This window comes from Sorex araneus, chromosome 4 (genome assembly GCF_027595985.1).
Source record: "Sorex araneus isolate mSorAra2 chromosome 4, mSorAra2.pri, whole genome shotgun sequence".
Classification (NCBI taxonomy): Eukaryota; Metazoa; Chordata; class Mammalia; order Eulipotyphla; family Soricidae; genus Sorex; species Sorex araneus.
This window is the reverse complement of record NC_073305.1, coordinates 76,052,206-76,160,058: the sequence shown is the minus strand read 5'-3', so window position 1 is coordinate 76,160,058 and position 107,853 is coordinate 76,052,206. Positions and strand designations below refer to the sequence as shown.

General features: G+C 50.6%; 4 protein-coding genes and 1 non-coding gene across 10 annotated transcripts; 3 read left to right on the top strand and 2 right to left on the bottom strand.

Moving 5' to 3' along the window:
• The first annotated feature begins 6,517 nt into the window (after nucleotides 1-6,517).
• USP49 (ubiquitin specific peptidase 49) lies at nucleotides 6,518-79,942 on the top strand. Of its 5 annotated transcripts, none has more exons than XM_055134272.1 (8): nucleotides 6,518-6,574; nucleotides 9,469-9,550; nucleotides 64,144-64,371; nucleotides 66,317-67,646; nucleotides 69,547-69,751; nucleotides 74,897-75,005; nucleotides 75,551-75,756; nucleotides 76,692-79,942. In XM_055134272.1, exons 4-8 carry the CDS (start codon nucleotides 66,345-66,347, stop codon nucleotides 76,880-76,882), a joined length of 2,013 nt encoding a protein of 670 aa, XP_054990247.1. In that variant the 5' UTR covers nucleotides 6,518-6,574; nucleotides 9,469-9,550; nucleotides 64,144-64,371; nucleotides 66,317-66,344; the 3' UTR covers nucleotides 76,883-79,942. The 5 variants fall into 5 exon arrangements, with proteins under 5 accessions (XP_054990247.1, XP_054990248.1, XP_054990244.1 ...); XM_055134269.1 differs by lacking the exon at nucleotides 6,518-6,574 and adding an exon at nucleotides 6,919-7,180; XM_055134271.1 differs by lacking the exon at nucleotides 6,518-6,574 and adding an exon at nucleotides 7,907-8,535.
• LOC129404495 (U5 spliceosomal RNA) lies at nucleotides 73,958-74,073 on the top strand. Its single transcript, XR_008629894.1, has one exon. It is a non-coding gene; the product is annotated as a U5 spliceosomal RNA (small nuclear RNA).
• A 3,806-nt stretch (nucleotides 79,943-83,748) lies between the features above and the next one.
• On the bottom strand, nucleotides 83,749-85,231 carry TOMM6 (translocase of outer mitochondrial membrane 6). The gene is made up of 3 exons (XM_004605794.2): nucleotides 84,913-85,231; nucleotides 84,239-84,342; nucleotides 83,749-84,030 (listed from the first exon to the last, which is right to left on the bottom strand). Exons 1-2 carry the CDS (start codon nucleotides 85,077-85,079, stop codon nucleotides 84,246-84,248), a joined length of 264 nt encoding a protein of 87 aa, XP_004605851.2. The 5' UTR covers nucleotides 85,080-85,231; the 3' UTR covers nucleotides 83,749-84,030; nucleotides 84,239-84,245.
• Nucleotides 85,232-85,379: 148 nt separating this feature from the next.
• PRICKLE4 (prickle planar cell polarity protein 4) lies at nucleotides 85,380-90,353 on the bottom strand. The gene is made up of 6 exons (XM_055134276.1): nucleotides 89,817-90,353; nucleotides 87,695-87,802; nucleotides 87,027-87,164; nucleotides 86,616-86,819; nucleotides 85,881-86,100; nucleotides 85,380-85,606 (listed from the first exon to the last, which is right to left on the bottom strand). The coding sequence occupies exons 1-6, from the start codon at nucleotides 89,817-89,819 to the stop codon at nucleotides 85,386-85,388; spliced, it is 894 nt and encodes a 297-aa protein (XP_054990251.1). The 5' UTR covers nucleotides 89,820-90,353; the 3' UTR covers nucleotides 85,380-85,385.
• Nucleotides 90,354-90,542: 189 nt separating this feature from the next.
• Nucleotides 90,543-98,891, top strand: FRS3 (fibroblast growth factor receptor substrate 3). 2 transcript variants are annotated; one of them, XM_055134275.1, is made up of 7 exons: nucleotides 90,543-90,726; nucleotides 92,020-92,162; nucleotides 94,529-94,612; nucleotides 95,115-95,301; nucleotides 97,168-97,329; nucleotides 97,781-97,938; nucleotides 98,013-98,891. In XM_055134275.1, exons 3-7 carry the CDS (start codon nucleotides 94,547-94,549, stop codon nucleotides 98,730-98,732), a joined length of 1,293 nt encoding a protein of 430 aa, XP_054990250.1. In that variant the 5' UTR covers nucleotides 90,543-90,726; nucleotides 92,020-92,162; nucleotides 94,529-94,546; the 3' UTR covers nucleotides 98,733-98,891. The 2 variants fall into 2 exon arrangements, with proteins under 2 accessions (XP_054990250.1, XP_054990249.1); XM_055134274.1 differs by lacking the exon at nucleotides 90,543-90,726 and having other exon boundaries at nucleotides 92,024-92,162; nucleotides 94,524-94,612.
• Nucleotides 98,892-107,853: the final 8,962 nt, after the last annotated feature.

Genomic DNA, 107,853 nt, shown 5'->3' with positions numbered 1-107,853 from the left:
TCTCCTATGACTGTATCCTCCAGGTACCGGAAGTGCAGATATTTATGATAGATGTCAGAACAGGGCTGAAAGCTGCATGTTTTGTATAAAGTCACAGTGGCTGTAGAGCCAGGTTGGACTGACGTGGGCCTCCATGTCACCAAGCTCATAGACTATTTCCAGCCGTTGCATTTTCCTCCCCGTAGGCTCCTCCATAGTGATCTTGAGCTGGTGGCCCCAATCAAAACTGCCATGTAGAAGATGGCGTGATAGGACAGTGGGTAAGATGCTTGCCTTGCATGCAGGTGACCTGGGTTCAATCCCTGATACCACATTGGTCCCCTGAGCATTACCAGGAGTGAGCCTGATCTCTATTAGGGGAGGCCCAACTCTCCTTTCCCCCCAGCCCCCTCCCCAAATCCCCAAACCAGAAAAACTGCCATAAACAGTGGCAGAAGCCAGTTGTATTTGGAATTTTTTTTTTAAATTTTTATTAGTGAATCACCTTGAGGTACAGTTCCAAACTTAAGAACTTTCATGTTTGCATTTCAGTTGGAATTTGGTCGTAAGGCTTGGCATCTTTGGTCTTTGAGCAATCCCTTTTTTCTGTTTTTTGTTTTTTGGACACTCAGCAATGCTCAGGGCTAACTTTTGGCTCTGCACTCAGACATCACTCCTGGCAGTGCTCGGGGGACCCTTGGGATGCCAGGTCAGCTGCAGGCAAGGCAAACTCCCTCCCCGCTGTCCTGTTGCTCTGGGCCGCTGATCAGTCTCTGCTTGGGGCGGGCTCCCTCCAGCGTGAGTCTCTACGTTGCCCAGATCTCCCCAGGATCAGGCTCCTCGCTCAGGAGAGACTTTCTAGGTTATCCAGTTTTACCTTCACCCAGTGCCAAGATCTTTCCGTGCCCTCCCAGGCGTCAGGCAGTCTCAGCTTCACCCCCTCCAGGGACATCTTTTCCCCTCTGTCCACCATCTGTTTTGTCATTTAAGTCAGAGCCAAAAAAATCGAATGAAAACATGCTTGTCTTTCTCTTCCTGGAGTGTGGAGACTAGTATATTTACTGTTTTTTTTTTTTCTTTTTGGGTCACACCCGGCGATGCACAGGGGTTACTCCTGGCTCTGCACTCAGGAATTACTCCTGGAGGTGCTCAGGGGACCATATGGGATGCTGGGATTCAAACCCGGGTCAGCCGCGTGCAAGGCAAACGCCCTACCCGCTGTGCTATCGCTCCAGCCCCCGAGACTAGTATATTTAATGAGGGATGTTTTCATTTGTTTGTGGCCGAGTGGGAGAATACTGACTCTTAAAAGTTATCATTGTTGGGGCTGGAGCGATAGCATAGCGGGTAGGGCATTTGCCTTGCACATGGCCGACCGGGGTTTAATTCCCAGCACCCCATATAGTCCCCTGAGCACCGCCAGGAGTAATTCCTGAATGCAGAGCCAGGAATAACCCCTGAGTATTGCCGGGTATGACCCAAAAAAGCAAAAAAAAAGTTATCATTGTTAGCACCTTGTGGTGCTAGGGGGACTATTTGACTCTGGGGGTCAAATGTAGGGTACCACACGAGCAAGGATGGTCTGCTGGCACAAGGACCCTGACTCTAATGTTTTTGCAAGCTAGCAACTGCCAAGGGGAGCCTGGTGAGACCTGCGATACCCTGCAGTGGGCATGGTTTGTGTATGCGGACAGGGTTTGGAAACTACGGCTTTCGGCTTCATTAGACTATCTCAAAAGTCTGAGCCAGAAAACCTCCCAAGGGATTAGACCATGCAGAGAAAAAAGAAGGAAGAGAAAACTCAGGTTTGGGATGGTTTATTGTGAACTTGGCATTTTCTTGCCGTCTGGACCTCCCCCTAGGGTTCTCTCCAGGGAATTACCCCCTTATTTCACAGGCCCTTAGGCCTGGCAGCCAATGTCTGAGAAAACGGACTGTTGGAGCTCTCTCATCTTTCCTATGGCTTCCCCTTCTCTGTGCTCCGCACACACACCCTCTAGAGACGAGTAGAAGAAACACCAAGTGATCTTTAGAGCTTTTTTTTGTGGCCTCAGGAGTGGGCCACAAAAACATGTTTGTTTTGTTTTGTTGTTGGCCCACACCTCGAAGTGCTCAGGACTTACTCCTACTTTTGCACTCAGGAATTATCCCGGCAGTGCTCGGGGATCAGATGAGCTGCTGGGGATCAAACCAGGGGGGCTGTGTGCAAGGCAAGTGTCTTTCCTGCTCCAGCCTCTGGTTTCTGTTTTTGCAAGTTTCTTGTCTGGTATAAGAGAAGAGTGGAACAGTTGTGTCGGCTTCTGCATCGAATCTCTTATACCATTTTGTGTTGCGGTAAGGAAATCTGATCCCACGTAGTGGTGTAGCTGGAGAAGTGTGACATATTCATAATGTTCCTCTCACTGTGGATTTTCGTTAATACTACATCAAAATTGCTTGCAATATGGAATCTCAGGCTGTATCACTGAACTTTTTGTACTCTATTAAAATGCATTGGTTTATTTTGCACTTCGGCTCCTGTATGGATGTGTGATTTTTAGCATAATAAGTTGATCACGTTAAAAACTACTACAGGGGCTGAAGTGATAGCACAGAGGGTAGGGCGTTTGCCTTGCACGAGGCCGACCCGGGTTTGATTCCTAGCATCCCATATGGTCCCCTGAGCACCGCCAGGAGTAATTCCTGAGTGCAAAGCCAGGAGTAACCCCTGTGCATTGCCAGGTGAGACCCAAAAAGAAAAAAAATAATAATAATAAAAATAAAAATAAAAACTATTACAGACCTTCTAAATGTCAACTTTTTATTATACAATTTCAAAATTTTTTTTTTTTTGGCTTTTTGGGTCACACTTGGCTATGCTCAGAGGATACTCCTGGCTCTGCACTCAGGAATTACTCTGGCGGTGCTCAGGGGACCATATGGGATGCTGGGAATCGAACCCAGGTTGGCCATGTGCGAGGCAAACACCCTGCCCGTTGTACTATTGCTCCAGCCCCTCAAAAATGTTTTTTAAAATATCCAGATGCATTAGAAATATCTTGGGGAGCTATTAAGCTCTCAGTGGCAGATAGTCTTTTAAAACTTGCCAAGGTTTGCTTGAAAACTTGAGTGTTATTGCTAACATATGTTTCTGAGAAAATATTACCCAAGGAGGAATAAACAGTTTATCAGTCAGTTGTTCTTTCATGTAAAAATATTGAAATTAATTGAAAGAAAATTGAAATTATCTTTTGATTCCATGGAAAGAGTTACCAGTTCAGCTGAAAACTCAGACATTTCTATGCTGCTCTCCCCTCAGGAGAAAGCCTCACACTTAGCTAAGGAGCAGACGTGCTTTCTGCATGACCTCTGGTTGTACAGGCTGGTGTCTGCTCATTCATTCATTCATTCATTCATGTTTGGTTTGGGAACCAAATCCACAGGTACTTGGGGACACTCCTTGATGTGCTTAGGGGATTTTGGGGTGCTTGGGATGGAACCCAGGGCCTGTGCATGCAAAGCATGTTTTGGAGCCCTTTGAGCTTGGTCTCTGTCCCAAAGGTACTTAAATTAAAAAAAAAATTTTTTTAATTGAATCACACACGAGAACGCAATTTTTTTTTTTTTTTTTTTTTTGCTTTTTGGGTCACACCTGGCGATGCACAGGGGTTACTCCTGGCTATGCACTCAGGAATCACCCCTGGCCGTGCTCAGGGGACCATATGGGATGCTGGGATTTGAACCCGGGTCGGCCGCGTGCAAGGCAAACGCCCTACCCGCTGTGCTATCTCTCCAGCCCCCGAGAACGCAATTTTTGTTTTATTTTTGGCTTTGGGCCACACCCAGCGATGCTCAGGGTTTAATCCTGCACTCAGGAATCACTCCTGGTGATACACAGGGAACCATATGGGATGCCAGGGATCGAACTCAGGCCGACTGCGTGCAAGGCAAACATCGTATCCACTGTACTATCACTCTCACCCCACAAACTTAAAATTTTTTTTTAAATTTTTGTTTATTTATTTTAGTATTATTTTTAATAATATATTAGTATAGCTATTTGTTCAGCCATTAAGCTGATTGAATTGGGCATGAACTCCACCCCACAAACATTTTAGTTTGGGTTAAAGGACTAAGTCAAAGGACTAAGTTAATAAGTGAAACCTGTTACTCTTTTCCTGTGAGTGGGTGGCTCCGAAAATACCTTTACTACCAATAGAGTTGGTGCCCTTACCCTCCTTTGGGCTAAGACAGCACTTTTCTCATTGTTACTTTGTAGCATGACCGAAAATGTCATCACAGTGACAAGGCATGTAAGGCTTTACTTGAAAAAGTTTTGATCAATGGGGCTAGAGCAATAGCACAGCGGGTAGGGCATTTGCCTTGCATGCAGCCGACCTGGGTTCGATTCCCAGCATCCCATATGGTCCCCTGAGCACCTCCAGAAGTAATTCCTGAGTGCAGAGCCAGGAGTAACCCCTGTGCATCGCCAGGTGTTACCCAAAAAAAAAAAAAAAATAAAAGCTTTGATCAAGGCATCCTCCAAAATCCTTCACTCAAGAGCACCTGTTGTTAGGCACTTCAAGGACCTAACACAATCTTTATTCTCCAAGACTGGTCTTGGATCCAGCAGGAAATATTGCAAACTTAGTAAGAATTCTTTTGGTTTTGTTTTGGGGCCACACCTAGCAGTGTCTAGGATTTCCTCCTGGCTCTACATTCAAGGATCACTTCAGGCAGTACTCTGGAAACTGTACGGTGTGGTGGGGGATCCAAGCCCGGGTCTGCTAGCCGTAGGCAAGGCAAGTTTCCTGCCCAATGTACGAGTGCTCAGGCCTCATAACAATTTCTTAAGGACAATTATGTTAAAGGTGATAAACTAACAAAGGGTACACTACATTTTAGATCTACATTTAGTTCAGAGTTCTTATTTAAATAAATCTCAGGGTCTTCATCATATTTCTTTAAAATGTCTAAGTGTAATTGCTTGGGAAATGTTTTACAATAAACTCACCTGGCTGGAGGTTTTGTAATGTCACACTTAGACCTGCACATGCTGTTTCCCTTTTTCTGAATTTTTTTGTTTTCTGGCTGTTGTTTATTTTATCCTTACAAGTGTCCAGCCTTGAACTCGTGTAGCTGATAATGCATATGCTTAATCTATATATTTTTTAAACTAATTAAATGTAAGCCTTTATCTACTTTAAGTATATGTTGGATGATGTTCTTGTTTGGTGTAACATCACACACATGTCAGTTATGTTCTTGTTTGGGGTAACATCACACACAAACATACATACACACACCATCAGTTCTGTCAAGACTTTGCACTCAGGAAATGCTCGCGCGCTCATACACACACGCGCACACTGTCAGTTATGTCAAGATACACACACACACACACACACACACACACACCGTCAGTTACGTCGACTTTGCACCCTGGATACACACACACACACACACACACACACACACCGTCAGTTATGTCAAGACTTTGCACCCAGGATACACACACCCACCCCGTTAGTTATGTCAGGACTTATCTGCTTTAACTATACGTTGGATGATGTTCTTGTTTGGGGTAACATCACACACACACCGTCAGTTATGTCAAAACTTTGCACCCAGGAGACTCACACAGATACACACACACACACACACACACACACACACACACACACACACACACACACACACACACACCCGTCAGTTATGTCAAGACTTTGCACCCAGGAGGCTGACAGGGAAGGCCGCCTTTTCCCAGGCAGAAGTAGCAGCTGTTCATTTTCCTAAGGGTTCTATCCCTTAGGAAGAATTATCGTTTACTGCGTGGACCCTCTTATTTAGAGGATTTTCCTAAAACAGCTGAATACCGCCTGGTCTTAAGTGGCAAAAAGTCAAAAACACGTGCTAAATCGTTTAGGAGCCAATAGTAAGTAACTTTAGCAAACGCTGCCTCTGGAAACCTACGGTTTGGAGGCTGCTACTTTCGGAATGATCCGGGGCAAAAATAGCTTGATCTTTAAACAGAACAAAGCAGAAACACAAACAGGATAGTGAAAGGCTTTTCGCATTGGCAGTGGGTGGACCACGTTAATTAAAAGAGCTTCTATAAAAGAAGTGCGGGAACTTAGGTAAAATTCTCATGCCGGTTCCGCCGACTGAAGGGCTGGGGACCAGGCTGCGGAGACAGGCTCGGGGGGCCTCTGGCCCTTTAAGGAGGAGGGACGGACGGAGGACTGCACCTTTAAGAGTCTCTTTGTCTGGAAACCTGCTTATTTACCCTCCTAAGCTACAGCCAAGCTTTGCCCCGCGGAGCAGATCGCCTCTCTACGCCGCCGCCCCTTTACGCCCGGCCCCGAGGGCCCCGCGCCCGCGGCCGCCCCGAAACTTCGCGCCCGCCGCGGGAACGCTCCGAGAGGCGGCGAGCGCCAGCGCGGGGCCCGGCGCGGCGCTGTTGGCGCAATGCGGGGCCGGGGGCGGGGCCCGGGCGGGCGGGCCAATGGGCGGGCAGGGGGCGGGGTCCTGGCGGGCGGGCCAATGGGCGGGAAGGGGCGGGGCCCGCGCGGCCGTCTCGCGTCCCGGTGACAGCTCGCGCGTGCTGATGATGGCGGTAAATAGACGGGGGCGGGGGCGCGGGGGTCGCTGGGGGCCGCGGGGGCCGGGCACCGGGCCGGGCGGGGCGGCCGCGGCTGGCCGGCTGCGGCTGGGGGCGGGGCCTGGAGTCCCGGCTCCGCGCCCTCCCCTTTAAAGCCGCCTCGCTCGGCGGGCGCGGGGCGACAAAGGCGGCGCGCGGGCGGCGGGAGGCGCGCGGCGGGGGTCGGCCGGGGGCGGCGACGGCCGGCGCGGGGCGCGGGGCGCGGGGCGGGCCGGGGGGCCGAGCTGAGTTGGGAGCGCGGGCGCGGGGGCCGGGCCGGGCTGGACTTGGGAGCGGAGGGGAGTGACGGCGAGCCCGACGTGACGAGGGTGTGAACTAGTGCGGCGCGGGGTGGGCACGGCCAGGTGGGCTCCGAGGGGGCGCTGGGGGCGCCGGGAGCCGGGGTGACGGCCGGGGTCCGGCGGGGGCGGGCGGAGATGGGGGCGCGGCGGACGGGGCCCCGCGCGCGGTCGGACGGGCGCGCCCCGGGGTGCCGCCGCGGACGGTGTGCGCGGGGCGGGCGGGCGACGCCGTCGCGGAGGCCGCAGCGCAGGGAGCCTCGGGGGCCCCGCAGGAGCCACGGTGAGTGGAACGCGACCTGGGCTGGGCCGGGGGCGCGCGCGGGGGGCCGGAAAGTAAGGCTGGAGGGGGCGTGCGGGGAAGGAATTCTTTGTTGCGGGCTCAACTGTGGGTCGGAACTGCGGAGTCCTTTTGTCCGTCCGGTGGGAGATGCCAGAAGCCTCCTGCTCCCCCCGGGCGCCCCGCAGCCCCGCCCGCGGCCCGGGGGCGCGATTGTGCGCCGGGCCGCGCGGGGGTCGGGAGCCGCGCGGGCCGCGGGCGGGGCGGGCGCGTGTGACAGCCGCCGCTCGCGTGTTTTATGGGCAGCATTTGCATTTTCGCTCGGAGCCCACTGCTGCGGCGAAGCTTTTTGTTTGGCCAGATCTACCCGATTCTTGCCCAGTTGTGGCCCCAGCGTCCGGAGAAGACTGGGAGGTCCGGCGGAGAAGGGCGCGGGCCGGGAAGTTTCCAGGGGCAAGACCGGCCGTCCGGGCGGCGGGGCCGGCAGCCCCGGGGGACAGCTCGTTTGTCAGCGGGTAACTCAGGCATGTAACGGAAGGGGATCAAGGAAGGGGCATTCGCAGACCAGTGGAGGGTTTTTTGGTTTCTTTTTTTTAAAAAAAAGAACCTGTCATAGTAAACAATGAATGTGTTAATTATTTGTATTGGGCAGAAGCCTCTAAGATAACGGAAACTGAAAATCTGGGGTAGCCCCATGCCTCTTAAAACGAATTTGCTACGAGCTTTTGATTTTTACACCACCTTTGGGGAGTAAAAGGAACTTAAGAAATTTGGGGCAAATTTTATATTATTCTCAGAGTATTTTGTTGTTGTTGTTTTTTTTTTAATCTGAAGCTTTTACATTTAGCCCGAATAAGAGTGTATCAGGGCCAGAGAGATAATAATGCTGTAAGGGCACTTGCCTTGCACATGAAGCACCTGGGTTCAATCCCTGGCACCCCATGTGGTCCCCGGAGCCCACCGCGAGTGATTGCCTAGTGCAGAGCCAGGAGTAACCCAGACCACCTCCAGGTGTGGCCCCCAAACGAAATATAGATGTTGCATTGCATTTGTTGCCAAAGAATAGCATGTTATTTACTTAAGGGTCAAAGTTGGGGGACTATCTTTTTTCCCTTTTGATTTTTGGGCTGCACCGGGTGGTCAGGAGCTGCACTTAGCTTGGTGCTTGTGGTCCATGGGGTGCTGGGGATTAAACCCAAAGGCTCACATGCTGGTCAGGTGCTTTGCAGCTGAGTTCATGTCCCTCAGCCTTGTTCTTCAGACCCTTAGGTGATGTTACTTCATGAATATATGTTCAGTTACTCAAAGAGTCTTTTCTTTCCAAGTTGGGTGAAGTTTGGATTGCCACTCTTTTGAAGGTAATGCCATAAACAGCAAAGGTTATGTTAATGCATCTGTAATATTTACTCAAGGTGAGATTTTGGTTTGTGCATGTAAGAAACAATGATTGTTAATGTCTGTGAATCGTGAAGGATTTTAAATGTTTCTGGGTTTAATCAGCCGTGTTCTAGATTTTAGATTCTGGATTGTTTCAGCTGGTGTTCAAAGTGGGAAGATGGAATTAGGAGTTTGACAGAGGTCTTTTAAAAGTGGCTCTTTTTTGCTTTTATGTTCCAAGAGAACTAGTTTAAAAATTTGAATTTCTGTTAGAATCGCTGTAGGTACCTGTTTCTGAAGGCTGAGGGGTGCATGTTCCCGTCTCCCTGAGTGTGTTTGGTTACGAGTAGGCTGTACTCTGCGTTGTTTTGCCATTTTATGATAATTGTTTTATAGTTGGTATCTTTATGAAGAGAAGGAAAGCATTTATTTGGAGCCTATTTATGTATTTTTGCATGCTCTCATGGTCTTCTAAACCTGTTTTCTTTACAAATGGCTTTTTTTTTCTATTGAGGTAAAATAGTTTTATTTAAAGAAATTCACTTAGAGAAATGGAAAGGGGAGAAAGAGAGAAATGCATATTCAAGAGAGAACATGTCTTCTCCAGAGGGGAAAAAGGCCAAGAGTGCACATCTCAGGTTAAGATATGGGGTAATCTCCCTCATGGAGAATTATCCTGCAGATGGCCAGTCCTCAACTGATATTTCTAAAATTAAAAATGGATAATCTTTTAATTTAGGTACTACTACTTATTAATAAAGACTCAGATAAATTCAGTCTTCACATCTATTTATTAAATAGAATTCTCAATTTAGTTTTATTTGTAATTTTATTTGCAAAGCAAAAATGTTTTAACTGTAGTTTTGAATTTGAACGAGTAAGTGGTATATAATTGCTTTTTCCATTAATTATAGAGTCTTTGGATGACAAGAGACCTTGAAAAGACCTCTAGTGTATCCTGCAACTTCAGTCAGTACCCCACTTTAATCATCCCAGGTAGATAAAAATTTATCCTGCTTTTTATAAATCTTAAGTGGTAATGTGGTTTCCTTTGTAGATAACTTGTTCTAGCATTTTGTTGTTTTCTCTAAAAGGAAAGCTGTCTATTTTTTTTTTTGGCGGGGGCGGGGGTCACACCTGGCGATGCACAGGGGTTACTCCTGGCTCTGCATTCAGGAATTACCCCTGATGGTGCTCAGGGGATCATATGGGATTCTGGGAATTGTACCCAGGTCAGCTGCGTGCAAGGCAAACGCCCTACCCGCTGTGCTGTCGCTCCAGCCCCGAAAGCTATCTTCTCTAACCAGAACACAGTACCTTATTTGTGTTTCTATTCTCTTGCCATTCTTAATCTTTTAGTAAATTCTTTGTATTGCAGTATTCCTAAATACTTATTAGTCCATAAGGTTTTAATAAAGTTAATAACTGACCCATGTGTGGTGCTTTCATGCTAGACACTGTCCTAAGATTTTGGCAAATTGTAACATTTATTCTCTCCACCAATCTGAGTTCTGCAGTTCCCATTTCCAGATAGAGACACCTCGAGACTCATCACTTGCTCAATGTTATACTAAGACATTTCTACAACTGCTTGTTTGATAGTTAATATTTTAGTACTGATGCTACTGGATTTTTTGGTTAAATTCTAACCAAATGATTTGTTTATACTTAAGATCAGAGGATAGACTCTGGCAAATTATGGAGATGGATTGGAACCTTGGCGTTTCTCTTGCAGTATCTGCTTTGTTGCGCTGGTGTTGCCTCTGCTTGACAGTTGAGAAGTTATCCTTCACCTCATTTTGTTTGGGGGGAGGGCTTACTCCTTGTTCTTCGCTCAAGGATCACTCCTGTCAGGGCTTCGGGGACCATATGGGGCATGGGGATCTAGTCCAGATCCTCCATGGGCAAGGCAAGCCCCCTTCCTCTGGCCCAAGATTATTTGTAACTCTGTTCTCATGGAGTGTCACTCATATAAATGCTCAAGCTCTGTTATAGTGCTAGAGATCAACCAGGGTTGGCCATGTTCAAGGCAAGGGCCTTAATACATGAACTATCTCTCTGCCTAGATTTATTATTACTATTGTTTTAATGAGTAATTGGGCTAGAGTGATAGTACAGCAGGAAGGGTGCCTGCTTTGCATGTGGTGGGCCCAGTTTTAATCCCTGGAACCATATATGATCTCCCAAGCCCCACACGAGTATCACTGAATGCAGAGCCAAGAGTAAGCCCTAAGCACCCCAAAAAAAAGCAAAACAAAAGAGTAATCCTGTTTACAGAGTGCCCAGCATGAAACCAGTATGTGGAAAATTTGAGATGCACACAATGACCATATATATATATATATATAACATATATAATGTATATGTACACTTGGTTGACTTTTCTCTTTATTTTTTTAATTAGTTGCAAAAATGATGCAGAAACTTCTATATATCCTTATTTAAACTTATTTCATTTTCCCTTACATCGTCTATAATTTTTCCTTGTTTTGAGTATTCCTCTCAGGGAAGGGCCACACCCAGCAGTGCTCAGGGCCCACTAACAGCTGTGCTAGCAGGGTTGTTGTGTAATGACAGGGATGAATCCGTATCTCTTGAATGCACAGCATGAATTCTTGCCCTCTGGGCTGTTGCCTTGCTCACTTGTATATTTTGGTGGGGGGAGGTTCTGGGGCTACTCCTGGCTCTGTGCTTGGGAGCCATTCCTGGTGGTGTTTGGGGAAACCGTATAATAGTGGGGATCTAACTGGGGTAGTCATATGCAGGGCAAGCAATTTATCTCTCCGCTGTCTCTGGCCCTCACTTGAGCATTGATAAGCTAGTTAATCAGGAAACAAATGGATATTAAGACCTTGATATTTAAACATTTTTTTAAAGAGTGCTGGGGAGTAAACCCAGGCCCTCACATGTGCAAGGCATGCTATATGCCTGGCTCCAGGACCTAAGTACTAAAAGGAAGAATCTTTAAGTGTTACCAGCAAATTGGCTTGTGCTTGATTTTAGTTGGGCACAGAGTGAAAGGCATCTTAGTACTGGCTTTAGAGCGGGGTTTTTATATTTTGTTGTATTTAGTTTATTCTGTAAACAGCCTTTACTTGTGAAAGACAAACACTGTTCACGGTGATATTCTGGGAGTGCATAGGTTGCATAATGGAACCCCAGGTTTGATCCCCGGCAGCACATGGTCCCCCAGTACGGCTGGGAATGGCCTGCAAGTACCGTGTGCCAGTCGTTGCCTCCATTCCAGAAGAACCCCACACAGGCCCACAAGAACCTGTTCATCCTAGAACCCCTCTGCTGGGAACCTCTTTAGGCCCTGGCAAGGGCAGTCACACACTGGCAGAGCTGCAGGACATACCAGCTGCTGGTGATGCGTGGCAAATTATTCACTGAGAAACAGGGCCAAGGCCACTGACCCCTAGCCACACAACCATTAGTAAATGTATTATTTGAAATTTTCTTGGCTTTTGGTTTTGGACCACACCCGGTAGTGCTCAGGACTTACTCATGATTCTGCATTCAGGGATCACTCCTGGCAGGGCTTAGGGGACCGTATGGGATGCTATGTGCAAGGCGGGCGCCCTACCCGCTCTCCTAGTGCTCCATCCCTTTTTGACGATTCATATGGTCCTTCAAAGACCTGGAAGAGATCTAAGGGCAAAATGAATTGTCTTAAGAATATTGGTTGACGCTAAATGACGATTGGGGGCATCGCCCAGGATGGGACATGTGTGCTGAAAGTAGACCAAGGGCCAAACTCTTAGTATCTGTATTGCAAGTCATAATGCTCAAAATCAGAGAGAGTAAGAAGGATGGTACCTGCCACAGAGGCAGGGAGTGGGGTGAGGTGAGGGTGGCGGGTGGGATCCTGGGAACAGTGTTTTGTGGTGGAAAATGTGCACTGGTGGAGGGATGGGTGCTCAAGTATTTTGTGACTGAAACGTAATCATGCAAGTTTGTAACTATCTCACGGTGATCCAATAAAACGTAAAAAAATAAGTGGCTCATAAAGAAATAATAATATTATTGGTTGAGGGCCAGAGCTGTAGCTCCGTGATAGATTTCTAGTCTTGTTTGTGTGAGAACCTCAGCACTATTCCCAATGCTGAAAGAAAAAGAAGGAAAGAAAAGAAAAGGAGGGGCTGGAGCAATAGCACAGCGGGTAGGGCATTTGCCTTGCACGAGGCTGACCCGGGTTCGATTCCCAGCATCCCATATGGTCCCCTGAACACGGCCAAGGGTAATTCCTGAGTGCAGAGCCAGGAGTGCCCCCTGAGCATCACTGGGTGTGACCTGAAAAGCAAAGAAAAGAAAAGAAAAGAAAAGGAACATTGGTTGAGATGAACACAAATTTGCCTTATGGTAGGAGAATATATTTAAAATATCTATTATCTCCCTCACCTTAGTCCCCTAAGCCTATGTTTTTGAAATCTCCAATTGCTTTCATTGCAGGAGATTGAATAGACCTTATTCACACCTTTCAGCTCATTGTTCATAGCCTCCCCCACCCATTTTTAGGCCACACCCAGTAGCGTTACTCTAGCTCTGTATGCTTGGGAGTTGCTTCTGGTGTTGCTTGGGTCCATGTGGTGCCAGGGATCCAATCCCTGCATCCTGCGTGCAAGACAGGTTCATCCCATCTCCCTGGTCCCTCATGTTCAATCTTTATTAAAAAGGAAGACTGTCCAATTGATGCAATCATGCCCTCTAGAATGAGCCTGTCTGATTTTGTTGAAGTGGTTAGTAGCTGAATTCTAGCAGATGTAAATTACTTGTGGGCTCCTTTATTTCCCCCCTCTTTAAGCAATTCTTAAAGCTATGAAATATAGCTCCTTATTAAAACTGATTGTAATAATTAAAAACACTTTGCTCTCATAAGGATGAGAAAATTACAAATTATTTGGAAAGCATTCTTCCTAGTCATACATTATTGCTTCTGAGATTTGGGCAGTTTTTAAACTATAATGCTTTTCCTTTGCCATTTTCATTTAATAGAAGTGAAAAGTAAGACGCTCTTCTGGAATTTTCAGGCTTGTTTTTATTACGTGTCAAGTTGTAAACAGCAGTCTGTGACAGGTATTTTCTCTCTTTGTCTTCTGTTGAGCTAATTAGTAATTTACACTCTCGAAGCATCTCTTGCAGGCTGCGTGTGTGAAAATGCCTGCTACTCTCTGCCTTCCCTGCAGGCTGGGCTGGCAAGTGACTGGGGGCAGATGTGGGCTAGCTCCTAGAAGGATCAGGGATAAAGATGGTGTTTTTATCAATGTGCTGGTTGTACATCCCCTTCCCCTGTTCGGTGCCTCCCATCCCCCACCTCACTCTGTTCAAATCGGATGATTCGACCCATAATCCAGAGCCGCTGACCTTGATTCCATCTTGGATTGCTTTCTGTCTCCCCCCCCCCCACCCCAGCACTGGGATTTGGGAGGATTAGCAGGGCGGCCTGGCATCGGTTAGAGCCCAGTAAGCTGGTCTTCGTCCCCCCTCAGCCCCCATCAGAATGCAGAGCTTCTTGCCATTGTCTTTAGAACCCGGCAGTGCCTCTCCTGCTGGCCGAGTTCTGAAAGGAGTGTGAGATAGAGCTGGTGCCGGGAGTCGGAACTGCTTTATGTGACGCTCACATATCCCTCCCGCCAAATGACAAGCTCTACCTTTGCATCAGCTTTTCCAGAACTGATGTGAATAAGACAAGGTGTAGCTTGACTTGGCACTTCGTTCCATTGGTGTGCTGCCCTTTCCTGTTTGTTCCTTAACTCTCCCAGTCTCTGATGCGGGAGAGATTCTGATGCATCAGATCTGCCATGTGCTCACTTGTACGGACTTGAATATGTGGTCATATTCAAGTAGCAGGAGTTTTGGATTTTGAAATTAAGTTTCAAGGTTCAGTATGTACAACAAGGAATATGTATTTTCGTTGAGAATTATAGGAATTAAGAAGAAAATTCATTTTGTTGATATAGCTGGCAGCTCTCAGGTATCATTCATTCCTGGCGAGAGTTGGGGGACCATATGGGATGCTAGGGATCGAACCTAGGACAGCTTTGTGCAAGGCAAGCACCCTATCCACTATAACTTTTTAAAATTCGCATCATAAATTTTATTCCTGATGTGGGAGGGAGACTCCTTCCATCCCCCAAACGAATCGCTTCCTGCCCTGACAAGATATTAGGAGTCTCCCTTCTCCAGTGAGAGCAGGTGCTGGGGACAGGATGGGCACTGCAGCCCCTCAGTCTGTGGATCTATGCTCCCCGTCTAGACAAAGGAGAGTTGCCCCCTCCCCCAGCTGTTATTTTTCTTATGTATTCATCCCTTTTTAAAAAGCCTTCACTATTAAAACAGCACCTCAGATACACAGAGGAAGGGTGCTGGCTGGGACGTGAGGTTAAAGGGCACAGAGGGGGCTGGAGCGATAGCACAGCAGGCAGGGCGTTTGCCTTGCACGCGGCCGACCCGGGTTTGATTCCCAGCATCCCACATGGTCCCTTGAGCACCGCCAGGAGTGACCCCTGAGCAACGCCGGGTGTGACCCAAAAAGAAAAATAAAATAAAATGAAATAAAAAAGGCACAGACAGGCAGAATCGTTCATTGCTGTTTCTGCTGCAGGGCCTCCTTCCTTGCTGCATCCCGTAGCCATTGTATGCCAGCCTCATCTGCTGGCAACTGCACGTACAGGGCCACTGAGCCCTGGAGGAAGCTTCATCGATAGCACGTGGGGCTGTTCCTCAGGGTCTGTCACACGAACGTCAGCGGGCTTGATGCTGAGATAGCGGCCCACAGAGGGGCGAGTCCGAAGATGCATGGTGCTTGTGCGGGGGCTGCTGGCCTAGGGGGAGCTGGACTGGGGGTGGGTTGCACAGCTGCCGGAGAATTGCAGGATTTTTTGAGGGGAATTTATTAATGTATTAGTTATGAGCTTCAGCCTTTTTAAAAAAAATTATTTATTTATTTGTTTGCTTTTTGGGTCACACCCGGCGATGCACAGGGCTTCCTCTGGGCTCATGCCCTCAGGAATTACTCCTGGCGGTGCTCAGGGGACTATATGGAATGCTGGGAATCGAACCCCGGTCGGCTACGTGCAAGGCAAATGCCCTACCCACTGTGATATCGCTCCAGCCCCCAAATTTGTTTCTTGTTTTAAAAAAATGTTGGTTCGTTCTCCTCCCTGGTATTGGCCTACACATCAGCCTGAGCTGTGTCCTCACAGCTCTCTCTGGGGAAACTCGTGTGTCCATCTGACTGGCTCTCTCCCCGTCACGGTTCTTATTTCTCAAGTAAATTTCCTTAAACTTTTATTACTTAGGGGCAGGTTCGATCTCCGGCACCCTGTGTGGTTCCCCCAGGCCCTGCTGAAAGTGATGCCTGAACACAGAGCCAGGAGCAAGCCCTGAGCACTGCAGGGTATGGGCCAGGAAACACAATTTTTTTTTTCTTTATTGAAAAAAGAAAAGTAGGGGCTGTGCCCGATGGTGCTTAGGGGACCCAGAGCCACTTACAGCAGAACTCAACCCCATGTGGGCCTGGCAGGTCAGCAGTGCTTTGGACAGATGGTGCCGGGGGCCTCAGGGCTACATCGCATGGTAGACTGGTACCATGCATGCCAAGGTCCATGACGGATTCGTAGATATGTTAAGCACATGCTCTGTCACTTGAACTCTCTTTCCGGGCTCCTTACTGATACAAATTTGTATACTGCCTAGTATAATGAATATAGATAATATACTATAATAATGTATTATAATAGATACTGCTATAACAATTATAATCCAAGATATAAATTTATCAATGTGACATTGAACAATTTAAATTCATACAGTTTAAATATATACATACCACATTAAATATATACATACCACATCTACATACCACATTTATTCAATAAATACACATTTTCAAAGTGTATTGCATAGATTGAAAAGGCTAATAGTTTATTTCAATTGAAGGATATTAATGGTGCTTTCATAAAAAGATCCAATTCATTTGTATTGGCATTATTGTCTCCTCTATGCTAAAATCCCTCAGTTATATTGTTTTTGTGCTTGAATTTTTTCCCCTTTGTCATTTATGAATTGAAAATATCTAAACGATAAATTCAGTAATCCTAATCATTTACAGAAAAGGGAAACTAAAAATCACTTTAATTTAAATTTTTTAAATTTATTTTTTAAATTTCAGCACAGTGATTTACCCAGTTGTTTATAATACAGTTGCTTGAGGCATTAACTGTTCCAGCACTGATCCCGCCACCAGTCCCACCCTCAGTGCCCTTACCTCCACCAGCATCCCCGGGTTCCCACTCCCCACGCCAGCCCGCTCCCGCGCAGGCACAAATAAATCTATTTCCTATTGCTTGTTACAACACAAAGGCAAGTGGTAAATTTGTGATGATTGTTATGTTTCACAGTGGTGTTCCTGAAGTCACTGTCTGAGCATGCCCTGGGCTGGTTGGAGCCAGGTAGGCCTTCTGTCTCATTGTTCAGGTTCATTGAGCTTGGTGATCTTCTGTGCGACTTTCCCATCAGATTTGCTGTGACACTCCTGGGCTGACAGTACTGTGAAGTCTTGAGGCGTTCTTTACCCAACAGTGCACTATGTATATAGTTTGGTGGCTCTGCAGTTTGGTGATGTTCAGTTGTGGAGCTGGGTCTGGCTGCAGGTAGTGATGGGAGTCGGCCTGCCCCATTGCAGGAAGCCCAGAGTTCTCTTCCCAGACCAGTCTGCCTGCGAAGCTTTCGGCAGTATCGTGTATGTTTTGGAGACGTGATGCTGGGCCACTTCTCTGCTGGCAGTACAGCTGGTGTGGGTGGGGTCTGCTGGAGATTTGGCTGGCCTCCGCTCTGAACATACCCAGTTTTCAGCCAGGTTGGAATCACATTTTACCAATCAAATTGAAAAGTATAAAGCAAGTGTGGTGGCCAGCAGTCGGTGGGGATAAGAGGAGTGGAGCCCCCGGGCGAGGGGTGTGGGAGCTGCTTTGGAGGTCAGTGGGTGCTCTCTGCTGGGGGTTGTGTGTGCAGACCCTGTGACCCAGCAGTTCCACTCTAGAAATTTGTCCTGTAGGTTGGGCGTTCACCTTTCACGTGGCCGACCCGAGTTCGATTCCTCTGCCCCTCTTGGAGAGCCCGGCAAACTACCGAGAATATCCTGCCCACACGGCAGAGCCTGGCAAGCTACCCATGCATATTGGATATGCCAAAAACAGTAACAATAAGTCTCTCAATGAGAGATGTTACTGGTGCCCGCTCGAACAAATCGATGAGCAACGGGATGACAGTGACAGTGACAGATAGATACGTCATGGGAAACCTGCAATCCAGGGCAATTGGTAAGGGATCAGGAGAGCATGTTTTGCAAAAGTACTGGGATTCAAATTTGAACCCTGGGACTGTTTGCCCCTATCCCCACCCCCACCCTAGTGCTGCTGAGTATGACCGTGGAGGCTCCGGAGCACATTCAGGGTGGCCCTGGTGGTCCCCAGAACCATAGGTCCCAAGCAGCTGCACATTCTCTGCCCCTACTATTGAACCACCTGGCCCCTTTGGACTTACTGCCGGAAGTGGCCCGAGGACCCCTCAGCAGTGCTTGGGAGACACCCCCCCCCCCCAAATAAAACACAACAAAACAAAATCCCACACCCCTGAATACAGAAGTTCTCTTTTTAGCATTGTTTAAGATTTTCTTCTTTTGTCGGACGGGACTCTGGCAGTGCTGGGGGCAGTTCCCACCGTTGCTCAGGGGACTGTTCTGCAGAGCTTGTGCTCCAGTCCCTCTGAACCAGGTCCCAACCCTACGGCATGTTTGTTACAGCCAAGAATCCGTGCCTGCCAGTTAGGACCTGGTTAAGTAGTGCAGATGGATTCAGACAGCAAGCAGAATGTGATGGAGCAGTTGAGAATGCACTGGATCTCTATTTGCTGACACAAAAGCTTATGTTATTTTGATGCTTCTGAACCACACCCAGTGATGCTCATAGTGCTATTCCAGATATCTGGAATAGATACTCCCTAGCCCTTAGAGCTCCCACTAGCTCGGCATTATTTATTTACTAATTTATGTGAATGGGCTATTTCTGGCTCTGAGCTCGTGAGTGCCCCTGGTGGTGCTCTGGGGATCGTGTGTGCTGGGGTTCGAACCAGGGTCTGCACCATCCTTGGCAAGTGCTTCACCTCCTGTTCTGTTTCTCCATTGTTAACGGGGCCGGAGAATAGTACAGTGGATAGGGCACTGGCCTTGCATGTGGCAGACCTAGTTTGTAGACCCTGAGCACAGAATCAGGAGTAAGCCTTGAGTACTACCCAGTATGGCCCACAAGCCAAAACCAAAACAAAGCCTGAGGGTGGTGTTAATAGAGAACGTTCTGGAAGGCTTCCTCTGTCATAGTTAAGGAAGGAGGAGGCTGTCCCAAGAAGAGAAAGGCTTTTCTCTTTTGAGATACATTTGAGTGTATTTTTTTGGTTTTTGGGAGGAGTGGGGGTGTTGTGTTTTGTGTCACAGTGTGGTGCTTAGGGCTTATTTCTGGCCCTGTGCTCAGGGGTCACTCCTGGCAGTGCTTGGGGGATTTATATGCAGTACAGGGGATTGAACCTGGCTGCAAACCTTAACTCTTCTGTGCCATTAGTTGAGGTTTTGAGTTGAAAAGTTTGGCAGAAAGAGGGGATTGTAGTAGAAGTTGAAACCAGTTGGCAGCTTTAAAAACAATGATAAAGATTCTGCATTTTATATGGATAGATGAGAATAATAATATTTGGTTTGGGGCTGGAGCGATAGTACAGCGGGTAGGGCGTTTGCCTTGCACGCGGCCGACCCGGGTTCTAATCCCAGCATCCCATATGGTCCCCTGAGTACCGCCAGGGGTAATTTCTGAGTGAAGAGCCAGGAGTAACTCCTGTGCATCTCCAGGTGTGACCAAAAAACAAAAACAAACAAAAAAAAAATGTTGCTTTGGCAATGAAGAAATTATGCTCAATAAAGATTTAAAAAAAAATAATATTATTTGGTTTGCTGGATTGTTGTAAGGACCAAAATAATACATAACTCAATGTTTAGAACAATAACACTGTCACTGTCATCCCGTTGCTCATCGATTTGCTTGAGCAGGCACCAGTAACGTCTCCATTGTGAGACTTGTTACTGTTTTTGGCATATCAAATATGCCACGGGGAGCTTGCCAGGCTCTGCCGTGCGGGCAGGATACTCTCGGTAGTTTGCCGGGCTCTCTGAGAGGGACGGAGGAATCGAACCTGCGTCGGCCGCGTGCAAGGCAAACGCCCTACCCATTGTGCTACCACTCCAGCCCAGAACAGTAACAGTTATTGTTGTTATTATTACTGAATTAAATATCTTTAAAGCCTGAATAAATAATTTTTTTGTTGTTAGTGGTAATGATTCTGATGATGTCAAGTCTCTTTATTTTCAAATTACTACAGAATTTGAGTACGTCTGTTTTGGTTTTTTGATTTTTTTTTTCTTTTGCTTTTTGGGTCACACCTGGCGGTGCTCAGGCTGACTCTGCACTCAGGAATTACTCCTGGTGGTGCTCGGGGGACCATAAGGGATGTCGGGCATTGAACCTGGGTCAGCCGTGTGCGAGCAAATGTCCTACTGCTGTACTATCTCCCTGGGCCCTCCACGTGAGCATTTCTGAACATTCTAATGAGCTGTTTCTCTCCCGTGAAATTCTACTGATCATGTAGCCTGGGGTCTTTTCCCAGTATTGACGTTTGGTGTTTCAACCATTCCTGTCTTCACATTTGATCCTCTTACCCACAAACAATCAAATATGGAATACTAAAGAGTTAAAATATTAGAGCTTTAGATTTGTGACTAAGTGTTGGGTTCATTCAGCAATATTGTAATGTATATGATTTAACATTTAAGAATGTAAAAAAGGGGAACACATCGTTCTTTTGGAAAGCATTTTCTGTGCCTGGGATAAGCAATATTCACTTTGCACTGAATGTGTTAATCAGTTTTGTTAGCAGTGTGGTGTAATGAGCATATTAGCTGTCACACCTACATTGGCAGCCAGCACTGTGCTTGTAAAATCTTCTAGAAAACAGAAATCTGGCAGAATTGTTCTGAGCAGTCGAAGTATTTTTGGGGGAGGGAAAATTACATAGAACAAATAAAGTAGGAAAATGACTCTAGAAAGAAATTGTTTTAGGGGCCAGACAGATAGTATAGCAAGTAAGGCATTGAGCTTGTGTGTGGCCGACACAGGTTTGATCCTGGTCCACGGGGATATGTAGCCCCAAACCCCCAAATGAGTAATTTTAAAGTCTTTTGTTGTGGTGATTTGGTCTGGGGGCAGCAGCCAGCCTTGCTTGGAGCTTACTCCTGGCTTTGCCTCGGGGATCACTCCTGGCAGTCTTGGGGTACCACTAGGGTGCTGAGGATAGAATAGATTTTCCACTCACAAGGCAAACACCCTGCCTGCTGTACTATTGTTCTGGCCCCCAATTTTTTTTTCCAGAAAAGATGTTTTACCTGTCAACTGGAGTGTGTCTATGTAAGTTTATGGAACTTGAGGGTTTTGTTTTTTTTTTGTGTGAGGGCAGATGTACTTGGGGATGTGGGTCCACACGTAGTGGTGCTTTGTGACTCCTTGGGCGTGTTTATTCCTGCTCCGTGCTGTGTTTCTTGAGGGTCACATGCAAGGCAAACTCTTTAATCTTTCTACTGATCTTTGGCCCTATCTCCAGAGTTCTTTATTTCAGCTTTTAATTTTTCATTTAGAATACTCAGTATATATTTACATTTAATTACAAATTATAAAGCTGGGCTGGAGAGAGAGTGGGTAGTAAGCGTGCCTCCCCCTGCCGGTCTGGGATCCATCTGCAGCATTGCATGTGGTTCCCCCTAGAGCAGTTAGGAGTCAGTCGAGTTCAGAGCCAGGAGTAAGCCCCAGAGCATTGCCAGGTGTGGCCCAAAATACAAAAAACCACCAATAACAAATGATAAAAGTCTTCCCTTCTACTTTCATTTAAAATGCACCTTTATTTTTCATTTTTATTTTTACTTTTTTTTTCTTTGATTTTTGAGTCACACCCAGTGATGCTCAGGGTTGGTTACTCCGGGCTCTGCACTCAGGAATTACTCCTGGTGGTGCTCAGGACCATATGGGATGCTGGGAATCGAACCCAGGTTGGACGCATGCAAGGCAAACGCCCTACCCACAGTGCTATTGTTCCAGCCCCTAAAATGCACCTTTAATACATCTGTTACATCTGTTTTGAAGTCTTTACAATTGACCTCCAACAGAAATAGCAAAAAATTATTTTTAAGCAGAGTACTTAAGAGGTGTTCAGTGTATTTATTTAATAAATCAAGGTAACCAAGAATGAGAAATATTCTAAATTTGTGCTTCATTTTCTGTCATATGGACATAGTCTAGCATTTGTGTGTAAAGTCCTGTTCAGACTCAGTCCTATCTCCAGTTTCCTTCCTTATTCCTCAAGCTTCTCTCTGATGTGTTTGACACACATTCTTCATTCTAGAAGCATCTCTGTAACATACTTTGTGATGATTTGGGATGTTTCTTTGATTCCAAAGCTTCTCACTATACCAATCTTGACAAACTTGGCCATAGGTTGGGGCCGAGCAGGTATCACACTTGCCTTGCACACAACCAACCCCAATTCGATCCCGGGAAACCCATGTGGCCAGAAGTGACCACTGAGCACATAGCCAGGAATAGGCCCTGAACACTGCCGGGTGTGGCCAAAAATTAATAATAAACTTGGCTATAGGATTCTCTCTGTAAAAATCCTATTCATTAGATGCTCACTCTCACCCGTGCATTTGTGAACCTTTGCTGCTTTCTCTTTCACTTCAACCCTAGCAGGGTCTTTACTTCCTTTACCTTCTTCAATGTTTGCTTGCTTTAAGAAAAAAAAAAATATATATATATAGTAGTGCTGTAGATCTTACTCTTGATTTTGTTTTCGCTCAGCTAGGCTTTCAGGATGTCTGTCTGTTTGATCCTAAATTAGCATGTAGCTAATTGCTGCAGCGTAATAGTATTCCATTGGTGCTGTATTCCCGTAGTGATGGGTGCCCTGGCTACTGTAAACAGTGCTCCCAGTAACAGACCAGTATGTGGCCACTGCAGGCCTCTGGGAGAGTGTGACATGGGCTCAGGAGGGGTATTGGGGCGCAGTCCTGCCAGACGGATGGCTGCCAATTCATGTCCCACAGGCGCTGCTCTGCCAGACTCCCCAACACCTGGCATTGCCCGTGTTTCTCATCTTGCCATGGCGTAATGGCTCATTTTTATTTGTATTTTCTAATTACTAGAAATCTGACCACTTCTTTCCTTTTTCTTTCTTTCCTCTTTTTTTTTTTTAGTTCTGGAGGTTTTTGGCTGCCAGGGCTGTATCCCTTGGGGCAGGGAAGGGGTCTCACCGCCCCCGTCCAGGGCACCCCGAATGAAACAGCCTGGCGGGGGGCCCGGTGGCATGGTTATGGCGAGTGTCTTGTTATGCTCCCTTCTGAGAGAGAAGGATGTGCGACTCTGAATGGTGGCCGATGATGAGATTATCTGACTCCAGTCAGAGGTGGCTTATGGCGTGACTGCTGAGTTGCCAGAGACAGGGGGATACGGACAGAGTTTGACTTTCCTTTGTATTCTCATTAGCTCTTACTCTCCCATGAAATAAGTATTAGAAGAATGGACAATGTTTTGTCATTTTTTAAAGGTTGTGTTTTGCAAAATATTAATGTAGGGCCAGGGAAACGGTTCAGAAGGCAGAACCCTTGCTTAGAATGTGTGAGGCCTGAATTCAGTCCCCAGCATCAATCACATGGCCTCCCCACACACAAGGTATGGTCCCCTGGCCCTGGGCCCCAGCAGCCTCAGAACCCTTGCTCTGTCAGCATCTGCTGGGGGGGCACTGCCCCCCACCCTTGGCAGTGTTAGAAGCCCTGTAAAGAGGGCTAATGTATTTCCTCAAACTTCAAACCAGGGAGGAACATCAGACTTCATGTAGAAGTTTAATGTATTGTTCTCTTCCTGATTTCAAGAGATTTAGGAAACAGCTTTTTAAGCATTCAACTTGAAAGCTATAGTATATGCTGCAATTACCTTGCTAATCTAGTCTTAATGTCTTCATTTTGTGCTAAAAAATGAGGGAGTAGAATTGGTAGTCAAGTGCTTTGTCTCATTAGTTTTAAGTCTGGTCAAAAGTCAATAGAGGGGGGCCGGAGCGATAGCACAGCGGGTAGGGCGTTTGCCTTGCAAGCGGCCGACCCGGGTTCGATCCCCGGCATCCCATATGGTCCCCCAAGCACTGTCAGGAGTGATTCCTGAGTGCAAAAGCCAGGAGTAACCCCTGAGCATCGCTGGGTATGACCCAAAAAAAGCAAAAAAAAAAAAAAAAAAAGTCAATAGAGGATCATTTTACAGATAAATCAGGGCTGAGGGTAGCGCTGTGTGCTCAGTGCGTGCAAAGCTTGCACAGCGTGTGAGAGGCCCAATTCCCTCCCCACGCTGCATGGACTCCCCCACAGTGCTGAGAGCAACCCCAGCACTGAGCGGGGAGAAGCCCTGAGCACCGCGGAGTGAGGCCCATAAACCAAAATAGTAATAATAATATAATATCATCCAGCTGTTTCTCCTGTGTACAGCCCACCTGGATGTTAGAAAACTAAATAAATAACAGGCAACACCTTCTCTACTATCCTGTCACGAAGAGCCGAACATTTTATCAGTAAATATGATTTGGTCTTACTGTGCGTGTGCGTGTGTGTGTGTGTGTGTGTGTGTGTGTGTGTGTGTGTGTGTGTGTGTGGTGTGGTACCTAGTGGTGCTCAGGGGACAGTACCGGAAGCCGAGGTTCTAAAGCAGGTTGGCTGATGCAAGGCAACTGCCCTACTTACTATATTACTGTTCTGGCCCCAATAGTGTATTTTTTGTTACTTTAAAATTTATTTTGGGGAGTGGGGCAACAATACCCACCTCAGAGATTACACCTGGCAGTGCTCACTCTGGTCCGTGTTCTATCTTTAAGTAGATAATAATATTATGACCAAATCTCATACTTGGGGCTTGGAAAGATAATAACATGGAGGGGTTAGGACGCTTGCCTTAGGCACAACCAATATCGGTTTGGCCCCAACGGCCATCGTGGTCTCCAGCATTGCCAGGAGTGCAGAAGTGACCCCAAGGCACTGGTGTGTGTGGCCCTGAACCCCCCAATCTCAAGCACTGTGGCATAAAAGGTGCTCTGATTTTAATTCATAAGTCTTTGAAAATTTTTTAAATTCATAATTTTTAAAAAAATTTTTATTAAATCACCATGTGGAAAGTTACAAAGTTCTCAGGTTTATATGTCAGTTATACAATATTCAAACACCCATCCCTTCACCAGTGCCCATATTCCACCACCAGAAACCCCAGTATACCCCCCGCCCCCACCCCCTACCCCCTACTGTATAACTAATGAATTTCACTTCATTTTTTCTTTACCTTGATTACATTACATAATTCAACACAAAACTCACTATAGTTGTTGGAGTTTCCAACCAAGAGAGACAGACCTACTCCATTTGATAATTAGTTTTTCATTGCTGGAAATGAAGAGATATGTAGCCCCACTGCTACAAATACATAACTCTCTCTATCTCTTTTTTTTTTCCTTTTTCCTTTTCCCTTTTTTTTTTTTCTTTTTCCCCCTCATCCCCCTTCCTGCGCCTCATAGTATGGTGTACACCACGCCGCGTCGGCCAGCGTGGGGCTTTTGCTTAGTTCACAGTCCAAAGGTGGCTGCTACATTAAAAACCTTCAATATTTCAACAAAAACTTACTGTTATTATTTGGAGTTCCCCCCCAAGTCAGACCTGTTCAAATGGAACCGTTTCACATTGCAGACAATTATAAATGTTAAGTCGCGTCCACGCGGTTTTGGATTTCTGTATAAAGTCCAGGGAAAATTCTGCCAGAAATTACATAGCCCAGCTCACAGTTTCAGTGCATTGCTGTAAGAAGTCTCTGAATTCAAAGTCTTTAGGCGCAGAGGGTCCGATTCGTGCTCAGCGGCTCCGGATTTATCTGGGCCGAGGGCGTGCCGGTTACGCCCCCTTCCCATGAGTTCCTGGGAGCCCCAAAAGTAAAAACCGAATACCTGTGGGTTTGGAGTCACAGAAGATGGCGCCTGCCACATGGGTGCCGCCGGCCCGCCGCTTTCCGTGCAGGAAGACAGGGTGGGGAGGGAAAAAAATCCACCCCCGGCAGCACAGAGTTGTAGCCCAGTTCGGTGTCCCAGTGCATCGCTATCGGATGCTGCGCTGGATGCCCGAACGTGTTACATCTCTGGAATCAAAGTCTTTAGGCGCAGAGGGTCCGATTCGCGCTCAGCGGCTCCGGATTTATCTGGGCCGAGGGCGTAAATTCATAATTTTTAAAGACTGAAGATAGCATATTTTTTATTGAAATACTGACTTAGGGTCTGCAAGTTTACATTACTGTTTGTCTTAACTTTCAAGAAAGGACAAATGACTCAAAATGCTTCCTGTTTTGTTCCACCATGCTGTGTATGCTGTGTGTCCCAGCACACTTTCTTCTCCCGAGGAAGCAATGCTATTTCACAAGTGTTTTCATTCTTTGGTTTTGGTTTTGGGCTGTACCCCATGTTCCTCAGGGCTTCCTCCTGGCTCTGAGCTCAGGGATCACTCCTGTTGCCTCAGGGGCCCAGATGGGGCCTGGAGCTCAAATCTTGGTTGGTTGTGCTCAGGGTGATCACTCTACCCCTAGTACTATTGCACAGGTGTTTTCATTTCTGACCAAAATATAACATGAAGTTGTTTTCCCCTTCTGTTTAGTGTTTGCTCCACTGGGTGAAAGGGACTCCTGAAGTAACTCACATAGCCATCAGCCATGAACTTATCCAAGTAATGCAATATGTCCCCCTTTCCTCTTTTTGACATTTTTTGTGGTTATAACTTTTGAGTAAATATCAGCAGAACATTTTTGGTTGCTTTTAATTTTTTTCAAACAGATTCACACTATTTTAAGGTATAGTTTTCCAAATACATTTTTCCTCTCTGCTATGAATTTTCTTTGTTGTTGTGTTTTTGCGATCACATCTGGTCGTACTCAGGGCTTATTCCCAGCTCTGGACTTAGGGATCACATGTGGCCAGGGGTCCATTGGGGGTGTCTGAAGTCAAACTGGATTGACCATGTGCAAGGCTAGTGCCCTGCTCACTCTGCTACCCAGCCCCTGCCATCATTTCTTTTTCTTAATTTTCGTTTTCATTTTCTAAGCGGAGTGGGGAGGAAGGGAGGTGTTGAGCCACACCTAGTGGTGTGGTGCTCAGGGCAAACTCCTGTTCTCTGCTCAGGGATCACTCCTGGCAGTGCTCAGGGGACCGTATGTGGTGCTGTGGGTCAAATGGGACTCATCGGCGTGCCAGGCTAGCACCTTAGCCCCTGTACCATCTCTCCGTCCCAAAAATGCTGTTTTATATTCTGTGCAACTGAGAACTATTGGGATTAAATACTATTCTTGGAAATATGTAACGTCCTTATAAAAGTAGTTGATTCTGTTTAGTACATTTGTGTGTCCATTCCTTGTTTATAAAATGCTGCTAGCACCAGCCTCATAAGAGTTAAATAGACAATGTAGGTGCAAACACCTCAACTAGCTTGGTTTCTAGAAAGAGTGTAACAAATGTTCAAAGGTTTTCTTCCCATTTAAATTGTTGCAGGGCTGGAGCAATAGCACAGTGGGTAGGGCATTTGCCTTGCATGTGGCCGACCCAGGTTCGATTCCCAGCATCCCATATGGTCCCCTGAGCACCGCCAGGAGTCATTCCTGAGTGCATGAGCCAAGAAAAACCCCTGTGCATCACCAGGTGAGAACCAAAAAAAAAAAAAAACACCATTTAAATTGTTGCTCTATGCTGACAAAATGATTCCACTTATTATTATTATTTTTAGTATTATTTTGCTTTTTGTATCACACCTGGCGATGCACAGGGGTTACTCCTGGCTCTGCACTGAGGAATTACTCCTGGTGGTGCCCAGGGGACCATATGGGATGCTGGGAATCGAACCCGGGTTGGCCACGTGCAAGTTAAACGCCCCACTCGCTGTGCTATCGCTCCAGCCCCAATTCCACTTTTAAAAGATATTTAATAATGATAAAATTGATGTTTTAAAAGTAGTTTGAGGGCTGGAGAGATAGTGCAGGGGTAAAGGCTCTTGCCTGGCACATGACAGACCCCAGTTCAATCCCTGGCACCACACATAATCTCCAAAGCACCTTCAGGAGTGATTCCCGAGCAGCACTGTGTGTGCCCCCTAATCCAAAACAATGAATATGGTTTTAAAGTATACTATCAAGGCTGTTTTTTGGTGCCAGGGATCAAACCCAGGGGCTCATACATATGAGACCTGTGTCTTTTCTATAGGACCCCTCCTTAGCCCAATTCTGGCAAACTGAACTCTGCCAATAAATATCTATTTGAATATGCAGAGTGTGTATGCAAAAATAGGAGAAGGTCATGGTTGGGGGTTAGGTTGCACCCTCCCTTGCCTGTTCACATGCCACTGCCAGTGATGCTTGGGGTGCTGAGAGGGAACCCCAGGCCCCTTTCATACAAAGCGTGTCCACTGAGCTGTCTCCCGCTGGCCCTGCTGCCCTGCGAGCCAAGCGGGACTGGGGGGTGTCTGTGGGAGTGGGGTTTGCCGTTTTAATTTGCACAGGTTTCTCTTGGATGATTACGAAAACAAACAGCATTTTCTCAGGAAAACACAAGCTCAGTACCCTCTCAGCTTTAGGTATTTTTATTATTTGTGAGAAGGAATTCTCAGTAGGTGAAGAGTCTTTGCTTTTACCAAATGGGAAGGACTAGCATGCCAACCTCATCAAGACCCAGATAGCCAATACATTTATTTTAGGATTCCTGAACTCTGCCTGAATAGTCATCACTCTTATCCCAGTTTAGCCAAGTCCCTGGAAGGTTTGAACATCAACATGTTTTCTCAGCAGATTACTGATTTAAAGTCTGCTTTCTTTGGTAGCAAGAAAGAAAACAGCGGAGACATAGGGGCTGGAGTGATAGCACAGCAGGTAGGGCATTTGCCTTACACGCGGCCAAACTGAGTTCAATTCCCAGCATCCCATATGGTCCCCTGAGCACCGCCAGGGGTGATTCCTGAGTGCAAAGCCAGGAGTAACCCTTGTGCACTGCCAGGTGTGACTCAAAAAGCAAAAAAAAATAGCGGAGACATGTGCCACTCTTGTAAACTTACAGTGCATTTACATACATTTTCTTATTTGATCTCCTCAGCACCTTTGGAAGCAAGTAGAGCTGATGTTAGGTCCATTTACAGGTTGACAAAGATGTCCCAAAACATTAATTAGTAGATCACTTGGAGTTTAAGTCCAAGTTTTTCATTCTACGTCTGAAGCTTAAAAACATTTTTTTAACTGCATTATTCTGAATGATGGTCAAAGTTTATAACTGCATGCAATTCTAGTGCCTTTTCTGCTTAACAGAAAATGAAAACCCTGTTTTGCAGTTTTTTGTGCAGAAGCCCTGAAGTTGAACTTGCCTTATGAATGCTGTGTATGGTTAAAGCCCATGACACAGTAATAACTTTGAATCTTGAAACAGTTAAGTCAGACCTTGAATCTTTTGTTCATGCTGTCCTATTATAAATACTATGCTCCAAAATGTAAAATATTATGCTGCTTACTGCATTATTATTTACTCTGGTTAATAGGAACAAAATTTTAGAATTTTAGAATTGAGGGGCTGGAGAGATAGTACGGTGGGTAGGGTGCTTACCCTGCATGCGGCTGACTGGGTTTGATCCCTGGCTGCCCTCATGATTCCTGGAGCACTGCCAGGACTAATTCCTGAGTAACCCCTAAGCATCACTGGGTGACCAAAAAACCAAACAGAGAATTAAAACTTGACTGGGACTGGAGATTATATAACTCTCCAACTGTTGAGTGAAGCCCTGTTATGGAATGTAAAACTTTCTCCTTTCCCGTTAAGTATTTGTTGAACAAATGTCATCAGCCACTACCATCCATATCGCATGTCCTCTCTCCCGCAAGGCAAATGCCCTACTCGCTGTATTACCACTCCAGCCCCGGAGATAAACTCTTAATCTTGTCTAATTCAGAAGAATTTTTCTTTCTTCTTTTAAACTTCTAAAAATATTTCAGCCACGCCTATTGATACTCAGGGCTTACAGCGGGCTCTCTTCTTGGATGTTGCATCATGGTGCAGGGAAACTGACGCAGGGCTCTCGCCTGCATAGCCCACTGAGCTATCTCCTCAGACCCAAAAAGGACCTTTGAAGGGGCCAGTGGGGTTGTGCAGTGGTTAAGACACTGGACTTGCCCGTGGCCGACTTAGGTTCCATCGCCAGTGATGCATATATTCTCCTGGTCATTGCCAGAAGTGAGCCTTGAACGCAGAGCCAGGAGTCAGCCTTGAACACAGCCCAGTGTGGCTCCAAAACCGAAATAGAAAAAGTATACTATTTTGGAGGATTTTTCTGTTGGTTTATTAGGATGACAAAAGAGAGAATTTTTCATCTTCTTTCATGGTATCCACAGCACACCTGTCTTAACAATTTTATGTAGTACTCTTTTTTTGGGTTGGTTTTTTTTTTTTTTTTGCTTTGCACCCAGCAATGCACAGGGATTATTCCTGGTTCATATACTCAGAAATTACTCCTGGCGGTGCTCATGGGACCATGTGGGATGCTGGGAATTGAACACAGGTCGGCCGCGTGCAAGGCAAATACCCTATCCGCTGTGCTATTGCTCCAGCCCCTGTAGTCTTTTTATTTTTCATGAATAAGCATTTTAATTAATTAATTAATTTTAATTTATTCTTTTTATTGAATCACCATGTTGAAAGTTAAAAAGCTTTCAGGCTTAAGTCTCAAGTACATAATGCTCGAACACCCATCCCTTCATCAGTGCATATATTCCACCACCAAGAACCACAGTAAGCCTCCCACCCACCCACCCCTGCCCCCAGCCCCCCACCCCGCCTGTGTAGTTGGTAAATTTCACTTTACTTTCTCTTTACTTTGATTACATACAAACAAAAAAACTCATTATTATTGTTTGGAGTTTCCCCCCCAGAGTCAGACCTGCTGGAAAAGAAGCATTTGATAACTTTTTTTAAGTACCAGAAACCTAAAGAATGTTTGTCCACATAATTTTCGCAGTCATATACTCTAGTTATTTTTTAATACAGTGTCCTTATACAGACCCTCTGCTGCTTTTACTTGCTGCTGGTTTTTTTGGAGGGCATCCAGCAGTGACTGGTGAGTCGGGGAGTTCTGGGCCCCTGCTTGAACGACTGGGTACTGCTGAGGACTGGGTCCTGACCACGGTGTTTCCCCAACCTACCCTCCCCCAAAGGGAAACACAAAAGTTATTTATTTTGTTGGAAAATAAATCTTTCACATTGTATTTATGACTTTGGGTCTTCATAAGTAGACTCCTATTACTCAAAAGATATGTAAATTGCAGCCTTTTCACTATTTTACATCAATTTTAAGTTCACTAAATTACGTTGTAGTATACTGACCCTCTTGAATGTGTAAGTGCAGTCGCTCTTCTTGCCATGTACCCGCCCAGCCTTGTAGACTGTTTTCCCCTGTAGGTAATAGAGAGGGGGAAACCTAACCAGTGACCGAATAGTGTGGAGGGGAAAAGCTTATTTATTTATTTATTTATTTATTTATTTATTTTATTTTTTTTTGGTTGGTAGACAGTTTATTCCTCTCCTCCCCAGTATAGTCCAATCTTTCCCTTACAGCACAATCATAGTCATAGTTTTGGTTGTAGTCCTCAGTCATCATAATTCCTTCATCCTTGTCCTTATCCTCTTCCTAGACCTCAAAATCCTCTTTTTCTTTGACATCCTTGTATCTTCCCCTCTTTCCCCTTAGAGCACAGTTATATAGAAATCATGAAGGGTGGGGTACACATAGGTGGGGTTGAACATTGTCATAACAACAAACAGAGGTAAAGCCAGTTCTTCAGGGAAAGTTCTAGAAGATTAACTCAAGGGCAAAATCTCATGTGAGGGTTCAGCACTCTAGATTACTAGGAGATCTGCTCAAGGGCGGGATTCCATCTAGGGTGTATTGCTTTCTCCTTTCCTCAGCTAGTAATACATTTAAACAATCATAGTAAATTTACTTCTTATAATATTGCTAGTTATTTTATGTGAGCACATTAAGAGATATATTAAGCTTAAATGTTGGCTTTTCCTTGGGACATCACTCTATATATCCCAGATCATAGTTCTCAGGCCAGGTTAGTATTTCCTAACCCCAGCAGGATCCTTATTTAGTTTCTTCTTTTTAGATCATGACAGAGTATGTTCCAAGACCATGCTATTAACTTACTATATTTATGGCGCTTAGCTTGTCTCCTTTCAATGTCAGAGTAGCGCACAGCTTGCCCTGGGACCACCCAGTCCCTTCGTTGGGACCCTGCTTTTTTTTTTTTTTTTTGTTAAATCTTTATTTTTTTAAAATTTTATCACCATGTGGAAAGTTACAGCGTTCTCAGGTTTATGTCTCAGTTATACCGTATTCAAACACCATCCCTTCACCAGTGCCCATATTCCATCACCAAAATCCCCGGTATACCCCCCGCCCCCCACCTCAACTGTATAACTGATGAACCTCACTTTATTTTCTCTTCACCTTGATTACGTTCCATATTTCAACACAAAACTCACTATTGTTGTGGGAGTTATATCCCCAAACAAGATAACCCTAATAAGCAGGCATTTCATAATTAGTTCTCCATTCAAACATTGTATGTTTTCAGGTTTTAGAAAAGGTCGCGCGGCCGCTAATGCGGCCGCGCGGCTCGGATCTGTCCCAGTCCCGAATCCTGGAGCCGTGTTAGTTGCTGCCCAGTGTCGCCGGGGTTCCATCTGGAGAAGGTGTGCTGGCGGCACCTCCTCCTTCCGGCCCCCCGGTGTTGCTGGCCCCGATGTGGGTCCGGAGCATTGTCCGGGCCGCGTTGCTCACCAGAATGCCTGCCGCTTCTCTGTGGATTGTGGCATCAAGATGGCGCCGAGGGTGGGTCAAGGGCGTGACTTCCGGCGGCCGGGAAGGAAAAGCTTATTTAATGGGTGAGAAATAAAAACCATAATCGAAGGCTGTTGATGAAAAGGCTGCTAGTGAGAAGTGTTGCTAACATGTCTGTGTGCCGTCATACACAGTACAGGCTACCGTGGGCCGCTGAGCACACGGACCTAGATCGCCTGGTTAGTCTCCATTGTTGTCCTATTCCTGTTCCTTCCGAACTTTCACTACCTTTTTGCTTCTGCCTCTTATTTATTTTTTGGCTTTTTGGGTCACACTTAGCAATGCTCAGGGGTTACTCCTGGCTCTGTGCTCAGGGCACTCTGTGGGATGCGGAGGATCAAACCCAGGCTGTCGGTGTGCAAGGCAAACACCCTCACCGCTGTGCTGTCTCTCCGCCCCCTCCCCCGCCCCTTCTAATAGGTGACGTTCATTGTTGGTTTGCTGGAGACTGTATCTGTCATGACCCATGAGTTAATGCAATTCATAATAATTTGCAATATAAATCACATCTTTCTTTCCACATACTGTCCCCTGCTGTCATGTTAGGGTCGCCTCGGGAATCCCATTCGCTTTGGTTGGAATTGTGTGTCAGACGATAACCCAATAGAATTCCAAAGAAAGCCCAGTAGAGAGTTTCACTCAATTTATGAACACACATACCTTCTGGGGGTGGGGCGGGGTGGGGGCCGACTCCCGGGCTCAGGCCACAGGGCTTCGTGCCCAGAGCTACTCAGCACAGCCCTGCTGACCTGATCGTTGCATGGCCGGTCCTGGTGCTGTGCTGCTCAGGCCACCAGTGCTTGGGGGCCACGAAGGGTACAGCCTCCATGCTCAGGGAATCACCTGGTCCTGGGCTCGGAGCCTGTGCTCCTGCCTGCAAAGCCTGTGTTTCAGAGCTTGCAACCATTGCTTTGCTGCTGCTGTCTAATTTTTAAACTAGGCAAGTCACTGCATTTTTGTTGTTGTTGTCAATAATTCAAACATTATGTGGGGGCTGGAGCGATAGCACAGCGGGTTGAGCGCTTGCCTTGCATGCAGCTGACCTGGGTTCGATTCCCAGCATCCCATATGGTCCCCCCCAAGCACTGCCAGGAGTAATTCCTGAGTGCAGAGCCAGGAGTAACCCCTGTGCATCACGGTGTGACCCAAAAAAGCAAAAAAATTAAAAAATAAACATAGGGATTCAAAATCTTCTACTTGATCTTAGTCCTCTCTCAGAGTGTGTAAATCTCTCAGGATTTATGCAACTTTCTTCAAAATTTAGAGCTAAAGTGGGGATTTTGTTGCTATTGTTTTTGTTTGGGGGGTCATACCCAGCAGTGCTCAAGGCTTACTAGTGGCTCTGCGCTCAGGGATCACTCCTGGCGGAGCGCCGGGGACCTGATGGGGATCAAACTTGACTCAGCACGGCAAGCCTTGTACTTGGGGAGTTCACCAGGCGGTGCTCAGGGAATGACACCAGGCCTCCCACCTTACTCTGTGCTCAGCCTCTCTGAGCTCTCTCTCCAGCCCCAGCACTCTTTGTTGAGGTGCATCCCTGATAACTGCACCTCAGCAAAGGTGCTGACAGCCCCCCCCCCCCCCCCCCCCGCTCAGCTATAGTGCAGCTGGAAAGCTGGAATAACCTGTGGCACCAGGACTCGAACACTGCAGCGCTGCCAGGATTGCTCTCCCACATGCAAAGCGAGCTCCTCACCCCTGCACTATCTCTCCAGTCCTGTGGCAGGTATCATGATTCATTTATTATGATTGGTATTGGGGATCAGATCCAGGCCTGATCCAGGCTCCAAACACTGCGCTGCATGCCCGACTACCTTCATTCTAAATGCTGAGGAAAGCGAGGTCCTGGCAGACCTTCTCAGAGTCACCTGCAGATTCAAACTGAGGTCCCCTTGCTCACCCAGTCCATTAAACACCTAAAAATGTGCTAGAGTGGATGTGAATAAGAACTTAAAGCCAGATATGTACCGGGGAAAGGCACCATAACAAATCTACTTTTGCTCGCCTATAGGAAGGAGAACCTGAAGGTCATAAGGCCGTACAACTTTTTTTTTTTTTTTTTTTTTTTGCTTTTTGGGTCACACCTGGAGATGCACAGGTGTTACTCCTGGCTCATGCACTCAGGAATTACTCCTGGTGGTGCTCAGGGGGCCCTATGGGATGCTGGGAATCAAACCCTACCCACTGTGCTATGGCTCCAGCCCCAGGCCATGCAGCTTCTCAGGTGTGGGGCGCTCGAGGTGAGAGGGTTCTTCATGAAGAGTTCCTTGTCTGGACAGTAGTAAAGCCAGCAGTGCTTTGACTCCTGTATGCGTTGCCTGGGGTTGATGGAGACCTGCTGACCCTGCTGAGAAGCGGGACTGGTCTGTCTCCCTCCCCGCGTTGCTCCTGTGCTTGGGCTGAGTAGGGCTGCACGCGTCCCGGCGTGATGCTCACGCCCTTGGCGGTGGCGCTTGCACTCTTGGTTGTGATGAGGGCCCGTCTCTGAGCACAGAACCTGGAGTAAGCCCTGGGTACTGCGGGATATGGATCACAAAAGAAGGCTACTGGACGTTTTGTCATTCTTGGTTATTATTTTTCTAAGAAGTACCAAGTGGTTTGGGATTCTTGTGTCTTGCATGGAACCTCCTATGTAGTAAATGATAAAAATGGGTCTATCAGGTTACCCTTGTTTCTTTCTCTTTTGTTCTTGTTTTTTGGGTCACACCCCAAGAATGCAATGCTCAGGGGTTACCTCTGGTTCTCCACTCAGTTATTACTCCTGGTGGTGCTTGGGGGACCATGTAGGATGGTGGGGATCAAACCCAGATGGTCCATGTGCAGGGCAGGGCCCTACCCACTACACAGTGGCTCCAGCCCCAGGTTACCCTTGTTGTAGTTGTTTTATCTTTGTTTTCAGTCAGTACTACTTGGTGGGGGGTACATCCAGCAGTGTTCCAGGGGCTGTACTCCTGGTCCTTTGCTTGGGGGTTGCTCCTGGCAGTGCTGGGGAACAGGGCAGTTACCATGGTTTGCATGCACTCAGCTTATTGAGCTCTTTTTCCTCGATGTTACTTCTGTAAGAAATTTAACTTAAACTAAATACTAGCTGACTTAGATTTATTCTTATTGTTTTTTTATTATTTGAAGAAAAATGTTCACACATGTGAGATTTTCTTTGCCTAGAGTGTTGTTTCCAAGACCCTGTAATTTGTTTAATAGACTTTTATACAAAAAGAGATTACTTGGCTCATTAGATTGAGTCACTTAATAATGACTTAAAGGTTAACTAATGCAGCTCTCAGACTCCTGCTCGTCTGCGAGAGGGCTGTTGCATTACTCCCTAATTTCAGCCATTTTCAAATGCAGACAACTGGGAATACTATCAGAATATTAATGAAGAAAGAAATTGGCATCCCAAGTGAGTGACCGTGAGAGTTCCATAAACTCTGCTCAGTTGGGCAGACCGTAGAAGAGTTTAGGGACGGGTCTCGTCTGTGTGAGGACCTGGTTTTGATTCCTCCTGGTGCCCCCAGGCACCTCCGGGTATGGCCCAGGGGGCCTCAAGTGCTGACGATCAGCACGAAGAGTGGCCCTGTCCTCTCCTCCCCGGCACCAGGACTCTGAAAACAACACATTTGCAGCTTGGGATGTGCGCTGGACTCGCCCCCAAAGCACATGTGTGGGGCTGATCTTAAGCAGCACACCGAACCTTGGAGAAGTGAACTGCTAGGTCACTGTCTCGGTTTAGCCCGCCAGTGGGTAGCACTCACGCCAGACAATCCCAGCAGCTCAGTAAGGACTTCAAATGTGGGAACTGATTTGAATCATAGCCGAAGAAGATTGTTTAGAACTTGGGACTCAACACCAGCCAGGTGTTTTCCCTGCAAAATAGAGATAGCCACTTACTCCACATTCAGGCTCGTAAAGTGTCCAGGAGACAATGGGAATCATTCAGCCTGCAGAAGACCAGGACACTGGGGCACTGTGGGAAGAAGCCACAGATGGCACTTGTGGGCACCTGCCCTTCCCTCCAGTCTGACTGTCACGCCTTCGCCCAGGTCTGCTGGATCCTTGGGCCTTCCCAAGGATGTCCTTGCGCTAGTGGCCGAGACTGCGTGGGGCCTGCCCTGCCCTGTGCTCCACCACAGAGGTTACTTGGGTACTGCACTAGCAGGCTTCTCTTTTCTGAGTGCAGAGTCCTACCTGCACCCAGAGGAGTGGCTGCATGATCGAGTGTGCAATCCCGGCAGTACCCCTCGTGGCAAGTGAGATCCCTGCATCAGTGCCATTGCCACCCCTAAGGTCCCCATAAAGTGAGTCATCTCAAACACACTGCAAGTGAGTGTGTGGTCACCACAACCAAGTTTAGCACAACCAAGTTCTCCACAGCAGCAGAGTGAAGGGCGAAATAAGCCAAAAAGCGTATTTGTTGAACTTGAGCTCTCAGGTTTTGAGGGACTTTAAGATACAAAAAAAAGGTTGAAAGGAGGTTGAAAGGAGATAACCTATCAATGTATATAGTTCGGTAAAAATCTTATTTTTTTTTAAATAAAAATTTTATTTTATTGAATCACCATGTGGAAGATTACAATGCTTTCAGGCTTAGGTCTCAGTTATACAATGCTGAAACAACCATCCCTTCACCAGTGCCCATATACCACCACCAAAAAAAAAAAAACCCACACAGTACACCTCCCATCCCGCCCCCCCCACCCCCCCCGCCTTGTAACTGATAAGTTTCATTTTACTTTCTGTTTACTTTGGTTACATTCAATATTTCAACACAAACCTCACTATTGTTGTTAGGAGTACCCCACTAGAGTCAGACCTACTGTGAAGACAAATGCGGCCGCGCGGTTTTGAATTTCTGTACTTTAACAACTAAGTCCAAGGAGATTTCTTCCAGATATTGGATCATTGCAGGCTTGAAAACCCAATCTGTGGTCGTCATAATATGGCGGACACCACGCCCTTCATCCCCGGAGAGAAAGAGGAGAGAGAGAGAGAGAGAGAGAGAGAGAGAGAGAGAGAGAGAGAGAGAGAGAGAGAGAGAGAGAGAGAGAGAGAGAGAGAGAGATACCTTTCCCCTCCTGGGCGGGCGCGGGGCCATGGCTTAGTTCTCAGGCTGGAGACATTCTTTGAGGAGTTGCTTGCCTTGCATGCGCCAATCCTGGTTCAGTCCTCAGCATTCTGCATGGTCCCCTGAGCACTGCCAGGAGTAACTCCTGAGTGCAGAGCCAGGAGTAAGCCCTGAGCATCACCAGTTGGCCTAAAAACAAAAATAATTTATTAAACCTTGGTGTGTATAGATACATTTTTGTGTGTGGGTTTAGGTGGGGTTAGTTTTTGGGCCACACGCAACTGTGCTCAGGGCTTACCTCAAGGCTCTGAGCTCAGGGATCACTCCTAATAGAGGCTCGGGGGATCATATGGGATGCTAGGGATCGAACCCAGTGTGGCTGCTTGCCTTGCAGCCCATCATACTATTGCTCCCACCATATTTCCTTTGTGTTTAGGATTTTTGTAGGATCTTTCTTTCTTTTTTTTTTTTTTAGGTCAAACCTGCTGATGCACAGGGGTCACTCCTGGCTCTGCACTCAGGAATTACCCCTGGCGGTGCTCAGGGGACCATATGGGATGCTGGGAATTGAACCCGGGTCGGCTGCGTGCAAGGCAAATGCCCTACCCGCTGTGCTATCTCTCCAGCCCCCTAGGATCTTTCTTTTTAGACAGGTATCCCTTAGACCTCCGGGCCAATTGTCTGCACTGAGGTAAATGATTAGGTGAAGAACGATGGTGGAGTGCTACACCATAGCCTTTGGAGGTGAAGAAGACAGTCTAGCCACCAGTCCCCACTGCTGCTCACTCCGTGCCCTGGTTTCTGCATCTGTCATTCTCTCCGGAAAGGAACAAATCCTCCTGGTGCTTCTGTCTGCTCCCTGGCGCATCTGACACTGAAGTGCCTACGACCCCTCCCACCCCACCCAGCGCTGCTCTCAGCCCAGGTGCTGCTTCAGTGTCGCTTCAGAGTGTCTCTCTTTCCTTCTGCTCTGAGTTTTCCCGGATCTGCACGTTCACACAGCACTTTCAGCAAGCACGCCTGAGAGGGGCTGCAGAACACGGGGAGCTCCTCACAAGTTCCTACAGCCCCAAGTGTGCCACGTTGCGAGTTGCTCATGCAAGCAGTAAGTCTGCAAGAAGGTAGTTTAAACTGCAGACCTGTCAGGTTGCAAGGGATTTTCAGTTGGATTTTTCTTCAAGAGGTAACGATGAAAGCACAGCTTAATAATTTTCCCAGAAGTTCCTGTTCATTATCTTGGCATTAGTTGACCAAAGAAAGGAGAATTTGTGGGGGCATCTGATGAAAACATCTGACAGAGCAAGCCAGTCATGGTCCTGTTTATTAGCAGTGTCATTTTTGTCATCTGGGGCAAGTACAGGATCATTCTGTGTCAGTGGTTTTCAACTTTTTTATACCCGCAGATAGGCACTGTCCAGGAACCAGCAGTTAGACCACACCTTCTGTGCGATTCTTTGAATCATCTGTACAGCCTTTGTTCTAAGCTTTTTGCATATGTTAATTCATTAAATGCTCACATCAACTGGATGCTGTAGAAATTATTGCTATTCCCATTTGGATAAAGAAACTTAACACCCAAAGGGATTATTTTTCCAAGGTCATACTCACCTTAAACAATAGAGCTAAAATTTTGCTCAGCAGGTTAAAGGCAGCCCTTTAACCACTGTGCTCTACTGCTTTTCAGTTTATTTGTAAGTAGCACATTAGAAATAGCTCCATAACCATATCAGAGGTACAGCAAGCAGAAAGTTAAATAATAAAAGTGCTTTTAATCAGAACATGATACAAAAGAAAACTTTGACCTAAGCCCAATACCAATGCTAGAAATTACTGAGAAATACTCTAATGTCATTTCAAATTACAGAATCATAGGTTAGAAGGTGTGCTAAGGCATTGTTCTAAGGGGATTTTATATACAATAATTCCCAGATTTTTTTTTAATTTTAAGGATCTATAAAATACATACTTTTGTACATGTGTATGCACGTACAACAGACACACAACCTCCCCGCCCCCCCACGCCCCCCTCTCACCCCAAGTGGCTATCTGCTAGTATCACCTTAAGAGAAGGGGCAGTTTGCATCAAGAACATTGAAGAGATGGGCTCTCTTAATAAAGAACTGTTTGCTGGGGACAAAACAGTGGTCATGTCCTGGCCGTTGAAGTTGTCAGTTGTCGTGGTTGGGGAGTTCATTCATCTGAACTGGTGTGTTTGAGTCCTACTGGGGCTAGGAGAGATGGGGTGCAGTGACCTCCCACCGATGACATCATCCTCAGATCCTTTGGAAGCAAGTTCAGGGAAGCACCAGTTAAATTGTACTTTTTTTTCTTGCTTTTTGGGTTACACAGGTGTTACTCCTGGTTCTTCACTCAGGAATTACCCCAAATGGTGCCCAGGGGACCATATGGGATGCTGGGAATTGAACCCGGGTCGGCCGCGTGCAAGGCAAACTCCCTACCCACTGTGCTATTGCTCCAGCCCCTTAAATTGTACTTTAAGGTACTTAATAAAGCTCTAGAGTCTACCTTGTTAACCTGAAATGCCCCTTACTACAAGGGTCTCTGCTCTTATCCCGTCTTCCATATTAGACTATCTTTTGATGTTGCTGATTAATCAGATGTCTTAATCAAAAGACATAAATCAGATGTCTTTCTTTTGATCCCCTGCTCTCCAGCGTTAATGGTGCTGAGAATGCTGAGGGGTCAGGGATTACACACCATACATCTGGCTGTCTTGCTTGCATGCTTTTAGCTATGGTGTCTGATCGGGCTGAGATTCTTCTGTTTAGTTTATTTTGGGGCCACACCCAACAATGCTCAGGGCTCACTCCTGGCTCTGCACTCAGGGATTCCCTCCTGGTGGCCCAGGACCACCTGGGTTGCCAGGGATTGAACCTGGGTTGGTTGCATGCAAGACAAGCACCGTACCCGCTGTCTGTGATTTCAGTGCCCATAGTGCTTGGTGGGGACACGCAAGTTTTGGGTGAGTTCGCTTGAGGGTTGCTGTGATGTTCACATACATGCTCATCAAGGGCCATACTTTCTGGCCATGGCAATCACACATTTTTTCAGCGCTTGCCAGGGAACTGCTTTTTTTTTTGGTGCTTACACATCCCTGCCTACAGCACAGATAGCAGAGCTTCCAGGATCGTGCTTGATACACAGGGGACACTGGGGGTTGAACTGGCCCCAGTGCAGGGCAGGTAGGACTCAGAAAAAACAAAACCAAGAGGGAGAAAGAAAAAACACTCATCACCCCTTCCTTATTAGGGAAATCCAAATTAAGATAACAATGAGATATCATCTTACACCAGTGAAAATAACACGTATCAAAAATACTGGAAACAGTGTTAGTATGAATGTGGCAAAAAATGTTTCTCATCCACCACTGGTGGGAATGTTGTCTGGTTTCACTCCCGTCTACGGCATGGAGGGTGCTCAGGAACTTCAGGGTAAGCTGCTAGGACCCAGCATCTCCACTTTGGGGTATCTGCCCTCAGGACAGGAAACCATTCACTCACTCGAAAGGAAATATACACACCATTGTCCATTGTGTCACTCAGCATGACAGCTTAGATTCGGAATAAATCTGGATTCCAACAACAGATAAGTGAATCATAACTATATATATTGGAATTCTACGAAGCTGTAGGGAATGATGAAATCATGCAATTCACTGCAACATGGATGGAACTGGAAGATACCATGTTAGATGAAGTAAGCCAGAGAAGAAAGATATAATCACCTACATGTGGCATTTAGAAAAGCCAGATGAGGGAATGCAGTCTAAAGGGGGATACCTAGATCATCCTCGGCCTCAGTGTATACGGAGGAGAAGGAAAGTAATCGAGTGAGGCAGGGAGGTGAGAAAGAGGAGAAGCAACGGGGCAAAGAGCCTCGGGTTCGTTGGTGGTGTAAGGAATGAGAGATTAAACCTCCCAACCAGAGAGTGCACAGGAATCATGAGACCTAAACTTTCACAGCCCGGCTTAGAAAGGGGCTTGTCAGGACGCAGGCGGCGGCTGGGTCGGGGGGGTCGGGATCGTTGCTAGGGTGAAGATGGCGATGGCGGCAGGAGCAGACACTGTATGTCTGAAACCCAGTTAGACTCGGTATCACTTTTTAAATCATGGTGCTTTTAAAGTTTTTTTTTAAAAAAAACACTTTAGTGCATTAAAGGACAAGATTGACCAAAAAATCTGGACTCTGTTCCCAGAATCACATGGCTCTACTGCACTGCCAGGTACGGCCCCCACGCCAGTATCTTGAGTACAACCCTAGAGGCCCCCAGGGTGTATCGCCAGGTGTAGCCCTGAGGCCCCCCCCCAAGCATCACCAGGTGTGGCTCTGGAGCTCCTGAGCACTGCTGAGTAGCCCTGGTGTCAGAACCCTGGGGGCGTTTCCCCTGCGCCCCCATCCCCAAAGGCACATAAACTCTGTTTAGGCACACTGTTGTGGGGTGGGGAGGGGCACAGCCAGTGGTGCTCAGGGGTTACTCCTGGCAGTGCTCGGACTGTGTGGGGTGCCGGGGATGGAGTCTGGGTTGGCTGTGTGCAGGCACACTCTTCCCCGCTGTGCTTGCTCCAGCCTTGCAGGCGCACTGTGGAGGTCAGGCAGTTGAGAGCCGGTAAAGATGCAGGACTCACCGTAAGGGCACTGGCCGAGCATTCTAAAAGGGTTACAGTGGCACTCCAAGTACATCAAGGCCGCCTGGCCTGCACTTACAGGGACTGCCACTCACACCGGGAGCTAAAACACTGCAGGAAGCACGGAAGCCTTCCTCGGAGGCGCACCCTGAGTGCCCGGGATTTGCCTGAGTACACCCACACCCTTTCATATCCGAATTAACACCAAAGTAAGATGACTGGTTCCAAAAGTAGCACTCCCCCCCCCACCGCCCCCGTAAGAACCCTAAAGAAATGGCAGGTTAGGAAGGTAGTTTAAAGGGCAGGAGGCCCGAAGTCAATTTCCAGTACCACATGGCCCCTGTCAAGGGACCAGAGCCATAGTACAGGGGGTAGGGCATTTGCCTGGCACACTGCCAACCCTGTCTCTGAGCTCAGGAACTACTCCTGGCAATGCTCTGGGGGACCTTCGGGGATGCTGGGGCCCAACCTAGGTCACCCACGGGCAAGGAAGCACCCTACCTTATGTACTATCCTTCCACCCCCAGAAATGATTTTCAAGTCCAGTGTCATGAGTCTTTCCCCCTATGTTTAGTTTTAAATGTTAGGTAGTTTTAGATTTTATATTTAGGTTTTAAATCATTTGCGCTCATTTCTGTGTGTGATGTTCGATTAAGGCTCAGCTCCTCGGCCCCTTGACTATCTCTGGTTCTACCACGTGGTTTTCGTTATGCCAGTGCCAGTTTCGTTTACTGTAGTTTATGTAATCTGCTTTAAAGCTAGAAATATGAATTCCCCTCCAACTTTATTATTTTCAAATTTGCTTGCCTGTGAGCCATGTAGCTCAGTGGGAGAGCATCTGCCTTGCATGTGCGAGGTCCCCGGGCTCCAGCCACGCATGTCAGAAGGGGGAAAAATGAAAAATTGTTTTTTCTCTTTAGTCTTGAAATTGGTCATGATGTTTAGGTAGAATTTTTATATTTTATAAGAAGGAAACTGACATTGATTGTTGTTTGTTTTGGTTTGGGGCCACAACCCTGGTGTGCAGGGCGTGCCCCTGGCTCTACACTCAGGGACCATGTCCAGTACTGGGTATGGAGTCCGGGTCAGCAGCCGCACAGGGCAGGCACCTTACCCACTGTCCCATCTCTCTGGCCCTGCCACTGGGCTTTTGTTGGAGTCCAAAGGCCAGTTTAGTTGGTGTGGCCATCTCGACAGTCCTGCCTGAGCACGAGATGTTCTTGTGTTTGTGTGTTTAGCCAGTCCCTCGTGTTTGGTAGTGCACACGTTGGTCTTCTTGGTCAGGCTTCCCCCTCGTGTCCTCCCTACCTGGTGGTCCTTGTTCTGATGCTCGGGGGATCACGCACACACCTGGCCTGCACATTCTCGTTGTGTTCATAGTCTCGGGGTCACTCCCTCAGATTGCTGTGCTCACCAAGGCTTAGCACCCCTTTAATTCTGGTGTGGACACCTGTGCTCGCTGCAGTTCACATTCAGTAGTGTGATGGCGCTCAGTGGGCATTGCGCTGCCTCATCATGGTGCTGGCCCATCTTTGTGGAGTTATTGGAGGTCACACCCCTTTGTTGTTATACTCACACACTCCTGGCTGTGTTCTCGCTGAAAATGGCTTGCAGGGGCAGGAGCGATAGTACAGCGAGTAGAGCATTTATCTTGCACATGGCCAACCCAGGTTCGATTCCCAGCATCTCTGAATGCAGAGCCAGGAGTTACCTCTGTGCATTCCTGGGTGTTACCCAAAAAGCAAAAGGAGGGAGGGAGGAAGGGGGGGAGGGAAGGGTGGGAAGAGAGGAGAGAGAAAGGGAAGACAGGAGGGAAGGAAGGAGGGAAGGAGGAAGGAAGAAGGACCATCTTTGCACTCAAGGATTCGAGGAGTAAATCCTAGTTGGCCGTGGTGTATAATCCTTTTCATGTGCTTTTGAATCTGTCCTACTAGTGTTCAGGATTTTTGGGACACTGTTCCTCTGGGATTTTGGTCTGTAGGTTTGTAGTGTCTTTGTTTTGTTTGGTTTTAGTCTTAGGATATTACTAGTTTCTTAGAACAAGTTTGAAAGTGTTCCTTTCTTCCCAGTGGAGGAAGAGTTTCAGGAGAGTGTTACTTGGTAGTCCTCTTCAGGGGACTCATCTGGACCTGGGCTTTGCATGGGGGCGGCGGGGGGATGAAGGAGGAGAATGACTGACTGTAGCTTCAGTTTTGTTATAGTATTGTTAGTTGTGTGTTTTTTCCCCTGTTTTTTCATGACTCAGTCTAGGGTAGTTTCCAGAAATGGATTCATTTCATTTAGAATATCCACTTCATTAGATAGTATTTGCTTAGAATTCTTTTTATTTCCTTGAATTTGTTGTAATGTCCCCTGTCCTTCTGTTTTGTTTTTTTTAATTGAGATATACTTGGCCCTTTTTTTTTTTCTGAATTAGTTATAATTATTTGGGTCTTTTTTCCTTGTTTCCATTCTTTGTTTTGTTTTTTTTGTTTTGTTTTGTTTTGGTTTTGATTTTGGTTTTCGTTTTTGTGTCACACTCAGTGATGCTCGAGGTTACTCCTGGCTCAGCCCTCAAAAGTAACTCCTGGCAGTGCTCGGGGGACCCTATGGAATGCTGGGGATTGAACCCAGGTTGGCCACATGCAAAGCAAGCATCCTACCCACTGTACTATCATGCCAGCCCCCAAAATAGAATTTTTATTCTCGGCTTATGAAAGGGAGAGTGCTGTCCTGGAGGTAGGGAGGACAGGTCTGGAAAGGGTTTGTTTTGTTTTTATACGACAGGCTTTATTTTGTGTTGTTTTCTCATTTCAGGACTTCAGGGTACAGCTTTATGAAGAAAGTGTTTTCTGTGTTTGCCAGAATGCTCTGTCTACTCTTATTAATACCTACATGTTAGATTCATATCATTCCATCACATTTACTTTGCCCACCATCGGTATCTTATTTTCTCCGGTCCTTAAAGCAATAGTTGTCATTACATCCCGGGCCTTCCATTTTTCTCTCTGCTTTAGGAACCCAGCAAAACTAAATTGAAGTCGAACGTTGCAGATGTGTGTGAGGAAAATGTTAGTGGCGTGAGCATTTCTTTTTTCTGATTAAAACTGTCCAAGTACTTATCATTTTGTCTGTCTGTTCATCATTCAACCATTGCCACTCTGGGAACCACCAAGTGAGTCTACGTAGCAGCCAATACTAAATTGTGACTCCAAACCTAAGGGTTTTCCTATTGATGGTGAATCAGAAAACACTTTAGTAATCATTTGGTCTCAGAATCAGGCATCTCCTAGGAATCAATGCTGCTTCTCTTCCTCCCTTGCCACCATCTTGCTATTGTTGCGTCTCTCTCTCTCTCTCTCTCTCTCTCTCTCTCTCTCTCTCTCTCTCTCTCTCTCTCTCTCTCTCTCCCTCCCTCCCTCCCTCCCTCCTACTAGTGGTGCTCAGGGGACCATATGGGATGCCAGGCAAACTTGGGTGAGCTCTGTCCAAGGCAAGTGCCCAACCGGCTATACTATTGCTCCGCCCCTTCTTTCTTCTGAATATAGTTAAATATTACAGAAGTAAATGATATGGGAAGTACTTACTTTGTATCCTGGCTCTTTTATGTGTGTTCTTGAAAAACTTATTTAACTTTCTTGAACCTCAAGATTGTCATATTCAAAATGAGAACAATAGTAACTGGCTATTTTCAGAATGGGTTGTGAAAAATGCTTGATACTTAATGTGCTTTACTAATTACTATTGCTGTTTTGGAATAACCATTGTTTACTTTTTCTCAACAGCATGGGAGACTTCTAAGATAGTATTTAATGTTATGATAGCATTAAATAAAGTAAGAGACTCACAAGAATAAAGCTGGTAGTTATAAATTTGCAAATCACAGGGTTAGACATTTCAAGGACTTTAAAGATCCAAGAATGCCCCGTTGCACAAGGAATTCATAAAATCCTGAACTAGGACAGATTCCTTTATTGGGTATGCATGTTTCAGTTTTTCAGTTATAATCAGCTATATGAGGGGAGCCTTAGAGATAGTACGGTGGGTAGGGTGCTTGCATTGCATGCAGCCAAACCTGCTTTCAACCTCCAGCATCCCATATGGCCACCCTTGCACTGTAATTCCTGAGCGTAGAACGGGGAACAACCCCTGAGCATCACTGGGTATGGCTCCAAAACAAATACATGAGGCGTTTCTTTTTTGTTCTGTTTTGGGGTGACACCCAGCAGACTCAGGGCTTGCTCCTAATTCTATGTCCAGGCATCACTTCCAGAGGTGCTTGAGGGTCCATGTGTGCTGCCAGGGACTTTGAATTCTGGTCAGCTGTATGCAAGTCAAGCATCTAACCCCTATACTATGTCTCTGACCCTATGTGAGCATTTTTATTTATTTGTTTGTTTGTTTATTTATTTATTTATTTGCTTTCTGGATCACACCCGGTACTGCATAAGGGTTATTCCTGGCTCTGCACTCAGGAATTACTCCTGGCAGTGCTCAGGGGAACATGTGGGATGCTGGGAATCAAACCCAGGTTAGGTCAGCCGCGTGCAAAGCAAATGCCCTACCACCGTGATCAATATTTTAAAAGGGATTTTCTGAGTGAAAATAAAGCATAAAACAAAATGAGCCTCCAATTAAGACCGTACAAATGATTCTGACTTAAAAAAAAGGCGGGCGGAAGGCTGGAGTGATGGTACAGTGGTGGGTAGAGCATTTGCCTTGCACACGGCCAAGCCAGGTTCAATCCCCCAGCATCCCACGTGGTCCCTGGAGCAGTGCCAGGCGTGATTTCCGAGTGCAGAGCCAAGAGTAAGCCTCGAGCACTGTCAGGTGGGGCCTCAAACAGACAGAGGAACAGAAAGAGTTCTCAGACCGTTGTACTGCTTGAGCCCTGCAGTGCTTGGGAGCCTTCAGACTTGGGGCCATAGGTGCCAGGGACCAGACTTGGGGTCTCACACACACAAGGCATGTGCTTCTGACCACCGAGCACTCTCCCCACCCCATGTATCGCTGTAGAGCCATAATGTCAGTTCCCTCGTTTGGAGCTGCCCCTGTGGTCACTCAGCCTTTGGAGTCTTTGTAGTGTAGAGCCAGCTCCGGCCAGCGGCACTGTTGCTCACACTGCCTGCATAGACTTGGACTGCTTGCAGACCTGTTCACGCCACTATTATCTCTTTCTGCCATTAAGTTCTATCTGTTTGAATACTTTTTCAAAAGTATAAACTAGCATGAAATTTCTTCAGGGGTTAAAGTAGACACTAAATTACCAAGACAGAATTTTCAGTGCTTAAAGACCTATAATCAGTGGTAATAACAGTTATTTTACTCTGAACTTAGCTAATCTACCAGTAAAACAATCTTAAAGAAGACCTACAAAAGGCAGCTTTGCAGGCTCTACCACGCCTTCATTAAACAGAAACTGGGAAGAATTAAACTATTTCAGAGAGAAAAGGAATGCTGCCCATCTATTTTTTTTTTCTTTTTGGGTCATGCCCAACGATGCACAGGGGTTACTCTGCACTCAGGAATTACTCCTGGCAGTGCTCAGGGGACCCTATGGAATGCTGGGAATCGAACCCAAGTTGGCCGCGTGCAAGGCAAATGCCCTCCAGCCCCTGCCCATCTATTTTTTAAATAAAAATTTTGTGGGACTGGAATGATAGTACAATAGGTAGGGCACTTGTTTTGCATGCAGCTGACCCGGATTTGATCCCTAACACCCACAAGGAGTGATCCCTGAGTGCAGAGCCAGGAGTAAGCCCTGAGCACGCCCCCACTGCAAATACAACTGAAGGAGTGCAGACCAGGACCAGGGAGATCACTTGTAGGCTGGAGTGTAGGCGCCCATGCATGATGCCTGGCACTGACTGCATGATCCCATGAGCACCACCAGTGAGGCCTTGTTGACCCCTAGCACTGGTGGCCCCAGGACTTTGTAAACAGTGTGGGGGAGGTGGGGGCGGGGGTGGGGGCAGACAGGCTGTATTTTGAAAAAGGAGAAGGAGCCCAAACAGTAGTACAGTGGTTTGGGCATTTGCCTTGCATGCGGCTGACCTGGGTTCAGTCCCTGGCATCCCACATGGTCCCCTGAGCAGAGCCAGGAATAACCCTCTGAGTATCATCAGGTGTGGCCCAAAAACAAAAAGGAAAAAAGGAGAAAAAAAATAGAGATTAGAACTGGAGAGGTTTAATCTTAAAATAAAAGGTACCTTTAATCAGAAGACAAGTCATAGACTAAGAATTCCTATTTTAAAAGAGAATTTATGTCCAGAATATAATAAAGCACTCCAGTCATTTAAAAAGGAAGAGACAACCAGTGAAAAAGTAGGCAAAAGTTATTTGGAATCAGAATTTTTTTGTTATTTTTGCCATTATTACGTATAATTTCTAATGATAATGACTTCAAAATGATTTAGTTGTTATTGGTTCTAGTAACTTCTTTTCTTGTTTTGTTTTGGAGCCATACCCAGCGGTACTCGGGTTCTACTCCCAGGACAGTGCTGGGGGAATTGTGCAGTAGCAGGGATCAAATTAGGCTCCACATGCAAAGAATGATCTAGCCCGTCTAGCTATTTCCTGTCCCAATTCTGGTAAACATTTATGTACGTGGTAGATGTAAAAGTGAATGTTTTGTTTGTTTTCTAAAGAGAAAACAAATTGGTTAATAGCAGTATGAAAAAATATCCAGTCACGCTGTAGTGAAAGAAAACGCAGGGGCCAGATAGTTCAGCAGGTAGGTGAGGCGCTTGCCTTGAACACTACAGACCTGAGTTGAATCCCTGGAATCTCATGTGGTCCCCTGAGCACCATCGGGAGTGATTCCTGAGTGCAGAGCCATGCGTAACCCCTGAGCATCTTCAGGTGTGACCCTAAAACCAAAATAAATAAACAAAATAGCGTTCAAACAGTGACCAGTCATTTGGTCATGAGCCGGTTTTGGAGAGCCAGAGAGATAGTACAGGGGTTAGGGCATCCTGCCAGTTCTTGTTCACTTGCAGACACCACATACAGTTCCCCGAGCACAGAACCAGAAGTAGGGCCTAAGTACCATCAGGTGTGACCCCCAAAACAAAATAAAGTGCCAGGTTTGAGTCTGTCAAAGCTCATCTATGCTCCGGCACTACGCCCTTATTAAAGTTCCTTTTTCCTTTCTTTCCTTTTTTATTTTCCTCCCTTTGTTGGGAGAAGGGATTGGGGTTGCTTCCTGAGCGGTTCTTGGAGCCCAGTGAGCACTCCTAGGCTCCCAGGAGAGTCTCGTCCACTCGGCCTTCCCAGGCTGCTGGGCCGGAGGATGTCGCTGCCCAGGGCCTCCAGGGACAACCCTGTGGGAGGAGTTTGTTTTTACTTTTTCAAGCTGCTTTATATGATTTTAAATAAATTATAAATCATGTCAATTTTTTTAGAAAATGTTACTTGTTTCAGAGCCATAGATAGTGTAACGTAATGCAGGTTCCTTAGTGGGAGCTCTGAAAGTATTCAGCCTTAGCCACATTTAATCCCGTTGCATCTTTCTCTCTTTCCTTTGTAATTTTTGTGTTTGTTTTTGGACTACACCCGTCGGTGCTCTGGGATTACTCCTGGTGGGGCTCTGGGGTCCACATGGAATGCCAGGGATCAAACCCAGGTCTGTCACTTGTAAGACAAGCACCGTGCCTGCAGTATTATCATCTGTCTCCCACTTTACCTCCCCTTTTAAGAATTTTTTTTATTGACTGTCCATAAGATAGAGCATTACAAAGCTGTTCATGATTGACTTTCAGTCCAACAATGATCTCAAATCCATCCCTCCACCAGAGTCTGTTTCCCACCACCAGTGCCTCCGTCCATTCCCTCCCACCATGCCCCGCCCCCCGCGCCTCCTTCACCCACCCTAGGGCTGGCACTTTTCTTCTTTCTCTCTCCTTTTGTGCATTATGGTTTGCCGTACAGATACTAGGATATACTAAGATGACGTAGTGGTGGGTCAGGACATTCAGTATTTTCATTGGGAAGGTAAGGCTGGAGTAGCTTTGGGGTGTGGCTGTAGCTGCCCAGGCTTCCGGAAGTACAGGGAGGTGGGGGGAGGTAACCCGTCCTGACCCGAGAAAGCCTGGAGATTTCAGTCATAAAACCAACATATTCGAATTTTCACCTAATTATATCTCAGTAAGGTGGGTCTCAGACTGTTAGGTCTGGCTGGGGGCATGGTGGCGATTTTGGACTGTGGAAACAAGCGACTGCCAGGCCTCTGCTTGGCAGACACCTGGCTCGCCCGTTCCCTCCAGCTTACCCCAGCTTACCCCCTCCTGTCCAGATGAACTGATTTTTTTTTTTTTTTTTTTTTTGCTTTTTGGGTCATACCCGGCAATGCACAGAGGTTGCTCCTGGCTCTGCACTCAAGAATCACCCCTGGCAGTGCTCAGGGGACCATATGGGATGCTGGGAATCGAACCTGGGTCAGCCGCGTGCAAGGCAAATGCCCTCCCCGCTCTGATATTGCTCCAGCCCCCAGATGAACTGATTTTTTAAATCTCTTTTTGAGATTTACTTACAGGTCTCTGAAGCAGGGCCAATCTATGAGCTTTTGTAGCTGAGCCGGAAATGGTTTGTATCTGTGGCTCCTACGTACCTAACTTTTTTTTTTTTTGCTTCTATTACCACCTTTACTGTCATCCTTAGGGCAAAAGAGATAATAAGGTAGAATTGTAACTTTTATAGTTTTCATTTTTTGAAATGAATCCTGATTGAGACATGTTTCTGAAAAAAGTAATACCTGAGGCATGTTGCTTTATTTCAAAGCATAAATAGCCTTTTTAATTAAAAATATGTGGTCTTCATCATGCTTTTCATATAATGCTTTTGTTAAAAGGTTATAATAGATCATAATAATTAATTCAGACATATTTAACCTGTTTTAGTCAGAAGTTATTTAGAGGTATGTTATGGAGCCATTGGAATTTAACTTTCCTTTTGAAAATGAGCTCAGCTGACCATTATTTGTCCTAATAAGTGCAGCAGCCTACTTTTCAAATTCTAGTTTAATAAAATATTTTGTTATCTCTAGTTGCCATAGGAAGCATACTTATGTCCCATTTTTAATAAAAAACAATCAGCTTTCCTAAATAAACTTAACTAAATATATGTCCTTACTTACACTATGGATATTCACTCATCTAGCAGTAGAGAGTTCTTGAGGTGCTGACAGAAGATTTATTTCTTAATTTCTTGTCACCCTAGTTCATTTAAAAATTGTATAGACAGCAAAAGCGTTCATGACAAAGTTCTGGAAGATAGTCACTTCACCTAGTTCTGGGGATACGCTAAGTCTTAGAATATTCTATGTAGTATTGGTCTCTGTATCTCTGAAACAGTGTCACTATCACTGTCATCCCGTTGCTCATCAAGTTGTTCGAGTGGGCACCAGTAACATCTCACACTGTGAGACTTATTGTTACTGTTTTTGGCATATCCAATACGCCGTGGGTAGCTTGCCAGGCTCTGCCATGGCATACCTAACTTTTGGCCATTTAATTTTTCAGTACTTGGTCCCAGGTTGTTGGGGCCCTGCCAGAGCACAGCAGCAATTTGGGGGTGTCAGGAAGCCTGAAGGCACCATTAGGACACTGGTTCACTGTCCCCTGGTGGTGGCACCTCACCCCTCACCTTCCCTTTTTGTTTTTGAAAATGGTCTTTATTTATTTTTACCAGTGTGCAGAACCAGCACACTGGTTCTGCTCAAGGCTTACTCCTGGCTCTGTGCTCAGAGATCATTCCTGGCAGACTTGGGGTTCCAGGGATTGAACTCAGGTCAGCTGAATGCAAGGCAAGAACCCTGCCCATTGTACCCCCATTCCCTTTGAGGTATTTGTTGTCACCCGAGTGCAGACACTTCTGGTTGGCCTGCTCCAGTACTCCCAGGTGGTCTCGTACTTTTTGTCAGTTGCAGTGCTTTCTCAGAGTGCACTCTTTACCTGTGACACTTGTGTACATGCTGGCCATGATGCTCCTCTGGGTTTGTGCACGTGGGCTCATGGTTGTGATACTCACATGCTTTCTGATTGCAGTGCTCACCAGGGTCGACTCACTTGAGGTATTGTGTATTCATAAAATGAATAGGAAGCCCGCAGCTCTCTCTTGCCACCTGCGTTCAGTGGTCTCGGGCCACTTCCCCACCTGGGATGGCCGATGCCAAGGGCAGATGAAGGAGGAGACGAGGGCCAGCTGGTTGGTACCAGTTGCCGGTGATTCCATTCTCCCCACATGCCTGTTCCAGTCTCTCTGAGCTCCCCATTCCAGTCTCCCCGGCTGTTCTCTTGGCCCTCTGACTCGCAGTCCCTGTCTCTCTAGTCCCTCCCAATTCCCACTGCCTGGCGTAGCAACCACACCCATGTGAAAGCCCTCCACTCAAGGCCAAATGCCACCTAGGGTGTGTTTCTCCTTTCCTTTCTTTGTCCAGTAATCATTTAAACCCTCATCTTAATTCTACTTTTTTTTTTTTTTTTGGCTTTTTGTGTCACACCAGACAATGCACCTGCACCGGAGTTACTCCTGGCTTTGCACTCAGGAATTACTCCTGGCGGGGTGCTCAGGGGACCATATGGGATGCTGGGAATTGAACCTGGGTCGGCCATGTGCAAGGCAAACACCTTACCCACTGTGCTATCATTCCAGCCCCAATTCTATTTCTTAATATTAGTCATTTTGTATGGACACAGAGATACATTAAACTTGTAGGGTGGGCTCTCCTGGGGACATCTCGCTATAGATCTCAGACCACAGTGCTCAGACCAGATTAATCTTTCCTAACTTTAGTAGGGTCCTAATCCAGTTGCTACTTTTTGGATCATGACAGAATTTGTCCATGCTGTGCTCTTAACTTATAGTTAAGTATTATGGCACTTTTTGATGCCAGGGTAGCCTGCAGCTTGCCCTGGGTCCATTAAGTCCCTTGTCGGGATCCTACTTTGGGGTGCTAGGAAGTAAGGGCAACTGAGGCTTTAATAAAGAGGAGAGAACAGATGCCCGGGAGTGAATATTACTCAGAGTTAATTAACTCCAAGTTACAAAAGCATGGCATTAACTGTCTTCCTGTGTCTATACAAAAAAGACATTGCTCTGAATTAACTATGCAAAGGACATAATGAGAAGAGAAAAGCAATATTTACAAGTTAACAGAGTCTGATTAGGAGATAAAGGTGACTGACCAGTTGAGGAAGCAGAGCACAAAGAAAGAGGTGACAGATTAACACAGAGGAATGGGAGTGCCTTGGGAGCACTGTGATGGGTGCAATCCAGTAAACCTAAGCTCCCTGTAGCAAGGCAGAAAGGACAAATCATTGTTATCCTACAGGTACGGTGCTTGTACATTTAGTTGGTGTAGTGCCAGGGATCCCAGTTGCAAGAGTCACACAGCATGTGTGCCATATATTAAAGAAAATGTTTGGAGAAATCCGGCTCAGAACATGCGTGTTTATTTGATGGGGTGGGGGTCGCACGTTACACCACACCCAGCAGTGCTCAGGGCTCACTGCTGGCTCTGCGCCCATGGATCACCCCTGGTGAGGCTTAGGGAACCGTATGCAGTGCCCGGGATTGGCCAGATCAGTCATGTATAAAGCAAGTGTTTACCTTCTTTGTACTCGCTCTACAGCCCCCATATGTACATGTTTGTAAACAAAAGGTTTAACTTTAGAATAATTACTTTGCTAATTATTCCTAGCTATTAAAATTCATACTTAATAAACATATGTATTTATCATTCTACCTCATTGAAGCTTTAATTTGTGGGTATGAACAGTATTCAACACAGTTACCATGGTGACGTTAGAGGGATGCTGAAAAATATCATGAAATCAGTGAGGGTTACGTTGTGTATTATATATTTCAGGGATCTCCCTCCTTGGTGTCTTACCCCCTTGGTATTCCTCTTGAGGCTTAAGTGTTTTTTGGGATCTTAAGCAGTGGTTTCCCCTTACCCTCCCTTCTTAGTTTCCTCCTTCCTACATACCTCCACAGTACCCTGGGACCTGAGCTCTGCTTTCGTCTTTCTTCTTGGTAAATTAATCTGCTCTTCATTCCTGCTGGATAAATGGCTTTGTGCATTTGCTTTAAACGTTTCTCTATTTGCCTTTAATGGAGTTGACAGCATCTGAATCCAAATGGTGGGACTCACTGGCAGACCAAGAGGTTGATAGTTTTTTCAAAATAGGAGCAGAGATGGCTGGGATTTGTGGGATTTAAACAACATGAAGTTCATGGCCTTGGTGCGCGGTGGCCTCTTCTCTGTGCCTACTCCCTGTTAGTTGAGTTCCCAGTCTTCTTCTTGTACGAGAGATGAGGGTTCATGCACAGTTCATGTCTTTGAAATGCCTTCTATGCCGTACTTGAAAGAAGGCCCCTTTTATATTTTTGCCATGCAGCACACTCTCTTGGTCCTGTAAGTATTCAGTGGGCATCCCCCCACTGGAGACTGCGCTGAGACTGATTCTGCTTCTTTGATTCAACTGCATTATCTGCTGCTATGGGTTAGTTTTTACCATCTTAGCTGGGCTTTTATTATACTTGCATTGTGTCGATGGTGAACACCATTTTTAAAGACCCAAGGAAAAAATTTTAGAAAATTTCATTTGCTTTGGAAATACTGTGATTTTTCGCATTTTTACTTAAAAGTGCTTTTTTTTTTTCCTTAACAACAACAACAAAAGCAGGGGAGGGACACCCAACTGCGCTCAGGCCTCACCGGGCTATCTGGGATCAAAATCAGGTCGGCTATGTTCGAGGCAAGTGCCTTACCCGCTATTCTATCTCTCCAGCCCTTAATTTTTATAAAAATCTTTTGTCATGCATGTCTGTTAGATGAAATTTTCTGGATACAATCAAGAGCAGAGAATCAGTTGCTGAAAGCTGTCCAATTAGTCTCTCTCTTCCCTTTCCTCCTCTACGTCCTCCTCCTCCTGTTTCTCTCTCTCATGTTTAGAGATCTGTTTTGCTGAACCCCCTGGAACACTGCAGAGCTGTTCCGTGTATGAAAGAAAGCTCTCTGGAGACTGGGAAAGGATCTGCCCACAGAATTCACTTCTACGGATGATTTTCAGTAGTGGCCCCTGGGGAAGTTGAATAGAAATTACCTAGGGATCTTGGCTGATATGAAATTTCCAGTGATTGACACTTGATGATGGAGGCGCTGCTATATTGCCATTCTGCAATAAGCCAGAGACGTCTACACCTTGCTGGTCAGGCTTATGGAAAGGGGCTGAGGGCCTTTTTTTTTTTGCAATGATTCGTGCAACTAGAATATAATTCCTTAGGTTCTCCTGACACCATCAATATAATCAGACTGCCGAAATCTTATTTTGTAATGAAAACATGATAAACTATATATGCACTGTGCTTATCTGTCGTCATCTTGCTGATGCTTGCATTTTTAAGACTGTTGAAAGATTCTTCGGGTGTTATATAGCCTTTTAAAAGGAGATAACGTGATTTCCCACCCTCCCCTGCCCCGAAGGTACAGAGATTGATGACTAGGTTTCCTTTCTATCTCTACCTGCAGTTTGCCACCACAGGGCATGTTTCTGTTTATCCACTTAATTGCATAAGAGACATATATGTATAGTGTATTCATTGTCATAATGGAATAGTATAAACATCATTACCCCCATGCTTTCTTCTCATGCTATATTTGAATCATTGTGCACACAGGCCTGCCTCTTTAAGAAGCAAAACAATGCATAGTTGGTGGTTTCTGGTATACCGCCAATTTATAATTTATTTAACCTGTTCTCTATTACAGGGCCTGAGTATTCTCTTTGAGGCTTCCTGCTTTCTCCTTTCGTATGTCTGTAACAAATGCCCTTTGTATGTGGGCCCTTCTCTTTGGACATTCAGCTTCTTTGCTCTTGAAATCGAGTGCTTCAAAGCTGTGGGTCCATTCATGTTAGTGTGATGGGCCTTCATTCCCACAGATGTGCTTGGCAGCACTGTCAGAGGCACGGGATTCGGTGCTGGTTATCATTGTTAAGAACTGGGGCTTCAGGACATTTGGTTCTCATGCCTTGGAACCAGCACTGAAGTAACCCACTCTGGCCTCCACTCCCCATGATCCATTTGTAAATTCTAGTCAGATTTATTTTCTATTCACAGAAATTGCCCCTTTTTTTCCCCCTGCAGGCAGTTCCTAACGTACACATGTGTCTTCCATACCAATGGCCATGTGCGGGAGGCCTCTCCAGCCACGCGGGGGGAGGGGAGGGGGCCGGTGTCAGTGCCTGGGCTGCAGCTGGGAGAGCAGTGTTTGGCATTTCAAAGTGAAACTTAGAATTAATTTTCTTAAAATAAAACATTTTCTGGTTAGCTTGCATAGAGATACCCTGGTATTCTAGTTCTACCCTAGAACTACATGATGGGGTCTGTGGCCTTTCGAACTGGACCAACTACTCTTCATCATGTTGTTTCTATGAGGAAATGTGTTGCCAGATCTCACCTGTGGGGCTGGGTTGGGGTGGGGGTGGGGGTTAACCTGGTGGTCACTGTTTGTAAATATCGTAAAAATCTGTGTGGCCAGATGTTGTTTGGCCAAATATCATGTCACCTGGAAGTAACCTTTAGCTGTAGCATCAGAGAAACAAAAATATTTGGAATTTTTTAAATGACTTTCTTGTGCTGCTGTTTTGCTGAGGCGTCAGTGAGACTTAGAAGGGGCTAAGAATAGTATAGCAGGTAGAGCGCCTGCCTTACACACGGCCAACCCAGACATCCCATATGGTCCCCCGGGCCTACCAGAGCGAGGAGTAAGCCCTGAGCATTGCCAGGTGCATACCCACAAACAGGAATGGGCTGGGATGAGTTCCTTGCCACCTAGATGATCAGTTACTGAGGAAAGAGTAGAGTTGTGAAACTATTTGGCTTTTTCTTTCTTGGAAATGGGGGACGTTTCTAGAAGAGAGAGAACATTTGTCTCTAAGCTTTGTGTTCCCAAAAGATAAAGATAGGGGGCTGGAGTAATAGCACAGCGGGTAGGGCGTTTGCCTTGCACGCGGCCGACCTGGGTTCGATTCCCAGCATCCCATATGGTCCCCTGAGCACCACCAGGGGTTAATTCCTGAGTGCAGAGCCAGGAGTAACCCCTGTGCATCGCCGGGTGTGACCCAAAAAGAAAAAAAAAAAGAAAAAGATAAAGATACTTAAGACATTTCTGTGGACAAAAAGCTGGTGATTAGGGGCCAGAGCAATAGTGCACTGTGGGTGGGGCATTAGCCTTGCACGCAGCCAACCCGGGTTTGATTCCCAGCATCCCATATGGTCCCCCAAGCACTGCCAGGAGTAATTCCTGAGTGCAGAGCCAGGAGTAACCCCTGAGCATCGCTGGGTGTGACACCCTCCACCCCCCCAAAAAAGAAGCTGGTGATTATTGAAAGAAATGGGTGTGGGCCTGCAAGGAAGTTGCTGGGGCCGGAGTGATAGTCTAGCTTTTTGCTATGCCTTGCCCACGGCTGACCCAGGTTCAATCCCTGGCACCCCATATGTTCCTTCAAACCTCGCCAAAACTGATCCCTCAGCACAGAGCCAGGAAGGAAGAAGCCCCGAGCACAGCCCGGTGTGTCCCCAGTTACTGCTTACGTCTAAAAGGAGAGTCAGCTTAAGCCCCAGGTGCAGAGCTATGCGGGCAATCACCTCTGCTCCTGAGGAAAACTGCAGTGCTTAATTTGGGGTGTTTGAAGGTGGGGTGGGGAACAGTGCTTCAGAGTCAAACAGGGAAGCATAACATGCCTGTTTGTCCTGCTTTTCACTCAGCCCGTCCCCCCACCCTTGCCACTACCACCACCTTCTCTTGCCATTATTGCAGCGATCAGGAGTCATACATTTGCTCACAGAATTGGCTGTAGTGTTCGCTGGGGGTCACACATCCGGTCCTTTCCTCGCATACTTGACATTGGTGCTTGCCAGGCGTCACACTCTGGCTGTGGCACTCGCAGTGGGGGAGTGGTTGCTGTGTCTCGCCCTGTGTTGACTGTGCGCTGGAGACTGCACATCGTCACCCACCAGGAATCCCAGACAGAAGAGCCCGGGACCTTGCTCTCGGTCTCTGAGCAACAGTGCAGCGGGGAGGGCATTTGCCTCGCATGCAGCCAACCTGGGTTTGATTCCCGGCACCCCATATGGTTTCCTGAGCACCTCCAGGAGTAATTCCTGAGTGCGGAGCCAGGAGTGACCCCTGAGCATTGCTGAGTGTGAGACCCCCTGCCCCCCTACTGTAAATTGAAGTTACAGACTCCAGCTTGCAAGGCATGTGACTTCATGGTGGTGATGCGAGATTCAAACCCAGGGCCTCCTACGTGTAAGGCATGCACTCTGGTGGTGTGGCTTTCAACCACTGAGCCATCCCCTGGGGGGCCCCCCCGCAAACGTTAGCCATCACTGATCTCATGATTACATCAGGGCTCACAGCTTAGAGACAATCAGATTTAGTTTATGGCTGCCGCATTACCCCTGGCACTGCTGAGGAAGAGAGATGATGTTTTCAGAGGGGCCCATCTAGGGACGGTGGGAGGTGCAGGGCTACTGCTGGCCATACTCATCCCAGTGGTGTGGCCTGGGCCCTGTGCTATGGTGCTTTGGCTCGGCAGTACTCAGGCTAGACCTGGGCTCTACCACTGAGCCGTCTCCTTTGCCCCTCGGTTACCTACCGTGAGTATAAAATTAATGAGTGGCGTCAGGTGTGGGCTACTGCATCCATGCACTAGTTTCCTGTCAGCAGCTCACCGGTGGTTCAAGGAGCAGCTGCCCAGAGGGCTTACTCTTCGTTTGAGTGACTTGACTTGTTCAGATGCTTGTGTCTGTGCCCGTTTCAGTAGCTGCGCTGAAGTGTGATTAGCAAAACTAACTGCACGTTTGTGTGTGAAGGTCCCCCTTGGGGTGCTCCAGGGCTACTCCCAGCAGTGCTGGTGGGACCAAGTGGGACCAGGGTTGGAACCTGGTCCTCGCGCATGCACAGGATGAGCTCCAGCCCTCGGTGCCATCTCTCAGCCTGGGGTAACTGCACTTATTTAGAGAGCACAATTCAAAATGTTTTGACATAGATGTCTGGACATGCCGTCTGTACCCACATGTGTGTAGTTTGGTGACTTCCTGCCTCACTGCTACAGAGAACATGGGACTTTGGAGGCATACACCATGAACCCTATGGCCAGAGTTGGAAGGTTTATTACCTTGGCTTGCTCTCAGTAGGGACAGAATCTTTCTGTGTGGTCAGAGAGTAGAAGAGAAGTGGCCGGGTTTGGACCTCACTGTAACCCTAGCTTGTCGGGAGCCCTGTGGACCCCACACAGGGCTGTGAGGACCAGGCACCAGTGGAGGCAGCGCGAGCCACTGAAGCCCCTTCCTTACCCATGCCACAGCCAGCCTGCTGTTTCCGTGCGTGTCCCCCAGTGCATTCGGGCCTTCTCTGTACTGAAGTCGTCAGATGTCCCCCAGGAAAGCGGGATTTCAGTTCTCGGCACAGATCATTTTTGCACAGGGGTATTGGTCAGTGCATCCAAAAGTCTGACGATCCCTTGAGAGCCAGCTAGTTTAGCTTCATCCACAGGTCGCACGTCCTTACCCTCCAGTCGGCCCCTCAGTGTCTTGATCACAGGGAGGCTTGGAGAAAATAGTGGGTGCACTTGAGTGCGCCATCGGTACTCCCCAGCTGGAGAGGGTAGCAGATTCTCAGGACCTTCATTTTACCAAAATAATAGTACCCGGTATCAAAATGTGAATACTCAACCTAAAACTGAGACTCTACAATTAAATAGAAATATATCCAAAAGTGATTTTAGAACTCTGCCAACATACTGATAACTGAGTTGTATGTTTAAAAAAGTGTCCTTGCTATTGTCGTGAAGGTTATGCCTCACTTTGCTCAGTGAGGTGCTGCCGACTGAACTGCTACTTAAGCCACCTTCCCAGTCCTGCATTACATGCCTCAAATTAGTGAATTTTATGGGTCTTGTGGATTTTTAAAATAATATCTCAATAAGGAGATGTGTGTATGTGTGTGTGTAATTTCTGGTTTTTGGATTTTTTGTTGTTTTTGCACCATACCTGTCTGTGTTTAGGACTTACTCCTGGTGGGGCTCAGGGGACCAGATTTGGTGCTGGGGATTGGAACCAGCTGGCCGTGTGCATGACAAGCGCCCTACCTGCTATACTGCTGCTCCAGCCCATAAAAAAGTTTGTTACTAAAATGCATTATCTTGTATTCTCCATCCCTCTCGGAGAGCCCAGCAAGCTGCCAAGAGTATCCCGCCTGCACAGGAAGTGTTTGACAAACTCTCTGTGGCGTATTCGATATGCCAAATACAGTAGCAATAACTGGTCTCATTCCCCTGACCCCGACAGAGCCTCCAATCATTGGGAAAAATGAGTAAGGAGAGGCTGCTAAAATCTCAGGCTGGGACAAATGGAGACGTTACTGGTGCCCGGTCGAGCAAATCGATGAACAACAGGATGACAGTGATATAGTGACAGTATGGAAGTCATACTTGTCATCGGAATAGATGAAATCACTGAGAATAGAACAGAAAACTCACATTTCAAGGAAGAGACATGCGTATAAAAGGAGAGAAGGTATAATTACAGATGAGAAGAAAACACAAGTGAAGAGTAGCCTACAGTTGGGAGTGTGTGTTGGGGTCAGCTACAGATTAGATGTGAATGGTGGCTGAGGAAGAGCAATTAGGGCCCTGAATGTGACTCAGTGATAGAACACCTGCCTTGTATGTGTGAGGCCGTGGATTCAAAACTCAAAAAGAGGAAGAAGATTGAACTTAGCTGTAAGGAAGCTACAAATGATCTTTGAGAAAATTGCTCCCATGAACTGAAGCTGTTATAGAGTTGTGGTGAACATAACATTGCACGTTACTCTTGTCACACATAAAATAGGCAAAAAGAAAAGAGGGGTCAGAGAGAAGTACAGTGAGCGAGACGCTTACCTTGCATGCAGCTGACACAGGTTTAATTTTTGGCATCCCATGTGGTCCCCTGACCCCACCAGGAGTGATCCCTGAGAGCAGAGCCAGGAAAAGCTCTGAGTATGGTCCAAAAATCAAAAAGAAAGAAGAAAGAGCCTCCAATAGTGTCAGGGATGGTAAAGATAGTATGTGTCCCTTTAAACAGGAAACAGTAGCCCAGCAGCATCAGAAGAGAAAGCAGACAGAGCGGGAGTGAAAGGCCGATGGCCCAGCCTGTTTCTGAGGCTTCCTGGGGATAGGCAGGCTGGTCTCGGTGCAGAGCAGAGCGTTCCTCCAGGAACCATGGTTCTGCCTTCGTATCCCGACACAGTGCCGGGCGTGACCCCTGCTCTGGGCAAGCCAGGATGGTAGGTTGAGCTCCCTAAATGACGTCAGCTTCCTCTGCCCCTTTGGAGCAAATAGATTGTAATGCAAGTGAGAGACGTCAGCATATAGTTGCCCCTCCATCTCCTGACAGCTTCGAGTCCCGGTGCCAGCTCAGTTATAGGCACGGAGCACACGTGTGGGCTGTCTTGTGACTGAGAGCCACTGCCAGCTTTATTGTCATCATATAAAAATTCTGAAGTTTTTTTTCACTGAACTGTTATTTTGGTGTTTTTTGTTTTGTTTTTTGCTTTGCTTTTGGGCCACACTTGGTGGTACTCAGGGGTTACTCTTGGCTCTGCACTCAGGACTTACTCCTGGAGGTGCACGGGGGACCATACGGGATGCTGGGGATTGAACCCGGGTCAGCCATGTGCAAGGCAAGCACCCTACCTGCTGAACTATTGCTCCGGCCCACATTGAATTTTTAATAGTCTTTAAAACACTGTACAACACTCTAGAATGTACCGTTGGGGATTACTAGCTATATATTAATGTGATTTTTATCTTTGGGGGATATTTTTCTTAATTGTATATTGATGTTAAACAATCTTTCATCTCTTGGAAATATTAGCCAAAAAAATTCATTTTAACACTGTTTTTCTCGTAAAATTGTATTCATTATGTATACCATCTTGGCAGGTTTTTTGTGGTAGATGTAATTCAGGGTACATTCAGTAAGTTGAAGGGTTAAAATACCCAGCGCTGTCGCATATGGCAGTGAGCAGAATCGCAGATGTTGATGATGCCACGTAATTAATATTCTTTTATGTAAATGAAGGCTGTCAGCATGTTACCATAGTGTCTACTCTTTCTGAAGCTGGAATTTATGCCACTTGGTCTTACCAAGACCGTGCGGGATTATTCCATAGTCCTTATTGAAGAATTGAGGAGAAAGCAATGTAATGAGAGAAGAAATGAAAATTCCTAAAAGTAGAGTCTTCCTTTTTTCTTTTTGATTGGTTTTTACCCCCAGAAATTTTACTTTAATACATTTAAGATCCATTAAGATATTACTTTTTTAGAAGAATTGGAGTTATCTGATTAAAAGACATGATATTTCAAGCTATAGGTTTTTAAAGATGATTTGCAAGGTTCAGTCATCTTCTGTCATAGGGAGACCTTTTTCAAAATGATGTGCTAATGTCCCCAAGCCCACCGGGAGAGATCCCTGAGCATAGAGCCAGGAATAAGCCCTGAGCACCACCGGATCTGGCCCAGGACAACAACAATAAAAAAAAAAGATGTGCTAAAATCTAGAAGTTTCTCATAAAGAAAGGCAAGAATGAGTTTTTTGTATACCCACTGTACTATTTCTCTGGCTCAAGAATGAGAAATACTTTGTTACCTTCCTTTAACATTTAGTGATGCTCTTATAATTTAATTATTTAAAACTGACTAGTTATTTAGCTACCTTATTCAGATTTTGAAAAGAAAAGTATGACTGTTCAAAGAATAAAAACTATTACTTGTCAGGTTTTACATTTATGATGGACCAAGGTATACAAAATATTAAAATTATTTAACTATTTATTGATGCAGAATTGGTCTTTTACTCTCACCATTGCAAGTTTTCCCTCTTGAATATTGCGTGCCTGCCACATCAGAAGTGATAAGTTTCAAGTGGCAATGTTAAGACTGTTATAATCCTTGGGAATTGCAAAAGAAAGATACATAATAAAAATATAAACTACATTCCTGTGAGTGTTAGGCATTGTTCTGAAATAACGTACATGAGAGGGGAGTTTAAACAGTATTTTGAACCAAGTAACCTGAAGTTGTGTGCTCTTTATTCTCTGCTTGTGTGTTAGCTGAATTTGCTTTGCTTGGGGGCCACACCGGCTGTACTCAGCACTTACTCCTGGTTCTGTGCTCAGGGATCACTCCTGGTAGTGCTCAGGGATCAATCATATGCATTGCCAGGAATGAAACCTCCTTTAGCCACCTCCAAGCAAGCAGCCTTCAATGTTAGCACCTTTCTGCTAGACTGTCTCTCTGGCCCCAGATTAGCTTTTTCCTTTTGTGTCACTTTTGAGAGCTTTCCATTTCTGGACCAGAGCTTTTTTTCCTTTGGAGAAGCCAGCCTGTCACAATTTCCCCAGTGTGATGAGCTGCAGGCCTGTCCGGTGTTTTCCTGAATGGATTTCCTCTTCCATATGGCAGGTCAGTGAGTCACCACAGCAGATTTGTAGCGGGAAAGGGCTGTGCAGGCAAGGAGGTACGAGCTCAGCACATTTATGGATCAGAAAATGAAATGTAAAGAATTTCCAGAATGGCCTTTCCATTTGACAGCGCCCCGTGGAGAGCTTATGGGATGGGCACACTGTGTGACTCTGTGTGTGTGTGTGTGTGTGTGTGTGTGTGTTTCTGTTTGACTTTTGGTTTTTCTTGCACAGGAATTGATTTAATGTTCTGGATGTTATATTGCCATGTTCCTTCTTGTTAACAGAAATATTCTTTCTTTGTAGGATTTGAGACTGTATATGTGTCATGTGATGAGATCTCAGTAGCAGTTAAATCCTGGAAGACATCAGCCCTGTTGGACAGAATGGGGATTTGCTAGGTTTTGAGTTGTAAGAGTACTCAGATATGATTCACTGTGGGACTGTGTCTGTATGGGAGAGAGGCAGAAACGGAGACAGAGAGATTTTGGACCACACCCAGCTGTGCGCAGGGCTCACTCCTGGCAGGCCCAGGTAATTATATGCGGTCCTAGGGATCATACCTGGGTTGTGCACGTGCGAGGCAAGCCCCTACCCACTGTACTGTCTCTCCGGCCCCAAAGTCTCTGCTTTCCAATACTGCAGCTATTAGCCACATGTGAGTAAATTTAAATTGGGTAGAGTGAAAAGTTTAGTTCTTCAGTCTCACTAGCCACATTATAGTCCTCAGAAGTCACATGTGACTAGCTTTAGTGTATTATTGATATGCAGATAAAAGAGTATTTTCATCATCATTACAGAAAGCTCATTTGGACCTTAGATTCCTGTGAATTCTTCATCCCTTTGTTTTTATGGGTTAATAAAATGGTTCTGAGGTTTCCAGGTACAAATAGGTTATTTTGGGATTTGTTGTTTTTCTTTGGACACACCCAGCAATGCTCATGGCTTACTTCTGGCTCTCCTCAGGGCTTATTATTACAGGAATATAAGTTGTTTTTTTTTGTTTTTTGTTTTTTTTTTGCTTTTTGGGTCACACCCAGCAATGCACAGGGGTTACTCCTGGCTTTTCACTCAGGAATTACTCCTGGCAGTGCTTGGGGGACCATATGGGATGCCGGGGATCAAACCCAGGTCGGCCGCGTGCAAGGCAAACGCCCTACCCGCTGTGCTATCACTCCGGCCCCAGGAATATAAGTTATTTTTAAAGTGGAAATACATGGGGCCGGCTGGAGAGATAGTACAGCATGTAGGGCGGTTGCCCTAAACACAGCTGACCCAGGTGCGACTCCTGGCATCCCATATGGTCCCCAAGCCTGTGAGGAGTGAACCCTGAGTTCAGAACCTGAGTAACCCCTGAGCAGTCGGGTGTCCCCCCAAAAAAAAACAATTTTTTTTAGTGGAAATACTGGTGGAGGGGTAAATGCTTATAAGAGGCCCCAGGTTCAGACCCTGGCACTGAAAAAAAAAAAAAAGGAGATTTTGGTGTGGAGAGATAGTACGGTGGGTAAGACAGCTGTCCTAGTATGGAATACATTGAAATCCACCGAGATTGCCTGCTGAGGAGAGCTAGAGGAATGGTGTCCGGGTAGAGCATTTGCTTGGTGCCAGCCGGCCCTGGCATCACGTGCTGTCCCAGCACTCCCAGGGGTGATTCTGAGTGCAGACTCGGGAGTGATGCCTGAGCGTGGCGGGAGTGGGCCCGAAGCAAACAGGACTGCCTTTTCATGTGAGGGTCTCCCTCTTCCCCCTGACATCTGAAGCACCAGCCGTCTCTTCTCACCATCCCTGCCCTTCCTCACTCCGGCAGGAGTGTGATCCGCGTGGTGCACACAAAGGCTTTCGGTTCTCGGACATTGGAATCGGCTCTGAGCCGCTTCAGCATACAAATTGCTCGCCTGTGGTGACCAGTTGGGCGCAGTCAGTGTGGAATCAGGGCAGTGGCATTCTGTGAGGAACACTACTCAGCCCGGTGTAAAACTTAGCCGACATTCAAAAATTAGAACAGGCTGAAGAAACATAAAGCTTCAGATTGGTGCTAAGGGGCCATAGATACAGCTCAAGGGTGGGCACGTGCCCTGTTGGGTCCACAGATCCCCCGAAACACAGAGCAAATAGAAATAAAAAATAATTTTGGTTTCTCGCCCCTTGTATTGTATTTTCATGATTTTTTTTCTTTTTAAGGAATATGAAATTGTTCTAAGGTCATTCTCAGCCTATACCAACTTTTACCTTTTTTAAACATTTAGTCCTTCCAGAGGGAGCTATTTTATTTTGCTTTTTGAGCCTCACCCGGCGGTGCTCAGGGGACCATGCGGGATGCCGGGGATGGAACCAGGGTCTGTCGCGTGCAAGGCAAACGCCTCACCGGCTCGATGGTTGTTCCCCACCCAGGGAGCCAGTTTCGCTCGGGCCGGCCGAGCGCAGCTTGCGAGCCCTCCCCAGGAAGGCGGCCCCGCTGAAAGCCCCTCTCTCCCCGCAGGTTGAAGGAGCGGCCTCTCGCCTGAGACATGGATAGATGCAAACATGTGGGGCGCTTGCGGCTGGCGCAGGACCACTCCATCCTGAACCCGCAGAAGTGGCGCTGCCGCGACTGCGCCACCACCGAGTCGGCCTGGGCCTGCCTCAAGTGCTCGCACGTGGCGTGCGGCCGCTACATGGAGGACCACGCGCTCGAGCACTTCCGGGAGACGGGCCACCCGCTGGCCATGGAGGTGCGGGACCTCTACGTGTTCTGCTACCTGTGCGAGGACTACGTGCTCAACGACAACCCCGAGGGGGACCTGAAGCTGCTGCGCAGTGCGCTGCTGGCCGTGCGGGGCCCCAAGCAGGAGCCGCCGGTGCGGCGCGGCCCCACGCTGCGCTCCATGGCGGCGGGCGAGGACGCGGCGGCGCCCCCGCAGCGCGCGCCGCCGGCCCAGCCGCAGATGCTCACGGCGCTGTGGCACCGGCGCCAGCGCCTGCTGGCCAGGACGCTGCGCCTGTGGTTCCAGCGCAGCTCGCGGGGCCGCGCGCGGCTGGAGCAGCAGCGGCGGCAGGAGGCGCTGGAGCGCAAGAAGGAGGCGGCGCGGCAGCGGCGGCGCGAGGTCAAGCGGCGGCTGCTGGAGGAGCTGGCCAGCGCGCCCCCGCGCAAGAGCGCGCGCCTGCTGCTGCACGCGCCCCGCGCGCACGCGCCGCGCGCCCCCGCCGGCCGCGCCGCGCGCCGCGCGCCCGCCGTGGCCCCCGGCGTCACGGGCCTGCGCAACCTGGGCAACACCTGCTACATGAACTCCATCCTCCAGGTGCTCAGCCACCTGCAGAAGTTCCGGGAGTGCTTCCTGAACCTCGACCCCTGCAAGACGGAGCAGCTGCTCTCCAGAGCCGCCAACGGGAAGGCCCCGCTGCCCGGGCTGGCGCCCAGGAGCGACGGGGCCCGGGCCCAGGCGTGGGGGGCTGAGGGCCTCTGCCGGAGCGGGGCGGGCGCCTCCCTGGGCAGGAGCCTCGAGCTCATCCAGAACAAGGAGCCCCGCTCCAAGCACATCTCCCTCTGCCACGAGCTGCACACCCTCTTCCGGGTCATGTGGTCCGGGAAGTGGGCGCTGGTGTCGCCCTTCGCCATGCTCCACTCGGTGTGGAGCCTGATCCCCGCCTTCCGCGGCTGCGACCAGCAGGACGCGCAGGAGTTTCTCTGCGAGCTGCTGCACAAAGTGCAGCAGGAGCTGGAGGCCGAGGGCACCAGGCGCCGCATCCTCATCCCGCTCTCCCAGAGGAAGCTCACCAAGCAGGTCTTAAAGGTAGTGAACACCATATTTCACGGGCAGCTCCGCAGTCAGGTAGGTGTGCCCGTGAGGCGGGCAGTGTGTGTGTGTGGCTTCCCACCCCCAGTGCTTCTCCAGTGGCCGGGCCGACCAGAGTAGCCGGCGCTCACCCAGTTAAGGTGCTTGAGGGCGACCCTGACACCCTTCGCTATTCAGTGTGTCTTCATGGTCTTGTGGGTAGTGATCCAGCGTATGTGTTTGGTGGTGGGCAAGCCTCTCAAGGAGTGCCCTAGGGCCTTGCAGTGCCTGGGGCGGCCTCAGGCTACCAGAGCCATACCTGGGTGCAGGGGAGTGGGGGTGGCAGGACTGCACCCAGTCTTGGGTGCCAAGGGTGGAACTCAGGACCTCTGATCCCCATGCTGCCTCCCCAGGACGTGGGTAGATTATCTTAGCTTCCCTCGCCCCAGTGCTGCATTTCCAGCAAGCGTCTTAGTTCTGAAGGACAGGCAGCCCCCTGTTCTGCAGGGCCCTTTGGCTGTGCCATCAGTTGATCAGTTTGAGGACCAGCTTGAAAATTGAACAGCCTGTTTCTAACCCTCGCTCTGGTCATTTGCTTTTTCATTTTTCTTTTTCTCTTTCTCTGGGTCGGGCTGTGGGGGCAGTGGGAGGAGTTGGAATGCAGGGCCTCTCCATGCAAGGGTTTCCCCCCTGGCATCCACAGCCCTCGCTGCATCACAGGCAGGCGTGATAGTGCAGCGGGAGGCTGTTTGCCTTGCATGAGGCCAACTCGAGTTCGATCCTTGGCATCTCATATGGTCCCCTGAGCAACGCCAGGAGTAACCCCTGAGCACCACCAGGTGTGCCCCAAATCCCCCCCCTAAAAAAAAAGCTCACCCTTCCCACCTCGGTGTTCTTTATATGAGGAAGGAAGCTGGCGAGGAGGATGCAGAGGGTAAACAGTCTTCCTTCCTATCCCCATTCCCTTTCATTTCTTGGCTCTTTAATCGCGTTTCAACATAAACAGCGACTCCTAGATAAAGCTCTGTGAGGCTATTCAGGAGAACACTGGGATTTCCTCTACTCTACAGTTTCTGCTTGTTTGTCTTTTCTTGGGGCTTCCCCAGAATTGCCAGGGGCTCGGGAGGCCATGTGGAATCGGAGATTGAACCCAGGGCTCATCCCGGGCTTGTGTTCCAGCCCCTTAAGCCATCTCCTGAGGCCCCCCCAAAAGAATATTTTAGACTTCAAGAATAAAGGGTGGGGTAATGAAATTCAGATAAAACCTCTAAACTTTACTCCCATGCCTGTGAGGTTTGGTGTTTTCATATTTAGGCTTTCCTGAGAAGGGTTAGTGGAATAGGGAAAAAAAAACAAACTTGCTCTTGTTTTTGCATGTGAAATGGGAGTATTTATAAGCACTTCCTCTAGTCCATGAGAGTTCTTAAGAAGAAAGGGACATCTGGGAAATTTATAATGGGAGAAGAGGTCTAATCATGAGGTACTTAGAGATTATGCAGGCACAGGGATCTGTGTTGAATTGCTGCAAGAACCCAGGGCAAAAGGAGAAGCGAGTTGGAGTGGGAGAAAGTGGTGAAAACTGGCAAGGAAAGAGGATGAGAAGCAGACAGGAATTTGCATATTTTCCGTCTCAGCCTAATTCCTGGAAAGATCCGCGCTGGCTTGAGTTTAGGCTCTGCAGCACGGAATCTCTTGCGCTGGTTGAAAAGGGAAGAGGGTGGAGAATTGTCTTTGTATTTCACGATTTTCCAGTCCAGCCAGCATCACATAGTTATAAATATATGCCAGAATTGGTATGCTCTAATTCCTTACATTCAAGTTAGAGTTGTTGTTTTAATATTGCAGTTGTTCTGGGGAGAAGTATATGTGTGTGTGTGTGTGTGTGTGTGTGTGTGTGTGTGTGTGTGTGTAACTGTACATTTAGCTTTGGTCAAGTTTATGTGTCTTTCCATTGTAGGTTACGTGTGTATCATGCAATTATAAATCCAATACCATTGAGCCCTTTTGGGATTTGTCCCTGGAATTCCCCGAACGCTATCACTGCATAGAAAAGGGGTTTGTCCCTTTGAATCAGACGGAGTGCCTGCTCACTGAGATGCTGGCCAAGTTCACGGAGACAGAGGCCCTGGAAGGGAGAATCTATGCCTGTGACCAGTGTAACAGTGAGTGCTGGGGAAAGTGAGGGGGGCGACGGGGGGCGGGGGGCTCTTAAAAATCCCTTTGAGCTATTTCTCTTATCTCTTTTATTTTGTTGTAGTTTGTTTTTTTGTGGGGGTCACATCCTAATAGTTTCCAGGGCTTACTTCTGGCTCTGTGCTCAGGATCACTCTGGCAGGGCTCTGGACCATGTGTGTGTCAGGGCTTGAGCCCGAGTCGGCCATGTACAAGGCAGACACCGCTACCTGTCATACTCTCGCCCCTCTCTTGCCTCTGTGGTCAGAAGTAAGATGGACGATACTGAGTGTTTCTAACACACCTTTTAAGAGTTTTTTTTTTTTTTTTTACTCCCATTTTCTAAGAACAAGCATCTGTGGTTTTGGTTTTGTTTTAAATAAAAGCGAGAGGTGTGTGTCCTTTGGAGCCTGCTGTGACTGACACGAGTTGTCATCTTAGGAGGTATTTCTAAGTGTGGATCGGAAATGGAGACTTGCCCTAAGAATGTGGATGTTTAGATTCAGAGTGCTCAAAAAGGTTCAGCTTAAACTCATGAACATGAATTTGACACGAGTTCTTAATTCATCAAACAGGCCATGATGGCACAGCCTGTCGGAGGACCATGCCATCAGAAAAGTGCCTTAGTACTGAATTGGAGTCTGTCAGGGAGCTGCTAAAGGTTGGCACCTGAAGCCAAGGAAGCAAGTTCTCAGATGCTTCGTGGCAGCTTCGTGGCTACTGTCTTGTTTGTTTGCAGGTAGGGAATTAGTTTGGGGGTTACACCCAGAGGAGCAGGGCAGCTACCTGTGGCCTTGGGCTCAGAGCTCACTCTCAGTGGTGCTTGTGGGACCATGTGATGCCGGGGACTGAATCAGGGTGGGCAGCATTAAAGACAGGTGCTGCAACCCCTGAACTATCTCACAGCTCTTTCTTTCCATTTTGAGCTTTAAAGAGGAGTCATAAGAAAGTAGTATTTCTGCGGCTGGAGCAATAGCACAGCGGGTAGGGCGTTTGCTTTGCACGAGGCCAACCCGAGTTCAATTCCCAGCATCTCATATGGTCCCCTGAGCACCGCCAGGGGTAATTCCTGAGTGCAGAGCCAGGAGTAACCCCTGTGTATCGCCGGGTGTGACCCAAAAAGAAAAAAAAAAGGTAGTATTTCTCTGTGGAGTAATTTAATTTTATTCATTGTTATTTTTTGCTGAATTCTGAAGAGATTTTACGAGAATAGAAAGAGGAGCGGAGGGGCTGGAGCGATAGCACAGCAGGTAGGGCATTTGCCTTGCGTGCGGCCGACCCGGGTTCGATTCCCAGCATCCCATATGGTCCCCTGAGCACCACCAGGGGTAATCCTGAGTGCAGAGCCAGGAGTAACCCCGGTGCATCGCCGGGTGTGACCCAAAAAAAGAAGAAGGAAAGAGGGGCGGAGAGGGCAGCAAGCCTCCCACAGTCAAGAGGGAGGAGGTCTTTTTATTTTACCCTTTTTAGTTTTTCCTCCTTCCTCCTCCCCCAGCCCCCAAGGAGATTTAACTTTAAAGAGTCCTTCTTTGGGGCTGGAGAGATAGCACAGCGGGTAGGGCGTTTGCCTTGCACGCGGCCGACCCGGGTTCAAATCCCAGCATCCCATATGGTCCCCTGAGCATGGCCAGGGGTAATTCCTGAGTGCAGAGCCAGGAGTAACCCCTGTGCATTGCCAGGTGTGACCCAAAAAGCAAAAATAAATAAATAAATAAAGAGTCCTTCTCTGTTTAGTTTTAGGGACACAGCAGCACTCAGGCCAGGCCTGGGGCGCCTCCCTGTAAAGCTGCGCTGCTTGTGTGTCAGCCTTACTGCTGGCGTGCATGGAGGAGGCATGGGTCGAGGGACGGTCTGGTTGGGAGGCTGGAGATAAAACAGGGAGTGCTGCGGAGAACTGGAAAGCAGTTTGCTTCCGCATAATTTGAATTATGAGTTTTAGTGAGAAAAACCTTACGATAGTCCTTTATATAGCTGCTTATGGAGGTTTTTGATTTTTTTTTTTTTTTTTTGTTTTTGGTTTGTTTGGTTTTTGTTTTGGGGCCACACCTGGCAATGCTCGAAGGTTACTTCTGGCTTAGTACTTAGGAATTACTCCTGGTGGTGCTTGGGGCACCATATGGGGTGCTGGAGGTCAAATTCGAGTTGGCTGCATGCAAGGCAAGCACCCTACTCTCTGTACTATTTCTCCAGTCCCCGTTTATTTGGTTTTTAACATTGTAGAAAATATATTCTCTTAAGAATCAGGACAAAAGTTATATTTGCTGTTAGGTGTCATTTAAAACAATTTGATATTTTGTATTTTTTTGTAGCCTAACCTACCTGCTAGATATTGAGATATATCACTAGTGATTTAATTTATTTCATTACAGGATAGTGATTCGAAAAGCTCTCTTCACTTTAAGGCAACAGAAAGTCACATTAAGAGCTATAATGCTGGGGCTGGAGCGACATTGAATAGGGTGTTTGCCTTGCATGCGGCTGACCCAGGTTCGATTCCCAGCATCCCATATGGTCCCTTGAGTACCACCAGGAGTAATTCCTGTGTGCAAAGCTATGAGTAACCCCTGTGCATCGCCGGGTGTGACCCAAAAAGCAAAATAACAAAAAAAAAAAAAAGCTTTAATGACATTCTTGGATCTGATAGACTAGACAAGAAATGGTGTTTTCTATTTTATTTGAAGAAAGGATTATTTTTCTGCTTGCCAATTTGTCAGAATTTTTCTAATCCAGCTGAAGTAATTGCAGGAAAGGAAATTATGGCGATGGGAAGAGTGGCATTGATCTATTGCTTGTGAGGCTTCAGAATTGCCAGTCTGCTACCTCTCTGGGTAACCAGCTTAATCATATGGAGACAGAACTGATCAATCTCAATTGAATCAGTAATTTCTTTGTGAATTTCATTTTAGGGAAACAAAGCCACCTTCTGTATTGTTTCCTGCTAGCTCACAGGCTCCCTCTGCCGAGAGAGGCAGTCACTGCCAGGTCCCTCGAAAAGCTGCAGCAGCTTTCACAAATCCGCTGGTGAATGGGGCCATAAAATAAGGAAAGCCACTTTGAATTCCCTTTCTGCTCATGCCCCACTTTCATAAGTGTCGGCTATAGCCCCAGCGACTCTGGCTCCCTTGTCCTGCTTCAGTGTGTTACGAGAAGCAACAGCTCTGCAACCTATTGTCACAGAAAGCTCCATGCTACGTCATCAGACTGTGATTTGCTGCCTTTCATGAGTGGTGCAGACAGGACTAGGAATCAGGTGGCAAGCTCTTCAGATGCTGAGACTGTGAGAGCAACAACTCGGGCAATTATCAGGCACCACAGTGAACCGCTGTCTAATTTTATATTCTCATCCATTGGTTTGATTCCTTGAACAACAGAACTGTCCATAAATGGCTACGGAGATGCCTTATCTCGGAAATTAGGAGAACTTTATTTCCATTATTTATCTGCTCTGATTTTGAAATGCATTTCATTCACAATTCAGTAGCTTTAAAGACTAGACTGGAGTCTCAGCCCTGAGTGACCAGGGCCAGCCCGTCAGCCTTCTCTTGCACATCCAGCTTTTAGTTCCAGAAACGGATTTGAAAAATTCAGGATGTGCAGGGGTTAAGGTAATCACCATGCATGCTGCTCACCCAGATTTGATACCCTGGCACCACATATGCCCTGCGCACTGCCGGGTGCAGACCAAAAGCCAAAAAGAAAAGAAAAGAAAAAAAGGCTAGGGGCCGGAGCGATAGCACAGCGGGTAGGGCGTTTGCTTTGCACTCGGCCGACCCGGGTTCGATCCCCGGCATCCCATATGGTCCCCCAAGCACTGCCAGGAGTAATTCCTGAGTGCAGAGCCAGGAGTAACCCCTGAGCATCACTGGGTGTGACCCAAAAAGCAAAAAAAAAAAAAAAAAAAAAAAAAGAAAAAAAGGCTAGTTACAGCATAAAAATATAAAACCAGCAGTTTCCAATAAAAATAATTAGGGAATATTTTTATATGCCACAAATAAATCATGACAGGGAAAAATCACCGTCCTTGAGGCTGCAGTGGTAGTAGGCATTTGTCCTGCCTGCGGACAGCCCAGGTTTGATCCCCCACAAGCCATGTTGTCCCCTGAACCCACCAGGAGTGATCCCTGAGCTCAGAGCCAGGAGTAAGCTCTGAGTTCATCTGGTGTAGCCCTAAAACAGAAATCTTTTTAAAAATCACTGTACTCTGGTTTCACTTTAGATCACATAAATCTTTTGCCTTTTACTAAAGGTTTCCGTAGAGAGGAACAGTTCTGAATGTTTTTTTTAAATTTTTGGGTCACACCTGGTGATGCACAGGGGTTACTCCTGGCTCTTCACTCTGGAATTACTCCTGGAGGTGCTCAGGGGACCATATGGGATGCTGGGAATCGAACCTGGGTCGGCCGTGTGCAAGGCAAACGCCCTACCTGCTGTGTTATTGCTCCAGCCCCACAGTTCTGAGTTTTGAACCAATATTTTGAAGGCTTGTTTCTGCAAGGCTAATAAAAAAAAAAAATCAGCATCCTGGTTTTCTTTTCTTTGTCCTGGTCCTAGGTCCAAAATCTGTGTCAGGATCATTTTACTAAAGGGGAAACTGGAGTTCAGAGTTTTGAATAGCATGTCAAATAGCACGCAACTAGCTATGTGCATGAAGTAGATTTAGGTCTATCTGATGAAAACAAGGGCTTTTACTTTGTTTGGGACCACACCCAGTAGTCTCAAAGCTTACTCCAGTGTCAGTGCTCAGGAATCACTCCTGACAGACTCAGAGGGCCATATGGGGTGCTGGGAACCAAGCCCGGGTTGGCCACACACAGGGCAAGCACAATGCCTGCTGAACTAATGCTCCCGTCCTTGCTTTTACTTGTCTATTTTGCCTCATAAGCCATGCTCGGGGGTCTGGAGCCACTCTTGGGGCTGCTCGGTGTTTCCATGCCAGGGACTAAGAATGCAAGGGTTTGACGCAAGGGCCTGAGTGTGCAGCCGCTCTGGTCCTGTAGTGCCAGAGTTTGGACACGGAGCTCAATACTGCCAAGTAAGGAGAATGTCTGTTGAGAGGCAGATCATTGTGTCTGCCAGAGCACAGACAGAATGAGTCTCCTCATGATCTATGTCTTATGCCTTCTCGAACCATCTAGGCAAACGACGAAAATCCAATCCCAAACCCCTTGTTCTGAGTGAAGCTAGAAAACAGTTAATGATCTACAGACTACCTCAGGTCCTCCGGCTGCACCTTAAGAGATTCAGGTAAGCTTCCTCTGGGACCGTCCACATGGTCAAGTAGGCTGATTTTTGGTTTGGGGGTCAGGGGGTGGTGTTGAGGCCAAGCCTGACAACGCTCCAGGGCGATTCCTGACCCTGTGCTCAGGGAATCGTGTGGTGTCTCGTGCAAGGCAAGCACCTTTTCCCGTAGACAGACTGTCTGGCCTTCAGCCCTGACTGCCTGACAGGCTTGGGTGAGGGCCCATGTCCTCTGAGTGTGGCCCTGTGTGGTTGGCTGGCCTGCACAGGTGGCTGCACTTGACAATGTCCGGGCCTCAGTGGGCTTGGGTCCTCTGTGGGATAGTCTGAGCAAGCTATGTGTAGGTGGGCCTGCAGTCAGTACAAAAAGATGGCTGCTGAGGCGCTTGTGAGGAGATTGGTAGTGCCAGAGATCCTCCTGAAACACTCCCGGTAAATACATGTGGACGAAACAGAGCCATGAAGTTTTCTCAGGCCCCTCTTTTGCCTACCTCTCGCCATGGCAGTACATGTCACTTCTTCCTAGTAAGAAGTTGTTATGTATGTTCTAGGTGGTCTGGCCGTAATCATCGCGAGAAGATTGGGGTCCATGTCGTCTTTGAGCAGGTATTAACCATGGAACCTTACTGCTGCAGGGACATGCTCTCCTCTCTTGACAAAGAGACCTTTGCCTATGACCTCTCCGCAGTGGTCATGCATCACGGGAAAGGGTTTGGCTCAGGACACTACACAGCCTATTGCTACAACACAGAGGGAGGTGCGTGCGCTTTGCTCCGGGGGGTGTGGGACACGGAAGAGGGTTGGTTTGTCCACATTCCATTGCTTTTCTTTTATTTCAACCCCACCAATCATCTATAAGGGGAAATTACATACGTTCAATTCCGGTGGGAAGAATTAAGACCATTGGAACTGAATTTTTGTTGTGTCGCCAATAACATAAGATTATTGTGAGCATTGACAGGAACCCACACACAGTGCCCTGACAGAACGCCCTCACTGTGTCCTTCTTCCCTCCCTTTCCATGGGCGCGTGGGTCTGGCCTCTCCCGAGGAGCCTCCGTCCTCACCCCGAGCAGAGCCTCCCGCTACTGCACAGAGGCAGTGGACTGACCTCGAAGCAGCAGTCCTTCCGATGGCCCGTGAACTTTATTCTGGCTAAGTTTTCCTCTATCACTTCCCTCTATTTACATGTCCTCACTTCTCCCTCTCATCTCTGAGCCTGCAGTTCCCTGTCTCTGCAGAAGCCCTAGTGGGCCATGATAAGGCCTGAGTCAGGCAAGGACAAAAATGACCATCAGGGGCCAGAGCGATAATATAGTGAGCGGGCAGGGCTCTTGCCTTGCACGCAGCCAACCTGGGTTGATTCCCGGCACCACATATGGTCCCTGGAGCCCTACTCGAAGTGATCCCTGAGCACAGAGCCAGGAGTAAGCCCTAAGCACCACCAGGGGTGGCCCAAACCCAAAATTTTCCATTGGGTGGATGTCCTGGGCTGTACTGAGGAAGGCGTGGGGGTGGGTAAAGTGGGCGAGAGGGAGGTCTGCTGAGTTCGTGTACTTGTCTCTTCCCCCAGCTAACGGCAAACCTAGCTCTGCTCGGACTCCTCTGTCCCTTTCTTCATCTCTTCGTTTTGCTTGCTGAGTGGACAGCTAAACTAGGTAGTCATTTCTCTCTCTCTCCTTTGGTTTCCTAGGTTTTTGGGTCCACTGCAATGACTCAAAGCTGAATGTATGCAGTGTCGAGGAAGTGTGCAAAACTCAAGCCTACATCCTTTTTTACACTCAAAGAACAGTTCAGGGCCATCCGAGAATCTCAGAAACCCAACTCCAAGCTCAGGTGCAGTCCAGCAGCAGAGATGTGGGCAGACCACGGACATTCCCCTGAAGGGGCGGTGCTCATCAAGGACTGGCTTGCTTTTAAACTCTCGGTGTCTATTTTCTTTCCTCTTACAAGAAATAAGGTTTACTGCAGTAACAAATTACTAGGTTTACCTCACTGGGTATCGAGCAGGTGTCAGGGGACCGTGTCCGATCATAAAGTTTACAGTCACTTTCTTTTGAATGGATTTGGAAATTTCCCTCCGCCGGTGAAACAAATAGGAGTAACTTCTAGGGGCTGAAGAGATAGTAAAGGGGTTAAGGCACTTGTCTTGTATGCAGCTGTGGTTCGGTCTGTGGCACCACCAGGTGTGATCCCCCTAAACCTTCCCCCCAAAACTTGAAGGAGTAACTGCTATGGAAATTATTTCATCAGTTGCTTCTTAATAGAAGACGATGTGGGTGGAGCAAAGAGGGAAGGGCAAAGGGGGTCTCAAGCCAGCGGGCGAGCCACTGTGTGTGATACCCTGCTAATCAGAACCCCGGAGCAGCATGAGAAGACCGTGCCCTCCTAATCTGAGCTGCCTGGACAGTGAGGAGGGCCTGGGCCAGCAGCTTGCAGATGGGATCCAAGGTACCAGGTGTAGTCTAAGAATGTGTCCTGCAAGGGAAGGAACCATCCCGGCAAGGGTTGGAAGCTTGTGGGTGGCCTTTTCAGCTGGGCATGGCAGTTGTAGAGAAAGATGCATGACCCTTTTTCCGTTCAGGGTCGACAAGGGCCACATGTCCACTGCTGTACGAGGAGCCTAGGGTCCTAGGCAGCAGGTGCTGCTTCAGATGTCGGACAGCCAGGTCTGGTTAGGAAGGCCAGTGGTCTTGTCACTCTCCCAGATGACCCTGCAGTGGCGGGCAGGGGTGCACACCCACAAGACGTCACCCCTCCCTGCCTCGCTGTGGCATGCAGTTGCTTACCCTGAAACTTCCTTCTTGCTCCTGGAGCCTGAACTATTCTTATTCACCAGATTTGGGAGTTTTTGTTTTTCTGGGCCATGAGAGTTGCTTGGGAATCTGCCCCCAGGGTGGCCAGACAGTTTATTCCCAAATCTGACAGTTCCTTCCCTTTATTGACCCACCCACCCTCAGTCCATCCCCAAGACAAGCAGGGGGACCTTGAGCTTGACTCCAGTGCAAAAAAGGTGCGTCTTTGTACCCTGGGTCCCTTTCCAACTGGAATGATGGTGCTCACATAGGAACATTTGTCTCCCTGGAATTTCCCTTCTCCATCTTAATCCTTCCCCTAGACGCACTGGTATTCCTAAATGCAAACTTCATGGGACCGCCTCAGTCGGTCACCAGGAATGCTCATCTTTTGACTGAGCACCCTGGATTAGCATTTCAATTCAGGTAGAAGGACAGTTTTCACTGTAAGGGGGTAGCGTGGGAGTTTGGGGGAGGAGTGAGAAGAGAGAAGCTAGTGGGCAAAGGCAGAGCCTTAGCGGTGTGGTTGGGCCCCATTTCCCGAGCAGCTCTGCAGCACCAGAGCTGGCCTCAGGGGACAGGCAAGACACCACTGGGACAGGGAGGAAATTCAGACAGAAAATGGCTCTCACCAGAGGAAAGAGGGAGTGACAATATTTTAAATTAAACTTGCTTTTTCCAACACTGTGAGGTTTCTGTAATATTTAGCTTTTATTTGGAAGCGATAGCGTATGGCATTTTTTATGCTGTTAGGTTTATATTGTCTGCTGCAGGCATCTTTGTACAAACTCGGCCCAGCCTCATCCTGTCCTGGACACTGTTTTAAAGTGTCACAGCTGTCCCACTGCCAGAGGCTCTGGTGGGAACTTGACTCTGAATGCACATGTTGAAGGCAGCATGTTTGCTGATGGCTTTGTGGCAAAAGAAAAGTCCATTAACTTAAAAAAAAAAAGAAGAGTGAGAAGGAAAATATAAAGTGTGCCTCCTTTCATTGAATACTATTTATAATTCTAGAAAAAGACTTACCAGTGGAGAAGGAATAAAGGCATTATTATCATCCCTTAGGCTGTCCATGAGGAAAGAAATTGTTTTAAAAAATATTAATGGGAAATGAAAAGACCTTCCATTTTTAATTAATAAGCATCTTATACCAAAAATGTTAATGATTGTTGAGCAGATTAAGGACTTTATAGAATGTCTTTAACTCAGTGAGCACCCCCATGTCAGATTTGTAAACCGGTTCAGTTGGAGTAGAAACTGGCATCAGGTCCTGGCGGGGCTACAGCCGTGAAGGTGCCCTGCAGCCCCTGACCTCGGGGGACCAAGGGCAGCAGCACGAGGTGCCACTGAGAACTTAGTATTTATGGAGATTTTATTGAAGAAAAGTTTCCTGCTGCATAAGCCAGTGGCTGTTGTGAGGGAAATTCCCTTTGCCTTTAATTTATTTGCATATTGAAAATAGATTAATTTTCTGGTTGCATCTTATTTTAAATTGAAGCATCCTAGGAGAAGAAAATAGTAACCAAGTAGAAGTATCCTAGATGCTACCGAATGAAACCCAAGATCTCCGAACCGGACCTTTGGGCCCCCTAGTTAGGAACACTGTGTTGTTGGCTGGCGTGTTTACTTTCCGCTCTAGCCAGCCAAAATGAATATGTCCCGGCCTCAAAAATGATTTTTACCTCAACCTTGCTTGACCCTCTTACTTGTGGTTGCCTCTGAGATGAGCATCCAGCTCATTTTAAAAAACAAAATAAGAAAAGAAAAATTGGGAATGCCCTCAACAGCTAGGAATGGCAGTTCTTCTTAAACCATAGGCAGAGCACTTGCCAGCTTTGACCCAGCCCCGCTCAGGACGAGGATGGGCAGTGCCACGCTGTAAAGAATTTTGGGTGTCTCTTAAATGTCATGGCTAAAATTGGAAACGGTAGAAGTGTTACTGTGTCCTATGGACTCAATAGCAGAGTTTATTTTTCTTTTGGATAGTAAGGCTTCTAGAGTCAATGATTGTATGGTTCCCTACTCTGGCTTCGCCCGCACACCATCCAGGGCAAGAACTGATGAGGTGGGTGGGCTGGCAGTGGGGCACGGCCCTCAACGGGCCCCATCAGTAGCCTGAGAGAAATTGACAGTAGTAGCAGAATGAAAATTTGGGCTGAGCGGGTGGGATGTGGGTGGGGAGGTAGGGAGGGAGAAATGGAGTTTGTTTTAACTTACTGATAAAGCTTTGTGAACTAATTTTATACAATTCATAAAAGTTGGTGCCTTGTTAAGAACTCAATTATGTATGGTATGCATGGGATGGGAAGCGTAAAGGAAAGGGTTCCTTGTCATTTCAAGTGGCAAAATGGGTCTGTATAGTGTAAAAGACATTTGGTATCAGACTCTTTGAATGCATTTCCTGTTGTGTGTGAAAGCAAACTCTTCGTACCAGCAAGTTCTGAAATTTTACTGTACTGTCCCAAATCTTTGTATTTGTGATCATTCATCCAATGGCTGCTGTTCAAGGCAGACTCTCCCATTCTCTTCTGTATCACCTCGCCTCCCGCTTTTATATTCGAACATGAACATGGGCCTTTTCAATTCAGGCTGAGCAGGCTACCTCTTCTTAACAGACACTCGAACCCTGTTTGGGCTTGTTTCTCACAAGTGAAGAGTCGCTCTTCCAGTCGGGTGGCAGAGCACAGATGTTCAGGAAAGGCCTTTTTGTCTTCCTAGCATTGGGCATCTTTATGGCAGAAGTCCAAAATGGTTCCTTCTAAAGTGGCACCATCACAGATTCTGAAATTCTTTTGCACAAAATTTCAGGAAGTGGTGTAGCTCGTAATCCCCTATATGTGAGCCTGTACATGGTAAGGCAAGCCGGTGCACTGTGTATATGCAAGAGAAGCCGCAGACACCCTGGCCCAGCCCAGCCCCTTTCCCTGGCGGGTGCTGACAGCACTAGTGCCAGCGGCTCTCCTGCAAGACTGCTTCCTGCCGCTCCATTTATTCCCACCCCGTGCTTCCGGCTGGCCTCGAGATTTCACCAAAGGGTGTTCATAAAGCTCACCCTGTGAAGCACATTTGATGATTGGGTCCTTCTGGCCTAATTAACTGAAGCATTTTCTATCTCTGGGTACCTTGTGTGGCCACTTAGTTTATTCCTGGTAAGTATGCATCACCTGGTGGAACTTTCTCTTGAGTCGTTTTATTTGTTTGGGTTTTGTTTTGTTTTGTTTGTTTTCGGGGGAGAGAGGGTTGTTTTTGTTTTTTTAGTTAGAATCTAACATTGAAAAGCACTTTCTAAGTATGACTGAGCTTACCTTCTATCTTTCATGTTCAAATTAACTGTTCTCTGGAATTAGAGCTTTTTGTTTGTTTAACCAACGAATACTCTCAATACACCAGAGCCACTATTGCATTGGTCATGTCAGTGGACTCCTTCTATGTCTAACTTCTGGTATGTTGCCATTTTAAACATTGGTTTAAGAGACTAGACTGGAAGTTGGTAGGATTTTAAATTGACCATGTCAGTTGTTGGAATGGTGGAAAACAGCACTTTCATTTACAAAAATAATTTACCAAATTGGTATGAATTTGAATGAATTGAATGCAGCTCAGTGGTACAGCACTTGCCTTGCCTGTGTGAAGTCAAAGGTCAATCTTCTGCATGGAGGTAAATAAAAACAAGAAAAGAAATTGTTGGGGGACCAGAGCAATAGTATGGCGGGTAGGGTGTTTGCCTTGCAAGCAGCCAACCCAGGTTCGATCCCTGGCATCCCATGTCTCCTAAGCGCCGCCAGGTATGGCACAAAAATGTTAGATATATTTGCATTTAGGTGGGGGGCACAAATCCAGTGGTGCATAGGGGCTACTCCCAGTGTTGCTCGAGGGAAATCCTACAGTACCAGGAATCGCGCCTAGGGCTCACACATTATAATTTATCTATCACCAAGCCACATCTCTAGCCCTGTTTGCTAAATTCTTGCCACTTTCAAGAATCAAGCCAATTGAAAATGAAACTTTACCTTACTGACATTATGGTTTCATCAGTAATCATTTTCACTTGAAACTAAAACAGTAATTTTAAATTCACAGAAGCTTAAACATCTAATAGGGAGAATGATGCTTTTTATTTTTTTTTTATTTTTTTTTTTTTTGCTTTTTGGGGTCACACCCAGCGATGCACAGGGGTCACTCCTGGCTCATGCACTCAGGAATTACTCCTGGCAGTGCTCGGGGGACCATATGGGATGCTGGGATTCGAACCCGGGTCGGCCGCGTGCAAGGCAAACGCCCTACCCGTTGTGCTATCACTCCAGCCCCCGAGAATGATGCTTTTTAAAGTGATGGAGCCGGATAGTACAGTGGATAGGGATACTTTCCTTGCATGCAGCCAACAGGAATTTGATCCCCCAAGAATGACCAGGAGTGATTCCTGGTAAAGAAGTAACCCATAAGCATCACTGGGCATGGCCCAAATACCAAAAAAGTAAAAGCTAGAAGTTTAACCTTTTGGAAGCTCAATGCTTGCTGAGTTTTTATTTTCAACTTTGACACCCAGCAATGCACAGGAGTTACTCCTAGCTTTGCTCTCAGGAATTACTCCTGGCGGTGCTCGGGGGACCATATGGGATGCTGGGAATCGAACCCGGATCAGCCGCATACAAGGCAAACGCCCTACCCGCTGTGCTATCACTCCAGTCCCAACTTTGAATTTTTTTTTTTTAACAAATGGAACAAGTCAGACAGACTTGAATGTCATTTCATTTCTATAAAGGAGTCACTGGCATTTCTTGGCTTAGCTGTGGTCTGGTGCAGGTCTAAAGGAATCTGAGGTATCATCCACCATTTCTTTCTGGCCTCCACTTGAGAAGCAGTGTCTTCCACCCTAACCCTGACTCTCACAAGAAATTCTTCCTCACGCCAACACAGGAAATAGAAACCTGTATATCACTAATCCCACTATGCTTTTTAAAAAACATTTTCATAGTCGGAGTTATTATCTTTGTTTTTCTCCAGTTATAGAATCCAGGGTCTTTCATGTTAAGCCAGCCAGTGGCCTGAATTCACATAAGCTTAAACTCCTTCTAACAGAAGCGACCTAATACAAGAGAATGGTGCTTTTAAAAAATGGTAAGAAATCTTCACTGTCTGTCTTTAGATTTATGTTGGCAGGATCACAATGGATAATTTTGTTCTGTGTACTTTCAGTGAAAATGTTGCTTGAAACCACGTCAGCCACAGGCCACTGTGGTGCACATATCCTGACACTCCTCTACAATCCATGTCCTTTAACCTCCACAGGTGACTTGGTGTGGAAAAGCCTTTTTTTCTTTTTTCAATGCCTGGTAAATCAACAAGAAAAAATTGCCTTGGGAACCTGTGTCCATCACCACATCTTTCTAAGTAAGCCTACACCAATTTTTCCCATGCCACTTTCCTATATCATTCATTTCCAAATAAGCCCAACCCCTGAGCCAGTGGCATGCTGCTTAATCTTAGTGTCAGAACACATCTGTTTCCTCGTGTAAGAAGCGGCTTCCTTAGTGTCACTTTCACATCCCATTCTCCGGGCTTGCTGACACCATGTCAGCACCCACGTATCACTGCCCTCTTTCTGCTAACAGAGTCCATGGTTACAGCAACAATGCCTCTGGTGCCTGCAAGACCCACTGGTGGGTACACTGGAACGCTATGCAGCACCAAATGCCCTTGTCCCTGGCATTGCTCAGAAACAGAAATCCCTCGAGAGTAAGCTTTGTTCATCCTATTAACATCAATATACAGTGGCTACTACAGGTTCTGCTTTATTTTTACCTTTTAAGTGAAGCAAACCACCTGTCACAATCCACGTTTGGGGCTGTTCTTGTCTCTCTTGAGAGTAAAATAACACATTCCTATGATTTTTGTAAATCTTGACTTTTTACACCTTGTTTTTGTAAGCTGATGTTTCTTATTAAAAGAATAAAATGGTTGTCTATGCAGTCTTTATTTCAAATATTGTTTAAATACCATACATAAGATCCAAGATCAGATCAAAGTGCACCCCTCCAGAAACTTGGGGACTATTACAGAACTTCACAAAACAGGTTAACACAGCAACTGAAGCCTGAATGCTGCCAAGAGGACGGAGTTCTGACTGGACTCGTGGAAGAGGAGGAAATTGGGAAGGTCCCTCTGAATCACATCAGCTGCCATCAGGAAAGCCAGAGTAGAGCTGTCTTTGGAAGGTTCTACAGGAATTCCATGTGCCTGCAGTAAGATGACAGGACAACAAGGGGGATGAGAAATGTGAATGCACTTGAAATTTAGGAGCTGCGAGCTCAAGTCTCTCCCAATATCTGGGCATCCATTTAACTAGGACTTGCTGAGAGCTTCACAAGTTCCTTTCCTGTGCGATCAGATGATTATTGGTTCTGCAAGACTCCTATGAGCCCCTCAGCACTGGTTAAGTGCTTACCTCTTGGTTACAGCCCAGGCTGAGGTGCCATTAAATCAATGTCGCTCAAGTTCCTGGCCAGCCAAACTCCAGCAGCAAAAAGTCCCAAATTAAGGATCAAGTTCCTGAGAAAGAAATGCATCTCATTAGCCTTGGGGGTCGGTGAGTCCGATTAAGGAAAGTGACTGGGGTAGTGTGTGTGGGGGGGGACAGCCCCTTACCAAAGCAAAACCATACTGTACTAGAATTTCAAGAGCAGTGATGGCTACGAGGTAGGTCGATTCATTTAGAGTTGGATAGTGTCTAGCAAGAGCAAAATCAAAGGCAAGCGCCAGGGGTGGGGAATGTGTGGGTGAGCGGAGACGCACAAAGCCTGGATTCCGTCAGGGCACCATAAACCAACTCTGCCCCCCGCCCCACGCCCGTCTGCATGTCGCTGCCGCCCATCCCTCGGTCCCGGGGCACAGGGAGCATCTCCGAGCCCTGGCGGGCGGGAGGTGTCCGAGTGAAACCCCTCGACGGGGGGTCGGGAGCGGCAGTGCAGCGGGCAGGGCGCTGGCCTTGCACGCGACCGACCTGGGTTCAACCCCCGGCTCCCGAGCCAGGAGAAAGTCCGCACCGCGGGGTGAGGCCAAAAATAACTCAGCAGGGGGCCACTCCGGAACAAAGGAGCGCGGGAGGAAGGCCCCGCTCACCTCCGGAAGTCGTTCCTATCGGTGGCGAAGCGGTAGACGCCCCGCAGCCAGTCACACACGTTGTCCGGCATGTCCGTGCCGTCGCCTGCCCCGGCTGCGGCGCTCACGCCGACCCCGCTGGACGCCATGGCCGCCCCGTGCTTTCCTCCCAGCGGCTTTCGACGCATCGTGTGGGCGCCGCTGGATGACGCACTTCCGGCCGCGCACTTCCGCCCGCCGCCGGGTCGCAGAGGGCGCCCTAGCTGAGCGTCCTAGCCCGCCCGGGGGGTGGGGGCAGCGCCCCCGGCCTGCCCGCCGCTCGCGTGACCTCTGAGTGATCGCGGACCCGGGAGGGTGGGGGCGCAGTACGAGCGCACGGCTCGGTGACGGGAGTTCCCCAAAAGTTCCCACCAGAAGGCCCGCCCGCCGCGCGCCCCGGTGCGGGCTTTGCACAAGGGGAGGGCCTCGAGACCCCCGCCCCCCGAGCGGCGCCACTAGCAGACGGTGCAGTGCTTCCCGGAGGCCTCGGCCTCAGCTTGGGCGTCTCCGGGGGTCTCCCGGGGCCGGGGAAGAGGCCGGCCTAGGAAAAAGCCTTCGGGTTCCGAATCCGAGGACGAGGAGCAGGTGCGGCAGGGCTCGGCCTCTTCGGGACCCCGGCCCGGACTCGGCGGGCCGCAGCCGGCGGGAAAGGCCGCTCGGGAGCGCCTCGCGTCCCCTGCGGGAGGAAACCCGCAGGTCGGGGGGCGCCCGCCTCGCGCCCCGCCCCGCGCCCGCCCAGCGAGCCCCGCGCCGCAGCCCCAGGCGCCGGTGGCTCCCGGCTCCGGCCTCGGCACGCGCGGTGAGAGCTGCGGGCCCCGAGGCGCGCGGCGGGGCGGGGCGCGGTGGGACGGGAGGGACGGGACGGCGTGGGACCAGGGCTGGGGTCCCGGCCCGAGAGAGCCCCCTCCTCCGCCAGCCCCAGCCGCCGCCCCCTCCCCCTTGACCCGCACCTTCTCGTTGAACTAGGGGCGTCTTTCCGAATGCAAGGGTCGCGGCCGGGCCTGAGCCTGACTCCGAATAGCGACTCTCAAAGCAGCCGGGGCAGCAGGGGCCGCCCCCCGGCAGGGCATAACGACCTCCTCCCAAGGGCCCGGCGCAGTCCTGGCAGCAGAAGTGGTTCTCGTGCCAGCGCCGTCCCTCCGCCTCGGTGCAGCGCGGGGAGAAGATGAGCTGGGAAGGGCAGGGCAGGGCAGGGCGCGTTCATCCATTCATTCATCCAGCGACCACGTCTGACATCCAGTTCATGCGAAAGCCCGTCTGCAGCCCATTCGAACGCCTCGACACTCCCGCAGGCAGGGCCGCCGGCCTTCCGGTCCCCCGACTAGCAGGTGGCACGGCGCCCGGTGGCCCCTGAGTCACCTGGACTCCCAGCCCCGGGGTCTGCGCTGCCCCTGACGCTGGCCGGGCATGACCGTGCCATCTGAGACCGGGGTCAGTGCAGGAGCTCTGCTCCCGGGAAATACTCTCAGTCTAAGATACTCGGGGTGGGGGCGGGGGCGCTGCTTGAGCTGGGGGGGCGGGCACAGGTCCTAAGCTCGCTCACGACAGAGCAGAAGGAACATATCGGTCCCCGGCTGGTTCCTACTTCTCCCTGCCGCCCTCCAGGTCACTTGGAGAGAGGCCCCTTACGCTGTGCCCCTGTTCCCTGGACACCCCACCCGCTGTCCCTCCCTGTGGGGGTGTACCTGGTCACAAGCCGGGCAGCGCGGCCGCAGCAGCTCAGCGTGATGCCGGCCGCAGTAGAGGTGCCCGTCGTGGTGGAAGTAGATGAGGTCAACGAGGGCCTGGCCGCACGCCTGGCAGGTGAAGCACGCGGGGTGCCAGCAGCGCCGCTGTCCCGCGGGGGCTGCGAACACGCCGTGCTCCCCAGGTCTCAGCAGCTCCCTGCACTGAGAGCGCGCCGTCGGCAGGGGGCGTCGGGGCAAAGGGCACCCCCCCTCCGCGCTGCCCTCCTGCCGGCCCCCGTCCCGCTCCTCCCTACTGGACCAAACTGCCGCCCCTTAGACCCCCTCCACCCGCAGAGGCCCAGACGCTCTGCAGAAGTGAAAGAGCAGGGAGGAGGGCCGAGGGCGCCGCGCAGGGCACAGGGAGCATACCTTCTCGCAAGGGTGCCCCTCGAGCCTGGGAGGGACCAGGCGGGCCACCCCCTGCCCCAGGGCCTCCTGCCTCCTCTGGGCACAGAAGAGCCGTAGTGCCGGCAGTTCCTCCTCGCTGAGAGCCAGGCAGTAGCGCTCCTGCAGAGACATGCTCACCTTGACTGGGAGCACTCACCCCTCGGGATGGGATGAGGGGGAGTGTGCCCCGTGAAGGCGCTGCTGGGCCCGAGGAGAGATAAGAGCAGAGAAGATGGGGAGGGGGTGGCCCTGGGGGGGGGCAAGTGAGTGGTCCCCTACGCCTCACTTCTTGGCAACTGCTGCCCCCCACCCCAGCACTGAACTCTGCAGCCAGAGCCCGCTGACCCATGTGACTGACCTGGGGAGGGAAACCCAGGGCATCAGCCAGGCCCGGCCCCCAAAACTGGACTGTATTTTAGGCTGCTGCACAGCCGACCTCAATAAACACGTGACAACCCTCCGCTCTGCATTCGTACATTGCATGACCAGAGTCCACGGTAGCTCATGTCCATCCGCTCATCTGCTCTTGCGCCGAGTCGGGTGGCAGCCACCAAGGATGGGAGCACTCAGGCCAGGAGGGGAGGGGGTCTTGTCCCATGCCCAGGGACTTCTGGACCAAGGGGAGAGGGAGTGGGGTGCAGGGCACTCACCCCACCGTCCTGGGGAGGGAGCTGCTGCAGGAGTGTCTGGAGCCCAGGCCGCCTGGGGGCTCTGTCAGTTTGCAGGCCAGGGAACTCCGAGCTTAGCCTTTCAGCATCCTGAGGAGACAAGCCGAGGGGAGACTGAGCTAACTCTCTCCTAGTCCTCCCCGGCCCCCTAACTGCCCTCTCTGCCGCAGTCGGGAACAGCTTCCACACAGGACAGAGTGGGGAGGTGGTTCTGGGGTAAAGCATAGCTGGGTCATGAGACCTGAATCGTCCCTGTCCTGTGGGCCACTCCCACCCTCTATAATAATACTAGTGAATGGGGTGGATGGAACCTGGGCCTCCTGCGTACAAAGCCTGTGTCTCAGGAGCATTCCTTTTTTTTGGGGGGGGGGGAGGGAAGGGTTACCAGGTTATACACAGGGGTTACTCCTGGCTCTGCACTCAGGAATTACTCCTGGCAGTGCTCAGGGAACCATATGGGATGCTGGGAATCGAACCCAGGTTGGCCGCATGCAAGGCAAACACCCTCCTTGCTGTGCTGTCACTCCAGCCCCCCTCAGGAGTATTCTTGTCCCCATCTCACAGATGGGTAAAGCAAGGCCCAGCAAGCATACTTGGTATGCCTGCAGCTACACGGCTGACAGAGCCAGACCTTGAGGCCAGACCTTCAAACTCGGGTCTCCCAAAATGAGGGTAAAGGAAAGAAGAGTTCCCCACGGGAGAGGGCGTCTGTCTCTGCGGTGTTCCTCCCACTGCTCTCCCCTGGGCATTCTGCTTCCCCACTCCCTCCACCAGCCTCTTCAGTGGAGCCCAGTGGAAGGTGCTGACCAGGGGCCAGAAAGCCCTCCGCAGCCCCCACAGCCCGCACAAGTCCCCTCTCCTGGCACTGCGTATCCAGAGTATTTGCCTCTGTGAATACACACGGTCCGCAGCTGTGACTCTGTCCCCACTGTCCCTCTGTCCCTCTCAGTTCGTCTCCTGTGGTTTCTCCTTGAGGACCCGGGAAGGCCTCGAGCTGCTTCTGCGCAGATAATTCTCAGTATGTCTCTGTCCCCTCCCCTGGACAAGCCCTGCAGGCCACGTCTCAGGGGAACGCCATGTATGGACCCCATGAGCGGCCCGCCCAGAGAGAAGCCTGGGCCCGCAGACGCAGCAGAGGCATAAACTGTGAGGACAAGCTTCTCTATGCGGTGGACTCGGGCCGGGGACCGTGCTGGCATTTTTCATGATACAACTCAGCCACTGAACAATCCTCCGAGGCTGGGTGGGGTTGGGTTTCTTGTTGCTGTTTCTTTTGCTATTATGGGGGTCACACTCAGGGGTTATTCCTGACTCTACACCCAGAAATTAGCAGTGCTCAGGGGACCATATGAGGTGTGAGGAATCGAACCCAGATCGCACCTTACCCACTGTCCTGTTAGTCAGGCTCCTGAAGGTTTTATTTATCCCATTTTACAGCTGAACCAAAGCAGTGAAGTCCCGGGGTCAGTTCCACAGGCCAAGGAAGGTTTAGGGGTGCGGAGGGGGGTGTTCATCGCCAAATTCCAGGCTTGGGAGATGGGATGCTAACAGTTACTCTGCCTGGAGCTCTGAGCCCCTCAGCACCCCTCAGTTCCTGGCCCCACACCCACCTTCTTCCTTCCTGTTCTGTCACAGGATCAGTTTCCTGTGGAAGGCAGGGAGGGAGTTTGGGGGGTAGAGGGGGCTGCTCACACCCAGGGCTCTGGTCGGCACTGTCCAGGGAGCCAGAGGTGCTAGGGAAAGTGGGGGTCCACCTGGGGCCCCAGAACGCCCCTACAGATGAGAGAAAACCCGCCCTACAACAGAAACACCCGGGAAGTGAGTCTGACCCCTCCACCAGCTGCGACCCGACTCTACCTCCACGGGACCCACCTACTGCGCTGGGTTCCTTCTGGAAGCCCCCTCACCTGCCCCCGCAGATAAGTGACAGGCCGAATCCCTCTCCCACCACAGCAGGTGCTCAGGCCCCCTTCGTCCCTGGAGGGCAGTGCCCGAGCCACCCTGAGGACAAAAAGGCCCGGGAAGGTGTCCGGGACAGACAGGAAGAAGCAGGAAGAAGAGGGGACAAAAGTGTCCTGTGCACTAAGGGGCCTCTCCAGCTTACCATCCCCTCCCCCGTTCTCCTTGAACTTCTCTCGGGGGCCCCCTCCGCGGGGGACGACGTTAGGCGCCTGAGTCCTTCGGCTCCCTTCTGGCCCGCAGCTTCCAAGGAGGGGACAGCGACTGCGCTGGGATCAGGCCTCGCTGCTCGCTGGCAGGGACCCGCGGGGGGCCTCGGTCCGGGTCCCCACCCCGGAGGCCTCCAGGCCCGCCTCGGCCCGCCCCGGGAGCGCGGCCCTTCCTCTCACGCCCCCCGCGGCACCTGCCCGCCCCGCCTGGCTCCTGGCACTGGGCGCTGGGTCGCCGCGGGCTGGACCGGGCTGCAGGCGAAGGGGAGCACGGGTGGGGTCGCGGCAAGAGTGCAGGCTCCGCGGGGACCGCCGCCCCGCACTGCCCCGCACTGCCCGCCCCCTCTGCGCGTCCTCAGCCCCTCTAGACCCGTCCCCTTCGTCCCTAACTCCTCCCACCCGGCCTCTCCCTTGTCCCAGCCTCTTTCTGGGCTGCTCTGTCCAGACCCCTCCCCGCCTTTTGTGTTTCTCTTCTCGGCCCTTCGCTGCGCCCCCGAATTTTGTAAGCCCCCAAGGGGCGGGGTCCCGAGTAAGCCCCGCCCCTCCGCCTCCGCGGGGCCCCGCCCCTCCAGGCCCCGCCCCGGCTCACTCAGCCCCTGGCCGGGAGCGCCCTCTGGCGTCTGCGCATGCTCCCTGTTCCCGACTGCAAAGTCCTCCAAAGGGACCTTCTAGGCTGCGCGCCCGTCGCCCCCGATCGGGCCGGCCCGCCCGCAGCGTCTCGTTGGTGCTGCTGCCGACCTCCGACCTCGCGGCCGCGGGGCGGGGCGGGCCTGGCTGCGGGCGGGCGGCGGCTGCTGCAGCGGGACCCGGGAGCGGGGCCCGGCGCCGCCCGGGCTGCGGGGCGATGTGAGTCGGGGCGCGGCGGGGCGGGGACGAGCCGGGGGCGGGGATCGGGGAGGGCGCGTGGCCCCCACCCACCTCCCCCGCTGACAGCCCTGCGCCCCCATCTGCCGCCGACGCCCCGGGCCCCCCGCCCCCACCCTCGGGCACACCCTCGGCTGCTGGGAACCCTCGGAACTCGCCGCCGCATTCCGCCTGCGGGTCCCCTGCTGCATTCCCTCCGGGGACCCCACCTCCCACCTGCTCCCGGCACCCCGAGACTCCTCCAGCCGCCACGTCTCCCTCCCCCTTGCCCACGCTTGGCTCCCCAAGCACGCTCACGTTTCGAGTCCTCGTAGAGCCTCGGCCTCGCTGCGGTGATCCATGCCCAGCCCAGAGCAGAGTCCCCTCCTCCCCCGCCCTGGCCCGTAGGGACCCCCCTAATCGGGCTGGCACGGTGGCACGGTCGGTCCTATGGAGAGAGCAGGGGAGACAGGGAAAGGAGCCGCCCCTCCCCCCTTGCTCCCAGACCCTCTGCCCAGCCCAGCCCCAGACCAGCTTCTGCCCAGAGGATAAACCGACCTAGAAGGTAGGGGGACCTTTGACCTGGGGAGTTGTCGACCCTCGGGGAGCGCACTGCCCGCTGTTCTAGAACAGGAGGTGGGAGCTGGGTGTCTCTGCAGCCCTGGCTTGTGCTCTTGTCAATCCGAGACCCAGGTCCCCGAGGTGTTGGTTCATCAGTAGCACTTCTCTCGGGGCTTGGAGCACAGGCTCCCTTATGTGAAATTAAAGGAGCAAGCCCCGAAGAAGAAAATGTCATTTTTAAGGTGACATTTCTCTTACAACCTTAACTCTAGGGCAAAAGCGGCACCACTTACAGATGCTGCCCTTAAAAAAACAGGACTTTAGAATGGAATTTGGAGTCGGTGGTCACCAGGACACTTACAAGTCAGCAACAAACGGAATGTTGGTTTCCCAGCTCTCGAGCCAGTGCTCTGTGCTACATTGTCTGTCCCCATGTTTGTGCTACAGTGTCCTGTCCTTTTGAGGACACTCATTTCAGAGTTCACATTCTCCGGGAAGGTAAGATGACAGGATTCAGGTGGGGTCCCAAGCGACTTGTCTTGGACGCAAGGGATAACCCCTATACTGAGTCCCCGTGCTTGCTGCTCTCCTGCTCATCCTCAACATTCCAGTTCCCTGTAGACCAGAGGAAGGTGTCTGGCGGGGTCTGGCGGGGCCTGACGGCAGGTGGGACTTCCGAGCAGAGAAGTGCTGGTGGGAGCTGCCCACTAACCTGTAGCCTGTCTCCCGTGCTAGGTGAACCCCAGGCCTGCCCCAGACGGATCCCCGTGACTTCTCCGCAGCCGGCTGCCCACGATGCCACACCGGGACCGGGGAGAATAAAGCGGGGTCTTTCCCCATGCCCCTCCCCTGGTCGGCTCCCCGATGGCCTGGGTGAGGTGAGCACTGTGTGACTGGACATTTCCCTAAGCCTCACATGTTCAGGGCGGTTCAAGGCCTCATGAGTCCAGTAGGGGTCTGTTTTTTGGTTTGGGGGCCACACTCACTCTGGGACCACCCCGGGTGGGGGGTAGGGAGACTGTATGTGGCACTGGGGCTTGAATCCAGGTGGGCGATATTCAAGGCAAGTGACTTCCCGTGCCTTCTCAGTCCTGCCTGCAGTGGGATTTGTGGACAGAGATCTCATCTGCCAGCATATGTCTCACCCTAGGTTGCAGCCTCTTAAGCTTCTGCCCGGGTGTGGACCCTGCGTTAGTGCCCCTCAGTGGACGGGCCTGCTGGTTTGCCTCCTGTCCTAGACACAGGCCTGGCCATGTGCTGTCACACTGAGAGGAGAGTCAGAGAGGAGGCCGGGGCTCCCCTGTGGATGCTAAGGCAGGGACCCCTACAGAGCATCCCTGGGCCTGAGGAGTTATCTTTATTTCAGTGGTGGTGGAGAATCAGCTCCCCACAGGGTGCTCAGGAAGGCCAAGGCCCCCCCCCCAATTCCCAGCCGGCTGGGGGGGGGTCAGTGCAGAGGCCTGAGCAAGTGATGCTGCTTGAGCTGATGGGGCCACCCCAGGGGTGCTTGGGAGGACCGTGTGACACCAGTAACCAAATTGGCCACAAGTGTGGAAGTGCCTTATCCCTGTATTTCTCTCTGGCTTTTGAAATATTTATGTTTTTAGTGTGGATGTTTGGAAGCGTCAAGCGCAGGGACTCCAGAGAGCCCAAGGCACGGCGTGCATGCTTCACATGGAGATGTCTCGGCGTAGGTCCCCGGCACCACACGGGCCCCAGTGCCACCCCTCCCTTATGGGAGCAATCCTTGAACCCAGAGCCACAAGTACCAGTACCACGGGGCATGGCCCCTAAACCACCCCTGCCCCCCAACAAATTGTCGCTGAAGAGTTCAGTCTTATGAACGTATCTTTGGGGGCATGGAGGGAAAGGGGGTCCTTGGGGCCACAGCTGGGGGGTTCCAGGGTCTGATCCCGCCTGTGCTTGGGGCTCACTCTAAGTGGTACCCAGACCTGGGTGGGCGTGTGCGAGATGAGCGCCCTCAGCCTCCTACCGTCCCTAGAACCTCTGGATGTACTTTTTGGGGGAGGGGTACGCTCTAGGGCCGCAGTGCTCAGGGGTCACTCCTTGTTGTGTCCAGGGGACCATTTGGGGGTGTTGGAGATTGAAGCCAGGTAGACAGAGGCGAGTGCCCTCCCCACTGTCCTGTCTCTCTGGCCCTGAATCTAACTGTGGATAGAGTGTCATTTCTCGGTTTCCCGTGAAAACACCCACAAGTCAGTCTGAGGCTCAGAGTGGGGAGCCGGTGCGTGGCAGAGAGAGCCGGATGGAGGGAAAGGGAAGCTCCAGGCCCGGGGCTCTGGGCCGAAGGGTGGAGTTTCTTTGCTGGAATAGATGAGGGCCGGGGGCTGCCAGACACCCCCACCCCGCCCCTCGGTCAGCGTTTCCCCTTGCCAGGTCCGTGCCCTCCACGCCCGTCCTGAATGTGGGTCCTGTGGCCTTGGGCTCGCCATTGGGACCCCGGGCACTGTGGGGGAGCACCGCAGTTGCATGGGGCGGCTCCACAGCTCGGCTTTTTGGTGCTGACCTCAAGACTCTCCCTTTTTTTTTTTTTCCTGTTTGGTTTGGGTTTGGGGTCGCCCCTAGCGGTGCTCCAGGCTTACGCCTCCTGACTCTGCACTTGGGATCACTCCTGGCAGGGCGCAGGGGACTTGACGGGGTGCCCGGCATGGCCATGGGCAAGGCATATGCCTGCTGCACGGTTTCTCCAGCGCCATGCACGTTACCCTTCTGTTTTATTTTTGCTATATTTTGCAGTGCTCGGGATCAAATCCAGGGCCTCACACATGCAGGGCAGGTGCTGTACCCTGAGTTGTACCCCCAGTTACATCCTCCATTTAATTTTACTCATTTAACTGTGGTTTGGGCGCATACCTGGCAGTGCTCAGGGCTTACTCCTGGCTCTGCATTCAGGAGTCACTCTTGGTGGGGATCAGTGGACTATAGGGGGTGCCGGGGATTGAACCCGTGTCAGCGGTGCATAAGGCAGATGCCCTGCCCACTGTACTATCTCTCCGCCCCGCATTATTCGCTTAGTCTCATTTATCTTGTTTTTTTCGTGGGGGGTGGCAGGAAGGTATGCCAGGGGAATTGGGGCCACACCCAGTTATGCCCGTGCTTACTCCTAGCTCTGCGCCCAGGGATTATTCCTGGTGCTTGGGGGACAGTATACCATGCCCGAGTCGGCTGCGTGCCCTCTGTACTGTGTCCCCGTCCGACCCACTCCCCCTTCTGCCTAGGGCAGGCCGGCTGTGCTGACACCATGGGGAGCTGCTGCAGCTGCCTGAACAGAGACAGCGTCCCAGACAACCACCCCACCAAGTTCAAGGTACCACCAGCGCCCCCTCCCCTCAGTTCCCTGCATGCCTCAGGCTCAGGCACCAGGCTGCACAGGGGGCACGGTGGCCGGGGTGAGGGCTACTGCTTACAATGTCATGAGCTCGGTGTCATGGAGGGGCCCAGGCCCGTCTTGTGTGTGCGACTCCTGTGATGACCAAGAGGCCTCCACCTGGCAGCCACCAGCATGTGTGTGTGTTGCCTATATTGGGCCTGACCGCCCCAGGGTCTCAAAATTTGCACTGGGTGGGGGGTGTGTGTGGGTGTGTCTGTCTGTCTCCGGCCTGTCTTGGGCCTGACCGCCCCAGGGTCTCAGGATTGAGTTGGAATCGGAAGCCCCTTTCCTTGGGGTCTTGGCCGAGTTCTTCAGGGTCACCTGACCTGCAGCCCTCTGAGGTCGGAGGCCCACTAGCCTGCCTTGCCCTCACCGCCCGCATGCCGAAAGGGGGACCCCCCCAGCTCGCTCACTGACCCTCCTGCGCCCTGCCCCCCAGGTGACAAATGTGGACGACGAGGGGGTGGAGCTGGGCTCGGGCGTGATGGAGCTGACGCAGTGCGAGCTGGTGCTGCGGCCGGCGGGGCGCGAGCCCGTGCACTGGCCCTACCTCTGTCTGCGGCGCTACGGCTACGACTCCAACCTCTTCTCTTTTGAGAGCGGCCGCCGCTGCCAGACGGGCCAGGGTGAGTCCCACTGGGCCGCGCCCCCAGGCACCGGAAGTCATGGCTGTCGGGTGGCGAGGGGCAGGGCCTGCTGGGGGAGCCCCGGCATGGTCCCGTGGCCCGAGGGGGGTCCCAGCCCAGGCCTTTCTCTCCAGCCTCAGCTGCGCCCAGCAAGGGACATGGGTCGCAGAGCCTTGGAAGGGCCAGTGCTCCCAGGCCCAGACCTGCTGGGAGAGCAAGTGACTCCTCCCCTTGTTCCTCCAGGGTTCGGGATCCCCGTGGCCTCCAGATTAGGAGCAGGCGTTTTCTTGGGGCGATGGGGACTCAGTGCTCAGGGGTCACTCCTGGTGTGGATCGGGGCGGGGTGCTGGGGGTCAGACCCGGGTGGGCCATGTGCAAGGCAGGCACCTCCCCGCTGTACTTAACACTCTGGCGTGATACAAGGCCAGGCAGGGGCTCGGGTGACCCGGGCTAGAAGTAAGAGATACAGGCAGCTGTGACTTCTGGGTTCCTGATGTGCAATTCCTGATGTGCACCCTGACACTTGAGAGGTGACCCTGGGTCCCCTGCCACCCCTGGCAGGGGAGAATCTGGGATTTTCTGCTTTCTGCTTTCTCCTGCAGCCAGAGGTCAAGGTGTGCTAGGCTGCTCCAGAACCCAGGCCCTGCCCGTGCCCCTGCATGGGGGGTACAGGAGCAGGGACAGCCGAGGGGAGAGGAATAGCCTCTCGCCAGGCTCCTGCCCCAGCTGTGCCCCTGGCTGTCAGGAGGTGGTGTTGGCCCGGGACTGCGGGCAGTGCCGAGACAGGGGAGGGGCAGCCCCTCATCGTTCCGCTGGTGCTTCCTCCACACTGAAGACCTCAGAGGGGCTGCCAAGCCCCCTGCCCCCAAGTGCTCCTGAAGCCCGAGGCTCTCCTCGCCAGAGGCTGCTGGAGCAGCCTGTTCTCTGCACACCGTCCAGATCGACTTCCTTTGATTTTTACATTTTTGGTTTAGGGTCCACACCTGGTGATGCTCAGGGCTGATTCCCGACTCTGCACTCAGGAGTCACTCCTGGAAGTCTTGGGGACCACATGGGATAGGTCCGGGATGGAACCTGGGTCGGCTGCGTGGAAGGCAAACGTCCTCCACACTGTACGATTGCTCCGGGCCCAGAGTCCCTTCTGTTGCACCCGCCCCCGTCCCGTGCCACATGCCTTCTCCCCGCCCTGACCTGCTGTTAGGGGAGGGGAGTGCCGAGTCCCAGGCTGGTGCCCATGCCCCAGGGAGGCTGTGGGGTGCCCTGAGTCACAGGTAGTCAGTCCAGTCTTGCTGTCCCCATCTCTGGAGTGGGCATGCTGGCTGTGCTGAGGGACCCCCATCACCCGCCATTTCTGTCCCCTTTCCTGTCCAGGAGTGTAAGCGCCATGCTGGCAGGGCCCCGTCCACGTGGCCAGGGGCTGGGGGACTCGGCTGGGGGGCTAGGCCTGGCCCTCAGAAACCTTAGGAGGCTCAGGCACAGGTCAGTGAGGTGCGTGGACACAGCCCATCTTTCCTAGGGACAAAGGGGTGGGCAGAGCTATCTATCTGTTTAGGAACCATATGGGGTGCCGAGGATCGCACTAGGGTCAGCTGCCTGGAAGGTACGCGCCCTACCCACGGTGCTATCTCTCTGGCCCTCCACTGGGTTTTACTTCTCCCTCAGCCCGGTGCTCTCACGTCCTTCTCCGTATCTCCTCCCCAAGGGCAAGGGAGTGAGGGGGTGGGCACAGAGGGAACCGGCCCCTCCAGGAGCGCTGGGTCTCCCCCATGGGATGGGGACAGGAACGGCTCTTCTGGTCCCTGCAGGCCAGGGCAGGGGTGCAAGGCGGGTGCCCCCTCTCACCCTTCCCTGCCTTTCCTTCCTCAGGGATATTCGCCTTCAAGTGCTCCCGGGCCGAGGAGATCTTCAACCTCCTGCAGGACCTGATGCAGTGCAACAGCATCAACGTCATGGAGGAGCCCGTCATCGTCACTCGCAACAGCCACCCGGCCGAGCTCGACCTGGCCAGGGGCGCCCCGCCTTCCAGTGGTGAGGAGAACGCCCCCTCCTCCCCCCACACACATATCCATCCCACAGGCACCAGATGAAGCGGGTGGTTGGGTGGCCAGTGGTCCAGAGGCTGTCCCCCTGGGGCGGTGGGTGAGGCCGGGCCTCTACCAATCAGGCCCCGGGCCTGCGCCTGTGCCTCAGCCTCTGAGCATCCACTGCCGGCCTGCGCTGCGGGGAGACATTTCCATGGCAACGGCAGTCTGGCGCAGCCGCACCTCCCTCCCACTCCGGGCTGGGTCACACCCCTGCACCTTTCCTGCCTGCTGCTGGCCGGGCCTCTGGGTCGGTCCCGGTTCTGACAGTTCTCAGTTTCTGGTGCAGGGGTGGGCGGTGACAGGTGCGCACGAGGCCTTGCTGCCCCCCCTCCGCGCCCCCAGGACAGGGCTGGGCAGGGGGAGGCCCTCACCCCCTGCCCGGCCCCGTCCCCCAGCTCTCGGCTACACCATCTCCAGCTTCGCCAACGGCTTCCCCGGCTGCCCGGGAGAGGGCCGGCGCTTCTCGGCCCCCCGGCGCCCCTCCACGAGCAGCCTTCGCCACCCCTCCCTGGGGGAGGAGTCCACGCACGCCCTCATCGCCCCCGAGGAGCAGGTGAGCCGCGCCCGGGGGCCGGGCGGGCGGGGACCCCCCCACCCCGGCTCATGCGCCCCCGCCCTCTCGCGCAGTCCCACACCTACGTGAACGCGCCAGCCGGCGAGGACGCCCCGCGCCGGACCCTGCAGCCGCTGCCCGCGGGCAGCCCCGACGCGCGCGTCTTCCTGCAGCCGGGCCGCGTGAAGTTCGTGCTGGGCCCCACGCCCGCGCGGCGCCACGTGGTGCGCTGCCAGGGCCCGGGCCACAACAACAACGAGGGCGCGTCCGAGTGCCCCGCGCGGCCGCAATGCACCTACGAGAACGTGGGCGGGGGGCGCGGCGCGGGGCCCCCCGAGGAGCCCGCGCGGGCCGGCCTGGCGCAGCGGCGCGCCGCGCTGCTGCACTACGAGAACCTGCCCGCGCTGCCGCCCGTGTGGGAGGCGCCCGGCGCCGACGGCGACCCCCGCGACGGCCTCACGCCCTCGTCCAACGGCGGCGCCGACGGCGACGGCGACGAGACCCCGCTGCAGAGGCCCGCGCGCGCCCGCCGCGCCGCCCCGCGCGTCTTCAGCTTCGACTTCCGCCGGCCGCCCGAGCCCGCGCGGCCGCTCAACTACGTGCAGGTGGAGCTGAAGGGCTGGGCCGGGGGCCGCGCCCCGCAGCCCCCCAGCCCCGCCGCGCGCCGCGCCGACGCCTACGCCGTGATCGACCTCAAAAAGACCGTGGCCATGTCCAACCTGCAGCGCGCGCTGCCCCGCGACGACGGCACCGCGCGCAAGACGCGCCACAACAGCACCGACCTGCCTGTGTAGGGCCCGGCGCCCCGCCAGCCCCGCCCCGTGTGTTTGTTTCGGTTGACCTTTGCAGACATTTTGTACCTGTTGATTTTATTTATCAGTTTATTTTTCTATTTATTGTTTTAAATGTAACTTAACATATTTATTATTAATATAATTATTTTTAAATTCCGGCGTGGCGCGCAGGGTATGCGATTCTTAGGGAGCCGGCTTTGGGGGATTGGGACGAGGTCTGGCCCCGAGCAGGGGGGGACGCTTGGTCCCCAGAGGAGGCCCTGACTGCAGGGAGGGAGGGGGCGTGCGGGCAGGGGGCTCCCTGTTCTTCGGAACTGCCCTTCTTCTCTCCCCTTCAGACCCGCATCCTTCGTGGGTGCCTCCAGCCTGGTCAGCAGTGCTCAGGGGCTACTTCCAGCTCCGTGCTCAGGGGTTACTCCTGGCGGCACCCCAGGAGCCGGGGGCTCCCCCAAGGCTGGCCCTGGACACAGGACTGAAAGCCCAGAGACACAACCACAGTGGGGAGACTCTTCTTTCCCAGAAAACTGCTCCCCGAGAATGAGCTCTTGGGGCACTGCCCCCAGGACCCTAACAGCACAGCCCCTGTCCCAGCAGTCTGCTGGACACGAGCCAGTGCTGTGCTGTCGGCCAAGGCAGCGCCCCTACTTCCTTCGCCTCCCCCTTTAAAATATTGTTTTTGCCTTAATTTTTGGTTTGTTTGTTTGTTTGTTTGGGCCCACTCCCAGCGGTGTTCAGGCCTCACTCCTGGCTCGGCACTCAAGGGTCACTCCTGGAGGGGTCCAGGGGACCATGTGGGATGCCCAGGATGGAACTAGGCAGGGGGTGTGCCCTACCCACTGGGCTATCTCTGGCCCATCCTCGCCCATCCCCACCCAGGCTCCAGGGATATGGTTCCACTGAGGCCCTTGCTTCATCCCTGCGTTTGCCCCCCTGTGCTCTCCAAACACCAAACCACCCCCGCCACCTGGCTCATCTGGAACAGAGGCTCCCAGACTTACGGGATCTACCGCCCCCTTTCAGAAGAAAAAAAAAATCCCTGGAAATCTACCTTGTTTAAAGAAAAAAGAGAAAGTGCCTCCAGTGCAGTGTAGGTTGCTTCTGCAGACAAGGAAAATCACCCTTTCTTTTTGCTTTTGCTTTTTGGGGTCACACCTGGCGATCCTTAGGGGTTCCTCCTGGCTCTGCACTCAGGAATTACTCCTGGCGGAGCTCGGGGGACCCTATGGGCTGCTGAGAATCGAACCCGGGTTGGCCTCATGCAAGGCAGATACCCTCCCCGCCATGCTATCACTCCAGCCCCCGAATCACCCTCTTTGAGAATTATATTTTTGTGTGGGGGGTAAGGTGGGGGAGGGGGCTTGGAGTTTGTTCTTTTGACCACAACCTGCCGTGCTGGGGTTTAGTCCTGGCTCTGTATTGGGGTGCCGGGTATCACGCCCGGGCGGGCCGCGTGCAAAGCAAGCACCTTCCCTGCTATACTAAAGACTAGCAAGTCCAGGGGCCAGGACTCAAACTTGTCTTTGGTCCCTGGGGATGTCCAGCTCTCCTGGCCAGGCTGCCACAGCCCAGGCCAGCCTGCAATCCCAGGCGCGCCCTCTCCCGGGCACGGGTGGAACTGACCAGTGTCCAGGCTCTGTCAAGGAAAGTCACGAAGTATCTGGGCTGGAAGTCAAAGGCCTTCCTCTGCCTGGCAGGTTCCCGGACGCAACTGCCGCCTCTCTGGAGCCACCACCGAGTCCTTCTCCCCTTCCCGTTCGTCCCTCTGCTCTCTGCACCCAGGGGTGGCCCACTGCGAGCTGCTCCACTCCCACCCACACTAGCCCTGCCCTTCCTCCTGGCCTCTGCAGCCAGGATCAGCTGCCTTCTTAGCAGGAGGGGACCCCGCAGCCAGGGATGGTACAGGTGCCATCATGCCAGGATCCCTGGCCTGACTTCAGTGCTCTGGAGCTGAAGAAGTGAAAGGGAGCATTTGCCTTACAGGGGCGAGGCCCTGGACTGACCCCTGCCATTCTTCCCCCCTCCCCTCTAAAGAAAAGGCCAAGTTCTTATCCCTGGCTCTGTGCTCACAGGTCACTCCTGGTGGTACTGGGGGGGACACGCGGGTCCCAGGAATGGAGCCCAGGTTGGCCGTGTGCAAGGCAAGTGCCTTAGTCCCTGCCCTCGCCTTGGGTCCCCTCCCGATGGGCCTGGTGTTGCTGGGCGTGAGAAGTGGCCCACAAGAGGAAGCGCATGTTGCGTCTTTGGCAAAGTCTGCAACCCAACTGTGCCCACCGTGTGATGGCCTCTGCCCAGACAGCCCTGCATTAACTAGCCTCGGGTGGGAGACCCCAGGCTCCCCCCAGAGCAAGGCAGATGTCATTGTCTCGGTGCCTGCTGGGGGTGGGGACCTGGCTCCCGGCCCAGGCCCCCGACCTTCCCGTCCCCTCCCCAGCTGGCCGCCTGGGCCCTGGGCTCTGCCGCAGGAATTTTCCTCTGGCGCAGCAGGGGGGCTGGGAGGGTGCCGTCCGCTTTCCTGGCGGGAAGGGGCGTGTGCCACCCTGCCCGGAGTGTGAGCAGGGCCCCCCCCCACCCCCGACATCAGGACATCAGCCCAGGGCGAGCCTTCATCACTGAGATCACTGGAGTCAGCTTGGCCGGGCCCTCAGTTCTCGCTCCCCAGCCTCCCGCCCTGGCCCCCGGGCTGCCCTCAGGAAGGGACGGGGCCAGCATCCTGTCTCAGAGTGACATTTCAGGTCAGACCAGGAGGGGCCCCACCAGCCCACCCTGGCTAATGACAGCACTCAGCAGCGGGTAAACACCGCACACACGCCTGTTTTATCTGGGACTCATGCACGGGCAGTTAGTTAATGAGAAGAAGACGCCAGTGGGCTGCCGTCGCGTGCCCGCCTGCCCGCCCGCCTGGCCCCTTGTGCTTGGTGCCCTTGGCTGTGTGGGAGGGAGGCGGGGGCCCCCGCCAGGACGGGCCTCAGCTGGGAGCCACATTCCTGCACTTCCTCTCCACAGTCCCCACATCCTGGCCAGGACCTCCCTGGACAGTTCTGGGGTGAACTGCGTTCCCGAGGCCCCGACTCCCCCAAAGGCAGCCCTTTTGTAGCTGGGTACACTCAGAGGCCTGACTGCCTGCTGCCCACTCCTGACGGGCAGACGGGGCTGCCGTGCTCGGGGGTGGCTCTAGAGAAGGCTGACCGGGCCCCCAGAGGGGCCGAGGGGGCGCCCAGGCAGCTGAGGGCCTGGGGAGGTCTCTCAGGTCGGCTGAGTCCCCGCCACGAGATACCAGGGGGCTCTTCTCGCCTGCTCCTGAGATGGGGAACACCCCCGCCGCTCAGGAAGCGCACAAGAGGCAGTGATGGTTCTTCCTGCGCACAGGGGTCCCCACGGGCCCAACATGGCCCCCGCCAGCAACTCCTGGTCCTGGAGACGTGGGTCCACGGGAGCAGCCCACACTCACACTCAGTTCAGGACTCTGAGCCTACCAGGAACCGCCACACTGTCCGTGAGAATCCCCTGAATCTAACCGCCATGCTCCCCGTGCAACCCCCCTGAAACTGCCATGCTTCACGTGCAACCCCCTTGCAGCCGCCACACCCCCCATGCAAACCCCCAAGACTGTCATGCTCCCTGTGCAAACCCAGGCGCCCTGAAACCACCACACTCTCCGTGGGAACCCAGGGCAGCTCCAGCCAGAATCTGCCCATTCACGCCCCCAAGGCTGGAATTCGGAGGCATAAGGGGGCAGGAGCAGAGAGGAGGTGCTGGGGGGAGGTTGTGCATGAGGGGCAGGGGGTCTTCATCATCTGGGGCCCTCAGCCTAGCTGTTCTAGAAGCTTCTCTCCCTGTCTGTGGTTGGTAGGAAGTCTCCAGCTCACGGGCTCTCCTGGTCTCTCCCTGCAGAGGGCTGGGAGGGCAGCAGGGGTTCGGGGGCTCCCAGTGGACGTTGGTGGACGTTGTCCTGCTGGTGCTTCAGGAGTCGTCAGCACAGCAGTTCATGAGCTGAGGCAAGTGTGCCGGGATGGGGGTGCTCCTCAGCCAACTCTCCTCCCTTGCCACCCCCCTCTATGTAGTTAGTTAGCCATCTGGTGCGGCTCAAGGCTTACTCCTGGCTCTGTGCTCAGGGATCACTTCTGCCAGGGATGGAACCCGGGATGGCTGCATGCGAGGCCAGCGCCCTCCCCGCTGTGCTATCTTGGCCCCCGCCTTCCCCTCTCTGCCTCCGCAGGAGATTTCTCCCACCCTGCTGACCATCCGTCCCTTTTCTGTTTGGCCCAGGTCCCCTCAGGTCAGAAGAGGTCAGGAACAGTGGCGAGGCCCAAGGGCCTGGAGGAGTGACCCTGTGGCTCAGAGCCCCTTCCCTGTGTCTGGTCACGGTTCCTGGTGTTGCCATGTGCACTGCGCTAGTCCTGGCCGCTGACTGTGAGCCGGCTCCGGCTGGAGCAAGTGATTTCTCAGGTGTGTGTAAGCACCATGGCCTCCCTGGCAGGACCTGCAAGGGCTGTCAGTGTGTGTGTGTTGGGGGGGGGGGTTGTCCCTGGAGGGTATGATCCCAGGGTACTGCAGCACTGATGACTGGGAGAGGGAGGCACTGAGTGAAGTTGTGTTTGGGGCAGCCGGACAGATAGTGTGATCGGTACCAACTTGCACGGGACCAACGGGACCAACTTCAGGATCCATCCCCCCGCCCCCCCCCCCCCCGGTCCCATAGCGCCTACTGCTAGGAGCGATTCCTGAAGGCAGGACCAGGAGTGACCCCTGAGTATTGCCTGGTGTGGTCCCTCCAGAGAAGTTGCACTTGGGAGGCTAGAGAGACAGTCCTGCGGGTAGAGTGCTTGCCCTGCACACGGCTGACCGAGGTTCAATTCCTGGCATCCCGCATGGTCCCCCTGTAGGGAGTGACCCTCAGTGCTGCTGGGCGTGACACCCCCCCACAAAGAAAAAAGGGAGATAACTTGTGTTTGGGTGTCACCTGGGGGCATAGACTCCATGGGGGGCTGGAGAGCACAACAGGACGAGAATGCGGGGGCCTGGAGACACCTGAGCACAGCCAGATATAGCCCCAGGCCCCAAAATAAATAAAATAGCTCTTCTTTCTTTCTTTTTTCTTTTTGGGTCACACCCAGCGATGCTCAGGGGTTACTCCTGGCTCTGCACTCAGGAATTACTTCTGGTGGTGCTCAGGGGACCATATGGGATGCTGGGAATCGAACCTGAGTCGGCCGCATGTAAGGCAAATGCCCTACCCGCTGTGCTATCACTCCAGCTCCTCTTTTCTTTCTTTTTTAAAACAATTTTTTTGGGGGGAGGAAGGGGCTATGTACTCAGCAGTGCTCAGGAGCTACTCCCCGCTCTGTGCTCAGGAGTAACCTTTGGCCATGTTCAACCATCGGCCATGCAGGGATCAAACCAGGGTTGTGTTTGTTCTAGCCACAAGACAACTAAAGACAACTTAGGCACAACAACTCAGGACAACTGTCTCTCCCGCCCAGTTCCTGTTCTTGCGGGGCTGGTGGTGGTGATGGCCAGGCCTTCTGGTATCTGGGGGACCCCATGTGGCGCCGGGGATAAATCTGGGGACAGTGCGTGTACGACAAACGCCTTCCCAGCTGAACTTTCAGTCCAGCCCCACAAATAGCTTCTCTTTTTTCCTGGCCATGGAAGCTTCTGTTCTTGGTGACCCAGTGGGTAGGGCTGGTCTCGTGGCTTTTTGAATGTCCTTGCTCTGGGTTGGGGGTCTCAGGACCCTGTGGGTATGTTGCTGGAGAGGGCTTTGGGGGGGCTGCAAAATGCCCTCCAAGCAGGTTGGGTTTCTTCCCCCAGGCCCATGCAGGCACCGTGGTCCTCACCCTAGAGTTTGCAGTCCAGGTGGCACCAGACAGAATTGCTTTGTCTGGGGCCAGAAAGACAGTACAACGGGTAAGGAGTTTTTGTGGCCAGCCCAGGTTCAATCCCCGGTACACCACATGGTCCCCTGAGCATCTTCAGGAGTGACTTTTGAACACAGTCAGGAGTAGCCAAGTGGGGGCCAACACACACACATGCACACACAAAAGAAATAAAGTTTTGGGACCCGGAGGGTAGGGTGTTGCCTTGCATGTGACCCAGGTTTGATCCCCGACATTCCTTTATGGCCCCCAAGTCTCCAGCAGTTATTTCTGAGTGCAGAGCCAAGAATGATCCCTGAACATTGCCAGGTGTGGCCCCCAGACAAAAACAAACAAACAAAAACCCATAATTTTTTTTTTCTTTTTGAGTCACACCCGGTGATGCTCAGGTTTGAGTCCTGGCTCTGCACTCAGGAATCACTGGGTGCAGTGAGGTCAACCACATGCAGAGAAAACACCCTACCCACTGGACTATCACTCTGGCCCCCCATAATTTTTTTTTGTTTTGAGCCACCCTTGGTAATGCTCAGGGGTTCCCCCTGGAGAGACTTGGGGGACACTGGGGATTGAACCCAAGTCCTCCAGAGGCAAGGCACGCGCCTTCCCTGATGTTCTGGCACCAGACAGAATTAGGGGACATGTTCTCAGCCACTGACCTTGGGGAGATCCCTTGACCTGGCTGAACCTGTTTCCCTGCGGTGCTGACTGGTGTTCCTCATGCAGGCATGCACCCCGCCCTCTGAGGCCACCCCTGCCCATGTCCTGAGAAGGGAGTGTCTTTCCTAAATGTTGTCAGGTGTGAAACAAAGAGGTGAGCATAAAGTGCCTGTGGTGTGGGCGGGTGTGTGGTCCCTGCCCCAGCCCAGAGACTGGGGCGTATAGGCGGGGAGTCTAGGCGGGCGAGGATGGGGAAGAGCTAGTGTGGAGCTGAGGGACAGGACAGGGGTTGAGGCACTTGCCTTGCATGCGGCCCACCTGGGTTCGATCCCTGGTACCTCATATGCCCCTGCCAGGAGTGGCCCAGAGCACTGAAGTCAGGCTCGGAGGGTGGGGAGCACTGACCGAGGACTCGCCCACTGCTGGCCTCTGAGCGGGCTGCAGATGGCAGCAAGCAGGACGGAGCAGCCGAAGGTCTTGACAGGAACTTCCGCCCACCAAGGTGAGAGCAGCAGATGGAGTCAAGGAACAAGATAAAAAACAAAAACAGGGGCCGGAGCGATAGCACAGCGGGCAGTGGCCTTGCACATGGCTGAACCGAGTTAAATCCCCAGCATCCCATATGGTCCCCTGAGCACCACCAGGGGTAATTCCTGAGTGCAAAGTCAGGAGTAACCCCTGAGCATCACCAGGTGTGACCCAAAAAGAAAAAAAAAAAAACCAACCCACAAAAGCCAAATAGCAGGGGAAGGAATGGGATACGTGAGAGGGAGGCCCCATCTGAGGAGATGACATTGCATTCGAGGTTTGAGGGGTGCAGAAAGCTGAGTGAGCATCTGAGGGGCAGGGACAGGAGTCAGAGGTCTGCAGAGGGGACAGGAACTGGGGTACTGGGCCCAGAGGGGCTGACTTGGGTTCTGAACGGATGGTTCTGGCAGGAAACGGCATGCAAGGGCACCGAGGGAGTGGGGAGATCTGATGGAGGCTTCCGGGGGAAGACGGTGGCCTGAAGCCCATGGCCGCCGTGGGGATGGGGGAAGCAGATGAATTCCGGGGACTTTGCTCTGGAGGGTCACCCATGGGCAGTGACAGAGGAACGAGAGGTGTGGGAGGCGCTGAGGCTTGGCGCCTGCCCCTCGGCCAGCCCGAGGGAGGGAAGCCTGTGTGTGTGTTGGGGGGGACGGGTACAGCTTTGAGCTGAGCCAGAGAAAGGCCCCAGAGCCAGAGGCTCCAAAGTGAGGCTCTCAGGGGGTCCCTCGTGTCCGGGTCCACCTAGGCCTCGAGGAGACCATCCGCGAGGCCTCTCGGGGCCCCGTCACCCACCTCCCGCCTTTGGGAGGCGAGGCCCCTGTGATGCAGGTCTGGGGGTCGTCCCAGAGACCTGGGGACGGACCCCCCATGGGCAGCCATCTTGGGGACCCTGGTCCTGCAGAGAAACGGGGAAGGCCCCGCCCCGCAGCCTCCCCGAATCTCTGCCTCTGGAACCCAGGCACAGTTCCCTGGGCTTGGCCGAAGCGGGCCCCTCTGCAACCCCCACAATACAGAAAGGGGGCTCAGCTGGGAAAGCAAGAGAGAGGGTTGGGGGCTGTCTGCCCTTCTCCAGCGCCGGAGGGGGCCCGAGTCACCCCCCCCCCCCGCCTGCTCTGGGCCTGGGGAGCCGGGAGCGGGGAGATTCTCCTCAGACTTTCCAGGAAGCAGGCCCTGTGGCCGGGGCGGGCCGACCTGCACCTGTGGCCTGGCCCGGGGCTCTCCTTATCCGTGCTGGACGCAGGGAACAGGTGGGGCTTCTGCTCCTTATCTGGCCTTTGATACACTCTGGCCTGGCCACAGCCCCCCTCCAGCCCTCACCCCCCAACACACACACCCAGGGGGCCAGGCCCAGCTCCTGCAAACCAGCCTCCTGGTGGCCTGCCTACCGCTGGCCCACCTGCTCCCCTGTGCCCTCCCCCTGTGCCCTCTCCCTTGTGCCCTCCCCCCTGTACCCCTCTTCCCTTTACCCTCTCCTCTGTACCCCTCCCCCTGTGCCTTCTCCCCTGTGCCCTCCCCCTGTACCCCCTCCCGTTTACCCCTCCCCCCTGTGCCCTCTCCCCTGTAACACTCTCCCTTGTACCCCTCTCCCCTTTACCCTCTCCCCTGTACCTCTCCCCTCTGTGCCTTCTCTCTGTGCCCTCTCCCCTGTAACCCTCTCCCCTGTACCCTTCTCCCCTGTAACCCTCTCCCCTGTACCCTTCTCCCCTGTAACCCTCTCCCCTGTGCCCTCTCCCCTGTAACCCTCTCCCCTGTGCCCTCTCCCCTGTAACCCTCTCCCCTATACCCCTCCCCCCATGCCCTCTCCCTTGTACCCCTCTCCCCTGTAACCCGCTCCCCTGTACCCCTCTCCCCTGTACCCCTCTCCCCTGCGCCCCTCTCCCCTGTACCCCTGCTCCCCTGTGCCCTCTCCCCTGTGCCCCTCCCCTGTGCCCCTACCCCTTGCCCCTCCCCCCTTTGTCCTCTCCCCTGTGCCCCTCCCCCCTGTGCCCCTGCTCTCTGATCCCAGGAGCATGTTTCTACTTCCTCTGAGACAGGCCTCCACAGGCCTGCATGCAGAG

Excerpts from the sequence above, each read along its gene's own strand:
- USP49 (XM_055134272.1), top strand. The coding sequence starts at position 66,345 with ATGGATAGATGCAAACATGTGGGGCGCTTGCGGCTGGCGCAGGACCAC. Across the intron at positions 67,647-69,546 it reads ACGGGCAGCTCCGCAGTCAG|GTTACGTGTGTATCATGCAA; the intron begins GTAGGTGTGCCC and ends TTTCCATTGTAG. Across the intron at positions 69,752-74,896 it reads TGCCTGTGACCAGTGTAACA|GCAAACGACGAAAATCCAAT; the intron begins GTGAGTGCTGGG and ends CGAACCATCTAG.
- TOMM6 (XM_004605794.2), bottom strand. The coding sequence starts at position 85,079 with ATGCGTCGAAAGCCGCTGGGAGGAAAGCACGGGGCGGCCATGGCGTCC. Across the intron at positions 84,343-84,912 it reads GATAGGAACGACTTCCGGAG|GAACTTGATCCTTAATTTGG; the intron begins GTGAGCGGGGCC and ends TTTCTTTCTCAG.
- PRICKLE4 (XM_055134276.1), bottom strand. Across the intron at positions 86,820-87,026 it reads AGGGGCACCCTTGCGAGAAG|TGCAGGGAGCTGCTGAGACC; the intron begins GTATGCTCCCTG and ends GCGCGCTCTCAG. Across the intron at positions 85,607-85,880 it reads GCCCCTAGTTCAACGAGAAG|GGGACGCGAGGCGCTCCCGA; the intron begins GTGCGGGTCAAG and ends TTCCTCCCGCAG.
- FRS3 (XM_055134275.1), top strand. The coding sequence starts at position 94,547 with ATGGGGAGCTGCTGCAGCTGCCTGAACAGAGACAGCGTCCCAGACAAC. Across the intron at positions 94,613-95,114 it reads ACCACCCCACCAAGTTCAAG|GTGACAAATGTGGACGACGA; the intron begins GTACCACCAGCG and ends CCTGCCCCCCAG. Across the intron at positions 97,939-98,012 it reads TCATCGCCCCCGAGGAGCAG|TCCCACACCTACGTGAACGC; the intron begins GTGAGCCGCGCC and ends CCTCTCGCGCAG.